General features: G+C 40.1%; 1 protein-coding gene across 7 annotated transcripts; it reads left to right on the top strand.

Moving 5' to 3' along the window:
* The first annotated feature begins 36,978 nt into the window (after window positions 1–36,978).
* On the top strand, window positions 36,979–129,222 carry ATP11B (ATPase phospholipid transporting 11B (putative)). 7 transcript variants are annotated; one of them, XM_034438907.3, is made up of 31 exons: window positions 37,026–37,460; window positions 61,025–61,141; window positions 61,999–62,088; window positions 66,573–66,653; window positions 68,901–69,008; window positions 69,195–69,323; window positions 70,719–70,822; window positions 71,918–71,965; window positions 73,644–73,708; window positions 74,656–74,737; window positions 75,952–76,102; window positions 77,619–77,816; window positions 78,591–78,749; window positions 80,498–80,673; window positions 81,350–81,418; window positions 82,674–82,747; window positions 82,873–82,976; window positions 83,857–84,038; window positions 86,583–86,786; window positions 87,658–87,811; window positions 91,838–91,940; window positions 93,900–94,045; window positions 95,843–95,902; window positions 97,929–98,056; window positions 100,567–100,705; window positions 103,679–103,744; window positions 105,103–105,206; window positions 107,270–107,435; window positions 113,152–113,237; window positions 121,595–121,728; window positions 129,014–129,222. In XM_034438907.3, exons 1-30 carry the CDS (start codon window positions 37,434–37,436, stop codon window positions 121,695–121,697), a joined length of 3,423 nt encoding a protein of 1,140 aa, XP_034294798.1. In that variant the 5' UTR covers window positions 37,026–37,433; the 3' UTR covers window positions 121,698–121,728; window positions 129,014–129,222. The 7 variants fall into 7 exon arrangements, with proteins under 7 accessions (XP_034294796.1, XP_034294798.1, XP_034294799.1 ...); XM_034438908.3 differs by having other exon boundaries at window positions 128,937–129,038; XM_034438906.3 differs by lacking the exon at window positions 129,014–129,222 and adding an exon at window positions 126,934–127,644.
* Window positions 129,223–132,569: the final 3,347 nt, after the last annotated feature.

The raw sequence follows: 132,569 nt of genomic DNA, 5'->3' as shown, positions 1-132,569 counted from the left end.
CTCTCTGGAACATCATTCCCCCAGAGATTAAAACGGCCCCCACTCTAATACTCTTCCGGAAGGCGCTGAAGACCTGATTCTGCCAGTGGGCCTGGGGAACCCAGAGCAGGATGGAGCCCATTAAATGGCTCGTGTGATTGGCTGTTGCCAGGGTGGGGTGGGGTGGCGGGTGGAGAGTGATTTTGTTATGATTTTATTACTATATTGATTTATTTGATTTTTAATTTAGTTTTATTGTTTTTAAATGTGGTTTTTATATTCTGTAAGCCACCTCGAGCCGCCATGGGTGAATAAGCGGCAATATAAATTTAATAATAAATAAATAAAATATCTGCAGAAATCCCCATTCCTACATATTTCTACTCGAACCCTAAGATTGTCTACAGTAGTTGTGGTCTGGTGAGTAGCCAGACATGGGTTTTCTCAGTGATGTTCATCCTGTTCAGAGATGCCTTGCTCTAAATTCCTATTTAGTTTTTTGACGTCTATCCAGGGGCGAAATCCAGCAGGTTCTGATAGATTCTGGAGAACTAGTAGCGGAAATTTTGAGTAGTTCAGAGAACTGGCAAATGCCACCTCTGGCTGACCCCAGACTGGGGTGGGAATGGAGATTTTGCAATATCCTTTCCCCCAGGAGTGGGGAGGGAATGGAGATTTTGCAGTATCCTTCCCCCCAGGAGTGGGGAGGGAATGGAGATTTTGCAATAGCCTTCCTCCAGGAGTGGGGAGGGAATGGAGATTTTGCAATATCCTTCCCCCAGGAGTGGGGTGGGAATGGAGATTTTGCAATATCCTTCCCCCAGGAGTGAGGAGGGAATGGAGATTTTGCAATATCCTTCCCCTGCCACGCCTGCCAAGCCATGCCCACCAAGCCACGCCCACAGAACTGGTAGTAAAAAAATTTGAATTCCACCACTGCCCGGAAGGCTACAACTTACTCCAAAGAAACACACAAAAAAAGGAAGGGGTGTCACTCCGCATATCCATTCACATAAATTTAATGACACGAAATATGGAAATCCTGGTAAAGGCTAAGAATTAAAAGACGTGGGGGGGGAGTGACATCATGATGAGATTATAGATTGCCTGGAGAGAAGATGGATAAAGTCTTTCTCTGCCAGATGATCAGACTTTTGAAGGGCACAGGATGGGAACAATGGATGTTAGCTACCTGATATCTGCAGGAAATCTATGCCTGCCAAGAGTCAGAGGTCCAACACATTCTTCATTGTCAGAAGAGGTTTGTTGTCCTCAACCTAAATCCTACCAACAGCTGGCCACATGGGTGAAAGTGACTGAGTTATCCTTGAGTGTCTGATATCAAAGAGAGAAGAAATAGAGAGGTTGTAAAAAAATGCTTTTAAAAGTAAAAAAAAAAAAAAAACAGTTGGCCACGACCACCCAATCACATTACCCCCCGCCAAGCCACGCCCAAAGAGTAACAAATTTTACATTTCACCACTGGAATTAGGAATAAGTGGCTTTCTAGTGTCTGGTTTCTCTTTGCCACCTCCAGGATCCATCACTTGTTATAGAAAGATTCTTAGAAATAAAACTTCTGAAAGCTAATGTTTTCCTCGTCAGTTTTCCATTTTGTTCTTGAAGGGATCTAATAATAGTAGAATAGGTAGAATTACTGGGACATAGTAATAACTTGCTATTTCGCTTCTGTAAGAATTGCTTTGATCCTGTAAGAATTAGAATTGCCTCTGCTTCTATCAGTGATCTAACTCCTGCTATCTTGTTTTTTTTGTATAACTCAGAGCCTGGTACATATCTCAAAGAAGAAGGAGGGTATGTCATACCTTGGCAGGGTTACATCGGGCAAATACCTGTGTTACTAAGCACCCAGCCCCTTTGTTGCACTCAGGCCCCCTGTTCTTTGCTGCACAGCCAATGCAAGGCTACAAGGAAGGCATGGGCCATGGCAGTGGTGGGTTCCTCCCGGTTCGGTCCGGTTCGGCCGAGCCGGTAGCGGTGACGATATGACGTCACCGAACCGGTTCTCCCCCCCTCCGCCCTCCCATGTTATTCTTACCTCTTATTTGGTCCCACCCCCATCTATTGCTGCCTCCTGAGTCCCAGCTGATGACTAGAGGGAAAAAAACTGTTTAAACTCTTGCCGCGGGGCTTCAAAGGGCCGTCCTACAGCTGATCAGTGTTAAAAGCAAACAAATGAGTTGGGTCGTAAGTGCGAGGACTGGTCGTAAGTGCAAGGACCTTCCAGAAATGACTCTGACCAGCTAGCCACGCCCACCTAGTCACATGACCTCCAAGCCACACCCACAAAATAAGCCACGCCCACAGAACCGGTAGTAAAAAAAATTAGAACCCACCCCTGGGCCATGGGTCCAGAATTGGGTACTATACCTCTGAAGCAGTGGTGGGATTCAAATAATTTAACAACTGGTTCTCTGCCCTAATGACTGGCTAGGTGGGTGTGGCCATGGTGGGTGTGGCCAAGGGGTGTGACAGGCAGCACTTGGCCTCCTGTGCCCCCCCTGGGAGCAAAAATAGGCTGCTATTATATTTATAGCATGGGGATGCTATAAGTGTGAAAACAGTCAGGTCTCTTTTTTCAGTGCCCTTGTAATTTCGAAATATCGCTAAATTGAACTGTTGTAAGTTGAGGACTACCTGTATATCATAGGTCACCCCGCTTGCAACAGGATTTTTTTAATCAATTAATTCAGTACCGTCAATATTTCTACACTGATTGCATACAGGCATCTTCCAATTTTTTTTCTGTAATTCCACCAGGGGTGAAATCTAAAATTTTTACTACTGGTTCCGTGGGCGTGGCTTAGTGGGGGGGTTTGAAAAAATGCTTTTAAAAGCCTTTGACAATCCCAGCTGAGCCACGTGATCATCAGAGGGGGTTTTTTTTCACTTTTAAAAGCATTTTTTCGGCCGAAGAGGTTGTAGAAAAAACGCTTTTAAAAACTAAAAAAAAAAAAAAGCCTCTGATGATTGCACGGCTCAGCTGGTTGTGAGGGGGGGCAGGGATTTTTGCTACTGGTTCTCCGAACCACCCACCTCCATCACTACCGGATCGGGCAATCCAGTCCGAACCGGGGGCATTTCACCCCTGAATTCCACCCTACATTTGCCTTCCTCAACTTGATATCCTCCAGACGTGAGGAAATTATACATTCCAGAATTTCCAAACAATATGAACTTTTTCCCAAAACATTTCTATAGCATTAGAATCAGAATGCTGACCTGTACCTACACCTTATCCAGAGAAAGAAGTGGGGGTGGGGGAACAATGAAAATACAATCTCCTGGGAGAAGAAGGAATTCAGACAAAGGCCAGACTGGGCCCTGTTCTCCTTCTATATGACATTGTCAGAAAAGGGCACTCGTCATTCAAACAATTCTGACAACTTCACAGTTTGCCTGGATGCGAAGCTGGGAATTAATCTCACTTGGCAATGGGCTACCGATGAATATTTAAGTAGGTTGGTGGTCAAAATGGGAACTCTGAAATATAATATATTTTGGCAGTTAAGAGAGGAGGAGTAAATCTGAGAACCAAATTAAAATATCAGCTGCAGTACTTTCTTAATCTCAATAGCAGTTTGGGAAGAAAAACGTTCATTTTTATGTATAAAATACATTACATACATACATACATACATACATACATACATACATACATACCATATTTTTTGGAGTATAAGGCGCACCTTTTTTCCCCCTAAAAGGGGGTGAAAATTTAGGTGTGTCTTATACACCGAATGTAGCCCCGCCCACCCACTGGCCCCCACCCTTTGGCCTCTGCCTCGCAGCAGTTACCTTCTTGCAAGCAAACAGCAAGAAAAAACAGCTCCTTTCAGATTCAGCACAGCCTAATTAGCACAAGTTGATTGGATCAGCCTCCCGACTCTCAGCTGATTTGCTCTCAGCTGTTTTGCGCAGGGCTCTGCTGCTTGCTGCAAAGAGGTAAATTGCTGGAGCAGATTTTTTTTTTCCTTGTGCTAATCAAGCTATGCTGAAAACAAAAATGAAAGTAAAGCAGGCTGTTTGCTGTTTGTTGCAAAGAAGCAAAATTGCTCAGAGGCAGAGGGAGATTTCTTTTTCTTCTTTTCCTCACCAAAAAAGGTAGGTGCGTCTTATACTCTGAAAAATATGGTACATACATACACACGCCTGCTAATACAGGTAGTCCTCAAGCTGTGACTACAATTAAGCCCAAAATTCATGTTTGCTGAGTGAAACATTTGTTAAGTGAGTTTTGCCCCATTTTACAACTTTTCTTGCTGCAGTTGTTAAGTGAATCATTGCATTTGTTAAGTTGGTAATATGGTTGTTAAGTGAATCTGGATTCCTCATTAACTTTACTGATCAGAAGGTCGTAAAAGGGGATCACGTGGCCCCAGGACACTGCAACCATCATAAATATGAACCAGTTGCCAAGCATGGAGATGCTGCAACAGTTGTAAGTGTGAAAAACGGTCATAAGTCACTTTTTTCAGTGCCTTTGTAACTTTGAAAGGTCACTAAATGAACTGTTGTAAGTCGAGGACTACCTGTCATTTCCAATCACTTTTAAGAATAGAGAAACATTCTAAAATCTTGTTTCAAACATGGCTTCATCTCATGGATTGGAGACAGAATACTAATCATGTCATGTTGGTACCAACAGAAGAAAATATATGTAGCTCATGGATGAATTGTGGAGTCAAAGGTGCTCATTGAGTTTGGTTCTGCCAACTAGACAACATCATCAGTGCTGGTAAGGGTGTGGTTTGCTTCCTGTTTATATTTGGTAGCTTGCCTTGCCAATGTTGGTGGAGATATGCTTTTTTCCCTTTGGTAGTTCATTTATTAGGGCATTGTTTTCTGTTGATCGTTTGTCTGGTGTTAATCCCTGCTTATCTAGGTGTTGGCTGCTTATCTAGAGGAGATGTTCTGGTCTTTTTTTTACCTTGTTACCTTTTTTTACTTGTCTCTTTTGAATAGTGTGTGGCTTATCTCTATGTAGCACATCAGTATTTGGTATCCCATCACTTTAAACACTTTCTCTTAATATCAATTCAATTGTTCGCTACTGGACATGAAACTTTAAAATGTCAAGCAATTGTTTGTTAATCACTGTAGCTCACTCCTGTGGTATAAAGGAGATGACTAGGCTGAGCCCGAGGGAAGGGTCAAACACATCATCAGTCATGAGTCCCTGCACACCCAGAAGAGATCTAAGTCCAGCCCACCTTGAATGCCTCTCTTATCTCCCGCACATTTCCCTTGTCTGTTAGTTGGTCAGATTTTTGTAGAGAATTTAAGCTTGCAATTTTTATACTCATTTGAACTGCCTGAATATCCTGATTTCCCAGGCATTTGACATGGTATTTAATGTGGGGGAAATGGGGAAGGGGCTGCTGACTGGCCCCACATAAGTGAAAGTTTGAAATATCTCATTAAACATAAGTTCACCTCGGGGAATACATTATGACTGTTCTTAGTTTCCTGTTCTATTCATTGCAAAAAAAAAAATCCTTCTGGCTATGCTCCAATGGTCTGAGTTGCTCAGCAATAAAAGTAAATTGTTTTTCAAGGCCTCCCAAACATTCAAATCGATATCATTTCTTCTGAATCCTTTTAAACAACTAGATTATTGAATTTAGAAGGACATGATTTGTTGATGGGGTGGCATGCTTTTTTATGGTATAAAGGAACAAAAATACAGGGGTATTTTAGAAGATTATCAGATACGGGAAGCTTTATTGTTGAATTGGGAGAAGATTAAAAAAACCAATATTATTTGAAGATTCCAGTCTGGGTATCTACAATTGAAGCATTTTCATATTCTGTAGTATTTAAAAGGGAACAAGTTGTTAGATATAGTGAATTATTGGATGAAAAGGGTGAACTTAAAGATATTTTACAGAGATTTGAGTTTTAGAGATCACAAACTGATTATTTCTTCTTCAGTAGTTTGAATTGGGATGGCTTAGATGCTATAGGTAGTCCTCAAGGTGCAACCATAATTGAGCCCCAAATTTATGTTGCTAAGCGAGACATTTGGTAAGTGAGTTTTGCCCCATTTTATGACCTTTCTTGCAACAGTTGTTAAGTGGATCACTGCAGTTGTTAAGTTAGTAACCCGGTTGTTAAGTGAATCTGGCTTCCCCCTTGTGCTTGTCAGAAGGTCAGCAAAGGGGTTCACATGACGCTGGGACATGCAACCGTCATAAATATGAGTCAGTTGCCAAGCATCCGAATTTTGTTCATGTGACCATAGGGATGTTGTAATGGTCATAAGTGTGAAAAATGGGCATGTCACTTTTTTCAGTGCCATTGTAACTAAATCATCATCTTTTAACGACCCCATAATCCCTTGCGGAGGTGGAGTCTGGGCAACTGAATGGAGCTAGCAGTGTGTTTACTGGCCGGATGCCTTTCCTGTCACCAATGCGGAGTTTCATTCAGCAGATATATTCTCATTGTGCCCAGAGAGAGAAATACCTGGCTCTACGTAGCATCGAACTCAGCCTCCTGATTGTGAGGCGAGAGCTCCACCTCTAGGCCATCGCACCCCTCCTTCAAACAGTCACTAAATGAACTGTTGTGAGTCAAAGATTGCCTGTACTAGTTGTTTTTTTAAAAGAATACTACCCTGTTTCCCTGAAAATAAGACCCAACCAGAAAATAAGCCCTAGCATGATTTTTCAGGATGCTCCTAATACAAGCCCTACCTCAAAAATAAGCCTCAGTTAAGATCGTCAACCAGACAGAGGTGTTTAGTACTGTATTTCCCCCAAAATAAGACCTAACCAGAAAATAAGCCATAATGCATCTTTTGGAGCAAAAATTAATACAAGACCCGGTTTTATTTTGGAGGAAACACAGTATTCCAAATTCTGTCCTGCGGTTTCCTAGAAGTTGGCTTCATTTGCTGTGAAGCAACATAGGGTTGACCTTGAGAACAGGGAAGGCAGGAAGAAATAAGCTGATAAAGGGACACTTTGAGGGGAAAAACGGTCCTGTTCTGAAAACAAGGAAAGTATGAGGAAAAAATTCAAAATAACCCCACCTTGAATTTTTGGAGCAAAGAGAAACTTGGACAAGCATTTAAGTTTCTGTTATTCTACTCCAATAAAGAGCATTCCTGGGAACTGTCATGTCTGTTTCTTGACCTGAGCTTTCTTGAAGGGCTGACACCTGCCAAAGACTTTTCTGTTTTTCTCCTTAATTCTCAAAGTATGTTACATTTCTTCAGAGCATTATACAGGGGTGGGCTTCAAAAATTTTAGCAAGGGGTTCTATGCCCAATTGCTGGGTGGCGTGGCCATGGTGGGCGTGGCCTAGTCAGCCTCCTGCACCATGGTGGGGGGGGCTTTTTGCCCTCCCCGGGCTCCAGAGACTTTCCTCAAGCTTCCGGGAGGGCGAAAATGGCCTCTCCAGGCTTTGGAGGCCCTCTGGGGGCCAGAAACAGGCCTCCAAGCATCCGGTAGGCCCGTTTTTCCCCCTCCCAGAGCCTCCGCGCATGCCCTGCATTTTCCTGCATCCAAAACAGGCTGTGTGGGGACTTCTGAGAGAGGCGGGGTGGGCAGGGCCAGCCAGGAGTGGGATTTGGAGGTTCTCCGAACTGCACAGAATCGTAGCTAGAGGTTCTCCCGAACCCCTGAGAAGCCCCAGCAGCCCCACCCCTGGCATTATAGCAATGGAAAAGAAGGGAGGATTCTTTTTTCCCCCGTCAGCTGGGACTCAGGAGGAAGCAATAGATTGGGGGGGGCAAATAAAAGGTAAGAATAAAGTGGGGGAGGTGGGGGGGCGGTGGGGCAGAACCAGTTCGGTGATGTCATATCGTCATTGCTACCGGCTCGATGGAACCGGGAGGAACCAGGAGGAACCCACCACTGGGCAGCACCTTAGATATTGGAATACTGCTAGCATGTCTCCCCTAGTCCTTCTATTCATAAAACTAAACACATCCAATTTCTGCAACTGTTCTTTATACGTTTTAGCCTCCAGACTCCTAATCATCTTTGTTGCTTTTCTCAGCACTCTTTCTAGAGTCTCCACATCTTTTATATATCGTGGCAACCAAAATATGTTGCAAACTGACATTTGTTAGAATCCGTGAAAGCCTTAGAAAAAAAATTGCTGTGACATATCTCGGCATACATACTGTAGATAAAATCATATTTGCCATGGTTTTCCCTGTGACTCTCTATGGAAGCTGAAGTTGGGACTTTGAAAAGGCTGGGTAGAAAGCATATTGACGTTTAGAGCGTTGCTATTGGAAAACGCGATGCATTCTCACCGAAAAATTTATAGCAATCGGAGCATTTGAGGTCAGACAAGTCATTAAATATAACTATGCATTTTGGCAGCTCTCACGTTACACCCAAAATCAAAGGAGGAGGAGTTGCACTGAAATAGGAAACATCTGTGCAATATGTTCGAAAACGTGTAGTTGAAATCAACCATTTGTAACATCTTAGCTTTCATAAGCAAGAGTCACACTTCTCAAGTCCCCCAAATATCGGAAAAACTCTTATCTTATTTCCTCCATGTTTTCCCATTGTCCTTCTTCTACCGATCTGCAATTCAGAAAAGTGGTCATTAGTTATTTATTTTCTTATGTATTTATCTGGAAATTTATTTGCTGCCCATCTTGTATCTAATGACTCTGTATTTTTTTTAAAAAAGCATTGCCCTATTATGATCAATGTTTTGAAAGGTTTTCATATATTTTTTTTTCCCAAGCTACTTGTTCTTTTGGGAGATGAGGATTAGACTTAAATTCAGCATCCTTGTATCTTTTGATGCTGTAAACACAGCCTGATATCAGTCTGGAAAAAATTCAACTCCATTCCCAAGTGCCAGCTGTGGTTTTCCCATTTGCACAAACATTGCATTATAGCTGGAGAAAGTGGCATTTAATCTTTAAATTCCCCTCGGTGCTCCATCCGCAACCATAAATCAATATTTTGGAGGGGAATTTATTCAACCTAATGGGATCCTTCATTGCAAGAGCAATTGTCATTGTGCCAATCCTGATGATGTCTGCATCACAACTTTTGTCTTTTATCTTTCTTCCAGGCCAAGCTCCGGATATACAAAGAGCCCAGAGTCGAATATCCAAAATCTAATCCCTAATAATACTAGGTCCAGCCCACAATTAGTTCTGCAAAGAAGGCAATTTATTGTTTTTTCCCTGCAACCAAGTCAGCAATAAATATTCTTGATGTATAATATTTCCCTTTTCTGCTTCCTTAATTTCTCTGCCCCTTCTCTGTTATATACAAAGACCATTTTATAAATTAAACCCATGACATTTGACCAATAAACACTCCATTATTGTCTAGCTATCTAGCCTATTTTGCCCTATGGCATTTCCAGTTGCGATTTCTTTATTTAGCAAATTCATACTTCCCCTTTCGGCTTATATTCGCACTCAGGCCCATTATCTGTAACTAAAAAGAAAAACCAAACTAGAAAACGTTTATGGAGATTCTCAGCCATCCAGGTCATAGTTGTCCCAAAGGTGTTTTTTTTCAAGAGGCAACTGGTTTTTCTGGTTTTTCTTTGAAGACGTTTTGCTCCAAGAGGAGGAGAAGCAAAACGTCTTCAAAGAAAATCCAGAAAGTCCAATTGCCTCTTGAAAAAAAACACCTTTGGGACAAACTAGAAAACGTGACACTCAAAACAATCTATTTAAAATCTGTTCAGAGTTAAAAGCTTGGGGAGGCATATTTTCTCATTTCCTTAAATTCTGGAAAAAGAGAAAGGCTGAAATTTCTAAGGGTGAAAATTGTTCCCTAAACTAGGACACGGGAGAAGGCCTTGTCTTGTCCAGAAGACAGCTGAGGTTGTATCAATGGGAAGATCTTAAAGGGGAGTTTTGTTTCTGATCTAAATAACTGGGTGATTCAGAGTAGGTGAGGTAATCCCTCATATTGTTATGTTCTAAGCTGTTGAAGGCAGTCAACACCAACAATTGTGTCTAGTGGATGAAAAGCAACCACTGCAGATCAGGGGTGAAATGCTCTGAAGTCTGCTACCAGTTCGCTTCGCGTGCCCATGTGCGCTTTATGCGTATGCGTGCCAAACACGCACTTCACACGCATGTGCCCCGCAGGCGCTAAGAAGCCTTTTCTGAGATTGCAAAGGTAAGTAGAACAACGAGGGATGAGGGAACAGCTGTGCCACATGATTTAGATTTGCTAGAAAGCAGGATTTCCTGCTTTCTAGCGAATATAAATCGTGCGGCACAGCTGATTGTCGCACAGCTGATCCTCGGAACTTTTTTTTTTTTTACTTTTTTAGAATTTGTTACTACCGGTTCGGCCGAACTGGCCCGAACTGGTAGCATTTTACCTTTTTACCATTTTACCATTTTACCCTACGAACTGGTAGCATTTGCTGCAGATGTTGCAGGACAAGAATTGTGGGGTCCATGAATCTTGTCCTGATTAACAGCTTAGCATCAATTTTGGGCAACAATGGTATCTTGCATCTTTAGGTTTTAATGGCCAACTGTTCTCCAGTAAGCCCATAGAAGGTCAGCTTTTCTTTACCATGACAAATTCTGATGCCCTTGTTCATTGGTGTCTGATGCAGACATTTTCTAAGCACTGTAGTTGTCACCTTCAGTTAAAACTCAGCAAAGATTTCAGAGCCATTACGGTTTTCCCTATGGGAAAATTAAAAGTTATTCAGAAATCCTGCCAGGATGTAGTTTTACATCTCCTTGGAGAGGTTACAGAATAGGAATATTTTGTGTTAAGCAAGAAGATCTGATGCTTGATAGACAAAAATCACAAGATAAGAGGAGGGTGAATGGAAAAAGGAATATTTTATTTATTTATTTTATTTATTTATTAATTTTATTTCTATACCGCCTTTCTCCCGAAGGACTCAGGGCGGTGTACAGCCTAATTAAAAACAGAAAGACAGACAAAATTTCAAAATAATTAAAATTATTAAATAATAATTAAATAAATAATAAATAATAATAATAATTATTATTATTATTAAATAAATAATAATAATAAAAGGTATATTTTGTGTTAAGCAAGAAGATCTGCTGCTTGATAGGCAAAAATCACAAGATAAGAGGAGGGTGAATGGAAAAGTGGGGTGGGCAAACCAACAGTCTGAATGTCCCCTTAGTCTTGTTTTGGGATTCAGTACCCCCCACCACAAAAGGGAGGTTGAGACTCACATCCCAGTCCTACTGGAGACAGTACCATTCAATGACCAAAGCTAACTTCATAGAACCATGAATGCAAACCCCTGGCACGCAGCACCCTCTCTGTGGGCATGTGAGCCGTCACCCCAGTTCAGCTCCGCTGTGCATGCGCATACACCTCTCGCCAGCCAGCTGGTCTTTGGATCTCTGCCGCTCATGCACGGGGGCCAGGGCATGTGCGGGGGCCATGTGCACATGCGCAGGGGGGTGGAATGTATGTGGGGAAGCACACATGCATTGCATTTTGGGGGTTCATGCACGGGCACTTTGGGCACTCGGTCCAGAAAAAGTTAGCCATCACTGTCATAGAACATAGAATAATAGAGTTGGAAGGGACATCAGAGGTCTTCTAGTCCAACCCCCTGCTCGAGCAGGAGATCCTCTTCCATTTCAGACAAATGGTTGTCCAGTCCCTTTTTAGAAAACCTCCAGTGATGATACACCCACAACTTCTGAAGGCAAGCCATTCCATTGGTTGATTGCTGTCACCGTTAGGAAATTTCTCCTTAGTTCTAGCTTGTTTCTTTCCTTGGTTAGTTTCCATCCCTTGTTTCTTGTCTTGCCTTCTGGTGCTTTGGAAAATAGTTTGACCTCTTCATCTTTGCAGGACATACAAAGTTCTTTGTTCTTCGAAGAACTACCTACCTCAGGGGTGGGTTCTAAATATTTTTACTACCGGTTCTGTGGGCGTGGCTTATTTTGTGAGTGTGGCTTGGTGGGGGCGTAATGTGACTGGATGGGTGTGGCCAACTTTTTTTTTCTTTTAAAAGCATTTTTTCTACAACCTTAAGAGGTTGCAGAAAAAAAATGCTTTGAAAAGCTTCTGCCGATCAGGCAACTCAGCTGGGATCGTCAGAGGCTTTTCAAAGCATTTTTTTTAACCACCTCTTTGGCTGAAGAGGTTGTAGAAAAAATGCTTTGAATAGCCTCTGACGATCCCAGCTGAGCCGCGGGATCATCAGAGGTTTTTTTTTTTACTTTTAAAAGCATTTTTTCGACCAAAGAGGTTGTAAAAAAAAATGCCTTTAAAAGTTTAAACAAAAAAAGCCTCTGATGAGGTGGGCGGGTAAGCGAGTGGTGACCAGGCCGGGGACCGGTTCGGGGGCGTGGCCAGCCAATGTTATTACTGGTTCTCGGAACTACTACAAATTTTTACTACCAGTTCTTGCGAACCGGTGCGAACCGGGAGCAACCTACCATTGACCTATCTATGTAGAAGAAGCATTGTTGGGTCAGCCCATGCTGCATTTTCCTCTTGAGGCAAAGCTAAATTAGCTTCTGCTAATTGGTTCTTGAGCATCTGAGGCCCTAGGGAAGCCACTGGAAAGAGGCAGACCCAGAGGCACACTGGTGGACAGTTTTGGAAATATGGCTATTTCCCTAAAGACAGGGAAATGGTGAGCTGTGCACAGAACAGATTCTTCTTCTTCTTCAGAACAAAATAGCCAAAGCCAGGAAGCTTGGAGAGCTATTCAGGAAAGGCTTAGGACATAAAATAAGATGTTCTATTGGGTAAAGGAATCACACGGTAATCTCCAGGTGATTATAGGGTGACGGTGGGCCCAGTAGGCCCGTTTTTCGCCCTCCCCAATCTCCAGAGGCTTTCTTGGAGCCTGAGGAGGGTGAAAACTGTTGCAATATTTTCAGGATCAGACTCAATAATAATAATGAGAGTTAGAGGTTTAAATATATTTCTCTTTAATTATAATAGGCATTCTATATTCACTGAATATTCACAGATAGAAGCAAAGAAAATGGTGAAGGTGGCTCCTTATATATACAAAGGGTGGAGCCAAGAGTGGGAGTGGTGAATTATGAATACATTAAGAATCAAAGAATAAGTTAACCCCTGATATCCCATATATACATTATTTACACATTAGGGAATAAGGCATTTACATCTGACAAATCCCCCTCTAAATGCCGGTTCGCTATGCAACACCAATTACATTCAGATTCAGGACAATATAAGACATACAATTTGGAAGTTAAGTATTTGTGCTGTTTAGAAGGTAAAGGCTTCGTCAATATGTCAGCTAATTGTTCAGAGGTATCACAATGCACTGCTTTGATAAATCCATCTTGAGACAATTGTCTCACATGCTTAAATTTTATATCTATATGCCTGGATCTTTGTCCAATGGCATCGGATCTAGATATTTCAATGGCTGCTTTATTGTCTTCATGCATAACAAAAGGCAAAGCAGGTTTTTTCCAAACATCTGAAATTAAATCATTAAACCATACAAGGTTATTTGCAGCTTTGGATAAACAAACATATTCCGCTTCTGTGGTTGAAGTGGCTACCAGTTCTTGTTTACCAGTGTACCAGTAAACTGGACAGTCATTTAACAGAAAAATATAACCAGAAGTACTTTTTCTGCATGATATATCTCCAGCCCAATCCGCATCTGCGTAACATGTAAGTTTTGGTTCTTTATTATCACTAGGTTCTAATACTAGGCAAAAGTCTAATGTACTTTTCAGATATCTTAAAATTCTTTTGACAGCTTCCCAGTGATACACTGTTGGTTTGCTAACGTGCCTTGATAATAAATTGAGTGGTAATGCAATATCTGGCCTAGTCCAATTAGATATATAAAGAAGTGAACCTATGACTGATCTATAAAATGTATTATCCTTGAATTCAGGGGAAGATTCATCAGTATTTCTAAGGAAATCAGTTTGCATAGGAGTGTCACAGGGTTTGGCATTGTTTAAATTGCATTTGTTTAGAAGTTCAATAATCTTATCTTTCTGAGTAAGTTTGAATCCCCTTTTAGTTTTGTTAATTTGTACACCAAGGTATTTGTTTACTTTACCTAGAGATTTCAACGAGAAATGTTCATTTAGCTTGTTTACAAAGATTTCTCTTCTCTCTTGGTGTTTTCCTATATATAAAATATCATCTACATAAATCAATACAAATTCAATGTAATCATCACTCTTTTTGACAAAGAAACAGTTATCAGCAGTGGTAGCGTTGAAATCCATGGTCTTAAGTACTTTTACCAAGCAATCGTACCATCTTTTGCCAGATTGCTTTAATCCGTATAAACTCTTGTTCAATAGCCAAATTTCATTTTTATTAGTGTACTGACTGTGAGGTGCTCTTACATATATTTCCTTATCTAGTTTTGCGTGTAGATACGCAGTCTGTATGTCATATTGAAATACATCAAGATTGAGTGCGGATGCTACTACTAGAGCTGTTTTAACACTCTCTGTTCTTACTGTGGGGGAGTACGTGTCAGTATAGTCCTCCGGATATTTTTGTGCATAACCTTGTGCAACCAATCTAGCTTTGTATAGGGTATTGCCTCCTTCTAGGTTCTTAATTTTATAAATCCACCTGGTACCAATAATTGTTTTATCTTTAGGTGCAATCGCAGGTGTGAATACATTTAATCCTTGCAAACTTTCCATCTCTTTTTTCATAGCTAGTTCCCATTTTTCCTTTTCTTCACGAGGGAGTTTTAATACTTCCTCATATGTATTAGGTGTTATTTGTTCACCATCCATATGCATTATGTAATCTCTGTATTTATTTGGTATTTGATTTCTGTTGTTCCTAATAGCTCTTTCAGGTTTGCTATGGTAGTCATGCAAATATCTTGCTTCCTTTTTTGTTAATGTGTCTGTCTTTATTTTGTGTTGACTATTTGTCCATGTTTTGGTTTTGTTTTTATTTTTGTTGATATTTTGATTTTCTATTGTCCCTTCCTCACGAGATTTTGTATCTTTGCATTTATTTGGAAATATTTCATTAAGATGTAATTTAGACCAGTTGGCCTGTTCATGGAACACAGCTGTTCTGGAAACTATAAATTTGTTATTATTATCAATGAATCTGTACCCTTTGGTGCCAGTTTCATATCCCATAAATCTTAGTCTTCTGGATACGTTTTCTCCCTTTCTTCTCAACTGTTTAGGTATGTGTACGTCTGCAGTGACCCCAAATATGTGCATGTGTGCTAATTTTGGTTTCCTATTATACATCACCTCATATGGTGTCTTATTCACAATACTGGACCAGGTTCTATTTTGAGTGTAATTTGAATAATGTAAGGCTTCTGACCAAAATTGTTTGCCTAAACCAGCATCCTCTAATGTGCACCTAATCATGGTTTGTAATGTGGAATTCTTTCTCTCTGCAATCCCGTTCTGGAACGCAGAAAATGGACTAGACGTGTAATGTAGCATTCCTCTATCCTTTAACCATTGGGAGAATTCTTTAGACATGAATTCACATCCCCTATCTGTCATAATTTGTTTTATTCTGATATTATGTTGTGTTTCTATGCGTTTGTAAAATTCCTTAAATTTTTGAAAGGTTTCATCCTTGTGTTTTAATGTGTAAACAAAACCATAGCGACTGTAATCGTCTACTATTGTTAGGAAGTAACGTTTTCTATAAGTGATTGATGGAGTTAATGGGCCAACTAAGTCCATGTGTACTAAGTCAAAAATTTTGTTAGTTGATCTGGTGGATTTTTTTGGCCTGGGACTAGTTTTTAGTTTAGTAGATTTACATACTGAGCATTCCAAATAATTTTCACAATTTTTTATTTTGACACCTTCTGCGTGTTCAGTCATTTTTTGTACTACAGGAAAACTTGCATGTCCTAACTTCCTATGTAAGATATGAGCACACTCGTCATGAATTGGTTTACCTATTTTTGGTTTCTTCTCATTGTGTGTATCTGTGTGATCATGAGATATTTTACATTCATCATTGTCACTGTTACTAATATTTTCATCATCTGCCTCAATACAATCTTCCATATTTGAATCAATGTTATGTAACCATCTTTCTTTTGTTATCAGATAGGGTAGGCCTCCTTTAATCATCACAGTGCCTACATTTGTTTTATTCTTCTCTAAAGTTGCTTTTCCCTTTGAGAAAACTATATTGATGTCAGAATCTCTGCTTAGTTTTATGGCACTTAGTATGTTATGAGGTATTTCTGGTATTAACAATACCCCCTCTATTTTTCCTAGACCAGGCAAGGTCACATTCCCTCTGCCTAATACTTGAACTTTTTCTTGATTAGCTACCTTTATTACAAACTTATCTTCTGTAAATGAAGACAATATATTTTTGTTATTAGTGGTGTGATTAGTTGCCCCAGAATCAATAAGCCAATTATTGTTCTCATTTTGTTGCGTTTTAGTGCTGTCTTGTTTATTTAGTCCATTCAGTGAACCAGATTTTCTCTCTTTTGAATTTTCTCTGCCCCCTCTACTTTCTCTGTAATTTGGTGGGCTTCTATATTTATGTCTATCTGTGGAAGACTGTCTATAATTGTATTTATTCCTATATTCTGACCTATGTCTTTCCTTTGAAATTTTGGGACAATCTCTTCTATTGTGTTCCCTGGACCCACAATTGTGGCATTTAAAAGTTTCATTATATTTTTCTTGGAAAGCTACCTTCCTAAAAGATTTGTGTTCTGTGTGATTGCTATAACGATTTTTTCTTGAATTGTCTTCTGCTATCAATTTGTTAGACAGACTTTCTATTGATAAATATCCTAGATTGATGGTGTCTAAGTGTGACATAAAACTATCCCATGATGAATCAAGTGAGTTGATAATAACACTTTTCATTGTTTGATCTGAAATCACTTCCCCCCTCAAATGCAGTTCAGCTCTTATTTTGTTTAAAGATATTAAATGCTCACTTATGGAAACCCCTGGTTTTACTCTGGAAGAAAAGAAGTCCTTAGACATTCTTGTGGTGGTAGCTACACTATCGCTGTGAAACAAATTAAACATGCATTGAATTATTTCTGAAACAGTTAGATTTGGTTTGATGCTATGATACATTGCAGGAGACACGCTAGATATTATTAAGAAAAATGCCTTATGGTGTAAACAATCTATTTTTAAAGTCCAAGGTCTTCTTGGGGGACTAGTGATAAAAAACAGTAAATTTTCTTTCATAAAGACAACCTGGAGCTGTTGATACCATTCTTGCAAATTAATGCCATCAACCCTAAGTTTTGGGAAGTCACTGGGTAAGTTTCCCACATTATTTTGTCCATTACTTACAACCTGAGGTAGTCCGTGGTCTCGCAAGTGTAGGAAATTGCAAAACGGCATGGGGATGCTCGCAACGAGTCTGCGCGGTTCTCTGGCCAGTTCAAGTCTTTCCGGACCGTCTACGTAGTTTCGCACATGCGCGTTGTTCATTTCTTCTTTGGCGTCGTCGTGGAAGGTTCTCTCCATTGTAGCTCGCTCGCTCCGCTCCTCTTCAGACGAGTCGGTCTCTGGCTCGGTCTTAGGAGTTCTGATGGCGGCGACTGTTCTTCTCTTTCTTTTGGGTGCGTTGGCACTTGCTTCGGTTTGCGGTGTAGGGCGGAATCGACATGGCTCTCTGGGCTCGGGCGTCGTCGCTCTCGAAGTCAGGATGGGAGCGTGCATGTCTTGAAGTATCGGCTTGTTCGCTTGCTTCTTCGTTGGCGCTTTGGAAATTTTTAATTTTGGCCCAAATGCAGCAAAAAGCGTCTTCATTGCTGACTTTACTTGGGATTTCGTTAAGTCGTCTTCATTTTCTAATTCTGGCTCTTCCGAAGAGTTTGAATCCTCCTTTTCACTTTCGTTGTCTGATAACGTTTTTCGCGCCAGAAATTTTGAACTGAGCATTTTGATTGGCTCTGCTTCGCTCACTTTGGAGGCTTGTTGAAACCAAGATGGCTGCCATTCAAAATTTCGCGCGGGATCACATTTTTTCTTTTTCATAACGACTTTCTCTGTAGTCATAACACTCACAGTTTTTTGGTCTTTGGGTTTCTCTTTAGCGATGTTTTTCTCTCTCGCTGCTCCGCTGTTCTTCAGCATTTCTTGGAGGTTCGCGATGAGGCTTTCATCATTCTTCTGGCTTTTTAATAACTTCAATATCTCTGACCTGAGTTCGTTATTTTCTATTTCGATTTCCTCCTGGCCATCATTTTCATTTATTAATTCTTCTTCTTCAGTGGTGTATTCTTCGGATTCTCTCGAAATCGCGTTTGTGGATTCGTTGATTATTTCTTGTTCAGTTTCTATTTCTTTGCTGTAGGCCCTGGTGTTGGGCCTATCTTTCTTAGACATTTTTAGGTATTTATTGAGTCAATTAACCATCCTCTGCTACCAGTTTGTTGCAATATTTTCAGGATCAGACTCAATAATAATAATGAGAGTTAGAGGTTTAAATATATTTCTCTTTAATTATAATAGGCATTCTATATTCACTGAATATTCACAGATAGAAGCAAAGAAAATGGTGAAGGTGGCTCCTTATATATACAAAGGGTGGAGCCAAGAGTGGGAGTGGTGAATTATGAATACATTAAGAATCAAAGAATAAGTTAACCCCTGATATCCCATATATACATTATTTACACATTAGGGAATAAGGCATTTACATCTGACAAAAACGGCCTTCCCCCACCCCCACCCCCACCCCGAGGCCCTCCGGAGGCCAGGAACAGCCTATTTCCTGACTTCTGGTAGGACTGGAAGGCCCGAAAATCAGCTGCCCAGAGCAGGCACGCTGGAGCTGAGCTACGGCAATGTTCACATGCCCTCAGATATAGCTCCGCATGCCACCTGTGGCATGCATGCCATAGGTTCGCCATCACGGGACTAGACATACCCAATTCCTGCAATGGTTCTTCAAACGTTTCTGTCTAAACTCTTTGTAACATAAAGAAGTGTGCCAGCAGAGACCCCAACAGTGAAAAGTGTGGTTGTGGTTCCCTAGAGACCAAAGAAGTTGTTAAGAAATTCTAATGCTCTCTACATGGGTCTCCCCTTGGGGTGCACCCGGAGGCTGCAGTTGGTCCAGAATGCGGCTGCACGGGGGATTATGGGAGCGACGGGGCGCTCACATATGACACCTCTCCTGCGCGAGCTGCACTGGCTTCCTGTGGTCTTCTGGGTGCGCTTCAAGGTGTTGGTGACCACTTTTAAAGTGATCCATAGCTTAGGGCCGGGGTATTTGCGAGACCGCCTTCTGCCGCCAATAGCCTCTCACCGACCGGTTCACTCGCACAGAGAGGGCTTCCTCAGGGTGCCGTCGGCCAGACAATGCCGGCTGGCGACCCCCAGGGGGAGAGCCTTCTCTGTGGCAGCACCTGCCCTCTGGAATGACCTGCCCCCTGAGATACGCACGATATCAGACCTCCGGACTTTTCGTCGGGCCCTGAAAACACACTTATTCCATCTAGCCGGGCTGGCTTGATCCCATCCTCTCAGTTTTAATTGAATTCGGTTTTAATTGGGTTGTTTTAAATTTTGGGCCAAAATTATTTAATTGTTTTTTAAACTGTTTTTTAAATTTTATATGCTATGTTTTATCTCGGCTGTACACCGCCCTGAGTCCCGCAGGAAAAGGGCAGTATAGAAATAAAATAAAATAAATAAAAATAAAATAAATAATTTGTTAACAAGACACAATGGAACAAGACAATCATATTAACTCTATGAGATAGAGTTGTACATTGCTTTAGATCCAGTTCCGAGAAAGTGATTTAGAGTACACGGGAGTATAGTATAGTATAGCCTTTATTGTCATTGTACATCATGTATACAATGAAATTGGTTTTAGCCTCACTGGTGCAATCCATGACAAAAAATACAAACAACATAAATAGTATAAAGAATAATCCCTATGCAAGTAATTAGGGGGAAAGAAGAAAAAGAAAGAAAAAGGAAAACTAGTCATACATTTCCGCGTGTGCTTGGAGTGATTATGATTGTGTTTAAGAGTCTGACAGCCCAAGGATAGAAACTACTTTTAAACCTATTTGTTCGGCTGGCTATGCTTTGATGTCTTCTGCCCGATGGGCAGAAGTGCGAAGAGACACTGACCAGGGTGTGAATCATCTCTGAGTATCTTCCTTAGTCTGCTAAAGTAGCGAGACCTGGCGATGTCATCCAGTGGTGTTAGAGAGCAACTCATGGTTTCTTGTGCCAAATTGATCACTCTCCATAGTGCCTTCCTGTCCGCGGCAGTTAAACCAGCGTACCATACTGTAATGCAGTATGTGAGGACACTTTCTATCGTGGACCGATAGAAAGGGGTCATCAGCCGTTGTTCCACCTGATTTTTTTCGCAGGACTCTAACAGTGGTGGGTTTCAAAAATTTTTACTACCGGTTCTGTGGGCGTGGCTTGGTGGGCGTGGCATGGCTTGGTGGGCATGGCAGGAGAAGGATACTGTAAAATCTCCATTCCCATCCCGCCCCTTTCCGTCCCCAATCCAGGGGAAGGTTACTGCAAAATCCCCATTTCCTCCTGATCAGCTGGGACTCAGGAGGCAGAGAATAGATGGGGGCGGGGCCAGTCAGAATTTTTACTACCGGTTCTCCAGAACTCGTCAGAACCTGCTGAAATGAAGTCTCTGTTGGGCCTTGCCAATCACCAGGGCCATGTTGTTTTTCCAGATGAGATCTTGACTAATAAGCACTCCCAAGAATTTAAAAGAGGAAACCCTCTCCACACAGCTCCCCCTCCTTGAGTGCAAACGTAGCATCCCTCTTCAGCTTTTTAAAGTAGCTGCATCTTTTCTCAGAATGATGTGGCAGCCAGAGCAGACAACACCATAATCCCAGAAAAAGACTTGTGCTTTAAAGATTCAGAAGTACATTTCCTACTAGCTACCACTCTCTCCAAAGCACTTTTTGAAAATACTTCCGAAATGTGATACATATGAATTGAACTACCCTGTTTCCCCCCAAATAAGACATCCCCTGATAATAAGCCCAATCGGGCTTTTGAGCATATGGCAATAAGGCCAAGCGCTTATTTCAGGGTTCAAAAAAAATAAGACAGGGTCTTATTTTCGGGGAAACACGGTAGATTTTCATTCAATACAAATGAAATAAAACGAAACTTAACTTTTGGTCCCAGCTAGCCAATTCCTTTTGGGAATATGGACCACAACCGCCTCAACTGAAAATGGGTGACTCCTCAGCTAGAACAAAAAAACTGGATACCCATGATATAGATTGCCTTTTAGCCTACAAACTACGGTGTACTTTGCAAAATGACAGGCAATAAGTATTGGCATTAAGTATATTTATGTGTGCCCTGTGTGCGTAGACGTGAGCACAAGTGTCTTGGCATTTATTAATGCAGAATGAGCTGTGTCTTTTGCTTTGCATAATCTAACATCCCTATCCCGGGATATAAATCAAGCTGACAAATGCAAATGCCCAAGGCAATTGACAAAGGCAAGGCAGCTTTTTAGCGTCAGGGCTCATAACAGGACTAGAGGGAGAAAGGGAAATACCCAGAGAGAGATTTAAATTAACATGGCTTGGACAATTAAATGACATTTGTCCCTTCCGACTCTGTTATTCTGTTACGTTCCTCTGATTTCTCACCCTTTTCCAGGGATGCAATATTAATTTAATCAAACCATGTTATATTGAAACACGCAAGGGCTTAACAAGCACGGCTGTGTTCCCACCACACATTAAACCAAATCAGTTGATGGCAGGAAGAGCTTCATAATATGCTACGCTCGGTTGCTGTTAATCTAGGTTAGATTATTTACGGTTTGGGATTTGAGCTAAGTCCCAAAGCCATTGTAACAACATCGCCAAAAAGGCATTAAGAGTTGTAAACCTAATCTGCGTAGCTTCTTCTCTGGTAATACCACACTACTATCCAGAGCATACAAAACATTTGCTAGACCAATTCTCGAATACAGCTCATCTGTCTGGAACTCATACTGCATATCGGACATTAATACAATTGAACGTATCCAGAAATATTTCACAAGAAGAGTCCTCCACTCCTCTGCTCGCAACAAAATACCTTATGCCACCAGACTTGAAATTCTGGGCTTAGAAAACTTAGAACTATGCCGCCTTTTGCATGACCTAAGCGTAGCTCATAAAATCATCTGTTACAATGTCCTACCTGTCAATGACTACTTCAGCTTCAACCACAACAATACACAAGCACACAATAGATACATACTTAAAGTGAACCGCTCCAAACTCGATTGAAGAAAATATGACTTCAGCAACAGAGTTGTCAATGCCTGGAATGCACTACCTGACTCTGTGGTTTCATCCCAAAACCCCCAAAATTTTAATCTTAGACTGACCTCATCCCATTCCTAAGAGGTATGTAAAGGGCGTACATAAGAGCACCAGTGTGCCTACCGTCCCTGTCCTAATGTTCCCTTTAATTGTATTTAGTTTAGTTTAGTTTAGTTTATTTGATTTGTATACCGCCCTACTCCCGAAGGACTCAGGGCGGTGAACAGCCAACAATAAAATACATAAATACACAAAATTTAAAAACCCGATAAAATCAAATTAAATTATTTGTTTTATGTATTCAATTCATGCTTGTATATCAGTGGTGGGTTCCTCCCGGTTCGGTCCGGTTTGGCCGAGCCGGTAGTGGTAATGATATGACATCACCGAACCAGTTGTCCTCCCCCGCCCACCCACCCCCACCCACCCATGTTATTCTTACCTTTTATTTGGTCCCACCCCCAATCTATTGCTGCCTCCTGAGTCCCAGCTGATGACTAGAGGGAAAAAACCCTGTTTAAACACTTGCCGCGGGGCTTCAAAGGGCCGTCCTACAGCTGATCAGTGTTAAAAGCAAACAAATGAGTCAGGTCGTAAGTGTGAGGACTGGTCGTAAGTGTGAGGACCTTCCAGAAATGACTCTGACCAGCTAGCCACGCCCACCTAGTCACATGACCTCCAAGCCACACCCACAAAATAAGCCACGCCCACAGAACCGGTAGTAAAAAAATTTAGAACCCACCCGTTATATATGTATTCAATTCATGCTTATATATATTATCTAATACGTACTCGACAAATAAAATAAATAAAGGGTATCTCAATCTTGACAACATTAAGACGCGTAGACTTCGATTCCCAGCATGCTCTCCGGGGATTTCTGAAAACTGAAGTTGAAAACCTTTAGTTCTGAGTAACCCCAGTTTAGAGAACAGCGTTAAAACCAGCCCATCTGACTCATTGACGGTTCAGAATGGGAGTTTATTACCAAATGAAGTGTGTTGTGTGATCAAAGCCTGCAAGGAACCAGAACAACTCACACATACTGAATCAAATTGCGTAATAGCCTGATTTCATAAAGAATAGCATTACATAATCCTGTAGACTACAGTTGTGAGTCTTCAAATTGCCCCAAGCCTTTTTTCTTTGCTGTGGCACTATCCTGCAGAGAAGAAAACACAGCTTAGTGGTGGACTAAATGGCAACCAAGATTAATAATTCGTCACAACTCTTGGTGAGGCTGCAATGAAGTTATGTACCCATTATGACAGTGGCAATTCATTTAGAACAGCCAGACACATTTGGTCATTTGCTTAATGCACAATGTTCTTGAATGTTTTGTTTTTTAAAAAAAAAAACAAGAAAATGGCTGGTTGAATAATATTCCATGATTAGGACACTGGACGCTTGGATTCATTCCATGAATAAAATGGAAGAAGGCAATCAGAGAAAAGCAGGTGGAATTACTTGATGAGACAGGCATAACTACTTTTGACCTACAGGAAGTCATAGCAGGTAATAAGTAGCATTATCTTTATCTTTATCTTTTATTAGATTTGTATACCGCCCTTCTCCTTTCGGACTCAGGGCGGTGAACAGTCAAAATAAAAACATTTGTACACAAAAGTTAAAATAATTCTAAAAATAATTAAATGAAATTTGGCCCATATTTTAAAACATTTCAATTAAAAATCAGTATCAAACTTTAAAACCAACATGGAATCAGGCCAGCCCGGCTAACTGAAAAAAGTAAGTTTTTAGGGCCTGACGAAAAGTCCGGAGGTCTGGGATCACTCGTATCTCTGGGGGTAGATCGTTCCAGAGGGTAGGTGCCACCACAGAGAAGACTCTCCCCCTGGGGGTCGCCAGCCGACGTTGTCGGAGCGAACCGGTCGGTGGGAGGCAATTGGGGGCAGAAGGCGGTCCCGTAAGTTAGCAGCTGAGGCTGGCAATTGGCAAGTGAAGGAGTTAGACCTTTAAGCAGATAAACCTCCTCAGATAAACCTCCAAGTGGCCTCAATGACTCTCAGAAAGAGTGCAAATGACCAGATGACTGCAAGGAATATATAAACCCTTCCATTCTCTACCGTTCAGTCAGAACTGAAGAAACTTCTTGGATGAGAAGTGAAACATCTTCAAGGAAAAACAAAGGAAATCCAGTTGCCGCTTGAAAAAGCACCTTTGGGACAACCATGACCTGGATGACTGAGAATCTCCATAGGCAGAGTTAGACCTAGTTAGTACTTGGATGAGACGCTATTAGAGGATCCCAGCATTTTAAGTTAGGTTCAGAAATGTGGGGGGGGGGGAAACACCCTACAAAGGAAGATAAACAATTCCATTTTGCTGCCAAAAAACCTGTAACAGCTGAGCTTGACTGTGATAGACTCATTTTTTTAAAAAAATTAGCATAGGCATTAATTGAAGGTAATTGAAGCAATTGCTATAATCAGTATATTGACAATTTATATATTAGGTCCTCATCTGTGTTGATTCTCTTCAGTGAAATGCTAGCCTCCAGTTCTAGACTTAAATGTGAATCTAAATGTGTGAATATATTTAATATTTCAAATTTATAATAACCGCCTTAGGAATTTCATTTAAGATGGGATTATAATTTGCCCTTCCTCCTATGATGCAGGAGTTGGTGCAATACAACAAATTACACAAAATAGACATGTGAGCTCAGATTATTATGCAAATCCAAAATTGCATAATGTTGAACAGACCTGGGTAGGGCAATAGTAATAAAAGACTCGAGATGACTTTTGCCCAGCTGACTGGGGCCTAAGAGAGAAAGAGAAGCACAATATGATTTTATACAATATGTAAAAATCTGTTATGGCCTATCTCAATAAAGTGAGTTCTGGTCTTCCTGTTGTGTGTTGATCTGGTCTACTTCAAATGGCTTTGTGCAATAGATGAAGTTAAATATAGGCTCTTTGCATTAAATACCCATCATATACATATACATATACATATACATATACATATACATATACATATACATATACATGTATATGTACTGGAGGGCTCGGGACAGGGGTTGTTCCTCTGTTCTGGTCCTGTTAGACCTCTCAGCGGCTTTTGATACCATCGACCATGGTATCATGCTGCACCGGCTGGAAGAGTTGGGGGTGGGAGGCACCGTGTTGCGGTGGTTCTCCTCCTTTCTCTCTGACCGGTCGCAGTTTGTGTTGGCAGGGGGGCAGAGGTCGACCTCGAGGCCTCTCATTTGTGGAGTGCCGCAGGGATCGGTCCTCTCGCCTCTCCTGTTCAACATTTATGTGAAGCCGCTGGGTGAGATCATCCGTGGCTTTGGGGTGAGATACCACCAGTACGCTGATGACACCCAGCTGTACATCTCCACCCCAGGCCACCCCAACGATGCCCTTGAAGTGATGTCCCAGTGCCTGGAGGCTGTACGGATCTGGATGGGGAGGAACAGGCTCAAGCTCAACCCTTCCAAGACTGAGTGGCTGTGGCTCCCGGCATCCCGATATAGTCAGTTGACTCCATCACTGACTATTGGGGGCGAGTCATTGGCCCCCACAGAGAGGGCTCGCAATCTGGGAGTCCTCCTGGATATGCAGCTGTCCTTGGAGGAACATCTGACGGCTGTAACCAGGGGGACCTTTTGTCAGGTTCACCTGATTCGCCAGTTGCGGCCCTTTCTTGATCGGGATTCCCTGTGCACAGTCACTCACGCCCTCGTCACCTCTCGCCTTGACTATTGCAACGCTCTCTACATGGGGCTTCCCTTGAGGAGCACCCGGAGGCTCCAGCTGGTCCAGAACGCAGCAGCGCGGGTAGTGACGGGAGCAGCATGGCGCTCCCATGTAACACCGCTCCTGCGCGAGCTGCACTGGCTCCCAGTTGTCTTCCGGGTGCGCTTCAAGGTGTTGGTTATCACCTTTAAAGCGCTCCATGGCATAGGGCCTAGCTATCTTCGAGACCGCCTGCTGCTACCAACGACCTCCCATCGACCCGTGCGCTCTCACAGAGAGGGCCTCCTCGGGGTGCCATCAGCCAGACAATGTAGGCTGGTGACCCCCAGGGGGAGAGCCTTCTCTGGGGGGCACCTACCCTCTGGAATCAGCTCCCCCCAGAGATAAGGAGAATCCAAGACCTCAGTGCCTTCCGTCGCGCCCTTAAAACCCATTTATTTAAACAAGCCGGGCTGGTTTAAGATGAAATTTTTAACTGTTTTTAAATGTTTTAAACATTTTAATTGGTAAATGAGTTTTAATTGGGCCAAATTTATATATCTTTTAATTGTTTTTAATATTTGTTCTGCATGTTTTTTAATCTGGCTGTACACCGCCCTGAGTCCTCAGGGAGAAGGGCGGTATAGAAATCCAATATAAAATAAATAAATAAATAAATATACATATACATATAATACAAATACCAGGGGTGGGTTCTACTTATCTTTACTACCGGTTCGCAACAGGAGCGCATGTGCAGATCAGTGGTGGGTTTCAAATTTTTTTACTACTAGTTCTGTGGGTGTGGCTTGGTGGGTGTGGCATGGCTTGGTGGGCGTGGCTTGGTGGGCATGGCAGAGGAAGGATACTGTAAAATCTCCATTCCCACCCCACTCCAGGGGAAGGATTACTTCCGAGGTAGGTAAAATGAGGACCCGGTTTGCGGGGGCAATAAGCTGACTTTGTATAAAATAGAACACTGCTTGGGGGGGCCAAAAAGCCCTACTAAAAGCCTGTAATACTGCATTCTAACCACTGCGCTACCAAGTTCCTTTCCTGTAAGTGAACAGGATGATGGGCAGACATGGATGGAATGTTTCAAACCTGAAAAGGGCCTATCCCCCAACCTTGGCAAAATATTCTTTTGAACTTGGATCGAAGGAGTGGTCAGACTTTGAAAATGGAGGAAAACTTTTCTGGAATGCTCAGAATGACCTATTTTCCAAAGGCTAGCCATTGCCAACACGCTTGAAATGTTTCTTTCCAAAGCTCAAATATTTTGCACATTTGTTCGTCTTCCATCTAGTTTGACTGCCAGAAATGCAATTTGTGACTTTTGACAGTGCAAAGAACAACAACTCAACAACCCCGTAATTCTTGTCTGCCTTGTAGCTTTCTTACAGAGAGGACAGCACAGAGCAGAAGATGCCAGAGAATTTTTAATGTAGCCTTTGGTGAAATCTGTCAAAACTCTGTGATTTTCTACACAGAGAAGGGTCTTCTTTTTTTTTTTTTGCTGAAAATTTGAGGCTCGATGCAGAAAGACGGCTGAGCAATGAATCCCAGATGTTGGAGATGAAAAGGTCATCGTCTTCCCAAATTCCTTGAAGTATCTGACAGGTTGCTGTTGAGAACCTTGCTAGCAAGAGGTTTTTTTATTTAACTACACCACACAGTGTAGTTAAACCCTGTCAACATTGAGGTGTCATTAATCTGAGTTACTCTCCTTTGACGTGAAAAACTCAGAGCCTAGGAAGACCTATAGTAGACTGATATTGGTTGAAATTAAAAGCCGGTTCACATGCAACCTGATGGCACTCAGACAAACTAATAAGAGGTTGATAGGACAAGATGGTGAGGCTCTCCGCAGATGAGAATCAATCATCATACCATAATTACAAACGGACACTTTTTAATTAAGTCATGCACAGAGCTATCACCAGGTCATAAAGTAACTGTTATTCTTTCTAGGAGTGGTTTGTCCTTCTATTGGCAGGATATTTCTGTATGCGATTGGAAAGAAAAACAATTTCTCTTATACAGGTAGTTCTCGACTTACAACCATTCATTTAGTGGACATTTGAAGTTACAACGGCACTGAAAAGAATGAGTTATGCCAGTGGTGGAATTTCAAATTTTTTTACTACCGGTTCTGTGGGCGTGGTTTTGTGGGCGTGGTGTGGCTTGGTGGGCGTGGCAGGGGAAGGATACTGCAAAATCTCCACTCCCACCCCACTACAGGGGAAGGATGCTGCAAAATCCCCATTCCCATCCCACTCTGGGGCCAGCCAGAGGTAGTATTTTCCGGTTCTCCAAACTGCTCAAAATTTCCGCTACCGGTTCTCCAGAACCTGTCAGAACCTGCTGGATTTCACCCCTGGTACAAACCCATCCAACTGCAGCATGGCTTGGTGTAATAGTTGAACCTAGCTAGAGGAAAAGAGTGATTGGATCTCTCAATCCAAGCTAAAATGTTTTAAAATATGGGTAATTATTTTAAGGCCTTCTAATTCCCAAAACAGTGAATTATTCAGCAGAAGGACCAGTGAATGAGAAATCAATAGCTAATTTCCCATCATAAGCCTTATTATCATTAGATTATGGCACAGAGCTTTCACTCTTATTGGAAACTAAGCAATGAATAGAAAGTGGAGTGTTTAAAAAGGAAACAGTCTCTCTAGACAAATGTTGTCTGCAGAACAATTTAAAACATTAGGATTCAGTTTGAGAATTGGCCAATCTCAGTTGCCATACGCAACGGGAATCAACCGAGTTTGGTTCAGAGAAATTTTTTTCTATGATGCCCTTTCTCTGATTTAATCCAACATTGTTCACAAAGCACAATTTCTTTGCTCGTTGGACATGCTAAACTCAGATTAACTGTATTAAAATTTAAAACTGATGGTTTGGACGATGCAACATGCTAAGACATTTAAAAGAAAATTTCATTTTCTCTGTCAATAAATACATTGGTGCAACTCTTTGCAGAAATGAGACACGACTTTGGGTGTAACCCAGTGTTTTTCAAACTTAAGATGTGCGGACTTCAACTCCCAGAATTCTCTAGCCAACTATGAAATACACCATTGTACATATTGAAAGTATGGTATTCTACCACAATTTGGCTTTTCCAGTTAATCTTTATTGCTAGGAGTCAATGTCAACTTTTAGCAACTAGATTTCTCTATGACAATCTGTCCCCAATTTCTCCTTCAGGCAGGGGTGGGCTTCAAAAATTTTTAGCAAGGGGTTCTCTGCCTGGTTGCTGGGTGGGCGTGGCCATGGTGGGTGTGGCCTAGTCGGCTTCCTGCACCACGGGAGGGGGCGTTTTTGCCCTCCCCGGGCTCCGGAGCCTTTCCTCGAGCCTCTGGGAGGGCGAAAACTACCTCCCCTGGGTTCTGGAGGCCCTCTGGAACTTCAGGAGGCCCCTTCCCGAACTTCTGGTAGGCCCATTTTTTGTCCTCCCCAAGCCTCTGCGTGGGCCCTGCACTTACCTGCATCCCTAACTGGCTGCGTGGGGACTCCTGGGAGGGGCAGGATGGTGTAGGAGGGGCCAGCCAGGAGTGGGATTTGGGGGTTCTCTGAACTGCACAGAATCTTAGCTAGAGGTTCTCCCGAACCCCTGCGAACCCCCAGCAGTCCACCCCTGCCTTCAGATCTTTTAACACTACACACATCACCATTGTTGTGACTGAGTCCATCCACTTTACAAATATTTGACTGCAAATATACCTATTTCTGTAATCTGACATAGATATTCACCTATATAAAGCTCATATAGATAGTTTTCAACTTACAACAGTTCATTTAGTGACCGTTTGAAGTTACAACCGCACTGAAAAAGTGGCTTATGACCATTTTTCATACTTACAACCGTTGCAGCATCCCATGGTCACATGATTTACATTCGGATGCTTGACAAACTGATTCACATTTATGACGGTTGCAGTGTCTTGAGGTCATATAATCTTTTGTGACCTTCTGACAAGCAACGTCAACGGGGACACCCGATTCACTTAACAACCATGTTATTAATTTAATAACAGCAGCGATTCACTTAACAAATGTGGCAAGGAAAGTCGTAAAATGGGGCAAAACTCACTTCACAAATGTCTCACTCAGCAACATGAATTCTGGGCTCAATTGTGGTCACAAGTCAAGGACTGCCTGTAGTTCATGGAGAACTCTGAAATCTGGAAATCTGCCTGGAAATGGGAATGCTTCACTATGATCCGTATCTTACTTGCACAGCTTTGATCCTTTGCTATGAAGTTTTTGATAGAGAGGAAAAACAAGAGACCAGGAAGCACGGCTAAAGAGTTGTGTTTTCTTTGGCAATTTAGTTAACAGTGTAAATGCTAAGCCTTGTGACAGGAAATCAGATGGTTATTTTTCTACGTACTGTAAATGATGCTATTGTACCAGTAATTAGACATCTGGGAACAAGGAGGCCATAATATCAATTGATATCCCTTGAGTAAATGTTTTCACTCACGACGGATCATGCATCACAGGTTTTCTGTGGTATTTAGATTTAAGGGAACCAGTGCTATGTCAGGCTTATACTTAAGACGGGTGTCAAACTCAAGGCCTGGATCCGGCCCACGGGGTACTTAGATCTGGCCCACAGGGCCGTCCTGGAAACAGTGAAGGACCAGCCTGCGGTGCTTCTGCCAGCAAAAATGGGCTCCCAAGCTCCATTTTCACTGGTAGAGGGTTGCAGGAGGCCAGGGCAGCTGAAAATGGTGGTCGGGAGCCCGTTTTCACTAGTAGAGCACTCGGGCCGCCACCGGCATCCCCGACACGAGTGATGTCGAGCTGGCCACGGCCCTCCTAGCCCCCCCCCAAGGTTAAACACAACCCTGATGCGGCCCTCAATGAAAGCAAGTTTGACACAAAGAGTTAATGAAGAGTTAAGTTTCCTTGCTGAATTAGAAAAAATATTCTGGGGGATTTCCAGGTTAGGTTAAGGTGAGCACACTCTGAATCAATCTATATTTCCTGATAAGAGCATGTACACACGCCACTCAGTTCAACTAGCAAAAATACACCTTGATGTTTATTTGTTCAACTTCAGCAAAGATCAGAAAATGTTACTGTAAGTAGGAAAAAGGATGAAAGGCAAACAAACAAACAAACAAATAACCCTCAAGGGAAATAACAGGAAACAGTTCATATCAGACTCAAAGTTGCTTTTTCAAGAGGCAACTGGACTTTCTGGTTTTTCTTTGAAGACGTTTCGCTTCTCATCCAAGAAGCTTCTTCAGCTCAGCTTCAGAGCTAAAGAAGCTTCTTGGGTGAGAAGCGAAATGTCTTCAAAGAAAAAAAAACAGAAAGTCCAGTTGCCTCTTGAAAAAGCACCTCTGGGACCTGGATGACTGAGACTCTCTGTACACATTTTATTTATTTATTTATTATTTATTTTATTTTATTTTATTTGTCAAACATGTACAAGATAGCAGGTATATGTAAACAAAGGAAGTAAGTGCAGATAAATGGGGTGTGAAGTTTCTGAAAGATGCCCTAATTAATTCATGGGGACAGTAAGAAAGGGATGGTAGGCACGCTGGTGCGCTTATGCACGCCCCCTTTACGGACCTCTTAGGAATGGGGCGAGATCCACGGTAGACAGTTTGAGGTTGAAGCTATGAGGGTTTGAGGATGTAACAACTGAGTCAGGTAGTGCATTCCAGGTGTTGACCACTCTGTTGCTGAAGTCGTATTTTCTGCAATCGAGTTTGGAGCGGTTTACTTTGAGTGTGTATCGATTGTTTGCCCGTGTACATTCATATCAGAGTTTGCAATCTGTATCAAGAGTTGATACAGATTTGATAGCACTTAATCAATATATCAATTAGCATGGACAGTCTCAAAAGAATGACCTTTGGTTATTCCAGCCTTAACACTTTGACAAACATAATGGCAGCAAAGCTGGGATTGAAAAGATTTAGCAACCAGTTCGCTGCCCGGTTGCTGGATGGGCGTGGCCATGGGGGCGTGGCCTACTCAGCCTCCTGCACCACGGGGGGGGGCGTTTTCCCCCTCCCCGGGCTCCAGAGGCTTTTCTCAAGCCTCCGGGAGGGCGAAAACGGCCTCCCCCAGGCTCTGGAGACTTTTCAGACTTCTGGTAGGTCCATTTTCTGCCCTCCCAGAGACTCTGCGCAGGCCCTGCACCTACCTGGCATCCAAAATGGGCCGTGTGGAGACTCCTGGGAGGGGAAGGGCGGGGTCAGCCAGTCCTTGCAACTACTGGTTCGGCGAACCAGATTAAAATTAACATCTGGTTCACCTGAACCGGCCCGAACCGGCTGAATCCCACCTGAATGGCAGCAGAACAGAGATAGAAAGTAGGACACCAGGCCAACCCTCCTATCTTCTGCACCAAGAGGGAAACAGTTCAGTGGATTAAATGGAGATGCTGTATCCACCAGCAAGGACCTGGCTAACCAACTACACAGGGCTGCTTTTGCCAAGATAAAATGAAGGAAGACCCCCCTGTATTCACTGCCACTTTGAAGCTCTTCATAATATCGCCTAGCTATTGTTCAAGTATTAAAAGGCTGTCGTTCTTATTGTTCTTTTGGCTTCAAAATGGCTGGAAGATGCTATTATGTCAGTTTTGGGAAAGTGGCCAAGAGAAAATGGGATAGAAATATAAAAATAAAAATATAGATCTCTTGGATGGAGAGCTAACAACTAGGCTAAAGGCTAATCCATATAGAGCAGTGATGGCTAACCTTTTTCTCGTTGTGTGCTGAGGCACACAGGCATGCTGGAACCCATAATGCAATGCGCTCCCTGCGCATGTGCACCAGAGATGGGTTCTACTTACCTTTACCAGTTTGCAATGGGACCATGTGCGCATGCCTGCTTTGCTCGCGCACACTCTTCTGCGCATGCGCAGAAGCGTTTTCATGACGTCTATAGAACCGGTGCAAACCGGGGGCAACTCACCACTGATGCGCACACAATCCCCCTTGCTCCCCCACACATACTCGCGTGACCCCCCTGCTCCCCCGCGCATGCACAATTCCCCGCCTCCCATTTTGGTCCTGGAAAGCCTCCCTGCAGCCTCCTGGGCCCAAAAACAGGCCATGGGGGGTGCACTGCACATCCCTCCGCATGCGCATATGACCCTTCCTGCGCATCTCCGGCCTGTGCCGGAGTCCCAAAAGTCCGCTAGCTGGCGGGAGGCACACACACGCATGCGGAGTGGAGCTGAACTGGGCGACGGCTCACGTGCCCACAGAGAGGGCTCTGTGTGCCAGCTGCGGCACGCATGCCATAGGTTCGCCATCACGGATATAGAGTGCCATTACCATCTATTTTGTTTGCTAATGTGCTCCTTGAAGCCTAAAATGGATTACTTGAAGCTAGGGTTAATAACAAACTGGAGGTGAGAAACTGCTGTGCCATCATTGCAACAGAAACTTGGTTTAAAGCATTCTACCCCGGATAGTGCTGTTGGCTTGGGTGGGCTTTCAACATTTTGGCTTGTTTTCTTTTGAGAGCGGGCACCAGAATGTCATTTTTTTAAAGTGTGCCAGTGTGTTCACAGAAAAAAATGACAATAAGGTTTATCTTATATTAATCTTGAACTTCTATTAATCTTGAACATCTTATTAATTTGTTTGTTCATTATGCCAGTCATCTCACTGATGGAGCGACTCTGGGCAGTTTGCACTATGATAAAAAGTAATATATCATTACTTTTCAACTGTCAGTTGAAGACAGTTGAAATTAAGAGAAATTAAATAAAGATTAAAAACCAAGACAATGGGAGGTCTGAAGGTGGAGAGCTTCTTTACCCGAGTCAACCAGCCCCAACATAGAAGGCCCCTATTGGGGCCCCAGGCCAAGCGGTAAAAGTTTCAGATTCTCCCAGAAGGCCAGGCATAGGGTGACAGATCTCACAGGAGAATATTCCAGAATAGTGATTCCAATATTCAATGTAACAATTGAAAACATTATAGAACAAATCCATTGATTTAATACATGTAGTCCTCAATTTACAGCCACAATGGAGCCCGAAATTTATGTTGCTAAAACAGAAATTTGTTAAGTGAGTTTTGTCCCATTTTACGACCTTTCTTGCCACATTTGTTAAGTGAATCACTTCAATTGTTAAGTTAGAGATACGGTTGTTTAGTTAATCTTGTTTCCCCGTTGACTTTGCTTGTCAGAAAGTTGCAAAAATGGATTGCGTGACTCCAGGACACTGCATCCGTCATAAATGTGAGTCAGTTACCAAGCATCTGAATTTTGATCATGTGACCATGGGAATCACACAATGGTCGTGTGAAAAATGATAAGTCACTTTTTCAGTGCTGTTGTAACTTTGAATGGTCACTAGATGAAGTTGTAAGTTGAGGACTACCTGCATAACAAAATTGAGAGGCAAAAAACCACCTTCGGAAGAAAAAAAAAATACAGGTAGTCCTCGACTTACGACCACAATTGAGCCCAAAATTTCTGTTGCTGAGTGAGACAATCGTTCAGTGAGTTTTGCTCCTTTTTAACGACTGTTAAATGAATCACTGCAGTTGTTCAGTTAGTAATACTGAACAACTTTTTCAGTTTTTAAGTGAATCTAGCTTTCCCTTTGACTTTGCTTGTCAGAAGGTTGCATGACCCTCATGCCAGTTACCAAGTGTCCGAATTTTGATCATGTGACCACGGAGATGCTGCAACAGTCGTGTGAAAAATGGTCATAAGTCACTTTTTTCAAGTGCCACTGAAAATTTCCATCACTAAACGAATGGTTGTAAGTAGAGGACTACCTGTATATATTTACAGAATGCTATAGAGTAGGCAATGGTCGATATTTACTTTTTTCTCCTCAGGCAGCTTTCTTTATAGCTAAGAATAAAACTGCTAGTTATGTCATTATCTGTTTCTTGCATCCATTTGGATACAGATGGCAATTACAGCTTGTTATGTCTAGGAAGGGCTTTTAACTGCATATTATGCCACCAAGATCATTTTCACTGGAAAAATAAGATGTAATATTGCTGGCTGATATAAGTAAAGTTGTTCAGCCAGTCTGTTCAATTTTGTTACCTATCTCGGGTTTGTAAGCTGTAAGTAAATCTATAGCTAATTTAACAAATATTTGCACTTTGCTTTGGAAGGTAGATAGTTTAACTATTTGAAATATGCAGACATACACGAATTTTCTCTCTGGTGTCAGGGATATCGCACTTCAGATTGTTGTTAAAGACAATAGTTGGGGGTTGTTGTTTTTTAAATCACACGATGTAACAGTATTTTCACAATTTTAAGATGTGTGATACTTCAACTCCCAGAATCCTCCAGCCAGCACAACAATCTGAAATATGAAGTTTCTGACCCCAGAAATAAAAAACGATCCCATGGAAAGTTGAATGAAGGGCTTCTCCTTCATTCCACAAATGCAGGAAACTGAGTTTAGAGCAAGAGCCAAGCAAGTTGCATGGCTGCAGCCAATAAAGACTTCAACTCCCCAGATTTCTTCAACCCTCCACCCACCATTGTGAGCACTGCAGGTCTGAAGTCCGGGAGGGTGCTAGGTTGGGGAAAGGAGGAGGTAGTCCCAAAGGTGCTTTTTCAGGAGGCAACTGGACTTTGTTTTTTTCTTTTGAAGACATTTCCCTTCTCATCCAAGAAGCTTCTTCAGCTTTGACAGGACAGTGGGGAATGGAAGGATTTATACTCCTTGCAGACAGCTGGTCATTTGCATCTTTTTAGAGGGTCCTTGAATCACTTGGAGGTTTATCTGTGTCCTCAGGGTCACCTGAGTGGTGCTCCTGGTTTCTGTAGTGTGCAATTTTTCCTCTGGAAATCAGTGGTGGATTGCCCCGGGTTCGGACCGGTTCGCAAGAACCGATAGTAAAACCGGCAGGAGGCCCCATTCCCTGCCCCAAATGTCATCATCAGCGATCTGCGCATGCGCAGAAGCATAGCACGCACACTTGTGATCCCGTTGCGAACCAGTAGTAAAGGTAAATAGAACCCACCCCTACTGGAAATCCATTCCTACTCCCACACCATTCCAAGGGCGTTCATCCCAAATTGTATAGCTAAAAGTCTGTAGAGATTCTCAGTCATCCAAGTCATGGTTGTCCCAAAGGTGCTTTTTCAGGAGACAACTGGACTTTCTTGTTTTTTTTTTTTTTCGAAGACGCTTCATTTCTCCTCCAAGAAGCTTCTTCAGCTCTGACAGGATAGTGAGGAATAGAAAGATTTATATTCCTGGCAGACATTTGTATCATTTTAGAGGGTTGTTGAAGCACTTGTAAGGTTTATCTGTATCCTCAGGGTCACCTGAGTAAGTACACCTGGTTCCTGTAGCCTGCAATTTTTCCGCTGGAAATCCATTCCCATTCCCACACCATTCAAAGAGTGTTCATCCCAAATTGCCTAGCTAAAAGGATGCCCTCTAAAAGGTTGCAAATGACCAGCTGTCTGCAAGGAGTCTAAATCCTTCCATTCCCCACTGTCCTGTCAAAGCTGATGAAGCTTCTTGGATGAGAAGCGAAACCTCTTCAAAAGAAAAAAAAAAAACCAAGAAAGTCCAGTTGCCTCTTGAAGAAAAAGCACCTTTGGGACAAATGATTGAGAATCTCTACAGACTTAAAGGAGGAGGTGGTAAGTATTTCCTTTAGCAGATACCCCACCCCGCTCTTCAATTACTTCAATCGCCAGCGGTTAAGAAAAGCGCGGGAACCGAGCAATCCTTTCCCCCCCCCTCCTCAGAAGGGCCGCCTAAAGTGGTACGTTCCATCACCACCCCCGAAAGATTCTCCCACTTCCGCTCCCCTACCCGCTTCGCGAAGGAGGAAAAGAAAAAAAAAAAAAGAAACCCAACCCGAAGCGATACAGCCTCCTTCCGCTCCTCAAAAAGACTCTCCCGCCTCCCCGCTCTGCCACGTGCCACTCCTTCTCCCCCCCCACCCCCACCCTTTTTTCTCACATCTCGCCCCACCCCTCGCTGGCTCCTCTCACCCATTCCCCGGGACGCTCTCCATTGGCGGGTTCCAGCTCTCCCTCTTCTTCCCCGCCCTTCCGTCACTTCCTGACGCTCACGAGCCCGCGGGAGGAGGGGGGCGGGTGGGGGGGGAAAGGGGGCCGGCCCTCGGTGACAGGGCGGGCGAGGCGAGAGGCGCGCGCGAAGGCGGCGGCGGGCGGACGGGCGGGTTTGCATGATGGCGGGCGTCTGTCAGCCGCTCCGAGGTTTCTTGTGGCGGCGGCCGCTGCAGTCGCCGCTAGCGGACGGACTTCCGCGTCGCCGCTGAAAGGGAAGAAGGCGCTCGGCCTCCGCGCCGATGGGGAGCGGCGGTTGCGAAAGAGGGCGGCGGCCTCCTCCTTCTCCTCAGCAAGAGCAGCAGCGCCGGTTTTTCTGACGGGGCGCCTTTCTTTCTCGGGTCCGGGAGGGAAAAGAAGCTCGCCCGCCGCCGCCGCCTCAGGCTGGGAGCCGGCCGGCCGACCTGCCCGCCGGACGAGGGGATGTTGCGCTGGATCCGGCAGCAGCTGGTAGGTGGAGACGGCCTTCCAGGAGCCGAGAAGGGGCCGCTGGTGGAGGGGAGGGCGGGTTAAAAAAAAAAAAAAGGTCCCTTCGCTCTTCTTCTTCAACTTTCTCCCCACCAACCAACCACCCACCCCGGTCTTCGGCTCTCCTGAGGGGGTTTCTGACGGGGCAGTTTCGGACTCCTGCGCTTTCCTTCTCGGCAGCTGCTCTTCGGCCCCGCAAGTGTCAAAAAACACGTCCCGAAGACGAGTTTGAGAGGCCCGTAGCGGACTTCGCTTCTCTCTTTTTAAAAAAATAAATAAATAGTTAATTCAATTTATTTCGTTCCCGATCCACGTGGCCCCGGTCTATAAGCAAAGAAGAGCTGCCTTTGCTTCCCCCCCCCCAAAAAAAAGTCCCTCGTGGCAGGAGGATTTGGTACTCTTGGCCAGGATATTTGCAATCTCCTCTTAATAATAATAATAATAATAATAATAATAATAATAATAATAATAATAATAATAATAATAATAATAATAATAATAATCGTCATCATCATCGTCATTGTCATCCTCCAGCATGGTTATCTCATTTGCTGTGTATATTGTCATTTTGTGTAAATAATTAATAATAATAATAATAATATCTTTATATTGTCAGTGCACAACATATGTGCAATGAGATGGGTTGAGCTCCTTCAGTGCACCGCTACCCACCCACCCCCAACACAATGCAACTTCACAGTGAAGACAGAAAATCCCTAACCCCAATAAATCATATTAACAAAACACCCAGTCTTTCTGTGGTAGCTGTCCTGTATAAGGTAGTCCTCGAATTACAAGCATCCGTTTAGTGACCATTTGAAGTTACAACGGCACTGGGGGAGGGAGTGACTTTATGACCGTTTTTTCCAGCCCTGATGATCATGGCAACATGGCCAGGAGGTCACATGAGAGCAACGTTCAGATTCGTATTTATGACGGTTGCAAGCAGTGTCCCGGGGTTGTGTGTGTGATCCCCTCCTGATCAGCAAAGGGTCAATGGGGAAATCCAGAGTCACTTAACAACTGTGTAACTAATTAACAATTGCTGTGATTCACTTGACAGCTGTGGTAAGAAAGGTTGTAAAATGAGGCAAAACTCACTTAAAACTCTCTCAGCAACAGAAATGTTGGGCTCAATTGTGGTCGTAAATCGAGGACTCTGTAATCTTCAAACTTTTTTTGTGTGTGTGTGTACTGTTTAGAGGTGGCAGGTGAGTGAAAGAGGTTTGTGCTGATAATTACCAGAAAGTTAAATTGGGAGCAGCTGGGTTTCTGGGAGGAGAAGGAAGTTGCCAAGCTGTGGCCAGCTGAGACCTTTGCTTGTTCAAGGTGTTTTTCCAAAGTGCAGTAGATTTGCAGTGCCATAGTCTCAGAATGGGTGCTCTTCATTTTTCTACTCCTTTCATTGAGGTCAGCGCTACATCTATGATTTCTGGGCTTTGTTGTGGTTTCTTTCCCCCCACCCTCCCCACAAAAATGTTAGAATTAAAATTAGGATCTGTTCTAGCCTTCTGCCTGTGATAATTAATGCTGGTGGTTTACTTTAAAATCCTGAATGGTGTCTTTTCAAGGCATAGCAGAGTTACATTTGTTAAGAAGCAGCACATCGTTTTTGGAATAAAAGTGGGCGGATATGCTGGGAAAAATATAATCATTTCCTCTTGGCTGTATCTTTCTAAAGAGGCAGAACGTTATTTGCTTTATCTTTGGCTGTAACTCCCAGCTCCATCTCACTTCCTAACGCTTAGAAAACATTTAGACAAATAAGATGTGATTCAAAATTCAACCACATCCTTCCTGCATTTTAGAACAAATGTTAAAACAATTTGGGGCAAGTTTTTTTCAGATACTTGCACATCCAGGTAACAGTATTATAACACAAAGTGAATGAGAGCATAAATATGGACCTCCCTTAAGTAAAAGTAAATATTCTTTGATGTTAATTGTCTTCTCCCCCCAAGACCATCTTGTGTCTGTGAAAATTAAAATTATTTGCCAGCTAATGGTGAAAAATATTAAAATCCCCTCAAGCATTCATAAGCGGCAGTGATAGCAAATACATCAATTTAAATTGTTAATATAGTAAATATCAAATATAACCAATATAAACCAAAGCTCATGGGGAGGGGGCGGACATCCTCTGTATTTTTTTAAAAGTGGGAAGAGGTCCTGAGAGAAAAAAGTTTAAGAAATGCTCTTTTACTTTTTTTTAAGTCTGCATTACTATTAATCTTCTCATCATTCCTATCACCCATCTTCTCCCACTTATGACTGCATGACTGTAACCTTGTTGCTGATATCCTTAAGATTTATATTGACTGTTTCCCTATGACTATCATTAAGTGATTCTTAATGATTCTTAAGAATCATTCTTAATGGTTCTTAAGATTCATAAGTGATTCTTATGATTCTTGACGAATGTATCCTTTCTTTTATGTACTCCGAGAGGGTATGCACCAAGACAAATTCCTTGTGTGTCCAATCACACTTGGCCAATAAAGAATTCTGTTTTATTCTGTTTTAGATCATCCATAAAATGAGCAATACAATTTAATAATGCATCAGAAAGGTATAAACTACTACAACAAAATGAAGAAAAATGCTTCAAATAACTTGAGATCTGTCTAACCAATTTTAATAGCTTGTTCATTGTCACTTGATTACATTTACAACAGTATAGTATGTGGTTTGGCTTTCATAGCAGGATTAAACTTCCTTATATAACCTGCTCAGAGTCATTATAGATAAATGAAAAATATAATATACCTCTAAATGGCATTTAGTGATTCAACATCTCCTGGAATATCATTAGCAATAATTCAAGAGTCCTTTTCACAAATTGGCTCTAGAGTATTTTGTTTGAAATGTCGCTAGCATTAATTTTTCTTGACAGCATATATTGCTTTGATATTGAGACAAACTGGTTTTGGTATAATACGGTTTATCATACCTAGGGGGCAAAGGCTTTCTTTCCCCATGGGGCTTGGTAATTCACTTCATACATTGTAGGAGACAGCCTTAGATTAAATTGTTTCCACTGTTTGATTAGAGTTGAGTAATGGTTGTGATTATTTGTATTTCGTCTTCCATATTTGCTAATTACATTTGCTGATAGGATTTAACACTCGATAGCTCCCTAATACGATAATCCAAAAGTTCCCCAGAAGGGTCAGACAAAAATGACAAAATAGGAACTGTGCTGGCTGTACAGCTTCTTCAGTCTGATGCTCTGCAGATTGGTACAGACCCTGAATTTGCAGTTAGCTGAGTGGTCTGAACATTTGTAGTCCCATCATTTTTAAAGAGGCTGAGGAAGGCTGCTTAGTCTAATCTTAGATGTTTGCTATATCGCTGCATTATTTACTGGGTTTTTGTTTTGTTTTTCTCATTAGTTGTGATCAGAACGATGATTCATGAGATGTAATTTTTATAAACTGCACTTTTCTCTTTTTATAATGTATTCTAGGAAAGAAAATACTCTATTTTTATTACCAAAAAAAAATAGACATATGCATTCTTCCTGTATTTATATGCTGTTAGATATATTTAGCACTCTTTGTAGAAAGACTGTTTATGTCTCATTAATGAGAAACTTTGTTCTAGAAGGGGCTATTAACCTACATAATTAACTTTTTTTTAAGAAAAATGTTATATTACATTAGCCTAAGTATTAATTGTATGTGCTCATTTATTAGTCATCTATACAAAATTTTCAGTGTGTATGAAGGTAATGGGCTTATGGTAAGGATTCATTGTGAACTAGACATCTCTGAGGAAGCAGAGATGGCATTGCAATGAGATCAGCTAGACAGCATTTTTGGACAGCAGAACCTCTCCAGATAAAGGAGAGATCGTGAGATCATCCATTTGTACTCCAGATAGCTGCTCCTTGTGAGTCAACTGTAGGAACTGAGGTTTCTGCAGTTGGCTCATGAAAGAAAACGTTGAGAGTCTAGGGGCTCCACAAGCACAATGTAGCCTTATGGACATAAAGTTCTGCCAAACCTAATTCTTAAATCACTTTTGGAAATTGCTTTTTAGCTGCTTTTCTACTATTAATCTTTCAATTGACAAGTCTGATAACATGCATTGGGTGACTTCTCTTTAATCCTTAGCAAAAAAAATATTCTAAAAAAGTATAACAACATTAGAAAATGTTTTTGGAATAAGCTTGCAAAAGGGATTGGAATGTTGATTTTTGAAAGTTTTAAATAGATTAGGGTCCACATTAATTTGAAATAAAGATTTTGAAATTAATTGTGGGAATCCTTTCCTTTGGGAAAATGCCATTTTACATTCTTTAAAGAAAACATGATAAAATGAGAATTTGGACATTGGACACTAGAGGGAGTTAGAGGCAACTAAAGACTATAATTAAATTTGACTTATTTACACAGAATGGAGCAAAATAATACTGAACATATGTGAGATTATTTGCAAGCAATAGTTCCAGAAGTTAATCTTAGAAGTATCTGCAATTGTAGATAGATAGCTTTTAAGAGATGTTGTGGAAGAGGAACAAGTTTTGCCGGACAGGGCTGGGACTGATCTGAAAGTGGATTTGAACATGCCAGGCTGTAAGACTAACATGGAAAAAGATGTTACCCTGGATACACAAATGAAACCAGCTGATGTCTTAATACCTGAAAGGAATGTACAAATTGCAAACCATAAGACTCTTTATAGTAGATCTACAAAAGAGATCTGTTAAAGGTCTGAAGGGTTTAGTGAGAGGGAACAAAGAAAAAAAATGAAAACAAGCTCCAAGATTTTATTTGAAGGGATTAAGGATCAAAACTGTAAAAAGTAAAAGGAAGGAATATAAAGTGGATTTATTTGATCAAGATTAAAGCAGTTATATTGTTATTTCTGCCTTCCTTAGTGGACTTTTGCTGATTAGGACAGAATGATGAGGTTATAAGAATCGGTTTATAGATGAAAACGAGATATAGGATGAAAAGATTTTTGGTTGTGTTTTAAGATAAGATCATAAGTTTTAAAAAAATTTATAACTCTGACAAGAGTAATTATATATTTTCTTTTCCTTTGCTACATTTTTTATTCTATGTTTTGCACTATTTTTTTTTAGTTTCTACTAGTTTTTATATACCTATCTTTAATAAAATTATTTTTTTAAAGGAAGTATGGTGTTAAGATAGGTGTATTTAGAATGGTTAAGTGCTGTCCAAAGTGTTCTTTCTTTATAGCAACATTACCATTGTATTGAATTTTTTTTTTCAAGGACTGGTTCATATTTAATCTTTGTTTTTTAATAGTAGGCAGGCTATCATGCTGTAGTTCTAGTGTAATCACTATGAACCAAGATTAAATTTACAACGACCAGTGTAACATGGTTGAATTGATAGACCAATGGGACTTTACTCCCATCTAAGTATTAACCTAGAGCAATCCTACTTAAGTTTTTTTTTTTTCAAGATTAGCTAAGGTCAGCCAGGTGTTAGCTGCTACTTAAAGCAAGTAAACCTTTTAGTTCTAGCAAATCCTAGCCATGTTTAGATACCAAACACTAAATGCCAAATAGTTTGTTACAACTGAATGGAAAGATAGCAAGTACCGTATTCTAGAAATTTCAGGCTATGATAACTCACTGCAGCCAAGATCATTCCATTGCACACACCCCACCTCAACCTACAGTTCTGGCACTAGTACTATTTCAATGACTTGTGCTTAATCTCAGGCCCTGTGAGTCTGCCAGAGAGAGGCTGTATCAAAGAAAAGTATCAGCACTGTACATCCTCAAGCTGTGCCTTCTTTTATATTATGCTGCTGGGTTACCAATTATTTTATATTTATATATTGTATGTTTACTGTATCGTTGGGAGAGGTTATTTTTGTGTTTCATACTGTATACCCACTCTGAGTTGGGTGGCCTTATAAATCTTGTTAATCAATCCTTCAATATTTTTGTCAGCACAATATAGCTCTATCTGGATTTTGCACACAGTGGGTTAAATCCAAGATTTAACAAATAACAAGAGTTGCCAAGAATATGGAAGTTTTGCATTTTATCTAATAAGTTGAATGAATAGCAAATGAGCAGGAAGGAACAAATGGTTTTATTATTAAATTTTATGCTGTCCATTTCACTGCCAAGTGACTTTATTCTCTAAACTAATTTTTGTTTCCTCCAAATTATGTTATCCAGTACTTTTTTCAGTAGCAAATTCAGGTGGACCAAATGAACTCAAAACTTGTTTATTCCTTTTTGCCTATGTCCAAACCTGTTTTTATTTTGTTTAGAGTTGTTCCTTGACCTTATTGCCGATATCATTTTCTCTCTATACAAACCATTTTTCTGTCGTCCATATTTTTGCAGCAGTCATTCTTACATATATTACATATATTTTTTCCACCTTGTCACTCTAGTAAGTATCCTTTTCTGTATTTCCCATTAGCGAAACTATGAACACTTGTGTGGTAACATAATTCTTTTCAATTTCTTCTAGATAGCTTTTACTTCCTGTTTCCATATGCCCATTCATGCTGTTCTCAGATTAGTCTCATTAATACTTCCTCAAATGGGAATAGTATTTACTTTTCCTCCAGTCTGTCTGCTTTTACTCTCATTTCTTTTAATTTAATTTAATTTTTTTCTCCCATATCCACATTCATTGAAGAGTCACTCCTGACTGTATACTAAATAACGACTTGTTAGGACTCTTCATCATTTTTATCTCCTCTAATCCTAACAATCTGTCCTTACAAATAGTGAAAAAAAAATCATGCTTTCCTTATTTAAATACAAATAAACCATGTTTGAAACAGATTTATCTTTAAACAGATAGTCACCACTTTCATTCATGCTTTTTCCTGTAAATGGCCAAATAACTTAGTTTTGTTTTCACTAATTCATACATATCACCTAATTTTTCCACAAATCTATCTGTAGTACTTCCATTTTCACCATTCATTGGTCTGTAACATTTTCACCATTCATTGGATTGTAACAGCAACTTGCAAATGCTTACTTTTATATATAACTGCAAAAATCTAGGTGCTACCAAATGATATTTTTGTGATAAGCATTTTAATCTTTTCCTATTAACTGTTCACTTCGAGCCCAACTCACCTCACAGGGTTATTGTGATGGGAAAAACAGGGGAGGAAGGAGTGTTATCTATATTCACTGCTTTGGGTTACTCATAAAAATAATGAAGATAGAGCAAAAATAGATAAAATATGTTCAACTCCATATGATCAACTCACCTTCCTAGAGATATATTGCATTATTTTCTCCTATTTTAATGGACATACAACATATCTGCTTGTTTTTCATTTTATTGGTTAATGTATGGGCTTTACTGTTTACTCCTTCCACTCCATGGTTGTCATAGATAGGCCCAGAGTTATTGATCTTTGTTGCCTGTCATGAATTTGATCGATAGATGTTTTCATCTACTCTTTATTAAGATTGAGAAGATGTAAGTCACAGTCATGCCACATTCAGCATTCCCTGCTATCAATGGAAGAAAGATAAGCTTTGATTTAATCTTTCAGAGCACAGTGTGACTAGTTTCTTTTCAGATAAGAATATTCTGTTACAATATCCAAATACAATAACAAAGGCACTCTATTGAAATTACAAGATCTGCTAGCTATAATTCAGGTAGAAAGCAGCATTTTTTGTGTAGTAAGATTAATAAGATGAGATGTAGGACTATATTTAATTACTGCAAATACGTTTATTATGAATTAGATTGAACTGTTCTTTCTCCTTGTTACTGTTTATCTCTAGTATATGCTTATGTTTGTGTAAGTGTGTATGTCAATAACATCGTTGGCGCTGGCAGAATTCCTTAGTGTGTTTTCAATTCTAAACTACTGTAGTTATTTAATTGTTAACTTGTATAATAAATAACTTTTATCATTGTTCTAGCATATTCATTCTGACAGAGAAGTAGTCTAACGTGGCTTACACTTCCAATGTTATAGAAAAGAACAGTAGCTGTAGAATCTTCCCATTTTTCCCTCTGGAGTACAGCACCAGCCTTGGGTGGCAGGAAGGATGGCATTTAATTCTGAATGAGAACTCGTTTCGTCTATTGGTTAAGGCACCAGGCTAGAAACTGGGAGAGTGGGAGTTCTAGTCCTACCTTAGACATGAAAGCTAGGTGACTTTGTGCCAGTCACACAAATACTCTTAGCCCAAACCATCTTTTACAGAATTGTTGATTGTGGGGAAAACAGAAGGAAAGAGAGTATTAGATATATGCACCACCTTGGCTTACTTTTAATAAAATCTAATAAATAAGATGTAGTGACAACCTTAAGACTGATTCACTTATTCCCCAGTGTGGGAAGTTGCAACATAGTAGGATTATGGGGGTGGGTTTAATGATCCCTTCTTGAGAATGCCAGAAAGCCAACCAATAACATCCCTGTGTGTATGTGTGCAGGCCTGTGCTTTATTACAGTATAATATCACTGTCACATGATCATACAAGTCCCCCCCCAAATTTTTGATTAAAATTTTTTCCTATCTGTATTGAGCCAAAATTGTAATCTGAAGTAAAATAACAAAAAGCAAATGCACCCCCAATCTATTCTTCCTTTCTTGATTTGAAATGCCAACTGTTACCTTAAATAATCCTAATATTCCCCAGAGCAAAATACATATGCCTTTAATGAAATTAAAAGTTATTCTTTTTAATGCAGTGCATAAGGCCAGCCAGAGGGGATTTACGAGTTAATATTGTAATGGAGTCATAAAATAAACATGACAAATAAATTGGAGAAGAGACACGATATGATTTCGAGCACTTCTGCTCCTAAAACATTAATAGGCTGGGAAGGAGGAAATTAGATTGTTTCAATCAAAATCCAGTGGTAGAGAGTTTGCATTTCTTCACGTTTTGTTCTTAGTAGATTGAGTTAGGATGGTCAGCAATATCTGGATGAGCACAACTTTTATATATAACATGTTATAATCTATATAATACTATATCATCCCTTTTTATAATAATAGGGTTCACACAACAGACTAAGCCAGAATCTATATATGCAAACCAGCCTCTACATTGCCATTGAGTTCCCCTGGAATGCTAATAGGCATATATTGTTCAGATTCTTAATCCCACATGCAATTTTATCTCTAAGCATAAATAAGAAACATTAAGTCATACAGTACTTCACCTTTCCTCCCTTGGAAGGGAGAATGCTACCTTGTACCATTGAGAGGTTACCACTGAGAGAGATAAGTAGTGCTGTGTAATTGAAATCATGTGTTGCTTATCAGTAGTGAGGGAGCCAGTTTATTCCTCTCTCCAATGTGGGAGTTTCATAATGTGCCATAGGAGCACAAAAATCCTACAGGTTATATTGAAGCTGTTCTTAAGTCAACTTCCCGATATAATATTATTAAGACTAGTAAAACAGGTTTGAAATGTGTATTATCATTATCCTGCCTTCCTCTGCAAAAGTTCAGCTAACAAGAGTTTGGATTATCCTGTTTTTCTTCAATACAGAAAAACAACATGGATATGATCAGGTTATCGTCAGAGTTGAGCTCAACTGGAGGGAAACTTTATTACAGTAATCCCTGTGGAATAGTTTGACAGCAACTGCCCAAGGCAATTTTGTTAGCTTTATAGTCTAAGATTTGAAATATTGGAAATTCAGACACTTATAGAATTGCTTGTATGTTTTCCTTGGGAACCCCTCCCCCCCCCACAAATTTACTTTACTATAGAGTACTTGAGATATACATAGTAGATATCCAATGATTCAGATAAAATTCCACTGTAATCCAGATTCCTGGAATTTTCGGTTTATCACCTTTTATATCAGCATGCTACAGCTTGGCTCTTTTCTGGATGGGAGTACTTAAACTATTAGTGGCTTGTGACTATGTAAATAGAAGGTTTTGATTTGTTGCTTTGCAAACAATCATAGACTGGGTTCACAGAGTAATTTTAATTGTAATTACCTTGTTTATTGATAAACTGATTTCAATTTTATTGTAGTCTAGCATAAAGCCATCTATTTGTGACTTCACCATTTATAGTTCAAACCAGTGCTGTGGAGTCAGAGTCGGAGGAAATTTTGGGTACCTGGAGTCGGAGTCGGAAGTACAAAAAACTGAGGAGTCGGAGTCGGAACATTTATCTCCCGACTCCACAGCCCTGGTTCAAACCATGGGAACTCAGCCATTTTTTTAAACCAATAAGAAAATATGGCTATATGGCTAATGATTCTGGCCAGTTAATACCCAAACAGAGCTTGTTTTCCCTCCAGTCTGTTTTATCTTCATCAAAAAACCAGAGGGGCTTCTGGAGACAAGAGCATTCTTATATCAGAATCTACAATCAATTTCCATAGCTATTAGCAGTTAAAGAGCAGACATACCAAAATATATCAGATTGAGTCAGAGACAAATTACGTATTACTGGTATTCCTATTTTCAGTAGTTACACCTTAGATGTTTGCTTCTGAAAAAAATTATGAATGGGAAGGTTTAGTATTTCATCTCTTGCACAGACTGGAAATTTATTTTTTCTTGAAGCTGAACAATAAAGTGAAACCTGTCAGCAAAGAGCCTTGGTAGTACAGTGGTCTAAGGCACCCTGTTATTAAGCTGGTTATTAAGACCAGATGCCTGCAATTACTGCAGGTTCGAATCTCGCCAAGGCTCAAGGTTGACTCAGCCTTCCATCCTTTCTAAGGTAGGTAAATTAAAGACCCAGTTGTGGGGGCAATAAGATGACTTTGTATAAATATAGAAAAGTATGAAGGCTATTGCTTAGCGCATTGTAAGCCGTCCTGAGTCCCCGGAGAAGGGCGGCATATAAATCAAATTAAAAAAAAAAAAGCACTAGATCTCTGTGTCGTACACAGAAGATTAGTGCTGATGGGGGAGGGGCTGAGTCATAAACAAGATAAGCTTATCTTAAAATAAGCAAAATAATACATATATTCAAGCCACCTGGTAACCAAAAGTGAGAGCAAAGAAGCAAAACTGGTTTTCTGTCTTGCTGCATTCCTTTAATAAGTTAAGAGACAAGTGCATGTTCAGTAAACAAATGGCTAGTTTGGACTCTTAGTCAAAGTCACTAATGGATAATAAAGTGAAAATACCCACATCCATATTTATTAGCAAACATGTCATACAGCAACTGTCATTTCTTAAAGATAATATTTTTCAAATTCATAGGGGACATATAGTTTGGGGGGCAGTACCTTGTGCAACTTCTCTAAAGCATCTACCGTGAGAGGACTAAACCAGTGTCTTTGTCAGCTAAAGAAACTTAGAGAACAATATAAACAGTTAAATATTCCTCTCTTTGTGAAAACTGACCCAGTTAGTCAGGAGTATTTATATAAGTGGAAGCCTATATGTGAGTCATTTGGAAGGGAGTCACACCAAACAAGATAAGACATATATTCAAGCATCTAAAAGCTTACAGAATTTAGATGTGGTTATTACTGGATTTTCTAGGTAATCCTAGAATATGTAGGATGGTGTATCTTGGTTTCTCCAGCTATTATTTGGTGATTCCTCAATCTATTGGGAAGGGCAGTGTAATAACACACAGCCTATTGTGCTATTTAAAGAATGTTTGTTTTAAATGATAAGGTGTGATCATTTGTCTAGAAAAGTAGCTGTTCATACTATGAGGACAACATACTGGTGATTCAATTTTAGTCTTTTTTTTAGTCTGTTTCTAAATGTGACTTGTTCACTCTGGACCGGCATCCTGATCTCAACATTGATGAGTGTCTGAGCAGATTTTTTTTCCTCCATTTTTTCAAACTGGAAGCGGAACTAGAAGGGAACAACTTAGTGTTGCCTGAAGAAAGAGAAAGTTTGAGGGAAAACAGATGGTTGGATCAGGAGCATTCTTATTTGATCACTGTTTGCAAAAGAGATCTATCTCATATGTTCAGTTGTCTTGGTTGGTAGAACTCTCTGTGTTCCATAAGGGAGCAATTAGTAACTTCGTTGGATAGCTGGAAAAATCAAAGATCTTGCATCACCTCCACCTTTTGGGAACAGTGTCTGCCTCTACTTTAGTTTAAAATTCGCACATGATATTGGCTGCATTTCTGATTTACTTCTGTGATGTAGCTATTGTGTTATGGTTTTCCTGTTTTCTCCTCCAGAATGTCATGTGACATTCAAATCTTCATATAGTGGTTTTTCTAAAGACATACTTTCTGTGGTATCGTTACATCAGTCTTAGTTTTCTTTCACACGTATTTGAACGTAAAACTGCCCTGGAGTTTAGTTTTGAAATTTCTAGTGACTTCCTAAGATGTTAATGTCTGGCAATCTACAGATGGCAGTGTTTTTCTCAGTTGGAGATTCTAGCATTGTTGCATCATTTATGTGGAACAGATGGCCAGCTTCTGAGTATGGATGGAGCTAGGCCTGGCTTGGCTCCATCAATTGCAGTGGCCTCTGATCCCTGGAGCTTCAGAGTAACATGTAATTGGAACATTACAGCTACCAGAATCTTTTGAGAATCAAGCCGTTTATATCAGCTACTTAAAACACACATTTCAAATTGTCATGTGTTTGAACAAATGTGTGATGTGGGCCTAAAGGGAAATTATTTTTGCATCCAACTAGACAACCTTACGACCCATTGGGACCTTCTTTGAGAGAACAAAGTAATACCGTTTGATGTGACCAGAATGAACATTACATTTTAAGCCGAACATATATATTTTTTTATCCTGGTACTGGATGGTCCTGTGGTCATCTAAGAAGAGCACTGCCCTGAGTCCTTCGGGAGAAATAAAATTATTTATTTATTTATTTATTTATTTATTTAAATAGAAAAATAATTGCAGTTGCAAAGAAACTTCAATAATAAGTCATTATTTACTTAAGTAACAAACGGAATGCTCAAGGGTGAGCAAAAAAGCAGCTGAGAGCAAGAAGTGACTTCCAACTTCCTGCCGGCTTCCCCATTGACTTTGCTTGTGGAAAACTGCTTGGCAGGGAAGGTCGGAATCACAATCACATGACCATGAGGATGCTCAATGGCCGCAATCTTGTGAATGAAACTGCTCTGGACATTGTGGAAATGTCAATTCCACAGGACTAATGGGTCCCAGATTTTTTTATGTGTTCTTTAACTTAGTGGATTTCAGGGACCTTGATTCAAAAATTGTTGTGATACAATGCACTGTTTGGGTACCAATAGAATAGACAAACAGATAAGGTTTTAGTATCACCATATTGTTATTGATATAATAAGATTTCCTTTTATCTGGTGCTGAACATTATCTTTCTCCCATGAGATAGGATAATAAAGAATGATACAAGTCACCCAGTGAGCTGCTGTGGCTGAGAATAGTCCCGAGTCTGGGCGTCCCTTGTCTTTTTCAAATACCTTCACCATTACACTACACTGACACAAAAGTGGAGCCTTTGCTTGGATTGTGTTCCAGACATTCAGTCTCAAATCTATTTTCATGTTATTTGCCGCCGCCTTGTGCCTACCAGCTGCTGTAGTGGACAATATTTTTAAAAACTTTGCCTATTGCCATCTTTCTGGATAGCCCAGAACTAGATCCTTTAGTATAGTGATGGCAAGTCGTGCAGAAATGTCACGTGCGCCAGCACACGCTTGTGCTCGTCGGGGCCATGCTCCGGAAAAGCCGAACTTTCGGGTTCCAGCACGCATGCACGTCTGACGATCAGCTGGCCAGCGTACATGCTTAGGCCGGTTTTCGGCACTGCCATGCATGTGAAGGGATCACGCTTTGGAAAAGCCGAACTTCTGGGTTCTAGTGTGTATGCGTGCCCATCGATCAGCTGGCCAGCACACATGTGCAGGCTGGTTTTCAGCACTGCCATGCACGCGAAGGGATCATGCTCCGGAAAAGCCAAACTTCCTGGTTCTGGCTCACATGCACACCCGACAATCAACTGGCCAACGCACATGTACACACCGGTTTTCGGCACTGCCACGCACGTGAAGGACAGCTGATCATCGCACGTGCATGTGTGCCAGAAACCCAGAAGACAAGCAAGGCCGCACGTGCCGGGCGACATGGCTTTGTGTGCCACTTTGGGCACACATGCCATAGGTTCCCCATCACAGCTTTAGTACAACAGGGATAGCAATATTAGATATTCTCCATATTTTGGTTCACACAACAAGGCAAAGATATGTATTTTAAAAAATGAAAATATCTTGAAAACAATGACCCTTACATAAAAGTCCAGCTACCCCTTCAGCTCTGCAGTCCCAGGATAGCTAACACTAAGTGCCAGTTCTACAATGTAAAAAAAAAAAGTTCATATTGGACCTGTGAAACAATATCATTAATTAGGAATTTGCAGTCTAGATTAAAATCAATTATTTACAGGATTTATTTGATGAGTTTCAGTATAAAAATGCACACCTAGTAATTTATCCAGAAGCATTCTCAGTGGATTTGGCTGCATCTGGGCTTTGAGAATGTGTCCAGGAGGATGTCCTCTGTTATATTACTTATACTGTGTAATGTGAAGCTGAAACTAAAGCTGCGATTCCACCTGGTGCTAACTTTTGGACTGTAGGTAAATTTATCAAGATCATCAATTTTCTAGACATCCCAAAATTTAGCACCTAAATACTGCAACTGAAGATGTACACTTTCAGCAATAATTTATTCTACATTTTGGGTGACTTCCAGTTGTTGATCCTGTACTCCTTCAAAATATCATTTAGAGCTATCCCGATACCTGGGTGTGGTACAGTTTATTATCTTACCAAATGCATGCTTTGCATTTTATTTCAGTCAAATTTAAAGGCAAAGTGTTTAGAGCTTTGCAGAGTACTATCATTTTGTGGGTCAGAAACTTTGCATCTTAAATTTATTCTCATAGGCTAACTCTTTCCGATGTGATCCAGCTCAGTTTCAGAATAAGCTCTTTGGAAGTTCAGAAAAAAAATTATATCAGAATAAATATAACTTCTAAAAATTAAGCTCTAACATATTATGTTTTCCATTAATATTCCTATCACCTCACAATGCTTTTTACAGCTTCTAACAATAACATCTCAATTGAAATAACATTAGAATTTCAAACAGTAAATTAAGGTTAAACATTAAAATAATGTTTTTTTAATGTTTTAATAATATTCTTAATAATGCCAATGGAATCCTAGGTTTAATTCACAGAGAAATAGAATCAAGATCACATGAAGTGTTAATACCATTTTGTAATAGCTTGGTAATATTGCATCCAGTTTTGGTTGCTACAATATTAAAAAGATGTTGAGAGTCTAGAAAGAGTGTAGAGAAGAGCAAAAAAGATGATTAGGAGATTGGAGACTAAAACACATAAAGAACAGTTGCTGGAATTGGGTATGTCTAGTTTTATGAAAAGAAGAACATGATAGCAGTCTTCCAATATTTGAGGGGCTGCCCCAAAGAAGAGGGTGTCAGCCTGTTCTCCAAAGCACCTGAAGGCAGAACAAGAAGCAATGGATGGAAACTAATCAAGGAGAGAAGCAACTTAGAACTAAGGAGAAATTTCCTCACAATTTAGAACAATTAATCATTGTTCATTGTTATGAAGGTTGTTGGACAATAAAACTGGTGGCAGACCAACAATCTTACCTGTTCTTCTAACTCAGCATAAATAACAGGTTCACACATGTAAATTAAAAAATAAAAATAATTTCTTACAAGTTTCCCAGTAAGAAAAATATAATTCATGTAGATGACTATGTTCTCCCTCCCACTTTCAGCAGGGCTCTGTGATCTACCTTAATCCTTTCAAAGCAAAGGTCTCCAAATTTGGCAAGATTAAAACTTGTGGACTTCCAACTCCCAGAATTGCTCAGCCAGCCATACTGGCTGGGGAATTCTGGGAGTTGAAGTCCACAAGTCTTAAAGTTGCCAATATTGGAGACTCCTGCTATAAAGCATACCTAATGGGCAATAATCTGGTTAAATCTGGGACCGTCCATTTCTTCTGCCCACGATTCAGTGTTATAAGCCAACCCATGTTCTCAATGAGGTCATCGATGTAAGGCATTCAGCAACAGCAGTGAGTGGACAAACTGGTAAATCTACCTGGGTCTGTGCCAGAATGATGAGGTAACCCAGTTCTTAGGTGTTGCCCCAGATCCTGTATCTCTTGTTTCTGTATACAAACATGTATACAAACCCCTTCTGCCATTTATCCTGGCACATTTTAATCCTTTCTTAAGAATCTTGAATTCTTTTCCTCAGGGTCAAGAGAGATGGCCCTGCCCTCCCATTAGGGCACCCCTTCATTGGCAACCCCACTGCCACCCCATCTATCTTTGCAGGCCAGATGGAATCAAGAAGGGCTGCTTGATTGATGAACCTCTGCTGCGCCTCCTCCAAACAAAGCAGATGAAAGGCCATTTTGGCTGGTTGTTAGGGCTGCAATTTGACGAGTCCAGAGGAAAACAAAAATGAGGTTATGTGTAAAGCATGTCACAACATTTCAGTTGTTGTAACAAAGCAACATTTCACTTTTTTTTTTTTTTTGCCAAATGCACATACATGAAAAAGGTGGATTGTTTTTTTTTTCCTGTAACATGAAGAAGCAAGCTTTTATTTCCAAGAGTTCCTTTTTACAGTTTTCATTATATTTACAAATATATTTCTTTATAAATGTTAAGAGCCTCTCTAAAACAAAATTGGGGATTAGTGAATTTGAAAGTGCTGAGGAGAGTTTCTCATTTAACATTATCCTTTGTTCTTTTCATTAGCTATGGCTACAGGTAGAAATCAGTTTTGCTCAATATCATTCTACTTAGTTTTATGGCGGGATGGTAATAGTGAGACTGCAAGTATGGATACTCAGTGAGACTAACAGGTTAGTAAGGATAACAAGTTTTGAGTTTTAGTAAAAAGGGCTTTTGGAACATTTGAAAAGGACAGAGCATCTCATCCATATCTTCGGTTAATAACCTGTTATCTACTTTTGGCCCTTATATCTGATTTTGAATTTGTACCTCTGATTAACTTTCTTTAACTGTGCCTTTTTAACTGCATGTATAAAAGGCCTTTGAGGGCCAGCAAATAACACTGACTTGAATTGATTTAACAAAGCATTTGGGGGACTATAAGGTCAATTTTGTCTTTTTTCCACTAAAATTGTTTTTGAGAGCTGCCATTTTAAAAAAGAGCATTTATGATTGAAAGAGGGATTGATTGACATATGAACGTAGCCTAGTTATAATTAAATTCTCTTCCTTCCACTCAGTGCTTTCTTCCACTTTGCTTAATTTCTGGTTTATTTGACAGAAGGATCTTCTTGAATAAAACAAAAGAATGAGATCATGTTTTTCTGCTGAAAGTGAGGAAGACAAATAAAGATCCCTTTCCTTATGTCCTTGAGGCTGAAATATGAAGCCCAGCAGATTTTAGGCAGAACTGTACTTGTAGAGTAAGCATCTTACTACTTGCTGTCTGCAGTCTGTTGTCTCTCTTTTACTTAGAAGCTTTAAAAACTTTTAAAAAGAAAGCTGTCTCTCAGATAAGACACAAAATTCCTGTTTTAATGACTAGATTATATGGAATCTAATTGTGGCATCTGATTATAGCAGTCGTTTCTGCTACCAGCAGATTTCCCCAAATCCCTATCATGTTATGAACTTATTATAAAGATCAAAAGAGAAAAAGATGTTAATTATGCTCTACTTGTGTATGACCATATGCCAATTAGACTAATAGTTGCTTTCTTTATTAGAGTAATCCAGGTTATGCCAGTCGACATCCGCATAGCTTATTTGTATTACATCTGTAGGTAGACTTGATCCTGTTTACTAGATGTTCTCTTGTTGACCAGGCAAAACCAGCTCCCAGACTGTGCTGTTCTTTAGATTAATGGTTTCCAGAACTAATGCCTCTGAAGCAGAGCTGGAACCAGTACAGATTTTGTTATGTACAGTCTAAGTGAGGTCAGCTCATTTGAAATAATAGCACCTGTACAACATTGTCATTGACTATTTTCATACATGGCAAACTATCATTAACTAAGCTTATTTAAGATTTTTAAAAAAAACAATGAAACAAAAAAAACACAATGAATTAGTGCACTGTGAGAATTCAGCCAATAAAGATAATAACAGCATACATCTTCCAGTTAAGATAATGCTAGTTTTATTATCAGTTCTATTTGTCTGATGGGCCAAGAATGTTTGAATCTCCGTTAGTTTAGATTGGAAAAATAAATTCAGTTTTCTTCAATTCTTTTAGCTGCAACTTTCTTTGCACTGATTGTGTTGTTGATTAATTGATGGATTATGTGCCATCAAGTCATTTTTTTTTAAATTTGATTTATATGCCGCCCTTCTCCGGAGACTCAGGGCGGCTTACAATGTGCTCAGCAATAGCCTTCATCCTTTTGTATATTTATACAAAGTCAGTTTATTGCCCCCACAACTGGGTCCTCAATTTACCTACCTTAGAAAGGATGGAAGGCTGAGTCAACCTTGAGCCTTGGCGAGATTCGAACCTGCAGTAATTGCAGGCAGCTGGTCTTAATAACCAGCTTAATAATAGGGTGCCTTAGACCACTGTACTACCAAGGCTCCTAGCAATCATATAGATAATCTCTAGAATAATCTACAAATAGTCCTTGATTTACAGCCATTCATTTAGCAACTGTTAGAATTTACAACAGTGCTGAAAAAAGTGATTTATGAACTGTCCTCACACTTAACAACCATCACAGCATCCCCATGCTCACACGATCAAAATTCAGGCACTTTGCAACAATTGCATGTCATGTGATCATTATTTGCGATCTTCCCAACCAGCTTCTGACAAGCAAAGACAAAGTCAGATTCCTTTAACAATCACATGATTTGCTTAATAACTGCAGTGATTTACTTAATGACTGTGGCCAATGGTCATAAAATTAGGTGTAGCTCAATTAACCACCTTGCTTAGCCCCAAAATTCTGTTCTTCATTGTGGCTGTAAATTGAGGACTATCTGTATCCCTAAACTTGGGTTGTTGTTTTTTTCCAAATCTCCCAATAATGCACTGATTGTAATTGAATCCATCCACCTTACTCCTGGTTGTAGTCTTCTCTTTTCATCCGCCTTTCCCAGCATCAGAACCTTTTCCAAAGAGCTGGGTCTTTGCATAATGTGTCTAAAGTAGGATAATAGCCATTTGTGCCTCATTATGTGTTCAATTCATTCATTCATTCATTCATTCATTATTTGTTTGTTTGTTTGTTTGTTTGTTTGTTTGTTTATTTATTTATTTATTTGTTGGTTCAATTTATATGCCGCCCTTCTCCGGAGACTCAGGGCGGCTTACAATGCATTAAGCAATAGCCTTCATACTTTTGTATATACCTGCTTAGTAGGGTTTTCGCCCCCCCCCCAGCGGTGTTCTTTTTTATACAAAGTCATCTTATTGCCCCCCTTATTGGTCCTCATTTTACCTACCTCGAAAGGATGGAAGGCTGAGTCAACCTTGAGCCTGGTGAGATTTGAACTTGCAGTAATTGCAGGCAGCTGGTGCTACTTAATAGCACTTTAGTCTGCTGCGCCACCAAGGCTCTTGGTGTTACTCAGTTACAGCAAGTTTAGAGAAGTTATTGCAGTCTGTGCTATTCAGCACTTGGATCCAAAATACTCTGTACCTAATCGTATAAATCTAAGGAAACTTTAACTTGTTTCAGTTCACCATATAACAATTACATTACCATTAATTACAAATGAATTAAAAGCTCATTTGTAATTAATGTGTTAATTTGGATTGCAGCACTTAGGGGAAGGTTGGACTCAATGGCGTCAGTGCAGACTTCTGATTTTATCAATGTCTGTGTATTCTTGGCTTTTACCCCATTGAAAAAGTCTTCTCTAATTGTAAATTAGATGTAATTGGATCAGATTATACAGAAGACAGTGAGTGCTTAATTCTGCAGAAAGTATCACATTGGAAAAATATGCAGGGTTTGGAAAGAGGAAAATTTGATCCTTCTCTGGCACTTCTTCCCACTTTCACTTCAGCTAGATTTTCACTGCTACTTTCCACTTTCACTCTGATGGGGAAAAAGCCGTTTCCTTAGTATTACTGCCTATAAATCCCTACCTTAAATATTACTTTTAGCTTTGTGCAAATGTAGGGGCAGGCAGCAGACTTTTGGGGGTTGGTGGCAGTATCTACTGATTCTGTTGCTAAGCAAGTACATTTGCTGGAGAGGGGAGAAATATGCTTCAGCCTGCATTGATGTTCTTTAGGACTAGAACTATTGCTGGTGAAACAATCAAGAGTTATTCATTGGAAAAGTTCTGTAAAATAATATGGGCAGAACTCTGTATGAGAATTACGTTGCACAAGGCTGCACAAGCAGTGAGCTCTTGGTCAGATGAGTGAAGTTATTTTGATATTTGGCTCTATGTTGTAAGAAAGTTGGAAATCATGAGATCTTGAAGCATAGTGAAAATATGACTTTCTTTATTTTTTGGCTGTTTGGGGTGTGTTTCTCTGCCAAATCCAATTCTTCCATTGGAGAACTTGAGGAAAAGGAGAACTTGGATTGCAGTCAGCATCTTTTAAGTTTTGGTTATTAACCCAGTATAAAGCCTAAGTGCTGGGTTAAAGTGAATCTATAAAGTGGAATGCTATTTTTGTGGTAGCCTATTACCTTTGGGGCACTGGAAGTTGCTATGGTTTTATGTTTTTTCATTATTTTGGGAACAACTCAAGTTATGGTAGGGAGAAGGAGCCATAGAAGTTTACTTATAAAGAAATAAAAACATTATAAAGTACCATACAGATTTATCTTAATGCTACCCGCCACCCCCTACTTGTCACCCTACAATCACTACAATTATTTTTATTTTTTAGGAAAGTGTTTAAGAGCTGTTTGGTGTAAAGAACCATTCTTGGACTTCACTTTGGTCTTTAAATTGTCACTAGATGACAGTTCCCCATCTTATCTATTTTTGTAGATTCAGCTTGGGAAACACCAAGGGAGATATTTACAGTCATGTTGGCAACCCTGTCCATATAATTGGGGGTCCTAGCAATAGAAGATTCCGAGCCAGTTGGTCACAATTTCTTCTTTTCTGTGCACTGCAAGGAGAAAGAATAGTTTGGTACTTATGTACAATATGTTGACAAAAACAAGCAAGAGGAAGAGAGATCACCTTTTTGGATGGTTTTCTTCTACCTCCTTCCTTATTCCTCAGATACTAAAAGTTGTTTTGAAAAACACAGGACCGGAAAGTTCTATGGTGTTAGCAGCTTGGTGGTATTTTCTCAGAAGCGTCAGGTTTGAGCAAGAGATCTGAAAGTCCTGTTTTTAGTTCCTTTTATGTACTCTGCATTAGACATACTATCACTCCACCTGTTAATTTCAATCTTACACAAGTATTTTCCTTCTTCCATTTAGCTTCCCTTTTATCACACCACCACCTGCACCATTTCCCATGGTTCCTACCTTTCATGAGCTTTGAGGGGAAGCCAGCAGTTTTTTTTCAAGATGAGCTGTTTGCCAGGAACTAATTTCACCTAATGACAACATACCTTATCTTCCACCAAGTATCCCCGGCTATTTAATGCCAAGAGGTCCTGTAGCAAGGCTCCCCTCATCCGAGATCTGGATGACCTCACATGTTGAGTGTTCCTATCTCTGAGATGCACTATGAGGAAAAAAGGAGTGTAGCTGCACCTTGGAAAATATTGATGGGAGTAACCCTGGCAGGTAGAAACAGGCACAGCATTCCAAGGCTAGATTCAGCTCATCCCTCCTGCCCATATCAAAAGAGTTATGAGGGTCTGGTCTTCATAATGGGAAACCCAAGGAAGAAGCACTTAATCTACCCCTCCCCACCAGCCTGCTTAGTGAGGCAGACTGACCAGCAAAGATGTTCCCCTACGGACTCCCACAATGGTATTTCAGCTAGTCCGTTGGCCACACCAAGCTGTTTGACTGGCACAACAGCCTCCACAGCTGGCTAATTGAGTGACACACTGACCTTTTCAAAGAACTGCTGATGTCCATAGGTAGCCAGGTTAGCCCACCTTACTCTACTCGGGCCCTCAGCCCAGAAAAGGGAAATCTACCCAGAGAGTACGTGACAAGCGAAAAAAGAGGAAGATGCATCACATAGTTGAGGAAATGGGAAGTGACATCTGGGCAACAGTTACAGGTTATAAACAGGGCTGCTGCTATCCAACTGCCAGGAGGACCACGGCCACGGAAAGCAGTCAACCCTGCTTGATCTCTGCCTTGGATGCTCAACAGCAACATTTCTTAGAACAGAGCTTGAAACCTAGCCAAGAACTTGGCAGCGACTTTGCTATGCGACTGTATTTACAAAAGGTGTAGCCACGCTGAGGCAGCATATCCAATGAGTGCAAGAATTTTTGGATGGAGAGACGAGGACTATCTGACACTTCAAGAACAGTAAGGATTGATCTCCAAAGGCTTGCTTATGTGGCTAAGCCAAGTCCTAAGGACCAGGAGGAAAAAGTTAACCCTGCTCAGCCAAGGCAATAACTTCACATTGGGGGGCGGGTGTGTGTGAGGATATAATAAAGTGCTGTGTAAAGTTTTCATCCAAGCTCCAGTGTAGTCTGTAGTCATTTACAAAATCCCAACTTGACGTTTATTTACTAGATATTTAGTTTGTCACCAATTATCACAGTTTTAGGGCAGATGTAAGACTGACGTTCTGCATTGCAGATGTTGGGCTGTCTACGGTGAAGTTGGGCTCTTGAGACCATTTGTATTTTTAGCTGCTATACCAGTTTTCCTGCTGTACAGCGATATCCCTAACGGGGTTACTTGTCTCAATTGCAGTGGGGGTCTTAAGATACAGCAGCTCTGGGAGATTTTAATTTGTCCTTTATGTGGCATAGACTGGGGTGGCTCAGGAGGTTATCACACACTGGTTTTTATCTCAGGGCATTTGCAATATAATAGGTTGAAGACATTAACCTCAGTCCAAGTCAGAACATTTTATGGTTGCTTTTCAATATGCTGGTGGTTCCTCTGCTTTCCCTTGCATGGATGTAGTACCGATTTGATCAGTCCACCCCAGGTGACGAATGCTCTCAATTGGAGCCTTTGTTTTCCCAAGAATCTAGTAGGCAGTTTGACTGAGGGCATAATTTCCAACTGCAATGGATGGCCCTGCTGGGTGAGATGGATGGATGGATAGTCAGTTTGGTCTAGTGGTTAAAAGCACGAGGCTAGAAAGTAAGAGACAGTGAGTTCAAGTCCTGCCTTATCCATGAAAGCTGGTTAGGTGACTTTGGGCCAGTTATTCTCTCAGATCAACCCACCTCACAGGGTTGGTGTTGTGGGGAAAATAGGAGGAGGAAAGTGTGTTGGATATGATCATCACCTTAAGTTATTTCTAAAAATAATAAAGGCAGGATACAAATAAATAACTACTTTTTGATTCTTTTTAGCTATTTGTTTTTCATCTGTTTCACCAAGAACATGCATTCAAAATAAGGAGACATTTTATTTTTCAGAATTATTGTGAGAATATCAAGAAGATTTAAAATGTATTATAAATATTGAGATCCAGCTATCAATAATATAATGTTCTTGGCTTTTTTTTTTTCAGGGTTTTGACCCACCACATCAGAGTGATAACCGAACTATTTATATTGCAAATCGTTTTCCCCAGCATGGCCATTATGTTCCTCAGAAGTTTGCAGAAAACAGAATAATCTCCTCTAAGGTATGGGAAATTTTAACACCTATACACATGCTTTATAAAGTGCAATAGTTCAAGATAAATTTTAGCGAGATATATCAGCATTTTTTAAAAAAGCAACTCTCAGATGCGTATCTGAATAGGATTAGGGCATTTTATGAGCCCTACTGTTAAACTAGTTCGTTTATATATCATTATGAAATTCGTTTTTGTGATGCATCATACTTCAGAAGCTTGCTTAACTAAAAAAACGTTCTAAAATGACTATTCAAAGTTATAAAAAAAACTTTTAAAAAGTGACTTATAACCACTTATGACTGTTACGGCATCCCCACAGTCATGCAATCAAACTTTGGGTGCTTTGCAACCAGCATCTATTTACAGTGGATGCAGCATTCTGGGGTTCTGGGATTGTCATTTGCAACCTTCCTAGGGAGTGTCGGACCAGCAAAATCAATGAGGGAAGCCAGGTTCGCATAATGACTGCATGATTCACTTAACTGTAGTGATTTACTTAACAACCGTGGCTAAAATGGCTCTCTTAACAACTGTCCTGCTTAGCAATTTTGGACTCAATTGTGGTTGTAAGTTGGGGATAACCTATATTAAAATCAAAATGAATACAACTTCTCCTACATTGTAGGAAACCCAATATCAGATGTCAGTTAATTCACTTTTTTAAATGAATTTCAGTATTGTGTTGCAAATTTAACACATAAAGGTAAACATGGAACTTAATTGGCTGATATGAATGTTCGAAAAGAGGCTTTGTTAACATTTGTAGAATATTAAATGCAGAATATCCGGTTCTTTAAAAAATGATTGAATTTGAAATGAATTACTTCAGCAGTTTTTAAATGCAATTTTTTTTTCTCTTGCAGTATACTGTGTGGAATTTTGTGCCCAAAAATTTATTTGAACAGTTCAGAAGAATAGCCAATTTTTATTTTCTTATAATATTTTTGGTTCAGGTAAGTTAGATAATTTAACACTACTTAAACATGTGCAATTGAAATGAGGGATTTGAAAAAAAAATCATGTTGAATATAACTGAGCACAAAGCTTGATTTTTCTGACTTTTGAAACAAATAGATAGAATTCATTTATATCTAGTGACATGCCGCACTGCCATTATCTAGACATGTTCATCCATGTTTTTCTGTGGTTTCATAAGACATTAGCTGATCTGCTTCATAAGGTTTATTCCTAGTGACTAACATGTTTTCTTCACTCTAAAGGAGAGATGTAAAAAATGTTGATGTAGTTTAGCTATTATACATAATATATTTTGAAAACTGGTTTCCCGTAAATTGGCATTTCATCTGATTATTCTTCCCACATACAATTACAAATTAAGGAAAGATAGGGAGAAAACATTAGTTGGCTTCAATTTTGCAAAACAAATGCATAGTGATATGAATTAGCAATATTGTCAAAATCATGAGCTAAAGTCACCAGTAATGACCTTTCCTAATTTGGAATTTAATCTCTGAAAGTGAATTCCTGGAGGAATTTAAGCATCAGAGTTATATTTCTATTTATTAACTGGTCAGATGGGTGATCATTTGCTGCCTCCATCCTACCTGGAACCTTGTCAGTACTATAATCTGAAATTTAGCTATCACTTGGAGCTTGTATTATTGAGATTATATTGATTTTTGCTGTCAATTCCATCACAAGATGGTAGCAGAGATCACTAAGAGTCCGCAATGCTTTAATGGCACATAATCAATAGTATTGTAACAGCAGGTGGGACACATAGGATTGACCCATGGACTTGATTGTCATCCAAAGCTAACAGGATGGAAGAGAGATTTATTTATACCCTGTCAAAAGAACAGGCTCTCAAAAAATCCCCCTAGAAATATGAAATTATGATATTCATTGGAAAATCTGTCTTAAATCTCTCTGCATGTGACAAGATTGCAGTTCTTAACTCCTCCTAAATGTGATACAAAATCTTGTTCTGAGGAATGGACTGAACAATGTATTCTTCAGATGTGTTTTGTGTATCCTGTATATCCTGTGTACTGTATTGCATAAACCACTAGTATTTAGTTCCATTTATGTATTACATTTTATATATTTTGCAAATGTTGCCTCAGGCCTAAGTTGCAATGAAATCCATGTTGTGGCTGTTGCAATAAAACTGTTAAAAATCACCTGACTCTCACCTATTGCATGTAAAACATGCTTTTTTCCCCTTTCATTATTCAGTGTTCCCGTACATGCAATGATGTAATCAGAAAATAGTTGTTACTCATTTTTGTTTAGTTTTTCTTCTCTATTTGCACTTATGTATTTTACAAGTTGTGCTAAAGTTTCTTTTGTCTAAAAAGTTCAATGGAAAGAATTTAGCAAAAAAAAGTTCTATGGTTTAAGCAGTGTTTAAATGTTAACAGTTAAGTACCAAGCTCAATTAATCAGTAAGGCTTGTATGTGTTTTAGCTTGGTTTTTTTCTTTACATTCAGCTTCATCACTATTTTGGCTGACCTATATTTGAACTCTTTACATTTCTGCTATGAAATAATTCAGAAAAGCAGCTTAATTTGCAACATTTGCTAGATGAATAAGAAAACCATAAATAGTGATAGAATGGTCATACAAGACATTTACTCATGAAATGGTTTAGAATTTCTATATTTCACTATACCTCTCTTTTCCTTCAATGAAATCAGAGTGGAATTATTTGTATTGTTTTTAGAATAGAAGCATTTCTCAAATATTTAAGAAACAAAGAACAACCTACTAATGGCTGTGCAAGCCTTCATAGTCAATATTTCATAAATAACCCAACTTTCAAAGGATAATGAATAGATTACCTTATTCAAAAATGAAGATACAGATACAGATTAACAGAGTTGGAAAGGATCTTGTAGGTCATATAGTCCAACCCCCCCCCCCCCAAGCAGGAGACCCTACACCATTTCTGACAAATGGAAGTCCAATCTCTTCTTAAAAGTCTCAAGTGATGAAGCTCCCACAACTTCCGAAGGCAAAGCTGTTCCACTGGTTGATTGTTCTCGCTGTCAGAAAATTTCTCCTTATTTCCAGGTTAAATCTCTCCTTGTTCAGTTTCCATCTGTTATTCCTTGTCTGGCCGACAGGTGCTTTAGCAAATAGCTTGACCCCTTCCTCTCTGGCAGCCCCTCAGATATTGGAAGACTGCTATCATGTCTCCCCTGGTCCTTCTCTTCACTAGACTAGCCATGCTCAGGTCCTGTAACCGTTCTTCATATGCTCTAGTCTCCAATCCTCTAATCATCTTGGTTGCTCTTTTCTGCACTTTTTCTAGAGTTACAACAACTTTTTTATAGTGTGGTGACCAAAACCAAGATCTGTTGCCCTTTAACAACTTAAAGTATTCCTCTTGTTTCCAACACAATTTGCTATGCTTTCTGTCATAATTCCTCTTTCTGTTAACAAATAGCGTTTCTTTACTGTGTCACCAGTATTCATATCCCGTGGATTAGCTTATACAGTTCACAGCATTGTTTGATTATGTGCCATTAGGTCAATGCCATTTCTTAGCAACCACATGGACAAATGTTCTCCATGACAAACTATCCCTAACCTGGTCTTTTAGGTCTTCCAACGGATCGCCTGTTGCCACTGTAACTGAATCCATCCATTTCAGTATTCCTCTTCCTCTCTTTCCTTCTACCTTTTGTAGTCTTCTTTAGTGAGCTAGGTCTTTCACGAAATGTGTTCAGAGTCTGATCATTTGAGCCTGATCAGTTGCGCCTTGAGTGAGAACTCTGGGTTGATTTGTTTGATGATCTATTTTGTTTCCTTGGTTATACATGGTACTCTCAAAAGATTTTTCCAACATCAGTGTTCAAACTTCCGCTTCCATAGAATGTCACAGGAAATGACATTGCCTACCCAATTCTGATTTTTTCTGATCACAATTCTGCCACATCTCAGCATCTTAAGATTGCTCACGCTTGAAATACAATGCATGCATCCCCTTCAAAATCCCTATCCTGTTTATACTGAGAAGGAAAACCTCATCGCTTCTGAGCTTTCAAAGGTCCCTCAAGACCTGATTATGTCAGCAGCCCTTGGGACCCCAAGGAACGGGTGAACTCGTGAGGTGGCTCTGTTACTATTGACAATCCCTTATTTTCTTTTTCTGTTTTAGTTTTCTCTCTATGGTTTTTTTAAAATAATTTTTAAATTATTATAATGATTTGAGGTCATTATTGTTTTATACTTCTACTCTTTTGTTGGACTATTGTATACCACCCAGAATCATTTTCTGTAAGATAGACTGCCATATAAATTTGATTAATTGACTGATTGATTGATTGATTGATTGATTGGCGAGACTGGGCTTTAGAGCTGCTGTCTTAATAGAATACATCCCGTCCCCCCCCTTAGGATTGGTCCATATGCAAGAGGTCCATGTTTTGTCACAGTGCACACAGTCTTCTTCCATTTCTACTTCAAATGGAATGCTGTGTTCACACTGCGTGTTTAACCAAGATCTTGCAGCTAAACTTCCACCACATGCTATTCCGCAACAATTCTTAGCGCAGTCTGTATTTTAAATTATTGACAACACGTCGGTGTGATTGCCCACAAACATCTTTTAATCTGGCAAGTATAGAAGGGAAATTTTTGCCAAGTTCATTTTCAGTTTTGGGCCATTTTAAAATCAGTGAGAAACTGGCTGCTTTCCAAATGCCATTAAAGTCCTTTATAGGTAGTCCTTGATTTATGACTGGTCTCTTAGCAACCGTTGAAGTTATAACAGGCCTCCAAAAAAGGTACTTACGACCAGTTTCAAAATTCCATTGGACACACACACACACACACACACACACACACACACACAGGTCATGTGAATGCATTTTGGGTGCTTGGCAACCAGCCCTCAATTAGGATGGTTTGCAGTGTCACATGATCGTGATTTATATCTATTGCCAGATAATCCAATTTCCAGCTAAGATGGGTTCACTTAACAACTGTTTAAAAAATGATAACATTGGGCACAGTCATGTGGTGATGACCCACTTAATGAACCGCATGATTTACAGCCATAATTCCAAGCTCAGGTATAGTCATAAGTTGAGGACTCCCTCTGTGCAATCAGCAACAGGCCTCGTCACATCACAAGGCAGCCAGTACACATTCTGGTTGCTGAACCTCACAAGGATCTCCCAGCAAGAAGAAACAACCTGAGTACCAAAAATAAATGGTTAATGCTGTTACACCATACAAGATAAATAAATAACATCAAAAGTCTATCCACTAACATTTGATTGGCTTTGGTAATTTTTGGAAGCTGCAAGCCATTTCCAAAGAGTAATAAAATATTACCGGGTGCAGTGTTACAGTAGCAACCACAAACACTATTTACAGTTTTCTGAAGATAACATACAAATGTAAACATAGACTTTCCAAAATTTGACTCATATGCATATTCTTTCTGTCTGTTTTCTCTTCCAGCTTATGATAGATACTCCTACTAGTCCAATTACTAGTGGATTGCCATTGTTTTTTGTTATAACTGTGACAGCCATAAAGCAGGTAAGAAAATGCGCCTCTTTTTTTTTTGTAAGTTGCTTAGCACAGACATACACATTATGTTCAATACAGAACTACAATTAAAAGTGGGCCATCAGTGTTAGCTCACAATGTGCTAATGTGTTTAGCGATATCAGCACATGGTGTATTTCTTCAAAAGCCAAGCCAGCGAAGGCAAGGCATGGTTCCAAAACATTAAATATGCAGTCTGAAATATTGTACAGAAAAAGGGACCTAGATGTGAGAATGTGTTTTAGTGGGATCTTCTTGTACAGAACAATGTCTAATGCTACCATTCTGCATTTTAAACATGAATATTTATATATTAATGAGTTAAGAATCATATGGATACTGGGTGGAACCTTTCATCTTTTTCGTCCAACTGTGATATGAAGGAGGTAACTTAAATTATTTTGTCCCTAAAGATACCTTGTACCTTAAATCATTGCTATTCCATTTTCCTTGCATTGAAATGTAACAGTATCAATTGAAATGAGAAAATACATTTTGGTGTTAGGAGTCAAAACACAAAACATGTTTTTGCCTGGGATTGCTTTTATATGTTTTCATGATCCACAATCAAAGCCTTCAGTGGATAGTAATGACACACAATAGTTGTGGAGGTTGGTATCTCAGTTTGTATTATGAATACCCTTTTTCCTGCTGTCTTAAAGGAATGAGGTTTTGCAAAGGAGTCTTCTAAAAATTGATTTACATACTGAGATATGTTGCATTATTCAATTGTTTCTAGAGATTCCTCACAGTATTCTGGCTCCTGGAAGTTTATGGGTCCTGATTTTCCCCCAGTGCTTCCATAATACCTGTGGATAGAACAGATTTATTCACTTATTTATTTAAAGAACATTTCAACAATTCAAAACTAGTCTGCATAATACATTGAAGCAGCACAGGCTGGTTCTTATTTACTACATAACCCCCACTGTCTGCTTTAAATGAAGTTATCTTCAGCCAGCATTCAGTTTTACCTCTCATTCTTTATAGCTGATGAAATTCTGTTTTGTTTTTTTTTGTCAAGACTATGTCCTATATAAACATAACATTCTACAAACATGACCTTGGGAAGGACCGATAAGTAGACAAAAATGCTAAATCCAGTCTAAACATCTGGCTGACTGTCTGACCAACCATAATTTATATGTTGAGTGGCAGACATTTATCTGTTTGCATTCTAAAGGCTCAAAGCTCTTTAGTTCTTCATTTTCTATTATTTAACCCACTAGCAAGAACGGGTGGGACCACAAAATAGACAAAATAATCAAAAATGAAGAAGCTAAAGTGCTCTGGGACTTAAGCATCTGCCATACAATTCCCCAGTCTTAACAATTGTTGATGAGAAAGATAATAAAGTCTGGCGAGTAAATGTTACAAGGCCTGAAAGCAGCAGAAGAAAAGAGAAAGAACTGGAGAAAAATAATAAAATAGTACCAATGGTAATATGCGCCCTGGGTACAATTCCAAAATATGTGGAGCATCGCTTGAACATCATCAACATTGACAAAAATCACTCAGTCAATTGCAAAAGGCAACTTTACTTGGAACAGCTTATATCCTATAACAATACCTTTAATATCATCAGACAACATCTACCTGTCTCAGGTCATTGGGAAAGACTTAATAGGTGAACAAAAATGCCATATTCAGTCTAAACATCTGGCTGACTATGCAACCAATCATGCTTTATTAAATGTATATGCCTCCCAACTCTCATCTGAGTAGGAATGACCATGCAATTGCATTCTTTTCCTCATTTCTCATGACTTTTCTTGAGATATGCATGCAAGTATTCTCAGGCAACCTTTATCTATTTTGAAAACCTCTCTGTAACATAACCCATCAGACAGCACAGTTGCCTTTAACACACATGCTTGAATTTATCACTCCTACTATATATGTTTTCAAAATAGACATATAGGTTGTCATTTCCCTCACTCACTCAAAGTGGCATGACTATCATGTTAAAAGCTGATTGTCTGCTTCGGCTTGGCTCCATCTCCCCCAACCTTCTCCCTCTGAGTTTTTGGAGCTGGTAAGAGTTGTAGTTTCAATCAGTATGGGCCATTAAGGAATGTTGAGACTGTAGTCCAGAGCTTGTCCAAAGGGCAAGCAGTTAGGAAAAATGAGCCATATGGATTCCATTTTTTTAGGCCCTAGTTTGATCCTCTGATAAAATTTGAGATGGCAGCCAAGTAGCAGGCAAGATATATTAGTGACTTCCTTTGATCTTTTCAGGGTTATGAAGATTGGCTACGGCACAAAGCAGACAATGAAGTGAATGGAGCTCCAGTGTATGTTGTTCGTAGTGGTGGCCTTGTAAAAACAAGATCAAAGAACATCCGGGTATGTGTCTTACTCACTGTAAAACAAGGGTCTGTCTTCTGTAATTGTGGGGTTGAAACAAAACAGTCATGGCTGTGTATTCAGTTTTACGAAGAATTTAATTAGACCGAATAACGTTTCGTTGGACTGTTTTAATCCAGTAATTTTGCAAACCAGTTTTTCCCATGCTTTCTTCTGTCTCCCCAGGTAGGAGATATTGTGAGAGTAGCCAAAGATGAAACTTTCCCTGCTGATCTTGTACTTCTGTCCTCTGATAGAGAACATGGCTGTTGCTATGTTACGACTGCAAGTTTGGATGGAGAAACTAATCTTAAGGTCTGCATTCATATTGTTCAAATGGATTAATTTTTTTGAAATTGTGGCTAGGGTATTTTATTACATTTATGTAGAAAAGAGTGTTACATTTTTTTTAATTGTGTTGGGTTCATATCAAAGCTTTAGGGTTGGGGTTTTTTTATAGCCAAAGGCCATGTTGTTATGGCTGTATTCATTGTTATGAATTTAAGGAAAAGTATTAGAGTAAGTTTCTTAGGCACAGTTAATATGATTCATTGGAATTCTGTAGAGATTCTCAGTCATCCAGGTCATGATTGTCCCAAAGGTGCTTTTTCACCTTTCACCTTTTTCAAAGGTGCCTCCTGAACATCTTCAAAAGAAAAAACAAGGAAGTCCAGTTGCCTCCTGAAAAAGCACCTTTGGGATTCATTGGAATGTAATGTATTCTGATTAAAAGGAAGTGACTAGCAAATGTAAACAAAAAGGATACGGATATGCTAGAAAGCACTTTAAGGACGAATACTTTCTGTTTTCTACGCTATTTTCCTCTTGTTTGCCCAATTTTTGTCTTATTTTGTCAATTGGTATAACAAGACAGTAAGATATGCAAAATGTTTCAAATTTAAAATATTTGAGCTTGAAACACCTATTTAAGTAAACGAATGTTTCTGTTTAAATGTTTCTATTTAAATGTTTCATTTAAGTAAACAAATGTTGAGTTCAAAATGGGACATTATTGTTTAAGGTATTTTGAATCTGAAAGGTTTATATACCAGCCCAAAATAACCAGCAGTAGGAGCTTTCTTTTTTCCTTTCCTGTTAAAGCCATTCCTGCTTCCTTCCTTTATTTGTTTTGGCATTAAATGCTCATTAATTCTTTCTAGGTGACCAAATCCCCACCTCAGTATATTTCTTTCTCATTGGTTATTTACTTTCAACTATTTGTTTCTTGTATCAGACCACATACTACCCACAATCTTTTTTTACTTGCTTTTGTATATCTTGATATTACTCCAACTATTTCCCCCCTTTTAGTATATATTCTACAAGAATACAGAGCTCCATCCAATTTATGATCTGGGTTTTTTCCCCCCTACTATTTGTCAAGTGATGATCCTCATGTGAGGGAGTCTTGCACTCGTTAGGATGAACAAAGAACCCTCACACATCATTTTGTCAGGACTGAAATTTATGAACACAACACCAGATGGAAGAAATGTATCATTTTCCTATTGACAGATGACCAGTTTACCAAATTGTGGCTTGTTTTTACTCAGCATTTTCTATAATACTGACAACTTACTGGCAAATTAGGAATACAGTTTTAAGAGCTCATAAGGGATTTTTTTAAAACTGGGTTTTGGGCCTTTGGGGATCTGTGGAATACATTAACCAAGACTTCAAATCATTGCTTTTTTTCCCTTTTTCTTTTAGACACATATTGCAGTCCCAGAAACTGCTGTGTTGCAGTCAGTTGCCAATCTGGACAAACTTGTAGCTGTTATTGAATGCCAGCAACCAGAAGCAGATCTTTACAGGTTTCTGTTTTTTTATTACTGTCCTTTTTTTTTTTTAAAGGAATTTGGAAAAGGAAGTTATGGCTATTAAAAATTAGGCCGAAACTGCTCTGGAAATTCTTGTGATGGAGTCATGAATTTAAGTGCCTATGTGCCTTAGAGAAAACAAGGGCATGACTTATCGGAAATGCTCTGTTAATTTCATTTGGGAGCTTCTCTGAGTTTGGAAAATTCTCCCAATATACAAGCATTCACTTCCCACTTCCTAGTTAAAAAAAACAGGATGAAGCATTTGATTCTCTGTCATCCTAACACTTGAGAGTTCTGCCAACAAGTCTCCCAAGACAATGCAGACTTGCTATAGAAAAATTGTTACAGGTAGTCTTCAACCTACAGCCTTTTACTTAGTGACTGCTTGAAGTTACAATCACACTGAAAAAAGTGACTTAGGACCATTTTTCAAACTTACAACCACTGCAGCATTCCCATGATCACGTGATCGAAATTTGAATGTTCAGATTTATGACAATTGCATTGTCCCTTGGTCATGTTGATCACCTTTTGCAACCTTTTGACAAGCCAAGTCAATGGGGAAGCCAAATTCATTTAACAGCTGTGATACTAATTAAACAACTGCAGTGATTCACTTAACAATTGTGGCAAGAAAGGTCGTAAAAATGGGCAAAACTCACTTAACAACTGTTTTGCTTAGCAATAGAAATTTTGGGCACAATCGAGAGACTGCCTGTATTATTTTATAGCTAAACATAAGAAAAACTCCTATGTTAAACTGTTGTATTTAAATGGAAGAAAGTTAAAGAATGTGGCTTTGAATTAAGCTAACCAGGAAGCCTCCACCTGTGGTTTGTTTAGCACTATGTCTGAACTGGGATTTCTGATTGTTGCTTCCTGGTTTGTTCTTGGCTTCAGATTCCTGGCTTTGTTGATCATGGCATGCCAGGAATTGGGCTTACCCTTACATGCAAACCAGGTCAGTTTCTTTAACTCATTTCCTACGCTGTTATGGTCAGGGTTTAATGGCATATTGAAAAATTAACAGTTCCATTTATTTATTTATTTGTTTTTGAATCATAACACATTCATATTGTTTTGCAGATTTGTTGGGCGTATAACCATAAGTCATCAAATTGAGGAAATAGTACGGTAAGCCAAATGCCTTCACTCTCGATGAATGTGATTTGTGACCAATTCTATATCCAGGCAATCTTAATTTCTGTAAATAAAATGCATTTGTATGCATCAGGCACAGGGAAGATTAAGCACACTGACCAAATGTTCCTACACTACTTCTGTGATCCTTCTGTTCCCTTGTATTTTTTGTTGCCCTGTTCTGTTAATCTAGGTTTTGTTTTGTTTTGTTTTTTGCTAGAATGCTTTTAAAGAACTACTACTGCATAAATAATATGTTGTAGTGGAAATAGCTTAAACTGTGAGGAATACAAGCTATTACAAGGTATTGTAATTTACGGTTACAAGCTGCTATTCTTTCCTGGTTTGGGTGATGCTGTGGACTGCCAGTTAATAGTTTGACAAGTTTGGACTAATTCATACAGCTAGTTGTTATTGTTGTTGTTATATCAAAATAACAGTAAACACTAGTTTTCTTTCTAACAGTACATTCTGGATTGGTATAGACCAGTTCAGGCCCTATGTACCTGTTAAACTTGCCTTTTCTTCTAATAATTACATAGACATTTCAAGCCACAATAGATAAATGGTGCCCAATAGGTTTGTCTTAAAATTGAACATTGGGTCAGCATGGCAGACAATTTTATTTGATTCAGGATCTTTTCTCACTGACCCCCATGACCCTTTGTAAACACCTGTATAAATATTGTAAGAATTATTGCTGGTCAGAGATTCTAATCATGGCAGGAAACCTTAAGAGAAACAGGTGGAGTTGAAATTATCACCAAGAACAACAAAGTGTTTCATAAATCAAGTATCTTCTCGGTAAGGGGGAATTCAAGTACTGTTTCCTTGTGAGATGAGGGAGTTGTTCTTAAGTAGCACATTCAGATGAATCCAGAACTCCTTGGAGAAGGCATTGTGGAGAAAAACAGCCAAGTAAACAGTAGCTGAGCAGCATGAATAACAAACAATATCAAATGTCCTGAAACACTAAAGGAATTTTTGAATTGCGTGTAAAATATTTAACTTTGGTTGTGGTTGTTTAGTTTCATTGTATACTTCTTAGGTAGCACAACAGAATGTAAAAAAAAAACCCTTGCCTTACTGGACTGAAAGAAAGGACTCGTATAGCATCTGTTGTGTCTTATGACCAGGTGATGCTCCCATGAAGTTCACAAATAAAATGAGATGGTCATTACATGACATGCTGTTCTCGGTGTCTCCGGACTATACATGCAAATTAATTAGGTGTCAGTGACACCTATGAATTTATCTTTTCCTTATTAGGGAGTTGCCTATTGGATAGGCCCAATAAAATTGCTACATTCTAGGGAATTGAGGGGTAGTTAGATCAGAACTATTTTGATTCCCAAATACAAAATTATTCACTCTTTATGCTAGAGCAGAGATGAGGAACTATGGCCCCTTTATGACTTGTGGACTTCAACTCCCAGAATTCCTGAACCAGCATGGCTATTTCAAACTGCCCTGCTCAGCATGTGTGTGCATGTGTGCGTGCGTGCCTTCAAGTCAGTTTTTGATGCCTGATGATTTGCTTGGACTAGTCCCTGCAGTTTTCTCAGCCAGATTTTCAGAAGTGGTTTGCCATTGCTTTTTTTCCAGGGCTGAGAAAGAGGGGCTGGCTCACTTTAACCAACAATGTGAACAAACAATGATCTTTCTTTTACAGACCACTGGGGCCCGAAAGTCTTCTACTTCGTGGAGCAAGGTTGAAAAACACTAAAGAAATTTTTGGTGTGTGACATAACAGTTTCACTAACTTGGTTAATATTTCTTGAATGGATGAAATTTCATAGCATCCTGTTACAGTAACTATCGCTGGCATACCATCCGGGTTAGGACATTTTTCCTAATTAAGAGGAAGAGTATCATGTTGAGTATAATAATTTGCACCAAGAAATACAGGTAGTCTTCAACTTGCAACTGTTCGTTTAGTGACCGTTCGAAGTATTGAAAAAAGTGACTTATGACCGTTTTTCACCCTTACGACCATTTAAGCATCCCTGTGGTCACATGATCAAAATTTAGACACTTGGCAATTGACTCATATTTATGACGGTTGCAGTGTCCCAGGGTCACATGATCCCCTGCTGCGATCTTTTGACAAGCAAGGTCAACGGGGAAGCCAGACTTGCTTAACAACTGCAGTGATTCACTTAACAAATGTGGCAAGAAAAGTTGTAAAATGGGGTAAAACTCACTTAACACATATCTCACTTAGCAACATAAAATTTGGGCTCAATTGTGGTCCTAAGTGGAGGACTAACTAGTTGATTCTGGTGCAACCAGGAGAACCCAGATTCTATGTCTGTCTTTCACTTTCTTAAGTCCTATTAGTGCTTTCAATCCCTCTGTTCCAGGAACCCAGACTTAAGTAATCTGTAAAAGTTTTTATCTGTTGCCTCCTAGGTCCTCTTGATTTCATTAGAATATCTTCATTAGAATATCTCCAATTTAAAAATCTGGAAAAAAAACTAACCACTTTTAAAAAATCACAGCGTGAATTTAAAAAAAAACTCTCACTGCAATCATAAGGGGATTTGGAAACCCAACTGAGTGGCCAGCCAGAAATTGAAAGAAGCCATGTGTGTCTGGCTCCTCAAAAGAAAGGGAAGAGAACGAGCCTCAGGTATTACACAGTCTTGCTGCCATGATAAACGTTCTTTTACCTTTTTTTATAGGTGTTGCTGTGTATACAGGAATGGAGACAAAGATGGCATTGAATTATAAGAGCAAATCACAGAAACGATCAGCAGTAGAGAAGTACGTGGTTGGCAGTATTTTACTCCATTAAAGATTAATGTATTAATTTAAACTGTAAAATGAGGAATTCAGATTAAGGGTTAGCATAGGACGCAAGGGAACAGTGCAGATATTTATTATGGTCATAGACTAGCAGGGTAGAATACAAACAATAATTTAAAAAATACACTAAATTAAAAAAAAACAAAGGAACATGTTAAAAAACAAAGGAACATGTTTTAAAAACATTTTTTGAACATCTCTGTTGCTTGAACCATTTGATAAGGATTTATTATTAGACTAATGTTCGCATATTCTAGTTTAGCGAAATTAATATTTCCTTTTGGAATATTCAAACATATTGAATGTGGACTTGGTTCTTCAAGAGAACTGGGAAATAAATCATGTGAAATGGGATGTAGTCTAAACCCCCTTCTGATAGTGGTTTTTTTTTTTTTTTTTTTTTTTTTTTTTTTGAGAAATACTGATAGGTCATCAGCGTGTGACAAAAGCACAGCCCTGGCGATACTGAATCCATTCTGCGTATCGGTTTGCCCTTGAGTGTTTTACTTTGCTTCACTTCTGATGAACCAGCCTGTATCTTTCCCCCAAATCTTGTCCTACCACGCCTTGAAGCAAGAAACCTCTCGTGATTTTTCATCTGTTGCCTTTAATAGAGAAGAACTTTTTTTTCTTCTTTTTGCAACCAAGGGATTAGACAGAAAAAGCAGAGCTGGTGGTTTTCAAGAAAAGACTGGACAACCATTGGTCCAGGATAGTAGGAGGACTCCTACACCGGGCAGGGGTTTGAATTAGATCAGGGGTCTCCAACCTTGGCAACTTTAAGCCCGGAGGACTTCAACTCCCAGAATTCCCCAGCCAGCTTTGCTGGGAGTTGAAGTCCTCCGGGCTTAAAGTTGCCAAGGTTGGAGACCCCTGAACTCGGTGACCTCTAATATCATCTCCAACCATATGATTCTACGAAACATTTCCTTTTTGGATCTCCATCCTCCCCCATGTACAAAGTTCAAGTTAGCTGAATAAAACACAAAAGTTGTTAGAATTATGGTTGCTGTAGTTTTTTTTGAAGTAATGTGCAAATATCTTTGAATTGTCCAGAGCTCCCTTGGTCTTCAATGCTCATCTATTTTCTCTCCTCCCCCCTTCCCCCACATAGGACAATTTTAATTCAGTGGCATTTAGGTATTAAATTGGCTCTCACTTTTGCCCAACAGGTCTATGAATTCTTTTTTGATTATCTATCTAATAATCCTCCTTTGTGAAGCTGTCTTAAGTACAATACTGAAGTATGCCTGGCAGTCTGAAGAGAAGTGGAATGAACCTTGGTATAACCAGCAAACTGATCATGAAAGAAACAGCAGTAAGGTAAAATGTAAATGATATGCCTGATTTAGGTGTTTTTCCCCGTTTCGATAGCATGATGTGAAAGTTTCGATTTGAGTAATAAAAATAACTAAAGGGAAACAAGAATTAGCTTCGGCTAATTTCTTGCTCCATTATCGTAGCTATTGATATATTGATTGTTGTAACTTATTCATCTACTTAAAGGAATGTTGTTAAAAAAACCTCACAGGCTTAGAAGTTGTTTCTTACTTTCTCGTGCCAAGCAAGGAGAAGAAATAATACTTCTATGCAGCAAAGAAAACCCAACCTTATATAGTAACCAGCAGTCTCAGAAGAGAAAGTAGATTCCTTCACATGTCATATTAAGTCAAACTGAGATTAGAGTTAATATGTTATCTGAATCCAGTCTTGGACTGATACTATATGATCAAGGCCTCTGTGTCTCCCTTCAGCTATAATACCATTTGCCAACAAAGGCCAAGGGAATGAATGGTTTTTATATACAGGTAGTCCTCGACTTATGATCACATTGACCCCAAAAGTTCTGTTGCTAAGTGAGACATTTGTTAAGTGAGTTTTGCCTCATTTTACGACCTTCCTTGTTACAGTTGTTAAGTGTCACTTAACAGTTAGTAACATGGTTGTTAAATGAATTTGGCTTCCCCATTGACTTTGCTTGTCAGAAGGTTACAAAAGGTGATCACATGACCCCAGGACACTACACAACCGTCAGTTGCCAAGTGTCTGAATTTTGATCACTTGATCATGGGGATGCTGCTATGGTCATAAGTGTGAAAAACGGTCATAAGTTGCTTTTTTCAGTGCCATTATAACTTTGAAAGGTCACTAAATGAGCTGTTGTAAATCGAGGACTACCTGTAGTAATTTGAGCTCAGTGGAAAAGGGATGAGACAGAAAAATAACAAATAAGAACGCTGTTCTTGGTTAAACTTATTTGATCACAAACAGAAAAGTCACTACTTTTGGAAGAAACATAATTTTGGTTTGGTAGTCCTTAGATGACACTACCTGTATGTCATCTAAGGACTACCAAACCAAAATTATGTTTTACGACCATAATTACGACCAAGCGTTCAGTACGTTTCAAAGTTACAACAGACCCAAAAGTACGTAGGATCCGGATTTGAAATTTTGCTAGCCATCTCTTCCCCCATAATCACATGATTGCATTTTGGGCACTGGGCAAACCAGCCCACATTTATGACAGTTTGTAGTATCACGATTGTGATGTACGGTCTTTGCCATAACCAGCGTTTACTTCCAGTTTAACAACCATGGTATTTGCGTAATGACTTGATTTGTTTAACAACCATTGTGACTTAATGACCAGCAGAACAATTTTTGGCTCAATTATGGTTGTAAGTCAAGGACTACCTTTAGTTGGGCTATTACAGAATATGCTCTGACTATATCAATATCGCTGTTCTAAATAATTGTATCTGCTATAATCTTGTCCTCAAATGCTTTCTGTCTTATTTTTTTAATTTAATAATACTGTTTCCTTTTCTTCTTTTAGATCTTGAGGTTCATTTCAGATTTTCTTGCTTTCCTGGTACTTTACAACTTCATTATACCCATTTCGCTTTATGTGACTGTGGAGATGCAGAAATTTCTTGGGTCTTTTTTTATCGGTTGGGACCTTGATCTCTATCATGAAGAAACAAATGAAAAAGCTCAAGTAAATACGTCAGACCTGAATGAAGAACTGGGACAGGTATAAAATAATTCAAAATAGTGTTTGAAACAAGAGGAACTAGATTTGATTTAATTAATCAAAAGTGATTAAATTCATAATTGTTCTTTTACACAGTTAATATTCCCTATGTATTTTATTTTATTTTTTTTGATCTCCCTAAAAATTGTAATTTGGAAGTGGTCCAGCAGTGGACCATTGCAATCTGAGATTGTAAATGAGCACTGCTACCCTGTAGGGTACATTGTGTAATTATTAGAAAAGATCATTTAATACTTATTTTCCATGTATGTATAAACAAACACATTACACCTATTTTAGATAAGCACAAGTCTGAACTGAATGTAGTATTCAGCATCTGCAGATCATATGAATGTCCCACTAGTGCACGGGTGTCAAACTCAGTTACATTGAGGGCCTCATGAGGGTTGTGTTTGACCTTGGCGAAGTGGGCATGGCCAGCTCGATATCGCTTGTAGGCTACCAGTGCTGGCCCGAGCACTCTGCCAGCAAAACCGGCTCCTAAGCTCCGTTTTCAGCTGCAACAGCCTCCTGCAACCCTCTGCCACCAAAATTGGAGGTTGGGAGGGCAGCGTGCAGCCCTCCTGAGCTCCGTTTTCTCTGGCAGAGGCACCATGGGCTGGTCCTTCATTGTTTCCAGAGCGGCCCCGTGAGCTGGCTCCAGCCCCCAGGCCTTGAGTTTGATACCCCTACACTAGCGGATTTGAAGGAGACTTGCTGCCTTTTTTAACTCTTAAATTTATTTGACTGATATAACTTCTTAACTTACTGTAGGTGGAGTATGTATTTACAGATAAAACTGGCACATTGACAGAAAATGTGATGCAGTTTCGGGAATGTTCCATTAATGGTCTCAAATACCAAGAAATCAATGGCAGATTAATTCCCGAGGGATTGATAGAAGACTTTCCAGATGGAGTACAGCCCAGTCTTGTAAGTTATTTCTAAAATTAATTTCTTGAAATTAATTTTGAGCTTTCTATAGTCTAAAGTTTGGATCCTTCTTGAATCTCTTTTTATGAATGTTTTTCAGAAGTAACTTCTAAACTTTCCATTGTATGAAATTCCTTTAATTCTGGCCGTAACTAAGATCTATTAACATTTAGGTTTCTTCAAAAAAATTAGTATATTATCTGCAAAGAGATCAATTGCATTATGCTGCATTTTTTGTGTATGTTAATGTTCTTATTTTTCCTAATGTTCTGTGCTAATTGAGAGAGAGTGTCCGTGTTTGGAATCCTATATTTAAAACCTTGCATTCAATCCATTGATCCTTATTACTGCTTGAGTATAATGTATCAATTATCCAAAAGAACTACTTTCAAATCCCATCTCCAACAGTTATTTTTTTAAAAAGTGTTTTTACTCTGTCAAACTCAGAATGTAATGGCAGCAGTGCTAAGCTGCTATTTTAGTACAGCTAGTGTGATACATTATTAATACTCTTCTAACTGAAGCCTCTATATTTTGAGGGAAAGAAATTCAGACTGATCTTGAAGTAGGACAACTGTTTAATCTTTTGACCAGCAGGTGGGAGAATTATGTACTCTGCTTTAAGATGCACAAAATAAAGGCAGGATATGAATTTAATAATTTAAAAAAAAATTATCTTGCCTGGCTGTATGTAATACCTTTTAACGGAATTAAACTAAAACATATTCAAAATATAAACTTATTACATAAAAACTCCTATGGCTGGGAAGATTATGTTGATTGGGTACTCTTAATTCTGTCTCTTGGATTATAAAATGAAGAAGAAAGAGGTTTGACAAACTAGACTTCCTACATATGTAATATCTATATGTACAATAACATGTTCATTATAAAAAAGCCCATGTTTAGATTCTGCATGAAATAATAGAAAACACCTGGTAGTTTGTCTGTATATAAATAGTCCTTGAATCTTGACTCATCAGCAAAGTTACAACAGACCCTAAAAAAGGAACTTATAAATCGAATTTGAAGTTCCACCATCCACCTGCCTCCCTCCCTTTGTCAGATGACCATATTTAGTAACCAACCCACATTTATAGCCATTTGCAGCGTCCCACAGTTTACAATATTTTTCCAAAAACTGATATTTATTTCCCAAATTCTCTATCGCGAACAGTGGGTTCACTTTACAGCCGTTACATTTGCTTTACAACTACCAATAGTTTGCATTTGCTTTACAACTAACTAATAACGGCAACACACTCCCCCCCCCCAAAAAAATCCAGCTTGTAAAATCGGGCAAAATCATGTAATGACCTGCTTTATGATTGTCACAACTTATGACTGAAGTTGCGGGCTCAGTTACCTTCATAACTTGAGGACTATCTGTAGACTTTTAATTGTTAATAAAAAAAAAATAACTACTTTAATAAACTTGTAGATAGGACCATTCGTGAAAAATGTAAAAATCTTGTCCAGAGTTTCTATAAAACACTGTAAGACCTTGCTCAGTACTTTGGACAGTATTATGTGTTGTTTTTCTCTTAACTAAAAAAAGCAACAACACACAATACTGTCCAAAGCACTGAACAATCCTCCAGCTACTATAGGTCAGATGTTCACTATGGAAATACACAGACTTACATTTTTGTGGCTAATAGTAAGTCGTAGACGTTTGCTTCATAGGAGAAAGATAAAATTAATAAATCAGATTCATCACAGTGTTTTGTCTTTAATTTTTTTAACAGACACATGAGGAAGAACTCTTCCTGAAAGCTCTTTGTCTCTGTCATACAGTGCAGATTAATAATGACCAAACTGATGGCATTTGTGACAGCCCATGGCGTAGCAATGGCCTACCATCTGAACTGGAGTACTACGCCTCGTCCCCAGATGAAAAAGCTTTAGTTGAAGCTGCTCGCAGGTAAGGATTATAAGGCCAGGCTCTGCATTATAAATGGATACGTCTTTGTCTGGAGTCCAGTTGGGACAGCAAGCAAGAAGTCCAAGTGCTGTCCAGCCTTTCTATAACTCTTACCAGATGTGCTCTTGTATGACTTTGAGAATACCAGGGAGGAGAGCATTACATCGGTGTTTGTAACATGAACACCATGATTGGTTAGTAAAGTAAAAGCCATAATACCAGACTGATTATCTCTGGTCCTTCTGCTAGAATTACTCTACCTTGCTCTTTCATTTAGTAAATTCAGCTGATAAGTCTCAACTGCAGCCAAAGTATTGCAGAATTAACCCTAACCCTAACATAACTAAATCTATACGGCATACATTTTAATTCTTGTTCTTTAATCTAGCTGCATAGAGATTAGCAAATATTGGAGTCTAGATGTTAATTTTGAAATTTATTTAATTTTTGATTAAATCAACTGGCTTTAATACAGCTTGTTACTGTTTAACCATCCTTAAATAGGAGTCTTATGAATTCTAAAAGCACATTCATGAAACAATTATTTAGGTTTCTTTCTAAAAGTATTTAAAAACTATGAATGGGTAATGGTGAGCAATGTTACTTTTCTCTCTAAAACATTGTTTTTAATTTCCATAAGGCTTTCCCCTTTGTTCACTTTCTTTTGAATTTTCAGGGTTGGTGTTGTGTTTACTGGGGCAAATGCAGAAAGCATGGAGCTTAAAAGCTGTGGAAAGCCAGAAAGGTAAAACAACAAAGAACATGTTTCCTTATTGTTGTTGTGTTTTTAAAAAAGTTGACATTCAGTAGGGTAGGAGTGAAAAACTATGTTTGCTGAATGCAACTCCCATTAGCCTCAGCCAAAGTGGATTAACAAGGTCCTAATTTCTGAATCTTAACTCATTTTGATCTTTCATCAGAATCTTCATCTCATTCCCCCCAGTGTAGAAAGAAGCAGTATAAAAGGAAATAATAACTAAGGAACATTTTTTTTCAATAAAGTGTTTCTTCAGATTTTGGGATCACTTTGCTTTGTAGAGGTTGTAAACATTCATCCTCAAAACATTTATAATGCAGCCTCAACAAACCCATCTGGTCCAGGCATCTTTCTTGGTTTACTCTTTTAGTAGCTTCTTAAACATTGTATCTTCCACGAATTTGCCCTTAGAATAATGTTATTCCTCCTAAGGTACAAACCCAAAAGTCCTCTCCTTAAGTGTCACTTGAACAGTTAATGATATGTCAGCTTAAAACCTGCTTACTATGAGCACTTTGTTTTCTTAAGTATAGGTTGTGTTCGGTTACATTGAAGAAATAGAAGTCTACTTAAAACGAATCCTTATAAGTAAGCCACTTAGTGAAATGAGATGTGAAGATCAAGTAAATGGCAAACAGCTTTGGGGGAAATGGTACATTCAGGAATCCCTTCACCTTTGTTCCTTCCTTTTTTCTCTCCCTCCATCAATTACAGAAATGACTATAATCAGCCACTCAGTTGAGAGGAGTCCTCTTCTCTTCTCCAGGCCCTGCATGCCCATCAAGTATAACCTATGTGTGCAATTGCAGGCATGCAGTTTTCATAGAGGGACGCAGTGGCTAAGACGCTGAGCTTGTCGATCGAAAGGTTGGCAGTTCAGCGGTTCGAATCCCTAGTGCCATGTAACGGGTGAGCTCCCGTTACTTGTCCCCACTTCTGCCAACCTAGCAGTTCGAAAGCACGTAAAAAATGCAAGTAGAAAAATAGGGACCACTTTGGTGGGAAGGTAACAGTGTTCTTATGCGCCTTTGGTGTTTAGTCATATCGGCCACATGACCACAGAGACATCTTCGGACAGCAGCTTTGAAACGGAGATGAGCACCACCCCCTAGAGTCGGGAACAACTAGCACATATGTGCGAGGGGAACCTTTACCTTTTAGTTTTCGTAATTTTCTGCATTTCACAAGTATGGCCTTCATTTCCCAAACCCAAACTAAACATGAGCCTCTTCTCCTTTTAAAGGTACAAATTACTACACGTACTGGACTTTGATGCCAACCGTAGGAGAATGAGTGTGATCGTAGAAAGTCCATCAGGTAAGATAAAATATGTGATGTTTTTGATGTTAACGTATTCTCCAATGCCCTGAAGCCAGCTCTATAAAAGGAACATTAATAGCCTCTGAGAAGAGCTACTAATTTGCACCTTTTTGTTTGGGTAGGTGAAAAACTCTTATTTACCAAAGGAGCAGAATCTGTCATTCTTCCTTCCAGTAAAAATGGTGAGATAGAAAAAACAAGACTCCATGTGGATGAATTTGCATTGGTATGTTAAGAGCACTGCTTTCAAACTTTCTAGTAGATGATGGTAGAGGTGCTGCTAAATCAGGGGTGGAAAACTATGGCCCCTGTATGACTTATGGAATTCAGCTCCCAGAATTCCTGAGGCAGCATGGCTGGCTCAGGAATTCTGGGAGTTGAAGTCCACAGGTCATACAGGGGCCATAGTTCCCCATCCCTGTGCTAAATTAAGAAGCAATTATTATTGTAACAAATACAATGATACTATAATAAGCAATATAATATATAATATTTCAGATCCATTAAGTGTTTGGGCTAAGAGCTGATTTGGGCATCACTAGGGAATTTTATTCAGAGTGCATTGGCTTAAGATACTGGGATAGCTACCTGATGCTGACCCCATTTATGGATTTTGTTTATAAAGCTGGGGAGCTGATGGGAGTGTCTGATTTTACCACAGTCTTTCCCATCATCCCCAGCTTTGATGTTCAGAGACTTATAGGAATTGTAGTCAAAACGTCTTGAGAGAATGGCATTTAGAAAAATAAACCATTTCAGCTTCTTCAGACCATGCGCCTTTCTCTACTTCCCTCTCTTCCTCCTACTTCTCCCCATATGCAGTTTCCTCTGATTTAAGTGGCCCAGAGAGAAGAATCTCTTCATTGCCTTCCAAAATTAGCATCCTTTGGCAGACTGGAGACCGCATTTGTCTTTGAATTTTGGTCTATTATGCTTGGTTTCATCCTCTTCTATTAATGGGTGTAAAAGTGCCTTGTCAAAAAAAGGCACTTTTTGGGAGACCTAAACTGTCAGGGCTTTCACTTAATGAAGTAGCACACTCCATCAGAAAGCAAGCCTTTTAGTCAGTGTCTTATCTAAATAACCACTCTCTATTCTTTTCACAGAAAGGGCTAAGGACTCTTTGTGTAGCTTACAGAAAGTTCACAGAGGAGGAGTATAAAGAAGTGGAGCAGCGTCTTTTTGAAGCAAAAACTGCCTTGCAGCAACGAGAAGAACGGTTGGCAGAGGCATATAACTTTATTGAAAAAGACTTGGAATTACTTGGAGCTACAGGAGTCGAAGACAAGTACATACTTCCTGTTTATTTGGGAAAAGAAATTCTGGCACAGGCAGAATAGCTTGATGCTCATTCATCTCTCCATAAATAACATTATCTGATACATATGATTTTTCCCATCAGCATTAAAGAGGGAAGATGGCAATTGGAATCACGGCACCCAGCCTTTTTGTGAACAAGTAGAGATAGCCCTCGACTTAACAACCATTCATTTAATGACCATTAAAGTTACAACAGCACTGAAAAAAGGGGACTTATTACCATTTTTCACACTTGACCATTGCAGCATCCCCACGATCACATGATCAAAATTCAGATGGTTGAAAACTGTCTTATATTTATCGCAGTTGCAGTGTCCCAGGGGTCATGTGATCACTTTTGGCAATCTTCTGACCAGCAAAATCCATGAGGAAGCCAGATTCAATTAACAACCATGTTACCAACTCAACAACTGTGGTGATTCACGTAACAACTATGGCAAGAAAGGTTGTAAAATGGGGCAGAACTCACTTAACAACTGTTTCGCTTAGCAATAGAAACTTTGGGCTCAGTTTTGGTCCTAAGTCAAAGGCTGCTACTATCCTATTGAACATGTTGCACTTCAAAGTAGGAAAGCTTTGTAGCTGCCACCCCACAACCATAAGATGAATTAGGAAGGCGGCAATTGGTATTTAACAGGCCTAGTATATGGTCCCTGTTTAACAAGCATCAGTGTAATAAGACTGGGAATTGATAACCAATAGAAGATAATATTTGTAGCTCAGGATTGAACTGTGGAGTCCTTGTTACTCTCTGAGCTTTGTTGTCTGAATGAAATCTCTGCAAGAAAACAGCCAAACTCTACTGGGAATTGATATTATTAAGGTATAGCTTGTGCTAACCAGTATGTTCCCTATGACATGAAATCTGACCTGTAGTGGGGTAACCATCCTATTGATGGCCTAGATATGTGTTTTATACTGCGTAAAGGTGCGAGTAAAATTCAATTTTTGGTGACATTTTGTTCACCACAATGGGGAAGTAGTTTGCCCCAGTATTCTTTGGAAATACTTGTTTGTTTGTAACTTCCTAGTCTATCTTACGCTGTAGGATTTCCTGGTGATCTCCTAGGTCCTTCCTACTTAGCTTCCCACCCCCCGTCCCATCCCCCCCAAGATCAACCAAAGTCACTAGATGCTACTTCCCACTGTTGGGCCTGTTAAAAATGAACATCGTTTCTGGAGTTGTCGCTTCTTGGAATAAGCCTGAATATGGAAATAGCTTGATGTAAACACCAAGTTTGATGAATGCATTGGATGCTTAGACATGAAATATCCAAAGTGTTTGAATATAAAATATCCAGTGGTTGGAAGGCAAACTTTTCAATCTTCTCCATTAATAGTGAAAACGGATAATCTCAACAAAATAAAAAAATCAGCAGGAGCCCCTTTTCAGACAAACAGAATTTGTTCAATTCTGTTGGCAGAAGCTTTCCTGAACTGCAGTTCACTTCATCACATCCATCTTCATGGATGTAGTCGAGTTACGACCACAATTGAGTTACGACCACAAGTGAAATATTTGTTAAGTGAGTTTGGCCTCATTTTACAACCTTTCTTGCAACAGTTGTTAAATGAATCATTGCAGTTGTTAAGTTAGTAACATGGTTTTATGTGAATCTGGCTTCCCCATTGACTTTGTCAGAAGGTTGCAAAAGATTATCACGTGATCCTGGGACACAGCAGCCATCATAAATACTGTATTTTTAGGAGTATAAGACACACCGGAGTATAAGACGCACCTACCTTTTTTGGCAAGGAAAAGAAGAAAAAGAAATCTCCCTCTGCCTCTGCCTCTGAGCAATTTTGCCTCGTTGCAGCAAACAGTAAACAACCTGATTTACTTTCATTTTCGTTTTCAACATAGCTTGATTAGCACAAGGAAAAAAAATCTGCTTCAGCAATTTACCTCTTTGCAGCAAGCAGCAGAGCCCTACGCAAAACAGCTGAGAGCAAATCAGCTAAGAGTCGGGAGGCCAATCCAATCAACTTGTGCTAATTAAGCTGTGCTGAAGCTGAAAGGAGCTGTTTTTTCTTGCTGTTTGCTTGCAAGGAGGTAACTGCTGCGAGGCAGAGGCCAAAGGGTGGGGGCCAGTGGGTGGGCGGGGCTACATTTGGTGTATAAAACACACCTAAATTTTCACCCCCTTTTAGGGAGGAAAAGGGTGCGTCTTATACTCCAAAAAATACAGTACATTCCAGTTGCCAAGGGTCTGAATTTTGATCATGTGAACATGGAGATGCTGCAATGGTCGTAAGAGTGAAAAATGTTCGTAAGTCACTTTTTTCAATGCCATTATAACTTTGAACAGTCACTAAATGAACTGTTGAGGGTTAAGCACTACCTGTAGTCATCTTGAATAAAATTTGTTAGTCTGAAAAGACCCTATCAGAGTCTTTCTGATTTTGGACTAACAGATTATGTAGCTATGCTACAATGTCTGAGCCAGAGACATTGTGATCCCGACCAATCAGTTCCTGATCTTGTTCACCATTGCAATTTGCTTACTTTTAGGCTGCAAGATAAAGTCCAGGAAACCATAGAAGCTCTTCGATTGGCAGGGATTAAAGTGTGGGTGCTCACTGGAGACAAGCACGAAACGGCAGTAAGCGTTAGCTTATCATGCGGACACTTCCACAGAACTATGAACATCCTGGAACTAGTGCAGCACAAATCAGACAGTACGTGTGCGGAGCAATTGAGACAGCTCGCCAAGAGGTAAACCTTGCACATTTCTGAACTGATGTCGACGGCCTCCGATGGGGGAACCGAGGTTTCTAAAACAGTGCTTCTTAAATGTGGTCCGAGATCCCCTGAGGGTCCCCCAAGACACTGTCAGGGGTGCTCAAAATCAAAATTATTCTGCCAGCCTATGTTTAAAAATAATACAATATTAAACTCCTATCAAGCAGCTGTGAGAAATGGCAGCAGCAGGGAATGCATCCATTTTAATTTTTAATATGGCAGACATCGATAAATATAACCCATAATATGAAAAGCTCTTTTGGGTTCCTCCATAACTTTTATGATGTTCAAAATATTCCAAAACAGCCAATACAGTTCTAGCATACAAGTCCTGAGAGGGGGGAAAAAAACAGTTAAGAAACACTGTTCTAAAAGATTCCACTTTTTTTTTTTTTTATTGACACCTGATTTTAAGCTAGAAAAACTTGGTTTTGAACAACAAATAAGTTGTGACGTCATTACCAGCAATACTCTAGTCTCAAAATGGCCCTATTTTGAACTCGGAGCACTTCTAGAATGGTTGTAAACAACATGAGGGACACTTTAAATCAGCTCAGAATAACTAAAATAGCGTATTTCCAACTTGAAATGTTTTTTTCACATTACTAAGGCAGAACTTTCCGATATGAAAACAAAGCGATCTATATTACATCATCATCTTCGCTACAAAATGAGCATATCATATGCTAATGAGCCTGCTGCTTAGCAGGTGGGAAGGGTTCCTAGTTCAGCCTGTTCTCATTGTCCGTAGTTGATCATAAAGCATTTGATGGGTCTGACTGGTGTCCTTCATGAAACAACGATGGATTTGTTTGTCCCGGTTTTTTTTCCCTTCCTTTGTTAGAATAAAGGATGACCACGTAATCCAGCACGGGCTGGTAGTGGATGGGACCAGCCTCTCCCTTGCCCTCAGGCAACACGAGAAACTCTTCATGGAGCTCTGCCGAAATTGCTCTGCTGTGCTGTGCTGTCGCATGGCACCCCTGCAGAAAGCAAAGGTGAGTTATCGGGAGCTCAGGAAGGTTGAGCATCAGCCGTATTTGGCTGCTATAACACCTGCCACCGCCTCTCTCGACCTTCTGAGTTTAGAAGGATTGAGTGTTCTGCCTAATAACCCCCTGCCCACCTGTCTACAAAATAGATAGGCAATTGGGCTTGCTATTGTCTTGCAATATGATTTGCATGTGTGTCTTAGGTGCACAAGAGATGAAGCGTCGGAAAAGATGCCTAGAGAGTATTTGGAGAACTAGTCAATCCGATTCCGACCCGACACAGGTGAGGTCTTATATCAAGACCTACCTAGTGGCGATAAAAGCGGCAAAATCTAACCATTTTTCCGCTCTTATCGCATCTGCAGAGAACCGCCCAGCCGCCCTGTTTAGGGTGACCCACTCCCTTCTTCGGGGGGGAGTGCGGGAAGATCCCTTGCAGGGTCGTGCTGAGGATTTTGTGCAATTCCTGCACGATAAAGTCGCTCGGATTCGGGATGGCTTGGACTCCGATTGGATGAGTCCACGGGAGGAGACCGGGGCAGGTCTTGAGAATGTTATCTGGGAGGAGTTTGATCCTGTGACTCCCGAGGATGTGGACAGGGTTCTGGGTAAGATTAGTGCCGCCACGTGTTTATTGGACCCGTGTCCCTCCTGGTTGGTACTGGCTTCCCGGGAGGTTACACGAGGCTGGCTCCAGGGGATTATAAGTGCTTCTCTGAGTGAGGGTGCCTTTCCTGCCGCCTTGAAAGAGGCGGTAGTGAGGCCCCTCCTCAAGAAGCCTTCCCTGGACCCGGCTGAATTAGCCAACTATCGTCCAGTCTCCAACCTTCGTTTTGTGGCGAAGGTTGTTGAGAGCGTGGTGGCACGACAACTTCCCCGGCACCTGGATGAAGCTATCTATCTGGACCCGTACCAGTCGGGCTTCAGGCAGGGGTACAGCACAGAAACGGCATTGGTCGCGTTGGTGGATGATCTCTGGAGGGCTCGGGACAGGGGTTGCTCCTCTGTCCTAGTCCTATTAGATCTCTCAGCGGCTTTTGATACCATCGACCATGGTATCATGCTGCAGCGATTGAGGGGGTTAGGAATAGGGGGCACCGTTTTGCGGTGGTTCTCCTCCTTCCTCTCCGACCGCTCGCAGTTCGTGTTGGCAGGGGGACAGAGGTCGACCTCGAGGCGTCTCGCATGGGGAGTGCCGCAAGGGTCGGTCCTCTCACCCCTCCTGTTCAACATTTATGTGAAGCCGCTGGGTGAGATCATCCGTGGTTTTGGGGTGAAGTGCCATCTGTACGCTGATGATACTCAGCTGTACATCTCCACCCCAGACCACCCCAACGATGCCCTTGATGTGATGTCTCGCTGCCTGGAGGCCGTGCGGGTCTGGATGGGGAGGAACAGGCTCAGACTCAACCCCTCCAAGACCGAGTGGCTGTGGCTTCCGGCGCCCCGATATAGTCAGCAGGTGCCATCGCTGACTTGGGGGTGAATCTTTGCCCCCCACGGAGAGGGCTCGCAATCTGGGTGTCCTCCTGGATGCGCGGCTGTCTTTAGAAGAGCATATGACGGCCGTGGCCAGGGGGGCCTTTTATCAGGTTCGCCTGATTCGCCAGTTGCAGCCCTTTCTGGATCGGGACGCCCTGCGCACGGTCACTCATGCCCTTGTTACTTCCCGGTTGGACTATTGTAATGCTCTCTACATGGGGCTCCCCTTGAAGAGCACTCGGAGGCTCCAACTGGTCCAGAATGCGGCCGCACGGGTGGTTATGGGCGCAACCCGTTGTGCCCATGTGACACCCCTCCTGCGCGAGCTGCACTGGCTCCCAGTGGTCTTCCGGGTGCGATTCAAGGTGTTGGTTACCACCTTTAAAGCGCTCCATGGCATAGGATCCGGGTACCTCCGAGACCGTCTTCTGCCACCAATAGCCTCCCACCGACCAGTTCGCTCCCACAGAGAGGGTCTCCTCTGGGTGCCATCGGCCTTCTCTGTGGGAGCACCATGCCCTGTGGAACGAACTGCCCCCGGAAATTCGTAAGATCTCCGACCTCCGGGTGTTTCGCTGCGCACTGAAGACCCTGTTGTTCCGCCAGGCCGGACTATCAACATAATAGTTTTAAATTGGGGTATTTAAATTTTTTTGGGTTTTAAATCTGAGCCAATTTATTTAATCATTTTAAATTTTATATTGCTGTTTTGTCTGTGTTTTTAAATAGGCTGTACACCGCCCTGAGTCCTTCGGGAGAAGGGCGGTATAGAAATAAAATTATTATTATTATTATTACAAGTAGTTCTCAACTTTGAACGGTTTAGTGACGGTTCAAAGTTGCAACGGCACTGGAAAAAGGCTGTTTTTCACAACCCACTGGTCACATGATCAAATATCAGACACTTTTGCAACTGACTGGTATTGATGAACTGACGCATATTGATGAAGATTGCGATGTCCTGGGGTCATGTGATCACCTTTTGTGAAATTCTGACAAGCAAAGTCAGTGGGGAAGCCAGATTCACTTAACAACCATGTTACTAACTTAACAGCTGCAGTGATTAACAACTGTGGCAGAACAGATCGTCAAATGGGGCAAAACTCACTTAACAACTGTCTCACTTAGCAACAGAAATTTTGGGTTCAGTTGTCGTCATAAGTCAAGAACTACCAATACATAAAGTACACCAACATTTCCCAGCCTGTCAGCTTCAAAAGTCTTGGTGTAGCAATTCCTTTTAACATTATGTACTATTAAACACTGCAGTAAGCCTTGATTATTTGCTTTGGGTCCTGCATTTGATTCCATATATTGAGCAAATGAGGAATGCTGGGAATTATAGTTAAGCAGAGGAGGAGAAGCAGAAGCTCCCTACCTCTGATGCAGAAAATGTGTTCCTTTTTTTCTCTAAAATAGCTTTCCTAAGATTTTAAGAGACGAAGCCAATTAAACTATTTCGGAGACATTTTAGTTATATGCCATATTTGCTTTGAGAAAAAAAATCTTGCTATTTGGATTTACACTGTATTGAATAATAGATCAGGAGATCCTAACCCTAGATCAGTGGCCACCAGCTGGCAGTCCGTGGACCACTGGTGGTCTGTGAGAAAATTTTGGTGGTCCACAGAAAAATTATTTGCATTTTTTATATTGCACTAAATCAGGAGTCCTCAAACTACGACCCCTGAGCTGAATACATGCAATGATCGTTTGTGCTGCTGCAGAGAGAAGACCCCTTCGGGGTCTTCTTGTGTGGGTCGGAGGGGGGAAGAAATTCCAACTTGGGGTCTGCTTCTGCCTCCTGGTGCGGGGCTTTGGGCGAAGGCTGGAGGGAAGTGCTGGTGGTGGTGAAGAGGTGGAGGGCCCAGTGGGACTGCCTCATGGCCTGGAACTGGCTGACCATCTCAGCCCACTGAGCCTCCAGGCGCTGGTACCTGGCCTTGCACTCCCACAGGTCTTCCCTCTGCTTGGAAAGCCTATGCTTGTAGTCCTCAGTGAGGTACTTCTGCTGAGCCTCCTTCTCAGTCAGATCCAATTTGAACTGAGCTGTTTTGCCAACTCTTTCTCATGGTGGCTTAGCTCCAACTACTTTCTGTTGGGGCCCTAAGGAGGGCAGGAGAGGAGTGGCTGCGAGGGGAGGGCGAGTAGAGGCTGGCAAGGCGCCCCTTGATATGAGTGACATTGAGTTGGCCATGCCCACCCAGTCACATGACCGCCTAGCCACGCCCACCCAGCTGGTCATTAGGTGGTCCCTGGGGTCCAAAAGCTCGATGACCCCTGCCCTAGATCACACCCAATGTTCCGTCAATCAGTTTTCAGTGGAAGTAATTTCTTGATTTATTGGAAGCACATAGGATTGATATAGCTCCATGAAAGATAGTCTTAAACTCTGAATTATTTTATATCCATTAGAAAATGTTTTGGTTAAAAGCTTGAATTTTAAGTATTGCCCTCTCAGGTTTGTTGAGAAATATCAATATCTCAAACCACTGGTTCCCAAATAATGTCAGTTTTTTGTTTTTTAAGAAGTCTGTCTTTCCTTTACAGGTTGTACGGCTGCTGAAAACATCTCCAGAGAAGCCTATCACATTAGCTATCGGTGATGGAGCTAATGATGTGAGCATGATACAAGAAGCTCATGTTGGCATAGGTAATATTTAGGTGATGGTCAAAGTCTCACTGTATTTAAACTTCATTAATTGGGATTTATAACAGGTATCATCTCCATAAATAAAAAAGTACTAAATTAGATTTTATGTACACAGGAGCCTTTCAGCTAAATTGTTTGTTTGTTTGTTTGTTTTATTAGATTTATATACCGCCCTACTCCCGAAGGACTCAGGGCGGTGAACAAGCACAAAATAAAATACATAAATACAAAATTTAAAAGCGAAAATAAAACCAGATTAAACAATTTAGCCTGAGACAAATTTAAAACATCCCAATAATTTAAAAACAGATTTAAAATTTTCAATTTAAAAGAAAAGGGGAAAAGGGGAAATAAATAAACTAATAAGTAAAACATATTTAAATAAAGAAAGCATCCTTACATCCAGCTTGTCAACCAGAAATGTCTTCCGAAAAGGTCTTCAATTTAAAAGCATCATCCCAAATTCAGAATCTGTCCCAAGCTTCAGGAAATCTGTTAAAACTTGGCTTTTTAAGAAAAGCATAAGTAATGATCCTGTGATGGGTTTATGATTGCGTCTTCTCAGTTGCAAACATTTTCTTTGAAATTTAGCTGCAATGGTTAATTTTTAGACTATAATTTTGTTTTCCTAATTATAATATTAGAATTCTTTATTGGCCAAGTGTGATTAGACACACAAGGAATTTGTCTCCGGTGCATAAACTCTCAGTGTACATACAACAATAGTGATAGATCGTTATCATAGACCACTTAAAAAGAAATTCAGATTGCAATAGAATTATAAGTAAATAAATTAATAACCCCACACCCTCTGCAACTTGATGCCCACCAAATATGCTGTAAGTGTTAATGCCGGCTGGGTATATAGTCCTAGCATATTTGAAGGAGCCTAAGTTAGTAAAAAAGGTAAAAAAAATGTTTGTTTGTTTTTAATGGGAATTGATGGCTTGCCAGTGCTTCCAAGCCGTTTCCTCTGGAGAAGAGGGTCTCAAAGTGTAGCCGAGATCCTTTCAAGGGTCCACAAAGTCAAAATATGCTAACATTTCTCAGTTCTAATTTGTAATACAATATATATTAATAGACATAATCCACATAAATACTGAAGCTCTCTGTGATCCTCAGCCATTTTTAATAATGAAAATTGGTTTTGAGACCAAAATGTTTGAGAACCACTACTCTGGAGCAGGATAATAGATGGTGAGAATGCTATTGGCAGAAGTATCTGCCCTGCCCTCTTCCCCAAAACTATTTCTGGATCCTTCCATGAAAAAAAGAGCTTGGTTGTGTAACTGAGCAATAGAAAATACCTACACATATATACAACCTTTTCTCTTTCAATTGTGGAATAAAAAATGTGCTCTTATTTGGTCAGGCCTCTTTTAAAACTCCAGACAACACCCTAAAAGGCTCAATCTTCCATTATTGTTGCATATGTTGTTTCACTTTGACTTACATCGGGGTGAAATTCAGCAGGTTCTGACAGGTTCTAGAGAACCGGTAGCGGAAATTTTGAATAGTTCAGAGAACCGGCAAATACCACCTCTGGCTGGCCCCAGAGTGGGGAGGGAATGGAGATTTTGCAATATCCTTCTCCCAGGAGTGGGGAGGGAATGGGGATTTTGCAGTATCCTTCCCCTGGAGTAGGGAGGGAATGGAGATTTTGCAATATCCTTCTCCCAGGAGTGGGGAGGGAATGGAGATTTTGCAATATCCTTCTCCCAGGAGTGGGGAGGGAATGGGGATTTTGCAGTATCCTTCCCCTGGAGTGGGGTGGGAATGAAGATTTTGCAGTATCCTTCCCTGGAGTGGGGTGAGAAGGGAGATTTTGCAGTATCCTTCCCCTGCCACGCCCACAGAACCGGTAGCAAAAAAAATTTGAATTCCACCACTGATTTACATGTGTCATCATGCTTAGGAAGCCAAGTTAATTTTTGTTATTTTTGCTTACCCAAATTGCAGGTATCATGGGCAAAGAAGGCAGACAAGCTGTAAGAAACAGCGACTATGCAATAGCAAGATTTAAATTCCTCTCCAAGTTACTTTTTGTCCATGGCCACCTTTATTATATTAGGATAGCAACCCTTGTACAGTACTTTTTTTACAAGGTAAGTGTCTGTAGCATATAATTGGGGATTCTTTTAGCTCGGAAGTTTTTCTTTTAAATAGTGGGCTTACTTGCAAAAGTGGAGTAGTATATAAACTCTGATACTCAATTATCATTACAATTATGCTTGGAACTTGTAACGTTTAGGAGGGTAATGTTAAGAAAAGAGATATTGTAGAAACTGAATCTACAGGTAGTCCTCAACTTACAACAGTTTACTTAGTGACTGTTCTAAGTTACAACGGCACTGAAAAAAGTGACTTATGACCGTTTTTCAGAGTTATGACCTTTGCAGCATCCCCATGATCATGTGATCAAAATTCAGATTCTTGACAACTGGTTCATACTTATGACCGTTGCTGGGTCCCAAGGTCATGTGATCCCCTTTTGCAACCTTCAACAAGCAAAATCAATGGAGAAATCAGATTCACTTAATAACTATGGCAAGCAAGGTCGTGAAATAGGGCAAAACTCACTCAACAAATGTCTCACTTAACAACAGAAATTTTGGACTCAATTGTAGTTGCAAGTTGTGGACTAGCTGTATGTTGTAACATTGTCCTAAAAGCATTTTTAAAGCAAACCATGAACACAGAGGCCTGGTCTCTAGGAGAAACAACTTTTGAATGTAGTCACATAGACACATAGTCCTCAACTTAGGACCAACAGTGGGGACTAGAATTTCTGTTGCTAGCAAGGCAGTGGTTAAGCGAGTTGTGCCCAATTTTACAATCTTGTTTGCCATGGTTGGTACACGAATCACTGCAGTTGTTAAGTGAAGCATCTGGGTCGTTAAGCAAATCTGTCTACCCCTGCTGACTTTGCTTGTCAGAAACTGTGGGAAGGTTCCAAACGGCAATCATATGACACTGGGATGCTGCAATGGTGATAAGTGTGAGGTTCAGTCATAAGTCACTTTTTAATGACATTGTAACTTTGAACGGTTGCTAAATGAATGGCTATAAGTCAAGGATCACATGTAAGGTTTTTCCCTGATGATATTTGGTTAGGAGCATCCATCGCCTTCCACCAACTTGCTACTAATTTCTTCACTTCCAAGCCAAAACATATCTGCAGTAAGGCTATTTCTTGTTAAGCCAGCTTTTAATCATGGTTGCAGTGTCTAGATTATAAACAGGTTGTGATCTCTTTCGATGTGCACATCATGCAGATCACAGTTAAAAGGCAAAGTGAGATGAGAGCATTCTGGCTAGGTATCAGGACAGAGTTCATGCTTTCTGTTTTAAACAAGGCCTTATGGAGTTTCTAAGTCTAAAGTGGGTTAGAGTGATGGTATTAGTGAAGACTGCTTCATTGTTTGCAACATTGATGGAACCCAAATGCCTTATGGGAGTACTTCCTCTCCACCATTTCCTTCAATCATCATCGTCATTTAACGACCCCATAATACCTTGTGGGGTGGAGTCTGGGCAACTGAATGGAACTAGCAGAGTGTTTTAATGGCCAGATGCCCTTCCTGTCGCCAATGTGGAGTTTTGTTCAGCAGATATATTCTCAGTGCGCCCAGAGAGAGAAATATCTGCCTCTACCTAGGATCGAACTCCCAGTCTCCTGATTGTAAGGTGAGAGCTCCACCTCTAGGCCACCACACCACTCTTCCACCATCAACAAGTAGTTTAATTCCAGTCAGTGATATCATTATCCATCTGGATGATGAATCTCAGAAAATGAGTGGTTTTTAAAAAACTTCTTTTGATATTCAAGGTATGTTTGGATGGGCGTGATAGAATTTGGTGTTTTATGTCTCTCATTGGTTGCATCGCATCTTGTTTTCCAGAATGTGTGTTTTATTACACCGCAGTTTTTATATCAATTCTTCTGCTTATTTTCACAACAAGTGAGTAGTCAATTTTTTTTTATTCTTCTCCTCTTTCTGTCTTTACATTTGTAGACAGCCACCAAGAAGTAAGCTGAGCTAAAATCGAATACCTCTTACTAACATTTAGATGATGTTTCATTAGCATCTGTTTCTCCATCCCTATATATTTCCTTTAAATTTTCTGTCTGTAAAAATGTATCCAAGAACAATCCCATTTCTTGTCGGGCCATTTTATTGTTAGGCAATCATAAAGATAAAAATTGAAAGTTGTGTTAAAGAGTTCCATGCGGAATAAGAGTTTAGTCAAAGTAATATTTATCTTTGGATAGTGCTGATTAGTTCCGCTAATTCTTTTTCTATGTTAGAAAGCCAAAAGCACTTTTAAAAAACGGATTTCATTTTATATCTGGGAGACAAGTGACAGTTATAGCTAGATCAAGAAGGGATTTTCTTATTAATCAGATTTAGCTCATTTAAATGTATACCCGTTTAAATTTAAGATTTAAATTTAAGATGTGCTGTATTGTAACTCAGATTATCCACAGCCAGTAATGTTTGTCCTTTCTTGCATTTCTGAAATTAATTGCTCTTACTCTATTATGAGTTCTAGCAAATTCTAATTTATCTTAATACATATATCTATAAATAACCTAGTAAAGACTATGGGTAATCCTGATTGGCCCCATTTAAGAATGATTAGTAATGGAGTCTTATCACAGACTGATTTTCCTACCTCCAAATCCAGTATTTTAAGTATTATTCTAAACAGGCAATAATATGAAATTAAAAAGTGGGTTGACTGAAAAGAAACCGGGTGACACTTAAGCAGAAAGAGTTTCTGTCTGAAGTGAAGAATAAGATGATAGCAAACACCCACCCCACCCCACCCCTCCCGCCTTTCCTTCTAAGCTGCTCCAGTTCTTAACTTTTCTTTTACATGGATCGTGGGATGGCCTGCAGTGAATTTGGTGACAAACCACTTTCTGCTTCAATGGGGGGGCGGGGGAGGAACCCACAGGCCTTTTCTTGACCACCCAGCATCTATCTAAAAGCAGCGTTTCTCAATTGGGCAGCTTTAAGATGGGGGGACTTCATTTCCCAGCAATCCTCAGCTAGCAATGCTGGGAGTTGAAGTCCCCACACCTTAAAGTTGCCCAGGTTGAGAAACACTAACATAAAGTGACTATTAGCTTTGTTGAATGTTAAAGCCTTTTCTGCTCCCCGATACACACATACACACACACACACATACAGCATTTTCAAAGTTGATGTTCTTTTTTTATACCTTTTTGCAGGGGTGGGCTTCAAAATTTTTAGCAAAGGGTTCTCTGCCCGGTTGCTGGGTGGGCATGGCCATGGTGGGCGTGGCTTAGTCGGGTTCCTGCACCATGGCGGGGGGAGGCGTTTTACCCTCCCCGGGCTCTGGAGGCTTTCCTCGAGCCTCCGAGAGGGCGAAAACGGCCTCCCCAGGTTCCAGAGGCCCTCTGGAGAAAAGTCAACAAATTTCTTCTTCTCCCTCTCAAAACACAAATGGTCTTAACACTCTTTCTAAAAAAGTTCTTTGGTGCAGCATCCAAAAAGGCAGGGGTGGGCTGCTGGGGGTTCACAAGAACCTCTAGCTAAGATTCTGTGCAGTTCGGAGAACCCCCAAATCCCACTCCTGGCTGGCCCTGCCTACCCCGCCTCTCCCAGGAGTCCCCACCCAGCCCGTTTTGGATGCAGGTAAGTGCAAGGCACACGTGAAGCCTTGGGGAGGGCAAAAAACGGGCCTACTGGAACTTCGGGAATTTTTTAGAAAGAGTGTTAAGACCATTTGTGTTGGAGAGGGAGAAAAAGAAATTTAAGAACAGTATGGAAGGAGTTTGTAATAATTCTTTATAGTTGTACAGCTTCAAGTCACAGAAGCTGGCTTTATTGCATTCCTTCTTTGTTAATGTTAATATAATAAAACGGATATTTAGATTGGGGTGATTTTGTTGTTGTTGACTTTTCTGTATATGGGTTTTAAAACAATCACCAATTCTCCACCTTTCTCACCTTTCAGACTCTGTATGACAGCGTGTACCTGACTTTGTACAACATTTGTTTCACTTCCCTGCCAGTCCTCATGTATAGTCTTTTTGAACAGCATGTGCATCCTCATGTATTGCACAGCAAGCCAACTCTCTACCGGTAAGCATGGTCTTTTCAGGAGAGGATTTTGCTTGGTAAGAGACAAGTTGTACGGCTCCTCCTACTCAAAAACCACTTGTCAGAGACCCAAAGGGTGCTGGGTTTTAAAGTCTAGGATTGGGTTTTAAAGTCTTTGTAGAAAGAACTAATACTCATTTGAAATATTAGAGGAATCCCTATGCTGTTAGGCCACGATGGAACATATTCTTTATATCTTAAGATTTAATGTAGAGTCAGTTCTGCCATCTTCCGTTAAGAAGTTTGTTTGTTTGTTTGTTTATTGAATTTATTTGCCTTCTCCCCCATCTTGTAGTCAAACGACTATGGGTGGCTTCCAGAATTAAAACAGTAAAATCTATTCCCTGCAAGGAATATAAATCCTTCCATTCCACAACATCCAGTCAGAGCTGAAGAAGCTTTTTGGATGAGAAGTGAAACATCTTCAAAGAAAAACCAGAAAGTCCAGTTGCCTCTTGAAAAAGCAGCTTTGGGACAGACAACCATGACCTGGATGACTGAGAATCTCCCTAGACATTCAGTGTAATCCTAACAAATGTCTTAAAAGAACAAAAGTAGAAATCCCAATCAAGCTAAAACATAGTGGAGGGAGGGAAGAGGATGCAAAGGGAAGGGGTGGAGATGGAATTGCCTCTTGATTCAACAACCACCCCCAGTGTGATGCTCCCCCATTAGGACTCCAAGCCATCTGGCAGAGCCAGGTCTTCAGGCCCCTGCAGAAGGATAGAAGAGGCAATCTTACCTCAGGAGGCAAGATGTCCCAAAGAGTTTTTGGAAGCAGAGCCTGAAATTGCTCTGGCTGCGATATGGATAACCTTGACAAGCCAGAGAGGATCTAAGGATCAGAGTATAGAAAGCAAAGGATATTCAAATTGTGGCTCTTAGCATAATTTTAGATGCCCTTTGCAAGCGGTTAGCTGAACACTCTGAGGAAAGATGTCTGTGGAGATTCTCAGTCATCCAAGTCATAGTTGTCTCAAAAGTGCTCTTTCAAAAAGCAACTGGACTGTTTTTTCCTTGAGGAAGAAGAAAACGTTTCATTTCCCTTTCAAAAGGAGCCTTGGTAGTACAGTGGTTTAATGCACCCTGTTATTAACACAGCTGCCTGCAATTTCTGCAGGTTCGAATCTTACCAGGCTCAAGGTTGACTCAGCCTTCCATCCTTTCTAAGGTAGGTTAAATGAGGACCCAGTTTGTGGGGGCAATAAGCTGACTTTGTATAAATATACAAAAGTATGAAGGCTATTGCTTAACGCAGTGTAAGCCGCCCTGAGTCTCCGGAAAAGGGCGGCATATAAATCAAATTTAAAAAAAAAAATCTTTATCAGTTATGATGGGGGGGAGGGGGGAGATGGAAGAATAGGTATTAACAGTTAGGACCAGGATGGTAGGGGGATGGAAGGATAGCTTCTGACCGGATGGTGGGAGGGGGAGATGGAAGGATTGAGGAAAGAAGACCTGTACCTCATGACCTCATGAATAGTTTGTTGGGGAGAGAGAGAGAGAGAACGAGAGAACAAAATGCTGGCGTTCAGTGTCCAGCTGTAGCCCGTGCTTGTGTTCAGCTGTAGCCTCACCTACCACTGTCCTCAATCTCATCCTTCATTTATAAATTTATCTGTATGTTTGTTTGATTTATTATTCACCTTTTGTGTACAGGTGCTCAAGATCTATAGTGCTTCTTCCTGCTATTTTTCCTAATAAATCTGTCAGATAGGAATCTGCATTCTCCAGTCCTACCTAGATCAGTGTCTTAGCCACTGCACCCACTGCCTGTCAATAGCATGCTGCCTCTGATTGATTTGAGTTCAGAAGAATCCCTGAAATCTAAACCCTCTTCTCTTTATTGCAGTGTCAAAATGCAGCCATTATGTGCCTACACTTGAATTGTAGATTTTATTTATATTTAGTCTTACTTATTAAATCTATGTGTTGCCCATCTCATTTAGAGGTGACTGACAAACATTGCTAAATAACACTATGTAATTAATTTGGGGTCCCCCTCCTATTCCTCCTGAAAGAGTCTAAATGATAAAGAGATTTCTGATTCCAATTACACCATTTTTCCCTTATTAAAAATAATGTATCTGTTTATATGAATTTATTCAGAAATGTGGCCATACTTTGGTCATTTATAAACTGGCTCATTGACTAAACATTGTAATTGGATGGGATAGGGAAAGCAAATAGGGAGTTAGCATCATCCTTTCTCCCAAAACATATTAGTCTTTAGTACCAAGTGGCCATGAAACATCTCAAGGTCAATACTTAACAGTAAGAAGTATGATATTTGATTCCTTTCAACTTTTGAAGAGCATTTATAGCAATTTCTCAGAATAGGTAAAAAGGTAGATAGATGAATTTTATGAGTGTTCTTATAACATTAAAGATGATCTTATGTACATTGACGTCATCATGCATCAAAGTAGTTTTTGTTCCTTTGAAAATAGCTGCCAGAGCATTATACCTTTTTTTTCCATCTCTTTCTACAGAGACATTAGTAAAAATGCCCACTTGGGCTTCAAGCCTTTCCTCTACTGGACCTTCTTGGGATTTTTTCATGCATTTGCTTTCTTCTTTGGCTCCTATCTTCTGATGGGAAAAGACACTTCGTTGTTAGGGAATGGCCAGGTAAAGTAGAATGCTAATCTATTATGAAAACTGTATTCTGGGATATGTAATGTTGTGCTATGTAAACTGAATCATTGTAAAACGTATATCAGCCGAAGTGTTTGTGCTTTCATAACATAGCTATTGAGATACAAATTTCCTTGAAAAAGGGTGAAACTTAAATTGCCTGGAGATAAACTAAGAGTTCTGTAAATAATATATAGATTGAGATACCAAACAGAGTTGGGTGAATATTAATTCTGAGATTTCAGGAGCTGACTGAGAACTGCTCATATTTCTATTTTATATTCTGTTTGGTGTATTTCTTCTGGATTGCTCCACACAAATTTGCAACCAGAGAATTGGGTGCCCAAGTTAATTATTGACAGCTTGTGAATAAGCATCTTTGAAAATGAACAGAGCTGAGCAAAAACCTCTTTCCCAGATCTCCCTCAACTGCCTTATTTGTGATCTGTTATATTTCTGTTACACAACTAACTAACATACCCTGTGTCAGGGGTTGGCAACTTTAAACACTCAAAGAGCCACTTGGACCAGTTTCCTACAGAAAAAAAAATACCAGGAACCACAAAACCTGGGTGGGTGTGGCCAACTCGATGTCACTCACTCCCACCCAGTCACATGACCACCTAGCCACGCCTATCCAGCCACAAAACTATTCCCTCTCTCCCCCCTCTGTGTCTCTTTCCCCCTGTATCTCTCTCTCCCTGTCTCACCCCCTCTCTACGTATCACTCTATATATGTCTCTCTATGTCTCTCTGTGTGTGTGTCTCCTTCCCCCCTCCCCCTCCCTTCAGGCAACCGTCCTCCTCCTCCCTCCCCTCCTCTCGTAACTCCCTGGCTGGCTGTGGCTGAGCCGGGAGCGTTCACACACTTAGGGAGACTCCAGCCTGAAGTGGCAGGAAGCGAAGGCTGCCTTATGTGCAAATGTGGCGCGAAGGCAGGTACAGGGCAGCTTCATTCCTGCACTCTCCGGCGACCCTCTTCCCCCTCCTCCTCTCAGGATGCCCCGGACAGCTCTGGCTGAGCCGGGAGCTGTACACGGGCGGGGAGACCCTTCTCAAGCGAGCGCCAAAGCTCAGGAAAGGCATGCACGGGGTGGGCAGCGGCTCATTTAAGGAGGGTCTCGCAGCGCGTGTGCACATTCCCAGCTCAGCCACAGCCAACCAGGGGGTTACAAGAGGAGGGGGGAGGAGAGTGCAGGAGCAAAGCTGCCCTGTACGTGCTTTCACGCCATATTTGCACATAAGGCAGCCTTCGCTTCCTGCCGCTTCGGACTGGAGTCCAAAAAAGAAATAAGAGGGGCGGGGTGAACCAGTGATGGGACAGGGAGCCATGGCAGAGGGACCAAAGAGCCACTTGTGGCTCCAGAGCCAGAGCCAACCCCTGCTCTGGGTGAACTTGGTTTCTGAATCATTCTGTGGGCACTGTCAGGAATCTGGGATAGCCTAACCACTGTCTGCTATTTTTAGCTGGAATACAAAAGTACACCATGGGTGAACTCTTAATTTTGGCATAGCTGGGCCGCAGGAAGAAAGAATCCGTGTGAATTCTGAGAGGTTGATTTAACTTTGATGTAGTGTAACAGCTGTACACTACAATTTTGCACTTTTAGCTTCTTTCTAACCTGCCCCTTTTTTTCATGCTGTGCATGTCGCCAGGTATTCAAACCTAAGAGGCAAATGGTAAGATTTTATGTTGTAGGATAAAAGACGTGTAGACGCTAAATGCAGTACCTTTGTAGTGGTATTCAAGAATGCATCACTCATTCTCCTTGAACACATTAAAAGAAACTGATTGGATGAGCTTTCCCATCCTTCTCATTCTAAGTGGACAACTAGTTGTGTTCAAGAAAAGGTTCTTGTGCATTAGTGAAATGTTGCCAAGTTACATGCTTTTTTTGTCTTTGGCCTCCCCACCCCCTGCCTTTCTACAAATACAATCCTTAACGCAAACTGTAGGCGGTTTGGGGTGTTTACCAAAATCCTCTTCTCTTCCACCTCTAACAGTCTCCATGGCAAACATCCACTAATTAATAGTAAAAGCTTTCTGCCAGCTTAAAGAAAGCTCTTCGTAGACAAACCATCTTTAGGTGAAGGGGACTTGCATCCTCGGCTTTTCACCAAGCCCAGATTTTTCTCAGTTCTCAGGACTTTCAATTTCCTGGTTACAGATAGCAATCCAAGAAAAGGAGAATAAAAAAACATGCTGTTAGTAGGTACAAAGTGAGAGAGCACCACTGCTATTGATTATGGAATTTGCTCCTTTCTAATGGGCTGGGCTTGGCTCTGCAGGGAATCTTGGATAATCTCCCTGTTGAGCTGTGTACCAAAATCCCTTTTCTGGCTCTGGTATAATTTCAGTTTTAAAATGTCTTCTTTAGAATGTAATGGAATAAATGAATGTGATACACTCAGTGTATCTTTCCTCCACAACCATACTTAGACTGGATTTTTTTTCTGTACAAATCTGTATTTACCAAGTTAAGGCTTCCTATAGCATAGCAACACAAACAAGCAGAACAACTGCATTTTAACAACCCATTAATTAAAAATAGTTCATGAAATGAGGAGAAACAATATTTAACACAATCTAGCTCTTTCAAGAAATAAGTGCATGAGTCTAGATTGTTCATGAAATGGGCAAAGGAAATATCAGATTTTGGCAGGTGAGACTAAACTGTATGGTATTACCGGTACTCTGGAATTAGATTCAAAATAATCTTGATTCTTTAGAGACAAGAGCTGAAAAATTGTACAGAAATCTAACAGGGACAACTGCATTTTTTTTTTCACTTAAGAAATATAATTTTTTTTTTACTTGTTTTGTCTTTTACCCTGCTGGTTTTACTAAGCTGTTCTAAATGGGGAAGTGTTCATTTGAGTATGTGGTGGAACTAGCTTGTTAGCATTATGGCGGTGTTGCCTCTTAAGTATCTTCCATCTAATTAAATTTCTTGTTTTCCTTTTTAGATGTTTGGAAATTGGACCTTTGGTACTTTGGTCTTCACAGTTATGGTTATAACAGTTACAATGAAGGTACTGCAGTGCACTTGAAATTTTGCTTTCTAAGTTCTTCTTAATTATCTTTAATAACAGTCTGAGATCAGTGCTGGTGAGATTTGACTATATTTAACTGGCAGAATTAAGTTAAATTAATATTGAAACCCATCAGTTTTGTTTGCTTTGAGATTTTTCTAACTGAAAGTTAGTGTGGTTGTATTCTTCCACTGGAAAAAGTAACCACTCCTACAAATTCAGTTTTCTGAGGCCAAATTATTTATTCAAGGGTTGTCAAAAGATGCATCTTTGTCTTTAAACCCAGCTATAAAGAACTCCTCAGCTGGAAAAAAAACATAGGCTCAAGAAAGTCCAAAAGTTAGTGCAAGGAGAATTCTTTGATATCTGAACAGATGCCTTATTATTATTGTTGATCACACAATCAACAATGTTTTTATTGTTTTAATGCTTTTTGCTGTTTTTATTGCTTCAAATGTTTTAATTGTAATATATGTTTTGAATTGTGAGCCATCCAGAGTAATTTGCTGAAGTGGGCAGTTATAGAAATCAAATAAATAAATAAATAAAACCAGCCAGATGTTTAAACTGAATTTTGCATTTTTATCAACCTACCGAGTCCTTCCCAAAGATAGAATCAGCTGTATTCTACCATGATTGTTTGATCAAGTTGACCAGTGTAAAAGTCAACTACAGAGAAAGGAACTATTCACGTGCAGAACCAATGTTATATTAGGGGTTTCAGAACCAAGGTTGTGCACACCTTGGATTTAGAATACTAGTTCCCAATAAAACATATGACAGCCAATTTGGTGTAGCAGTTAAGACATCAGGCTGGAAACCAGGAGACTATGAGTTTTAATCTCACCTTAGGCACCAAGCCAGCTGTGTAAGGGCAAGACCTATTTCACAGGCAAAAGCCAGGAAAAACTCCAGGCCCAGACAAGATAACTCCTTCTTGCTTAAAAGTCTGTGCTGACCAATTGGCCCCCATCTTCACCCGAATCTTCAATAAATCACTAGAGATGTGCTATGTTCCTTCTTGCTTCAAATTCCTTGTGTGTCCAATCACACTTGGCCAATAAAAATTCTATTCTATTGTATTCTAATCTTGGGGCAGTCCTTCTTTCTTAGCCCTGGGAAGCAGTCAGTGGCAAACCACTGCTGAAATCTTACCCCGAAAACTGTGAGACTTGTCCAGACAGTTCCCAGCAGTCAACACTGACTTAAAGGTACACACACACACACACACACACACACACACACAAACATGCAATGTTTTCACAGGCTTTAACTTTGTAATTACCTGTTTATTAAGAGATACAATTTTCTTTTTTCTTTTTCTTTCTTTTTTCTTTCTTTTCTTTTTGTGTGCTTAGATGGCAATAGAGACACACTTTTGGACTTGGATAAATCATTTTGTTACTTGGGGGTCCATTGGGTTTTACTTCATCTTTTCCTTATTCTATGGCGGAATAATCTGGTAAGTAGTTAATTCTATGCAAACAGAAGAGTAATAAAATATTGCTGCCTTAAATTCTTGCCATCAACAAAGCCATGTTTGGATCTGTAAGCAGGCTGTGACCATTGGTGCATGTGTTTGTGTGTACACACAGTGCATACATATATATATACACAAATAGAATTTGTATTGCTGCATTTCTCTGAGCAGCTAAACCAACAATCTGGCACAGAAGATGAAAAGATTAATTAAAAATAGAAATGCTGTCATATTATCCATCTGTCCATTATCCAGTTAGGAGGGCTTCATTGTTCTATAATGGCCCTTCTTTGTTGTCCAAACCTGATTTTTTTTAAAAAAAAAATTTACTTTGAAACTAAAATTTGACATAGTATCTGAGATGGATTATCACACCAATCAGTGCTAGTTTTTACACAGGCAAGCTACTGTTTATAAAGAGGGAAATAAACCCCACACTCACTACCACTGATGATGTTACCTAGTTGAGTAATAAAACATCTACAAGCAAACAACCAAGTCAGAATTTACCAAATACCCCAGAACTCAACCCTGATTTACATGTATTCTCTTTTTGGAGGAAAGGCAGGAAATATATCTAAGGAACAAATAAATAATTAATTGTTTCAATTTTCCATTTTTCAAATTTATGAAAGCCAAAACATCTGCCACATTAATTTTTAGAGAAATGGATAAAAAGCTGATACCTCCAGAATTTTAGGGCTTAACTGCACGTTGACATAGCCTTTCAAAATGCAAAATACAATTATCGATTTATTAGGGGACAGTATTAAAAATAAGAATGTATCTGGAATGTACTTTTCTTCCTTTAGATCCTCAGCTCAAAAATTTTGTCTCATTCATTTCTAAATCACAGTCAGCCTTTTAAACTTCAAAAGGATTGGAGCTACATTCATTGACTGATTACTTAGGATTGCAAATTTATGTCTCTTGAGTTCAAAAAGTCATATGCCACTGCCTTCATCAGAGAGGCTGACTGCTGATTTTTATTATAATCACTATCCATATCTTAAGTTCCTTCATTATCTCCCTTCAATATTCTAAGGCAGGGGTGTCAAACTCGATTTCATTGAGGGCTGCATCAGGGTTGTGTTTGACCTTGGGAACCGGAGTGGCCAGCTCAACGTCATTCTTGTCAGGGGTACCTGTGGGGGCCCGAGTGCTCTGCTAGCGAAAACGGGCTCCAGATCTCTGTTTTCAGCTCGGACAGTCTCCTGCACCCCTCTGCCAGTGAAAACGGAGTTTGGGAGAGCTGTGCGCAGCCTTTGCGAGCTCTGTTTTTGCTGGCCGAGGCACCGTGGGCCGGTCCTTCACTGTTTCCAGGGCAGCCCTGCGGGCCAGATCTAAGCACTCTGCGGGCCAAATCTGGCCCACAGACCTTGAATTTGACACCCCTGTTCTAAGGAGTCTGTCTCTGCATAATTTCACATGACCAGCCAAAGTTGAGTATTTGCTGCTGTGAACCTGCCCAGACTTTGAGATCAATGTTAGAAGTGACATTTTCTAGCCCCAAAGCCATGAGGCTGCTGGATACTAGGAACGTGGCTTTCTGTATTTTTATATTTTTGGAGATACAAGTAGTCCTCGACTTAACGACCACAGTTAAGCTGTGGTCCATTGGTAAGCGAGACAGTCGTTAAGTGAGTTTTGCCCCATTTTACGACCTTTCTTGCCACAGTTGTTAAGTGAACCATTGCTGCTGTTAAGTCAGTAACATAGCAGTAAAATGAATCTAGTTTCCCCATTGACTTTGCTTGCTAGAAGGTCACAAAAGATGATCATGTGACCCCGGGACATTGCAACCGTCATAAATATGAACCAGTTGCCAAGAGGCTGAATTTTGATCACATGACCATGGGGATGCTGCATTGGTCGTAAGTGTGAAAAACAGTCATAAGTCACTTTGTAAAGTGCCGTTATAACAGTCACTAAATGAATGGTTGTAAATTGAAGACTCCCTACTGTTCTTAAGAATGTCATCTAATTCTAAATGTTTTCCTTTGCTGCTTCTTAATTTCCATTTTTTGTGTCCTTTCTTCTTCCAGGCCATTTTTGCACACCCAAGACATGTACTTTGTATTTGTTCAGTTGCTGTCCAGCGGCTCTGCTTGGTTTGCCATAATCATCATAGTTGTCACTTGTTTATTCCTTGACGTTGTGAAAAAAGTGTTGTACAGACACCTGCAGCCCACAAGTACAGAAAAAGTCCAGGTAATTTTTGTTTATAAGTGATTTGATTAACATTTAAGTTATTGGGAAGATTACATTTTTGAGCCTTTCTCTGGATCTTTATTGCTATTTTGCCTGCAGTTCTTAATTTACTGTGATCCTATGGTGAGTATTTTTTTTTTTTTTTAAAAACCTACTTTCCAGTATATTTAAATTTTTAAAAGTAAATTTTTTGTTTTCCTCTTGGTCATATTGCAATGTCATGAAAGTATTAATCAAGCTACGGGAGAAAGATTTCTAAAAATTCTTAACTGAGCCAATGATTCAGTTGTGAACTAGTTCCATTCTTGCCAGCTTAATTGCTTATTATTAGTGATGAGTAAATATTGACTTAGCATCTATCAGAATGATTTAGTAATACATGTAATTAGTGTTATCAAACAATTAGAGGTAGCTACTTTTTCCCAAGATACATAGATTTCTTGCATGGAGAATATTTAAAATATACTGTAGCACAACCTAAAGAATAGCCTTCCCCAACCTAGACTCCCAACAGATGGATGAATTATAATTCCCCAAATTCCCAGCTGGCTGTGGAATTCCAGAAAAAGTCCATGCATCTGGAAGACAGATCAGATACCATTCCCAACATTTCTTTGCCTTTGGCAATTGCTTGGAAAAGGGGCTGGTAAATGTTTGGAAACCCAGCAGGTAAAAATACTGTGAGGAATGGCAGGATTAATAAATGTATTTTGAAAGAGATCAGATCCTGCTGAGCATAGGTTTTTTTTTTTTTAAACTTTGGGGAACGGAGAGTATTTTAAAAATCTGCTCTGTAGTTCTGCTTTCCCATATTTGAGTTTATCGTATGATCACTTATTGGTCATCTCTAGCTTGGAGAAAAACACTTTTCCACAGTTTTGTTGAGCTGCTCTGTAGGGCATTTTCTGGGAGGTGTTGCAAGATTGTTGATGGCCATTTGGCTTCCGTTACAGAATCATTTCCAATGATTCCAGTAAAATCTGTCATTTCTGAAGTGAGAAATGTCAACTTTCTCTGTGGTTCACAAATTGCATAATCTTTGCAATGCATTCTATAGGTTTTTAGCTACGTTTCATGAAAGCAAAGGATTCTTCATCAGTTTGCCACTTAATGAAAAATTACCCCTGTACGTTGTTCTTACGTGCTTCTTGGAACTATATGCTTACTTACAAGCTGCTAAAATTAAGGTAATATTGACCATCCCATAGTTGGACATGCAGTAATCATAAATTCATTCAGCAGAATAAATATGTGTCAAGAGTTTGTTGCAGAAATCACATCCAGAAAGCACACACAGATAACTGATTCAGCAGGATTCATTAACTTCTCTTTATGTATAAAATAACACATACAATACCAACAGCAGATTCTTCCAACGTGGTAGTAGTTACAGGCAAAAAACACAGGCAGAGGAGAGAAGAGTTTTCAGTTTCATTTCAGAAGACTAGTTTAGCTTCTGCACAGACTCAGATCTCAGCACAGTGTGCTTAAGTGTCTGTTTCCAAACAGTCCCCATTGGCTGATCTGTTGCCTTGCCTATTCATTGGCTGATCTTGTTACCATGCCCTATTCCAGTTCATGAATATTCTGTCAATATGCTAGATCAGAGGGTCTCCAAACTTGACAACTTCAAGACTTGTGGATTTCAACATGCTGGCTGGGGAATTCTGGGAGTTGGAAATCCACAAATCTCTTAAAGTTGCCAAGTTTGGACATCCCAGTGCTAGATCATTCTTCCTTTTTTCACATTAGTTAACGTGTGAAAGTGAAGTGCCTCCTTATTTTTTTAAATGGCAGTTGATTTTTTCCTTTGAAATCCATTTATTAGGAGAGCCTGTGCAGTATGTGTGAATGTCCTTGGAGCTGTACAGGATGCTGTCAGCTGGTCTTCAGACTTCTTAGCAACATTAGGCTGTTGCTGTACCTAGTATTCCTCCCACAGACAATTGACGTGGTGTGTGCTTTGTTTATCTTGACCAAAATCACAGCAGCTCATATTAAGCAGAGAGCTATAAAGAGACAAATGAACACAAATAAAAGACCAAGGTTAGATTACCTGCTCGGTATCGCCTGTTCCTACTTTTTTAAATGTAATTATTTAAATAACATGGCAGTCCTAATCTCTGTTTAAAATCTCCTTCCCAATCACCCCTTGCAATTACCGTATTTTTCGGAGTATAAGACGCACTGGAATATAAGACACACATTAGTTTTTGGGGAGGAAAATGGGGGGGGGATTCTGCCTACCAGGTGTTCATCTGGCTAGTCCCAGCACATTAGTTCGCTCTCTGGTTTTGAGGTTGGGGCTGTGCTTCTAAAGCACAGCTGATTGTTGGAGGGAGCAGCAATTAGAAAAGCAGGCAAAGCATGGAAGATTGCTTCACTCGCATTGGGGCCCAAAAACAGCTTCAAAAGCACAGCTGATCCTCGGAAGGAGCTCCAGTGACTAAAGCAGACAAAGTGTGGAAGGGCTAAGAGAAGGCAGCAGCTGTTTCGGGTAGCCATTTTGGGCACCACGCGGGGTTACATTCGGAGTATAAGACGCACCCAAATTTTCAGCCTCTTTTAGGAGGGGAAAAAGTGTGTCCACATCCAGAGGGTGCCAGATTGAACATCACTGGCATGGAATAACAGTATTCCTTGAGAGCAGGGGTCTCCAACCTTGGCAACTTTAAGACCTGTGGACTTCAACTCCCAGAATTCCTCAGCCAGCTTTGCTTTACTGGCTGAGGAATTCTGGGAGTTGAAGTCCACAGGTCTTAAAAGTTGCCAAGGTTGGAGACCCCTGTTTTAGAGAATGGGACCCATAATGACATCCTTAACCTCTTAAAAGCATGGATCTGAACAGAGCACTTGCACTTAGAGATCAGGCAAGACTGTTTTTCCTGTTTCTTTCAGGAAGGTGTTTCTGTATGCTTGTAAGCATTTTATTTTCTTCCTCCTCTCTCTGATGTGCAATTTATTAATTTGTCCACATGGCAGGACTGGATCATGTTGGGAAGTTAATCCAATATATGTGCAATAATGAAATAAAATGATTACTCTGTATCAGAAAGCTTCTGTCTTCTTGCTTGACTTGAACAGGTTGTAGGTTCCTAAATGTTGCTGAACTAAAACGTCCTCCTCCATTGGCCACTCGACCCGGGGCTGTTGCGAGTTGTACTTCAGCAAAATCTGGAAGATTCCATGTTCTCTATTCATGTCTTATTTGACAGGTGTTGGCCAAACTGAAATCAATCCCTGCTTCCAGTTACACTGAATCAAATCTGATGAAAGTCCCCAAGTTACGTCTGTTGTCCTGTATAATTGTACGCAGCCACTGAACATAGCTTCATTTTTAAGGAGAAAGAAATAGACACTTGTTATTTAAGGCTAACTTTTCTGCTTTTCTTTAAGCAGAAATATTTTATTATATATATTTTGTAGTCCAGCTCAACAAACAGCTTCTACTTTTCACTCACCTTTTATTGGGATTTTATTTTTAAATTATAAGAACTCTCTTTATGGTAAGGTTGTCCAAAGATGATAAGCATGAAAAGAGCAATTTTGGTGATAAAGGGTTAGTTGAAGTGCAAAATCCATGTAGAAAAAAAATGCTAGATAGAATATAGTAGAGAAAGTGATACAGGAAAAGTCCAGGTCCTTATAACTGTTCTAACTGGTATCTTGAGAAAAAGCAAGGTCAAAATCTTCCTTTCTGACATACTACCTTAAACACTTCTTGCAAACTGATTTCAGTACGTATACAATAGGTGAGAGAACCTGCTTATGATCTCAAGCAGAATAGGATAGATATAAGAATCTTACCATTCATAGTGACAAATGCCCTTAACCAGGTCCGTGTCAAAACCTTCAGCTGCATTTATATAAGTAATCCTTGACTTACAACCACAATTGAACCCAAAATATTGGGTTGTTGAGTGAGACAGTTGTTAAGTGAGTTTTGCCCCACTTTACGTTTTTCTTGCCACAGTTGTTAAGTGAAATCACTGCAGTTAAGTTAGTTGTTAAGTGAATCTGGCTTCCCCATTGACTGCTTGTCAGCATCTGAATTTTGATCATGTGACTATGGCGATGCTGCCACGGTCATAAATGTGAAATAAGTCACCTTTTTTTCCCCAGTGCTGTTTTAACTCCAAACGATCACTAAATGAACTATTGTAAATCGAGGACTACTTGTACAACCTTCTAAAGGGGCAGGGTGTGATGGTGGAGTAAATCTATTGTGTGAACCCAACGGATTTAATTATTAACCACCTTAAACATCTTGCATGTACCCAGATAATAATTGCTATTCTCAAGATCTGATGAGAAGTTTCTATGATAATGTTCAGATCATTAAAGGTGATAATACAAAGTTCCTATTGAGTAAGCCTATTATATCGATCTTCAAATTATTTTTATGTAATTAACTTGACCTTCATGGTGGACTAGGAGTCTGGCTTTTTAAAATCTATTACTTGATTTAGAAAGCCATGACATTTCTTGTGGAAATTGATACTGAAAGTCTGAGCAAAATGTACTGTTCAAAAGTAGTTGTAGTCCTTTTAAAAATTAGCTATATGTAAATGCCTCATTTTTAACTTTAGAGCAAGAGTTGACTGCTAATTAAATTACATTCAAACAGCAAATCTGTGATCATTTGATTATACTACTACTTCATCTGGAGGGAACAAGATTGGAAAAAGCCAAGTTAGAATCATGTAGTCACATAAAGATCTAGATTTTTTTTAAGTGTTTAAGAAATAACAAGATTTGGTTTATTTATTTTGCTAAGAAATCCCAGTTAGTAAATGGAAGTCCAATTCTATTGACATAAAAGCTGTGTTTTCAAGACAATCTTCTACAAATTACTTCTTTGCATTGGAAATATAACCACTGTTTTGAACTCTGATCACAAACATTTAAGAAGCCCTTGAAAACCAAATTTATTTGCATCCAGTATCTATTTTAAATTTGTACTTAATTGTGGGGAAGTTCCTGAACGCCTGTTTTGTTTACCGTGTGATATTTGCATATGCCAAAATGGCTGTTTTTCAATCTAATTGGAAGTAGAAATGCAGTTTTGACTTTACTGTTTTGTATCTTCTTGCTGTCATCTTCTATACCATTATGTAGTTCATAGGAGGGGGAAAATACCTCTAAGGGAAAACATCTCAGTAAGAAATCCCCCTTTTTCCCTTTTTTAAATAAGATGTGGTTTATCCAACTCTAAATCTCTAAATCTAAATGCAACAGCAGCTTTAAAATACGGCAGCTAAGACTGAATGACATAGATGGTTTTAGAAAATGGCCTGCTTATATTGCTTAATGCATTGTAAGCCGCCCTGAGTCTCCGGAGAAGAGCGGCATATATAAATTGAACTAATAAATAAATAAATAAGTCTCCTATGTGTAAGGAACACTGGTTTGCAACACCAACAACAAAAATTAAAAGGAATCGTAACCAGGAAGTGAATCTAGCACAAATTCCCCTTAAACAGTGCAGATGGGTATAAATACTGCCTGTATTTAAACTGTGAACCAGAATTCTTCTCTGTATCGATCAAGTTGTTCCCCGCCCTTAATCCTTCAGAAACCAGTGTCTCTGCACATACCTGCTTTGCAAATGAAAGTTGTACCTTTTTGAGAACTTTGTCCTGTGTCTGCCTTTTTGAACAAATGTGACTACTTCTCACTGATCTGTGTGTTCCATCCCTTCTTTGTCCACTTGTAGATGTACTCCAGCAGAGTTGCTTTAAGTGAGGAATGCATCGCACTACAGCCGTTGTCCAGGGCAACGAGTCAGCTGAGCAAAATTAGGTAGAGTAGGAGGGGCAGTTCTCCATCCAATTTTATGCATGATGAAGGTCAGCTAACCAGCACTTAAGAGAAGGGGAAAAGGCATGTTGGACTCTAGTGTGAACTGAGAGGGCAGTCACAGCTGCACATTTGGTACCTTTCTGACTTCCCCTTAGCTTTGCTACTTATGTATGTTCGCAGGCCAAATAATAGCATGTGTTTGATTTCTTCCCTAATACTTCTTGGGAGGGAGGGGCAAGGGGGAAATTGCAAGCATGATAATCGGGTGCAGAATCCCAGTCTACTCCATGATAAAGATAACATTTAAAAAAAAAAAAACCAAGCATGGTCTATGCGCTTCTGCCTAACTCAACCATCCACAATATTAACGGTGCATGTGGCATGCACTGTCAAATAGGAACAGCTGCGGCAAGAGTCTGTCCTTTGTAGATCATTGTGCCATTTGCTAACTAGATTCTTTCCTCTTACTGTCTGCGTAGCTTTATGTTTATGGTTTGCGTCTAAGTGTATTACGGATATTGTCTACTTAACAAGACAGTTGATGGAAAGGGAATGGGCTGGGTGAGGACTTTTGCAGTTGAAACCTATAGCTGATTTATTGGGTCAGGTGATTAAATTGCCCAGAGATGGGATGCTAGAGACTAAGCATCCCATCTCTGGGCAATTAAGATTGAGCTGTGGTGGGGCAGTGGTTAGAAGGCCGTATTGCAGGCTAATTCTGCTGACTGCCAGCCTGACCGGCTCAAAGTTGACTCAGCCTTTCATCCTTCCGAGGTTGGTAAAATGAGGACCCAGATTGTTTGGGGGAAATACGCTGACTCTGTAAACCACTTAAGAGAGGGCTGTCAAACACTATGAAGCGGTATATAAATCAAAGTGCTATTGCTACGTATAGGAGTAATTTGCACCAATATGAAAGACCTTGCTCTCAGTTTCTAGATTTATTGTTTATCAGTGTACAGTATAAACCAATTTTTACCAATCGGAGAAATGTCCAGTTATGTGGACTTCAACTTCCAGAATTTTCATCTGTGACTGTGAATGCCTGAAAAGTTTGGAAGCTGAAGTGTCTCTTATCTTGCAGGTGCCCAAGTTAGGGAGAGATGGTGCAAAAGATGTGTGCCTCTTTAAGACGTAAGACTGACATTGAGTATGGTCTAGTTTTCTTTAGCCAGCCAAGATTTACCCGGTCCTTCTGCATGTGTGTCTCAACTTGTCTCATCCCCTCTTGCCTTCCATCAGCACCAAATGATGGTTTAACCATGGTAACTGCTCTAGAAGAAATAACAAAATGATGGTGATTCTGTGCATCAAAAGAAGACTCGGTGAATAAGGAGCATTAAGACATCCAGAATTAATGTGCCCCTCCAAATTTGGCCAATCTATTGGTGGCAAGAGTAGAGCCTTAAGGGGTCTGTCTAAAGCATACCTTTTACATCAGTCTCTTTCCAACGGTCCATTCTCTTACCTATCTAATAAGTTGAAGGCCAATACAAACTAATAAATATTGGCAGTGGCTTTGTTATTGCAAACACGAAATGAGAGAGCCAAATATATTAAATAGTAGAGGTTAACCATATACCTATAGACAGTATGTTGATACGCAAGATACTTAGACCCCCTCTTTGCTCCTGAACTAATTCAAAGCACTAAAAAACCCTGTGATTTTTAATGTTTGAATGTTATTCATCTAATGGGAAAGTCAATAATAATAATAATAATGTGGAATCAAAAACACAGAGGCCAAAGCAAATAATTGAGGTTCACTGCAGTGTTTATTAAACAATGTGTATGGGGAATGGGGGTCTTTTCCAAAAGAATAGTGGGAGATACCCCTGAAGACAAAGTGATGCACTCATTCATACATTTCAGAAAGGGATCTAGGTATACAAATGCATAGTCATGTAAACATACATATTCATAATCAATAGATCTCAGATTATCTCCTGCCCTTCTACTGTTGCTACCTTCAAGAAGAGAACGATTGTCTTAAAAACATGACAGTGGGTTGCCAGTAACAATATTTATTTATTTATTTATTTATTTATTCAAATTTCTATACCGCCCTTCTCCTTTCGGACTCAGGGCGGTGAACAGCCAAGTAAAACACAAAATATGACAAAAGCAACAACGGTACATTGGAATATCTGCAAGAAATATCATTTGCCTATAAGGAATAACAGAGTTGGAAGGGACCTTGGAGATCTTCTAGTCCAACCCCCTGCTCAAGCAGGAGACCCTGTTACCATTTCAAACAAATGGTTGCCCAATCTCTTCTTAAAAACCTCCAGTGTTGGAGCACCCACAGCTTCTGGAGCCAAGTCCTTCCACTGATTAATTGTACTAACTATCAGGAAGTACTGGTGGGAACACAAAATAGACAAAACAATGGAAAATAAAGATGCTAAAGTGTTCCGTGACTTAAGAATTCAAAAAGACAAGCACCTGTCACATAACACCCAGATTTAATAGTTGTTGATAAGAAAGACAAAATTTGGATAGTGGACGGAGCAGTACCTGGAGACAGCAGAATAAAAGAGAAAGAACTGAAGAAAGATCACAAAATACAAAGACCTACAAATAGAAGTAAAACAACTATGACAAAAGAAAATAAAGATACTCTCAATAGTAATAGGCCCCTTGGGTGCAATCCCAAAACATCTGGAGCAGCTGTTAAAGACCATCATTGGCATTGACAAAATACCCATTAGTCAATAGCAAAAAGCAACTTTACTTGGAACAGCTTACATCTTGCGACGATACCTTTTTTTAAAAAAAAAAAGTTGTTGTTTTTTTTTAGACAAACATTTAATACATCAGTTTTCTCTTCCCTGTGACATCTCGGTGTTATCTTCCAAAGTTCTTTCTTTTTCTGTATAGTTGTCATTATTTCTATCTTGATCCTTATCCAGTCCATAATATCAATTAATCACTGCGACGATACCTTTAATACCATGGAACAACAACATCTGTTTATTTCAGTTCCTTAGGAAGGACTATATTGGTGGATATGAATGCCAAATTTAGTCTTAAACATCTGACTGACCGACCAATCAAGAAGGAAGAAAGGAACAGTGGTAGCAGCTAGTTAGTGCTTTTACTAAGGAATAATCTAAATTTATTTGTTTATTTAAATAGATTTTCCATACTTAATAAATTATGGCATTTCCTAAGATAGTAATTAATTTCCATATCACATTATCATAAATCATAGAGCTGGAAGGGACCTCATAGGTCTTCCAGTCCAAATTCATAAATTCATTTTGACATTCCCTAGTAAATTGCCCATTTTCTCTTACTTTTAAGGGCTATGCAAGATGCCTGTAATTCCTGTGAAATTAACAACCAAAAAACTAAGATTAATCATAGATCGTTTCATTCATAGTTAATAGGCCCTTAGATTTCAAGGGTGTCTTCGGTTAATTCTGAAACTGTGAATGAACCTTCATTCAAATATTTTTGAATAAGAATTGTAAAGAGAAAAGGTATATTTGCTAGGGATGTTTGGAGATCAAATCAATACCTCATAACTGTCGATCTTTCCCAAGTGTCTTTGTAAGTAGAAGATTAAAATGTTGAGGGAGTATTTTCAAAAATGCCGTAGGCTTTCTAATAAACATCCCTAGGTTTCCTTTTTTTTTTTGTCTCGCACAACTTTATAAATTTTACCCTTTGCTATCAACTGCCAAAAATCCAGTTCCACTTGAATCCACTTGAATCTATATGTACTGTTTTCATTTGAAAACACTTGTGACTTCTGCTGCAGCCAGGAAACACCCTAGAGCCGTGATGGCGAACCTATGGCACGCGTGCCACAGGTGGCACGCGGAGCCATATCTGTGGGCACGCAAGCGTTGTCCTTGCTCAGTTCCAGCGCACATACCCACACTGGCCAGCTGAATTTCGGACCTTCCGGGCCCACTAGAAGTCAGAAATTACTGGTGGAGAAGGCCATTTTCGCCCTCCCCAGGCTCCTAGGAAGCCTCTGGAGCCTGGGGAGGGCAAAAAATGGGCCTACTGGGCCCACCAGTAACCTTTTTGCCATCGCGTGCCAAAAGGAGGGGGAGCATGGGGGGGTCGTGTGCGCATGCGTGCGGGGCATTGAATTATGGGTGTGGGCATGCACGTACGCGACCCCCTGGCTCCCCCCACTTTTGGCACACGACAGCAAAAAGGTTAGCCATCACTGCCCTAGAGAAAAGGCCAAATTTCAGTTCTTGATTACAGCAGTGTATCCCAACCTTGACCATTTGTGGACTTCAGCTTCCAGAGTTTCCCAGCCAATATTCTGACTGGGGAATTCCTGGAATTGAAGGCCACACATTTTCAAGTCGCCAAGATTGAGAAACGCTGGATTATAGGATAACTTGTCAAGTTCCCCTCTGCTTAAGTTTCTGATTCCTGGAGAGCTACATCACAAAGCCTAGATCATTTGTTATTTGTGAAAGACACAATGTAATCTGAAGTTCAAAGGTGATACTGTTTTGCACATTCGGTTATATTGGATTTTGAAGTTTTTTTTCCCCTCGCAAGCCTAGAATTAGGCCTCCAACAAAGGTTTCAGATTTGTAGGACCAGAGGCAGACAGGTATTTCTTGGGGAATATTTAAGGTTAATGTACCATTATTGACAAAGAAATAAATTCCTGATTGTCTGCCTTGAATTTAAGAGGCAAATTGGACAGGAATCCAGAGCAATAATAAACCAACATAGACCTTCAGTTGGGCAGCCAACTTAGAGATAAAATAGAGGTTGGAGATTGTGTGTGAACCACGTATTGAAGCTCCTTTTAAGAGACATGCATATAACAAGCAGTCTTTATTAGATATAAACCCTTGATTTTATATTCCATTACATGGATTTATTTATTCCAGAGGTGGGTTTCAGCAGGTTCTAACCAGTTCTGGAGAGCCAGTAGCAGAAATTTTGAGTAGTTCGGAGAACCGGTAGTAAAAATTTTGACTGGCTTCGCCCCCATCTATTCTCTGTCTCCTAAGTCCCAGCTGATCGGGAAGAAATGGGGATTTTTTTTTTATTTGATTTATATGCCGCCCTTCAAGGTTATTTTGCAGTAACCTTCCCCTGGAGTGGGGTGGGAATGGAGATTTTACAGTATTCTTCCCCTGCCACGCCCACCAAGCCACACCCACAGAACTGGTAGTAAAAAAATTTGAAACCCACCACTGTTTTATTTCTTTGGTTGCATTATCAGGAGCCTATTCATTTTTATCAATTTTTGAGACAGATTTGTTCTCAGTATCTCATTCACTCCGGCTGAATGTATGCTGAGTGTAGAATTGGAGTGGGCTATTAGACGACTTCATTTGCCCCCATCAACCACAAACAGTTGGTTTTTGGCAGCAAGATTTTTAGTATGTTGTTCAAAACCAATGATAGCTCTGGGAAAGGAAGGCCTGTGACATTAAACTATGCATTAAAGTCTGTCTCCCCCCCCTCCCCAAATCATTCTGAATTTGTGGTAGTGCCCAGGAGTAGAAATGGAACCAGTTTAATTCCCACTCCCAGTCTTAAACTGTTGCCTAAAACACGAGTGTGTGTTGGGGAGGAAAAAGTTAATCATTTCCCTTCTGGTGAAGTCATTCTGAGGTCTCCAGCTAGCAAAGAAAAGTATGTCGTTCTCCACCACCCCCAACCCCCCGTGAAATCCAAATTTTTTTACTACCAGTTCTGTGGGTGTGGCAGGGGAAGAATACTGCAAAATCCCCATTTCCTCCCCACTTCTGGGAGAAGGATATTGCAAAATCTCCATTCCCACCCCAGTCTGGGACCAGCCAGAGGTGGTATTTGCCTGTTCTCCGAACTACTCAAAATTTCCGCTACCAGTTCTCCAGAACGTGCTGGATTTCACCCCTGGTCCCCCTCTTGCTTAAAGTCTGAGATATTCACAGGACAAGAAGCGCATCCATGAATTTTCTGCTAAATTTCTGCAATTCTACAAAGTGCAACACTCAGAATTAGTTCCATCGGCTATGTCTAATCTGCCTTGGATTTTCTTGGGTGGTAAGATGGAGAAGAAAGTGTCTGGTTCTTTTGATACAGCCGGGCCACTGGCTGTCCATCATTAATTAACCTTTTTTCAGAAGTCATCCTTTCAATAGTTTTCAGTTCTACACAAGGCCATCATTATAAACTAGTCAGGTTCTAGATTCTCCCATGTTTGGAGTTTTATTGTAAGACTCAGTCTTAGTTCCTGAGACAATGCAAAATGTGGCAAGCAGACATTTCCCTACTGTTGCTGTGCTAAACTCTGCTTTGACAAGACCCACTAACGTCAAACATCTTCGTAATCTATAAAATGCTTATTCTAATATTGGTGCTTCAATTCTACATAAACCAGCATGTATGTTAACCTCCATGTTGCTACACTTAAGAAAATGACCTGGATGAGTTTGTTCTTAATCCCAAAAAGAGGATCGGAAATCTTTCAAGAGCTTTTTTTTTCCCTGTCTTCTGATGAGCAGAGGAAGACGACTTAAATAGTACAGGATACTATTGCCTTAAAAAAAAAAAAAAACATTATGGATCCATGGCAGTGCCTGTTCTCCATGTCCTTTGACATGGTTGAAATTTTGTTGAGGTATTTTGGTTTATGTTGAAGAACTTGATTGCTATCAGTAGTCACAATGTCAAGTTCATTGCACATCAGCTTTTTTTAAAAAAATCGGGCAGTCCAGAGCTTTTTGGGCCACAGAGCTGAAACCTGCATTACATCAATGTTTTAACCTTCCAGTGTGGTGAGGAAGCTGTTATTTGCAAGCCAGGTACCCATCCACGCGGTCCTTGTTTTGTGTCAGGCTGTAATAATATGTAGTGCTACCTTCTGTTGGGTTTGAGTGGCAGATAGAATTTTCCTCCAATTTGTTTCTTCCTAAAAATGATCTCCAAGCAGGTGTGCATTTCAGGAAAGGGCTTTATAATAAATCTTTATCGGTAGTCCTCTGGGCAATCTTAAATGTTACAGCAGGAAGGTTTTGGGACTTTCGGGCATAGATGGTGGAGGAGGATGGGCTAGGTGCAAAGGAGCAATTTATAATTGCTTGTTTGTGAGTCAAGGATCCTGTTTGGGTCTTCTGTTGGCAAGACAGTGTAAAAGAACAGAATCTGGTTTGGTTTGGTTTTGGGAGCGGGAGATGATAACATTATTCAAAACTAGGATAGCGGGTAATTGGGTCAAACAGTTTGAAGAGATACAGATTTACTAGCATCTGTCTTTTCCTCAAATTCCATTCATGGTTAGCTACAAGTAAATATTTGAAAGCAAGAATCATCTGGTGGTGGTGGTGGTGGTTGTTATATTATTATTATTATTATTATTATTATTATTATTATTACTATTACTATTATTACTATTATTACTATTATTACTATTATTACTATTATTACTATTATTATTACTATTATTACTATTATTATTATTCTACAATGTCTGTAATTCCAAAGCTGGATTTTCCAGCTTTAAATCTGACCAGATGACAAATTATCCCACTTCTGCATGGGATTTACAACAGAAAACTGGCAATTAATTGTTACCCAACGTTTTAAGTTCAAGCTCTAATGAAACAGGCAAATATTTTCATTTGAGAAAAGGGAATTTTCCAAGTATTTCTGAGCAATATTGGGATATTTCTGACATGGATTTTAAAACTAATTTCTAATTTAGTTATGTAAACAATTGCTGCCTCTTGTTGTTAGTCCTCAGTGTCTCATTAACTTCTTATTTTTAAATCCTCAGTGCCTTTTTTCCTAAAAACCAGTTTCACGCTAATTTTAAGTCATTCTGATGATGAGGCATTTTTTTTTCCAATTTCAGCTGAATATCCTGTTTTTCCTTAATGACATTGATTCTTGTCTCAGATAAATAAACTGTTTTGTTTGCTTTGTTCTCTCTTTAGAGTTCTTGTGGCCACTTTGTGCTAGATGAAAATTATTTCCGACTCTTTTAATAGCTGCTGTCAGCACTTTCCTCTCTCTTTGATTGTATACCCCAGGCTATTTTATATGGAAGGAGAAAAATGGGTATGAATAGAGAGAAAAATAGATAGCGGCATAGTGGCCTCGAGGTGAAGACGCTCACCTCCCAGTTCTCACATCTTCTGGCTTTCAATTGTCAAATAGGCAAATGTACCATTACTATATAATTCTCAGAATATTTATAGAATTAAGCTTCCCAACGCTTACATGAAATACACAGAAAATGCATGCAAGCTAAATCGGAACTGCATCTGTGCTTCTAAAATGTCTGTAATTGTACTAGCAAAAACCAAAGATCCTGGTGTGGGTTTGCTAATTTCTCTCACTCTCGGTTTCCCTGTTGTTTTTTTTCTTCTCCCCCACAGCTTACTAAGACAGGTCCAGGTGTCAACTGCCTGGAGTCCATGTGTTGCTTCTCCGATGGGGAACCAGCCTGCACATCTTTTAGAAGAATGCTGGAGCGAATAATGGGACGATGCAGCCCTACCCGAGTCAACAGGTGTGGAATTTCTCTGAAATGCCTTTGCTGCAGACAGTTCTCCTATAAACTGGAACACGATGAACCGACAACTATAGATGTCTAGTTTCCTAGACAGGAAACCCATCTTCCTAGGTTCAGTCTGGGATCTTCAGAGGAGATCCAAGTTTGTGCTTCGAATGTGGGGGAATGAGAGATCGTTGCGTTAACTGGTTTGTTGTTGAAAAACCGGTTGAATTTTGTTTTGTTTTTTTTAATGACACCGTCTTTTCTCTGATCCTGCAACTGCTATTGTGCCTTTAGTGGCTTTGGCGTTATACGCTGTCTCAGGCTCCCCTGCTCTTTTCAAGCATCGGCCAGTGATTCACAAGCGTGCTTTTCCTTGGCTCTGAGCTCTCTGTGTGCATCATTTTTGCCTTTCTACTTAACGTGCGCATTTCAGTCTAGTTTCTCCCCTTTCCTTATACGGTATGTCTTTTTTTTTCCCCCTGAAAGTCAGACCACTGTCCTAGTTTCCTTTCCCTTTAGCTGCTTTGCCTTTTGAAATTGGAAGGCTTGTCCTGTGTTTGATCACCATGTGTCTCCCCTTCTAGACATGCAACCAAGCTTCCTTTTAGCTCCAAGGTTTGTGTTCTCTCCCCTGAAATTTTCATTACCGGGGGGGTGGGAGAAAAGTTTGGTAGCTTTCCTCTATTTCTTGTTCATCAACTGTGAAAGTCAATTACTTTTAACAATACGAAACAAAGCTCGCATCTGAGTAAAAACATAATAATCTAAAGCCACCCCAAATTATGATTAAAAGTAGACCTTTTTTAAAAAAATAACATGAAGCCATTCAGAAATAAATGCTAAGCCTATTTATATGTTCGCTAATTTATACGGGTCTGTGGGTTTTTGTGTTTTTTTTTTTAATTTTGAAAAGATCCTCAACAGGAAGATCAATGAGAACAATTTCTTAATTTACAGAAGTTTCTATCTTAAAAAGAACACGTGAAAACTCTACGGAGATGTTGTAGAAAGAGACGGTTAGGAAACCCCAGTCTTTCTGTACGCTTGTTTAAATGTCAGGTTACGATTGTTTTCTTCTTTCCTCGATGATATTAGCCACCTTCTTCTGAAGCATCAGCTGAGAGCACCTTGTTCCATCTTGGTCACAATTAAACAGCAGTTTGAGCTGAGATAAGATGAGATCAAGCAAATTATTAGGGTGAGATTCTCAGTTTGGGGGAGACAGACATGAACAAAGAGAAGGTGTGGATGTCCTGCAATCCTCTTTGGATTGCAAAGAAAAGGAAGATCTTTTGCTTTCAGAAGATCAGGAGAAACATCTGAAGATCTTACCGATGGCCCACACAAGTTGGAAGTACGGCTACCAGGTCTCTATGGCAACAAAGCCGGACAACCATTGGATGGCATAAAGAATTAGTTTTCTATATTGGTTTGCTGCTATCTATTGGTCAGCTGGATGTTTGCAGTCCTCATTGAAGGATGCAGTAGCTTTTTACTAGTAGCTAGTTACTTTAAGAAAAAGTTGGAAAACTTACTGTGGTGACTTCTAAATTGTAATTTTCAGTGCTCAGCTCTTCTGAATGTTTCCTTCTTATTGATTTTTTTTTTATTTAAAAACCCCAATATCCTCAAGTGTGTTAATCTCTCTGCAGCTCCATTTTAAGTTTTTACTAAAGTGATTATTTTTTCCTTCATAAAATGGGACTGTTACAAGCCAGGTTTAAAAAAAAAAATAGTAACCTGTCTCTCTTTGGAAAGAAAGAAAGATGTATAAAATAAAATATTTCCTAGACATTTTTAAAAGGAGCAGTATCTGATTGATCTAACATTAGCTTTTTCTCTCCCCTGGGGTAATGATTTCCGATAAAAGTATATTTGCACCTCTTGGATATTCTCTACCATTAGAATGCCTACCTGCACTACTATGCTTGGAGTTTGTATCGAATGAGGTCTTGTCAGTGTCAGGGCTGCCTGGCAGGAGGGTATGCAGTGTGTCTCTGTAATTCACCCAGCAGAGACACTTTGAACTCCTTCCTCTGCAAGTTTCAGGATTACTTCAACCCAGAGGCGTACACACCAAACACAGAGCCTTGGTCAAACCATCATGGTTGCCTGTTCTGATCTAGGCTTCCCACAAGCATGAAGCAGACTCCTTCTCCCGACAAAAACCCCTTTTTATTAAGTTACTGTGAATTCCTCTCATTCACATCCAGCAAAGTCTCTCAAGGGAGAATTTACAGTCACAGACCTTATCTGGCTTAGAGATCTGCCAGGCCGATATCGTCAAAACTTGGCAAGGAGTCTCTGAGAGTCACGAACCAATTAAGCAAATTAATTGTTTCCTGCAAACTCCACTCCCCTTTTGCTCCTCTTTAATCCCTATGGGAGGGGCCATTCACCATCCATCTGTGGCTTTACTCCTGAGTTGACCCTTGTTCCTTAGCTGTTCCCTTCTCTTGGCAGCTCTGCACATGCGCACACTGGGAACAGGCTCCAGCTTTTCTTCTGCCTCACTTATCTCCGATTCCGAAGGTAGCTGATAACTTGTCGGACAGCCCGGGCCCCATCTCTGCCTCTGACGCAGAGCACTCATCAGAGCCTTCCCCAGACTCCAGGACTGGCCCATGTTCCTCCCCAACCTCCTCACTGTCTGCCACCAGCTCCACTAGCCGCTGGCAGGCCACAACATTGCCTTTACTTTTTAACCAGCCCCTGTGGATAGTCCTGCTTCATCCCCATGGTCAAAGAGAGCAACCTCTGATTGCACCAGAATTTTCATATCAATCTTTCATGTCCACCTTTAAAATGATTGTCATCCACCTCGTTCTTACATAGGAGAGAGTTATGTTTGTTGTCACTGTTGGGTTGAATGCATGCCACACATGTATCCCATTCAGACAAAAACATAGCAGATTCATCCTCATCATATGCTAAGCTTGGTTGGTGTAACCCCAGATAGTCTTTTTCTCTGGTTTAAGCATAGCGTGCTAAAGATCATGATGGGACAAGAGATTGTGCAAAACCAGAAAAAAATGTGATTTAATTAGTTAATGATAGTAAACGTGCAATCTGAACGCAGCCTTGGGTGGGAAATTGAAGTTAATTTGGAGAGGTTTACTCCTATCTCATTAGCGCCATCTTACGTCATATCGACAATGTGATGCTACATTGTTGGAAAGGAAACAAGTGATATATTCAGAGGTCTGTGCTATCTTGTACGTTGAGGGTTTAATATAAAATGTCACTGAGAGAGAAGCTCACAAGTCCTAGCTATGGTTCTGGCAAAAGGTAGGTATCGCCAGCTTCAAAATCAACTGTAAATAAATACATCTTGTGATTTATTTATTTTTTAAAATTGTTTTTCTGTTTTCTGTATCTGAACAAATACAAGGATATGATTTGACTCTCATGTTTGATAAAAGATGAAGTACTCCTCCCTCATCCGATCTGCATGCCGATATGTGGAAGACGGATTGCCAAAATAGGATTTTGAAATTCTGCTGGGTTTTTTCCCCAATTAGAACAAACTTCTAAATTGTCATTACTTTATTATTTTAAAATACAAGATTTAAAATTGTACTGCCTTCCAGGCACTTTGAATGGGGTCTAAACTAAACTGAAGCATTTCATCATGCAACCATTGATCTTACTTGAATAGAACTTGATTCATTAAAATCAAGGATTTAACGGTAGTGACAATCTGGGAGGGTCCAGTCATTTCGCAGATTTGGTCGGAACTAAAACTATGCGGACATACGACCCTTCCGTATTTAGTTTCCTACCTAAGCAAAATACTAAGAAATGCATATTTTCAAGGTACAAAACTCTCACACACTTCGTAACCATTCCTTATGAGCAGGCAGAGTTACAAAGTGAACTTAGCCTTCTATTTTGACTTGAGAATGTATTAGTCACATTTCTTGCAATAGCAGCTCACCTGGATATAAGCTAAAAATATTTCCCCAGTGGTTTACAGAAATGATCCATGATGCTTTACAGAAATGACCCAAATAAAATGTGTTCTGCAGGCCATCTCGTCTTTATTTGTTCCATCGTGAGATAATTAGTAGTATAGATGGAACAAGGTTTACTTCATCTGTGCGGCATTAGACAACCCTCCACATCTGGCTTTGTGGAGATGATCAACCTCGTCTGAAGCCCATTAAAATACCCTCCACGTCTCAGGTGAAGAGTCCAAGACTCATTGGCAGATGTACAGTACCCAATACCCTACACCTTGAAACTGATTTCTGTGGTCTTTAACAAACTACTAGGGAAAGTTGCATTGCCAACCAAATCATCTTTGTACTTCATATTCTGTCAAATATGAGGATCAGAGTACGAAATCAAATGTTGAATAATTTGGATGAGTGATCTCATATTTCATCTAATTGTGTGCTTAAATGCTTGGAGTATAAAGGAAAGAGATACGGTACCTAACCTTCTCTTTTAACAGAATGAACATATTTTAATTAAATCAATTAACGGAGCCTTAGAGCCATTTCTTGTTTCCATTGTGCACAGTTTTCTCCAAATCATCAAAATCTGTTCTTCATGTCTCTTCCATCCAATTGTCTCTTGCATTGATTGCTCCAAATCCAATGTTGTGTTATTAAACATATCCATTTGCAGTGTTTTGCTCAGCTGATTTTGGGTGGCTGGGGTATTTACATGTTTACATTGGGGGGGGTTTGCATACCAATTATAGGATTCCTTCAATTTCTTAATAGCTCTGCTTATGTGCATAATCAGCATTCTGGATGCACGAGCCTGCTAGAATACAGTGGCATGGCCCTGTCTTCTATGAGAGGGAAAGGCTTTAGAGCAGAGGTGAGAAACTGTGGCCCTTGCTGGTTCAGGAATTCTGGGACTTGAAGTCCACAAGTCATAAAGGGCCCATGGTTCCCCACTTCTGCTTTAGAGCACGCCTGTGATTACATAAAACCTTCACACCTATGGAACTCTGGATTAGAGTAACTATATAAAAGCAAGTCACATTATAATTGATCTAACAATATGAGTCTTCCCAAGAACTCATGCAACCCTACCATTTCTGATCTTGGTTCTGGGAAGTTTCGGCATCTCTGTGCCTAATTTGCCACCAGAACTTTGGATCATATCTTAAGTCATTTTGGATATATGTTTCTGAAAACACCTCTGGGACCAAAAAACTCAGGTTTCCCGTCAGCAAACGTTTCTTTCTTGTTATTACTTTAGATCATGGAGCTCTACGGAACCTTTCTGTACCAGCGACCGAAGCTTCTTGACGTTATCCACAATGGAATCCATTACTTGAGACTTTTCTCAATGCCTTGTGGAAAACCATGACATCTGGGTTGTAACCAATCTACCGGGCCCCTTGTGGCATCCTTTTTAAATGTCATGGCCAGGTTCATTTATTAGGAAGGGGGAGAAAAAGATTTAAGCCTGGTTATTTGGAACAAAAACTGCCGAAAAAGCGTACATTCCAGTGGAAATATTAGCATTGTTTAGATGGATGCTTTTAATTTTCCATCGTCACATTAATAATAATAGGCTAGAAACCCTTCAGAAAGGCAACTGCTTTGGCTCCCAATTATCCACAACTGATAATCAAAAAATGAGTGGCTTTGCTAAATTGGGAAACGGTATTCTTCTACTATTCTCCACAGGCTGAATAGATCCTCCTTCATAGATTGTTGTAGCTAATTCTGAAAGATTTTTAGCATCGAGTGGAAAAATGCATACTCTGGAGAGAGAGAGAGAGAGAGAGAGAGAGAAGTTCCCTGAGGATGGACTCCAGCATAAGCCCGAAAGCTCGGAAGGATAAGCCTCTGGTCCCAGTGACCGACTCAGATTGGATCCTGCAACCTTATCATGGGACACGTATATTTACTTTCATTTGTGGGGGGGAAGGAAGCTGTTAAATAAATTAGCTTTATTTCTGGACATTCTTGATTCAAATTTGGGGGAAGGGATGCTTTTTGAGGCATTACTTCTTTCCTTTTCCACTCCTCCCTCCTCAACATTAAATAACATTATTTAGTCACGTTATACTCTTGATGAGAGCACCTAAGAATTCTCCCTGATTTTGCAGGGGCGGCAAAATAATAATAATATGCAGCCGTACTTGTACATAGTTTATATCAAATGAAGCGCATGCTGTTCGGGACAATAAAGAAGAAGATGGCCTTAGCCAAAAAAAAAAAAATTGCGTCTGAATTCTTGATTTCAATCAAACGGCTTGGCGGGCTAAAATGCCACAAAAGGACTATTGAAAACATTCGCTCCCACATTTTTCACGAGATGAAAAAGTTTGGCATTTATTACTCCAGTCCCACCTCTGTGGCGGCAGAGAATCCATCATAAATGGTGGATGGGTTTGGTTGTTGTTGTTTTTTTTGTCAACAATGAGTTTCACAATTTGAGAATGCTTCTCTGGGTCCCTGCAGATAAGTGAGAAGGTTATCTTCCCCACCTCATGCTTTGGGGTGTGGTGGCCCCAAATGGCCTCTTGCTTCCAAAATTAAGCAATTATCAGAACCCCCCACTGTGTAAACACTCTGGTCATACACTTGCATACCTTTTAGGAATGTCAGTTCCTTCTATTTATATTTTTTATGCTGCTTTTTTTCCCCCCTGTTACGAGCCAAGAGATTGACTCAATACAGCAGTGGTTTTCAAACCAGAGAACTTTTAAGATGTGTGGACTTCAACTCCCAGAATTCCCCAGCCAGCATGGCTGGCTTGGGAATTCTGGGATTGAAGTCCACACATCTTAAAGTTCCTAAGGTTGAGAAACATTGCCATATGTTAGTAGCCTTCTGGCTGAGTGCCATTCATTTCAAGGGAAGAGAGAAAGCAGAGCTTTTCAGGGAAATGCCCCTCGCAATCAGCAGCCTGCACTGACTTCAACATGTTTAATGTGTTCCCCTTATTCCAAATATCATTTACTCATTTCTATCCTGCCTTTCTACCCAGAGTGCTTATTTAAAGGAGCATCATTTCATCACCACCATAGATCACTCATAACCATCCTTTCCATTCTGGTTTGTCTCCCGTCTCCACACACACACACACACACCCCAAAAAAAAAACAAAACCCCACAACTTATTGTGAAAGGATCCAAAATTTAAAAAATCAAAACTCCAAGCATTTATTTAAATCCCCATCATTGTGCGATTCATGCTTCCGCTTTGATTTTGTATGACGTTAGCATTTAATTCTTTTTTCTTCGCAGATGTTACAATTCTTACTGGAACTGACTTCCATGTTTTTTGTTTTTTAAATTCCCATTTCTTTCTCGTCCCTCCTCAGTGTGTGTAAGGGTGCAGAAGAAGCATGCATTTAAACAATTTCAGGAAGAGTTTAAGACACTCATCTGTCCAAGCCGGGTATCAGTTTCTAACTAAGGGGCAAAAGTAACACCAAGTGAAGACCTGTTTCCTTCTCTTTCTTTGTTCTATGACCAGCAATTCGGGGTCAAAATGGAAGGAAAGCAAATGTATTTTTACGTCGGATCTCAATTAAGTTTCGTCCTTTCTTTCTCTGAATGTTTGTGTCTTTCAGTAAACTCAAATTTACTTCTAGTCTGAGGATTAGGCCAAAAATACATTGCAGAACAGAAAAAAGGAAATGCAGGAAACTCCTGTGAAATGAATGAATTACTGCAGATTAAGCAATAACAGTTGAGATAAGCCAAGGAAGGAAGATGATTTTTCTTCATTATATTTTTTGAGGGGACGACAGGATAAATTCTATAAGTCTTGAGGGTCTGCAGAATACAAAAACAAAGAAAGCCAGTTTTCCCCCCCATCAAGACCAATAACTTCGTGGTCATTTTCTTGGCAGCTACACAGAAACGGATTGTTATGTTTCATGGAATAGTTTTCAACTTCCCAGTTGAGGCTACTGCTCTGGCCACAACCCGCTTTAGTATTTTTCTCCACTGCTTTCCACCAAGTTGCAGAATCCCCTATTTCCAAAGACAACATTGATGTTGTGTTCGGTCTTTTTGTCCTGGTGAGCAAGAGTGGAGCATCTCACCCATAACGCACGGTGGGGTAAAGGATTCGGGGCAGAAGGAGCAGTGAAAGGACAGTCCTGGATAGCGATGGCATCGAAGAACTCCGAAAGGGCATCGGATCTCTGTTGGTCTCAGGAATTTCTATGTTCAGTTGCAGGACGAGGTGTTAAGGGGCAAGGAAAGCCCTCTTCTCCATGCTCACTGAAGATGAAGCAAGTCCCATTTTTCTCTCTGCCGTAGGATGGTCCATGTTTAATTCCCCCCAATTTCCAGTGAAGCATAGCATCGTTTCATATGACACACCAAAAAAGTTGGCAATCGTTGAGGAACCGACCGTCCCTCGGAATATGGCTGTTTAAAAGAAATAACGTACAGTTGACATCTGTCCTCACATTCAGCCACCATAGGTACACAAAACCCATATTACAAATTCATTTATTTAATCACTTCTTGATCCTATAGAGCAGGGGTCTCCAACCTTGGCAACTTGAAGACTTGTGGACTTCAACTCCCAGAGTTCCTCAGCCAGCTTGGCTGGCTGAGGAACTCTGGGAGTTGAAGTCCACAAGTCTTCAAGTTGCCAAGGTTGGAGACCCCTGCGTATAGAGAGAGATGCCTCCTCAAATTCAGTCCATTGTCTTTGCAACTTAAAAAAAATACTACTTTCTCACCTGTGAAATGGGTGCCAGGTTGGATTTTTTTTGTCCCCATATGAACTTAAAACTACAGTAAAGGAGATTCTAGTGCAGGAATTTCCTGATGGTAAGAACTGCTAACCAGCTGTCCCAAAGACTTTAGCGGGATTCCTGCACCAGGTAAGGGGCTAAATTAAATGATCTTATAGATCCCTTCCAACTCTATCATTCTATTTTATTCCAGTACGTCCTATTAAGAAAGAGGGCGAGGGGCTGTTATAAATTTTGATTAGTTTGGGACTTTAACCAAGACAGGTATGGAAGTCCAGCTGAACTTGTATAAACTCACTCAGTAAATCAAACCACACTCAGGGAAAAAGATGCATTTTAGATTGCTAAACATTGCCCAGCATTCCAAAGAACATAAATGTACCCTTTTTCTTTTTTTTTTAGTTTGAACTTTTCTCAGGATAAAAGGAATTGGCATTTGTTTGAAAACGATGTCTGGATTTTCTGTGTTTTTAACAAGTGATTGGAGACTTGAGTGTAAAACTTCAAAGTGCAGTCATAGTTAGTCACTCCAGTACCGGGTTTCTATGTATGGAAAATAGGAGGAGGAAGGGGGCATGATGTATGTTCCCTGCCATGGATTACTTATAAAGTAATAAAGGCAGATTAAAAATGTATCAAAAAGATGGAGTTACAACCAGTGAATGGGGGAGATTTGATACGTCGACATCAAACATAGAGGTAGTCCTTGACTTACGATGACAGTTGAGCCTAAAATTTCTGTTGTTAAGTGAGAGATTGGTTAAGTGAGTTTTGTCCGGCTTTATGACCTTTCTTGCCAGTTGTCAAGTGAATCATTACAGCTGATACGTTAATAACAGGGTTGTTAAGTGAATCTGGCTTCCCCATTGAGTTTGCTTATCAAAAGGTTGCAAAAGGTAAACACATGACCTTCCTTGGGACGGCAATGGTCGTAAGTACGAACCAGCCGCCAATCACATGATCATGGGGATGCTACAAAGTTCGTAACTCCGTTATAATTTTGAACGGTCACTAAATGAACTGTTGTAAATCGAGGACTACCTGTACATATATTTTGTTTTTTAAGTATTGTACTTCTTGTTCAATTTTGTGCATAGGGTTATTGTCAAGATTGCTTTCTTGGATGTTAAGAATTTCAGTGTTTATTCCAGTGATTAATATTAGCTAAATAACATGGGTTACTGTCTGAAAAAATGGATTAGTTCAACTGCTTGATGTGGTCCCCTGTAGGCACGGATGAACTGTCTGTCAGCAATCTTGAGCATGCCTCAGATTAAACCACAACATGCTAGTTTTGCTAAACAAAACACAATTGTAACCATCAAGCTGTGTTCTTGATGCTCTAAATCAGGAGTGTCCAGCTTTGGCTATTTTTAAGACCTGTGGACTGCAACTCCCAGAATTCCCTAGCCAGCCATTGTGGATGGAGATTTCTGGGAGCTGAAGTCCACAAATCTTAAAGATGTCAAGGTTGGACACCCCTACTCTAAGCCATGCCAGTGTCCAGTTTTTTTCAGAATTCCTCCTATGCCATTGACTTAATGTGGAGTCTGTAGGTCTTTGTCTACAAATAAATTGATTTAGGACTGGAGTTAGGTCGGTGATCCCAAATATATATGTTACATGGTGAAATACTCTCTTTCAATACCGGCATCACCAGGTAATGTTGAAGTAGACTCTGCTGAAACCTAGGAATTCAACTGCTGGTTGAATGTTATGGTACAGGTAGTCCTCACTTAACAATCACACTTGGGACTGGCAACGCCATTTCTAAGCGATGCAGTCATTAAATGAATCACCCAGGGTCATGAAGTGAGACTTTGTGACTTGGGATTTCACTGCATTCCTTGCTTGTCCATTGACTTTGCTGGTTGGAAACTGGCTGTGGAGATGACGAATGGTAATCTTGTGATAGCAGATTACACTGATCATAAATTCCTACCAGCTGCAGTGTGACCCAGAGAGGCCGCAACAGCTTGTTAAGTTTGAGGACCGGTTATAAAGTGAAGTTTTTCAGCGCCATCATAACTGGTTGCAAAACAGGACAGTTGTTAACTGAGGACTATTAAGATTTGATATATTATAGGACAGTTTCTTTTCATACGTATTGTCATTGTAGTAAATCTACTAATGAAACTGTCGTTGTTGCAATATGGAGATT

The sequence above is a fragment of the Pantherophis guttatus genome, chromosome 6 (genome assembly GCF_059756535.1).
Source record: "Pantherophis guttatus breed Tessera chromosome 6, ASM5975653v1, whole genome shotgun sequence".
Taxonomy (NCBI): domain Eukaryota; kingdom Metazoa; phylum Chordata; class Lepidosauria; order Squamata; family Colubridae; genus Pantherophis; species Pantherophis guttatus.
This window is presented reverse-complemented; position numbering and strand designations above follow the sequence as displayed.

Bases quoted from the DNA above. Each gene is read 5' to 3' on its own strand.
- ATP11B (XM_034438902.3), top strand. From the start codon at position 37,434: ATGTTGCGCTGGATCCGGCAGCAGCTG. The intron at 77,817-78,590 runs GTATAAAATAAT...AACTTACTGTAG, and splicing joins TGAATGAAGAACTGGGACAG to GTGGAGTATGTATTTACAGA. The intron at 103,745-105,102 runs GTACTGCAGTGC...TTGTGTGCTTAG, and splicing joins TTATAACAGTTACAATGAAG to ATGGCAATAGAGACACACTT.